The sequence below is a fragment of the Lepus europaeus genome, chromosome 1, assembly GCF_033115175.1.
Source record: "Lepus europaeus isolate LE1 chromosome 1, mLepTim1.pri, whole genome shotgun sequence".
In the NCBI taxonomy this organism is placed as follows: Eukaryota; Metazoa; Chordata; class Mammalia; order Lagomorpha; family Leporidae; genus Lepus; species Lepus europaeus.
This window is the reverse complement of record NC_084827.1, coordinates 143556655-143700833: the sequence shown is the minus strand read 5'-3', so window position 1 is coordinate 143700833 and position 144179 is coordinate 143556655. Positions and strand designations below refer to the sequence as shown.

Below are 144179 nucleotides of genomic sequence, written 5' to 3'. Positions count from 1 at the left end.
TCTTTCTTAGCTTTCCTCCATGAGATCCTGATGGGGTCCCTAGAGATATAACCTTGGAAGTATAGGGTTCCCCCAAATGGTTCCCAGTAGTTTCAACCCCAGGGTCTCACAATGCTACTAAGGTATCAGTCAGTCTCACCTAAAGACTTGACTGGAGAAGAATCAGCTTCCAAACGCAAGTGATTGTTGGCAAGAGTCAAGTCCTTCCTGTAAAAAAAAAAAAAAAAAAAGTCAAGGTCCATGTTTTAACTGATAGTTCTACAATATCCTTTACAAAGGAAGTAATGACAGTCTCACCCAAATTCTCTCAGAAAACAAATGAGGACAGAATACTCACCAACTTTTTTGTGAAACCAGTATAAAACAAAATCAGCAGATGAATTACCAGAATAGAAACTAAGAAATCACTTTCCCTAGTGACTATAGATGCAGCCATTTTAACAGAGTGTTGACATGATGACTCAAGCAATACATGCATAGGATAATATGTTACAACCTAGTGGAGTCTATATCAGGAATGTAAGGCCATTTTAATGCTAGAGGTATCACATTAACAGAATAAAGGAGAGCTATCATAAAATCTATACAGAAGCACAACAATAATTTTTAAAATTCAACTCCTATGTAATAAAATCTCCCAGACAACATGAATAGAAATAAACTACCATAATCTGAAATTACAGATTTACAGCCACAATATACTTACAATTTAAATTTTAGACATTTTCCCTCTAAGTGGAGGAATAAGGGAAAGAATTTTGCTCCAACCACTTCCATTCAGCATTGCACTAAAAGACTAGCCAACACAACATGGCAAGAAAAATAAATAAAAGGCTTAAAGACTGAAAAAGGATGAATAAAACTGAGACTCTTTATTCACAAATGATATTATGTACATTGAAAATACAAAAGAATCTTCAAAAACCCTGCTAGGTCTCACAAGTGAATTAAATTACAAACAATTGGAATATAATACTTGAAAAAAATCACTAATAATAGTATCAAGAAACACAAAATATTTAGGGCACACAAATTTTCTAAACTGAAATGACAAAATATTGCCATTAGATTAAAGGACATCTGAATACGTGGAGGGTCACACCGTGCTCAGAGTAGAAGATTTAATATTCTGAAGAAAGCAGTTATTCCCTGTTTTAAGCTCCTATGGTTGATGTGACAAAATGCACAGTAAGTAAATTGTGGTAAAATAATACAAACCCATTCCCTTATAGCTCTGCAGATCAGGAAGTCTGATGGGGGTCTTACTGGGTTAAAAATCAAAGCGTCAAGACTGTTGCTTTCCAAGGCTCTAGGCGAGAATCCACTTAATTGCCTTTTCCAGCTTCTAAAGGCCACCGACTTCTTTTGGCTTGGGGCCCTCTTTCTTCATCTTCAAAGCCAGAAATAGTTATGTCAAGTTCTTATATTGCATCGTTTTGATCTCCTCTGTGCCTCCTTCTTCCACATTTAAGGAATTTTGTGATAACACAAGATCCACCCAAATAAACCGCAACAATGTCCTGTATTAAAGTCAGATGAGTGAAAAACTCAGTTTGATCTACAACCTTAAGTCCACTTTGCCACATAGCCTATTTACAAGCTCCAAGAATCAGGACATGAGCATCCTTAGCAGGATCAAGGGGAAGGGAGAGGAAAAATTATTTTGCCTGGCATATTACTCAAATGATCTGTAGACCCAATGCAATTCCAACAAAATACTACTATACATACCCTTTTGTAGAAATGATAAACTGACACTAAAATGTTCAAATAATACTAAACAATTTAGGCCAGCGCGGCGGCTCAATAGGCTAATGCTCCGCCTGTGGCGCTGGCACACCGGGTTCTAGTCCTGGTTGGGGCGCCGGATTCTGTCCTGGTTGCTACTCTTCCAGTCCAGCTCTCTGCTGTGGCCCAGGAGTGCACTGGAGGATGGCCCAAGTGCTTGGGCCCTGCACCTGCATGGGAGACCAGGAGAAGCACCTGGCTCCTGCCTTCGGATCAGCGTGGTGCGCCGGCTGCAGCGTGCTGGCCACAGCGGCCATTGTGGGGTGAAGCAACGGAAAAGGAAGACCTTTTTCTTTGTCTCTCTCTCTCTCACTGTCCACTCTGCCTGTCAAAAAATAAAAAATAAATTTAGAATAATAGGTTAAGCAATATTGAATATGTTAACCATATATAGTAGACTTAGACCACCGCCTTAAAAGATTTCATATACAGCTACAGTCATCAAGACAATACAGTACTGGTATCAGAACAAATTAATGGATCAATAACAAATGTGACCTTGGAATATGCAAAAATGTTTTAGAATGTGAAAAGCATTAATCATAAAGGAAAACATTTGGTAAGTAGATTGGAGAGAATTTTCAATAACTGTTCATCAAAAGACAGTGTCATGGAGATAAAATCTGAACCATAGACTTGGACAGAATATTAGCAATGCTCTTTCTGCTCATCATGGATACATGTTGCGTCACTCAGAGCCCCTTTCAGACTGGTGTATTTTTCTATGCGTTGCTTAGAAAGATGCTGGATGAGGGCAGGCACTTGTTATAGTGATGAAGCATTACGTGGGGTGCTGGTATCCTCTATTGTAGTCACTGGTTTTGAGCCCAGGCTCTGCTTCTGATTTGGTGAACTGGTAACAGCACCCTGGGAGGCAGAAGGTGATGGATGGCTCAAGTAGTTGCATCCCTGCAACCCACAAAGGACACCTGACATAGTTCCAGGCTCCTGGCTTTGGCCTGGTCTAGCCTCAGTTATTGCAGGCATTTGAATAGTAAACTAGTGGATGGGAGGTAGCATTTCTCTCTCCCCCTCTCTCTCTTGAATAAACAAGCTAAATTTTAAAAAGAAAGTTGTTGGCTGACAACTTTCAGTTGATATCTCCCTAGGCTGAAGAAGTCAGACCCTCTTTTGGGAGGAGATCCCCTCCAATAGCTTATTGATGTAGAAGAATAAAGGTGTGGTCCCTTGCCCCGACCGGGAACAACTCTGAGGGCCAACCAAACTTCAAACTCTGCCTAGTGCTGGCTGATTTCTGTTGCAGCTGCACAGATGATCAACTTCTTCCTTCCTTCCTATAGGTGTTGATCTCAAGATTACTCCCCATTACTTGTACATGTTGTCCTCTCAGTGTCTGCTTCCTGCCAAACTAATCCTAACAAATACTGCCCCGTGCCTCTAATAAATAAGTCACTTAGAAAGCTGGAATTTTAAAGAAAAACAACTCCAGTTTAAAAAATGGGCAAGCTTCTTAATAGACACTTCACCATAAAGGATATGCAAGTGGCCAATAAACTAGTAAAAATAATTGCCAGAATAATTAATCACTAGGCAAATGCAAATCCAAATCACAATAAGATAGCACTACATACCCACTAGAATAGCTGAAAATTAAAAGGATGAGTAATATCAAGTGTGAGAGATAATGTGGAAAAACTGAATCTTTCTTGCAAGGTTAATGGGATTATAAAATGATGAAGATCACTTTGGAGAATTACTTGAATGTTTTAGAATGCTCACAATATACTTTACCTTGTGACCCAATATTTCCATTTCTGTGTATTTATCCCCAATAAATGAAAATATATTTCTACAAAAAGATTTAAACAAGAATGTACATGACAGTTTTCATTCAGGATAGCATAAATTTAGAAGCAAATTGTCCATCAACAAAAGGGTAAATAAGCTATGGCATATTTATACTATGGGATACTACTTAGCAGTTAAAAAGAAAAACTATTGATACAACAATATGTGAATCTAGGAAACTAGAAAACATCTTATTGAGTGAAAAAAGCTAGATCCCAAGAACATACTGTGTATTAGGTAATAGGCAAAATTAATATATACAGATGGAAACCAGAGTAGTAGTTGCCAGAAGGGAGAGTCTGTAGACTTTGAAGAGAACTTTCCAGGGTAGTTTTCCAGGGTAATGAGCAACATTTTATAACTGATTATAATATTGGCTTACAGGTATATACACTTGTCAAAATTCATCATACTGTATAGTTGAAATCTGTGCATTTTATCAACTCAAGATGGATTAAAAATTTAAGAACTGAGACTATGATGTTGCTGCAAGAAAATATAAGGGAAACAGTCAAAGATATTGGAGTAAGTGATGACTTTCTGGATAAGACCCCCCAAAGTACAGGCAGTAAAGGTAAAACTACACAACTGGGATTTTATCAAACTCAAAATCTGCATGTCATATTCTGGATATACATATATATATATGTGTATATATATATATATATATATATATATATATATATATATAAAGAACACAAAAACCTCAACAATAAAAGAAAAAACAGGCAAAGGAACTCAACAGACAGTTCTCAAAATAAGAAATATATGGGGCCGGTGCTGTGGTGAGTGGGTTAAAGCCCCGGCCTGCAGTGCCGGCATCCCACATGCATGCCGGTTCAAGTCCCAGCTGCTCTACTTCCGATCCAGCTCTCTGCTATGGCCTGGGAAAGCAGTAGAAGATAGCCCAAGTCCTTGGGTCCCTGCACCTGGTGGGAGACCTGGAAGAAGCTCCTGGCTCCTAGCTTCAGATGAGCTTAGCTCTGGCTGTCGTGGCCATTTGGGTAGTGAACCACCAGATGGAAGACCTCTCTCTCTCTCTCTGGCTCTACTTCTCTATGTAACTCTGTCTTTCAAATAAATAAAATAAATCTTTTTTTTAAAAAAAAAGCTCCTTTAACATTAAAAAAAGAGATACATGAAAAACGCTCAACATCATTAGCCATCAGGAAAATGCAAATCAAAACCACAATGAGATATCACCTTACCCTGTGTCCAAATAGCTAAAACCCAAAAGACAGAGAGTAACAAATGCTGGCGAGGATGTGGAGAAAGAAGAACACTAATACACTGCTGGTTGGAATGTAAATTAATGCAGCTACTGTGGAAAAGAGTATGAGGATTTCTTTAGAAAGCTAGAAATATACTTGCCATATGACCCAGCAATTTCCTTTCTGGGTATGTACCCAAAAGTCATAAGCACATTGTATCAAAGAGATATTTACCCCACTATGTTTATAGCAGCACTGTTCACAATAGCCAAGATATGGAATCAGCCAAGGTGTCTATCATTAGATGAATGGATTAAGAAAATGTGATGTATATACACAGGGGAATAGTATTCAGCTATTAAAAAAAAGAATGAGGCCGGTGCCACGGCTCAATAGGCTAATCCTCTGCCTGTGGCTCCGGCACCCCAGGGTTCTAGTCCCAGTCAGCGTGCCGGATTCTGTCCCCGTTGCTCCTCTTCCAGTCCAGTTCTCTGCTGTGGCCCGGGAGTGCAGTGGAGGATGGCCCACGTGCTTGGCCCCTGCACCCCAATGCAAGACCAGGGGAAGCACCTGGCTCCTGGCTTCGGATCAGCGCGATGCACTGGCCGTGGCGGCCATTGGGGGGTGAACCAATGGGAAAAAAAAAGGAAGACCTTTCTCTCTGTCTCTCTCTCTCACTGTCCACTCTGCCTGTCAAAAAAAAAAAAAAAAAAAAGAATGAAATTCTACCAACTAGAGGACAACAGGTTGAGGGAAATAAGCCAGACACAGAGAAATAAATACTTCACATTCACCCTTACATGTGGGAGCTAAAATTTAAAATGAAAAAAAAAAAATCACAAAAACAAAGAAATGCCTTGTATTATCAGTATTGCTGCATATATACATTGCCATACTTTGTTTTATATCTTTGCCAAACAAATGGTTAAGAAGGAAATAGTATTGTAGTTTTAATATCTGTATTAATTTAAAATGTACTATATCTGAATGAAGTTGACATCTTTTCATTTGATTATTATTTATTGTCTTTGCCTTTATTTCTGCTGAACTATGGTCTTTTTATACTTTAGTTGTTGAACTCTTTAGTTCGTAGAGCATTAAGTTTATCACTACAATGTAAATTAAAAATGTTACCTCAAAAATTAAAAAAGGAAGAAAGAATGGAAGGAGGAAAAAGAAGGAAAGAAGGAAGGAAGGAAGGAAGGAAGGAAGGAAGGAAGGGAGGGAGGGAGGGAGGAAAGAAGGAAGGAAGGAAGGAAGGAAGGAAGGAAGGAAGGGCAGGAGGGAGGGAGCGAGGGAGGAAGGAAAGAAAGAAAGAAAGAGAGAGAAAGAAAAAAAGGAAGAAAGAAAAAGGAAGAAAGAAAAAGAAAGTGGAATGGAGGAAGGGAAGTATCATATTAGATTATATTAGAATTGTAACTAGGAACTACATTGAACCTGTACTCTTTATATTAATATCATAGTAACATGAGAATTGTGTTGTGATAATTATCATGCATTTGCTGTGACCCTGAGAATCTAATGTATTAATAAATTCCTTTAAAAAATTTAAAATGCAAATACTAAAAGAAATCTGTGCATTTTACTATGGGGGAAAGATTTGACAAATATTCATATTCATACATATATATATATATATATATGAGGCCAGAAAATTCTTAATAAGATAAAATCTGAACAGACATGAGGGACATTCAGAGGAGCATGCTCTGGTTTGTAGGTCAATGCCAAGGTTCTTAACATTTTTGCTTCCCTAGAAGCCCCAACAAATGGGTATCCACAATGAAACTCCAGCCCACATGCACATTCAGAACATTTTGTGTTGATCGACAGTAATAATTTTGGGAGCAAAGACTGCAGAAGAATGTAGTGCTACTCTTAGGAGTGCAGCCCCTGCCCCCAAGTGCAGTTTCCACCCCCACTCTGCCAGTGCTGAGGAGACCCAAGGATACTAGTCATCCTCTCAGCTGTAAGATGGTGATGATGATACAAATGGCATTCACTGAGTGGGGCCATTTTGAGGAATAAATGAACACTTGCAAAATTCTTTTTTTTTCTTCTTAAATTTATTTGAAAGTCAGAGTTATAACTTGCAAACTTTTTTTTCTTTTTTGATTTATTTATTTGAAAGTCAGTTACAGAGAGAGAGAGAGAGAGAGAGAGAGAGAGAAACTTCTATCTGCTGGTTCATTCCCCAGATGGCCAGGGGCTGGGCCAGGAACTACTTCTGGGTCTCCTCCATGGGTGTCAGGGACCCAAGCACTTGGACCATCTTCTGCTGCTTTTCAGGCCATTAGCAGGGAGCTGGATTGGAAGTAGAGCAGCCGGGACATGAATCGGCACCCATATGGGATGCTTTATACACTAAGCTACAATGCCAGTCTGCATGCAAAACTCTTAAAAGTACTTGGTATATATGTGCTTGATACCTGTTAATGTCTTGTAGTTCTCTTTCAAAAATAAAAACAGTAAACAACTCTAAAGTGGATCTTCATGCATGAGTTTGCTTTCGTGTAAGTTTTAAGATAACCAAGTTGGACAGTACAGGCAGACCTTTGAAAACTCGAATCTGCCTGTATATTTCTCCCAAAATGTCACTGGCACTCCTGTGAGGATCCAGCAGTGATGGCTTCTATTTAAAGAAGAAGCAGTTCTGAATTCAATAAGGCTGTTTACAGGGAATCAAAAGGCTGTGAATTCCAGTACAGGTTTCACTGTGGTGCCACCAAAGTCCAACGTCAAGGCTCTATTGTGGCTAAAAGCATTTCTTCCCACACCAATGATTACAAAGTGAACATCCCATTCATTGACTGTGGCTGCTGCTGCGGGGGCGCTTGTTTTCCCTGTGTTACCTAAATGATAACTAGCCAGGATGCTTGTGAAATATCGACTCCTACATCTTCTTTTATGGGTTCATCCTTCATTTGATCAAAGGCTATGCACATCTTCATTTCACTTCAGATTCTACCGAAGGCGTCTGTGAATTAAACCTCAAAATGACTGCATTACTGCAAATTAGATGAACTTCGCCAGCTTATGTTACTGGCAATAGTTTGTCTTTGTTCTGAGACAAATATACTGTCCTAAAAATCTGATAGAACCCTCTTGAAGAAATTTGATGAATCCCCTCCTAGCATACAGCAACCAAGAGGCATTGTTTACTGAAATACTTACTGCAGTGTACTGTGTCTTATTGAATCAGAAATATTTCCCAGTTGATGATTGGAAGCATAAATCCAATCAAAAGTATACCTATCAAACTGAAAACTCTAAACTTACAAAGCCAAATGGATCACCTGGCAAATAATATCTATTACCCTGGTATATTGGTGCTCTGTTGTCTTGAGTGGAGACCTGGAAAAAACATTCAGTCTTTCAGGTAGCCAGCAGAACAGGGCAACTGTGTTCTCCCAGACAGGATTCTGTATAATTAGGTTTATGAAGCCAAACTGCCCTTCACTCTGATCAGACACCCTTCCAACAATACACGACAAAAAGTCTCCTTCAGTCTCCCCATTGTCTCTCCCCTGGGGCCAGGGACCTCCAGAACTGTTGACAAAGCAGCTTTTCTGCTGCATTTCAAACAAATAAATAGCCCAGGAAGGTGACCCAGGGTGATTGAGAGACTATTAGGCTGTTCTCACTGATCATAAGAATGTAAAGTTGAGCCCTCATTGATATGCTGTCCCTGTTTTCCTCCTGAGAGAAAACTGAATTCAGGGTTACCAGGAGAAGGCATGACCGTCCCAGGATGGAGCAAAGTGACATTTTTTGTTTTAATTTTTGAGTGGCTTGAAAGTCCTCTGTGAATCCCCCTCACTGTGTCCCATTGTGTTTTCTTTGTCTTGTAAAGAAGTGAGCATACATGTCTTTCTAACGTAACCAAACAGCTTATGTATTTCCAGACATTTCTGCTTTCAGATATGCTATGCTATTTTTCCCATAAGCATTTTCATACAAATTAGGTCATGTGTCCTACTTTTTAATTTGCAAACCAAGGTCACCAACACACCCAGGATGGAAACTCTGCCACTTTCTGTAGGGACTGTCTGTCTTCATTCTCCTATCATTAAGCGTGGTAGTCATTTTGCTGCATTGGTATTCTCTGCCATCGTCTCTGTGTTAGTTAACATTCTTTTGGTTGCAAGTGATAGAAACAGTCTCTGGCTAAGTTAAGTAACGGAGGCAATTTATTCAAAGGATGCTAAGGCAGCTCCCAGAGTTCAAGGACAAAAGGAAAACACCAGGTCTGCCGGCTGAGACCTCAGCAAAGAGCATCTGCAAACCTTCTCTGGGCAGCACTGCCACTGACCCGTGTTGGCTCCAAAAGGTCCCATCTCTTGGCGTCTCACTTCCATAGTGGAGCTCCAGAGAGAATCTGATTTCTCAGCTTAGATCGGGTGTCCTCTGAGCTATGAATCAGCTCTCGCCAAGGGGAAGGCCTCTTGGTAAGACATTGCTGAGGATTGTCCTTGGTCCAGCAGGGGCAGTTCCCAAGTCCAAAGCGGAAAGGTGACACCAGGTGTTTGGTGAAGGGAACCTCTATTTGCTGTTTTTAATAAAATCATGCCATGAAGTGTTTCTTTATCATCTTGCTGTGCTATTTCCAATAACAGCCAGAACTAGTGCCTATTCATCCAAAATAAAGAAAAAAACAAAAACAAAAACAAAAAAACAACAACAACAACAACACATATTTTCAAGGCCAAGTGTTTCCATGGCATTTAAAGACATCATTTGGTTCACCTTGATATGGTAGAGAGGCAATGCTGACAAAGAGTTAGGATATACCTACCAAGCAAGATGGAACACATTTTTAAAAGAAAACTTCTATAGCCAAGTAAGATAGAGTCACCTCCAAACAACATAATTTAGGATAGAAGAAAGAACTCTTTTAAAATGCCAACCTGTTAGTTTATGGTCTCTATCAGTGCTGCAGAGATGGAAAAAGCAGGTGTCAAAAAAGTAAAAGAGCTGATTTACTATCTACAAGAGATTAACAGCTCCGCTAGGCCTGGGCAGGTAAGGAAGTAGAGCAGAGTAAAATGCTCCCATCAGACCCACTGATGAAAAAGGGTTGAGTGCGTAGATTGACCAACTTCTCTCTGTTGTAGGGAAAAATATGCAATCCATCATGATTGAATCTTGACAATCTAGTGAGGTGTTTGGGGGTCCAGATTTCTTTATGTTTATTTTCACAAATTGAGAAAAACAAATAACTCTGGGTCTCAACCATAATCAAATTTCTATTTCCTGTTGAAATTAGGGATTCACCCTTTGAGAATTTACTCAAGTCTTCTTTTTTAGAGATACCACACTGCCCAGAAGCAAGCTAGAATTTGGTGAAGGCAAGCAGCAGTAGGGTTGATATGGCCAAATAGAGGATTAGATCCAAGAAACAAGATATCCATCAGAGGCTGGCGCCGTGGCTCACTAGGCTAATCCTCCGCCTTGCGGCGCTGGCACACCAGGTTCTAGTCCCAGTCGGGGTGCCGGATTCTGTCCTGGTTGCCCCTCTTCCAGGCCAGCTCTCTGTTGTGGCCAGGGAGTGCAGTGGAGGATGGCCCAAGTGCTTGGGCCCTGCACCCCATGGGAGACCAGGAGAAGCACCTGGCTCCTGCCATCAGATCAGCGCCATGAGCCGGCCGCGGCGGCCATTGGAGGGTGAACCAATGGCAAAGGAAGACCTTTCTCTCTGTCTCTCTCTCTCTCACTATCCACTCTGCCTGTCAAAAAAAAAAAAAAAAAAAAAAAAAAAAAAAAAAAAGATATCCATCAGGATTGGAGGCAAACCAGTTTCAGAGCCAGAGTTAACTTGTGCTGGTACCAGATGGACTTATCTTCTGTCTGGGCACTATGAAAGCAGGTGCCTGGCTGGGAGTCACAGCTCCTCCGTGCTGGAGCAAGCAACTGAGGACAGACCTCTGGGGCAGGAGCTACAGCAATGCCCACAGCCACGCTGCCGTCCAGAGGCAGAGAGCAAGGAAGTGACCGCAAGACAGTTGCTTCAGCACACACAGAACCCAAGGCTACTGGCTGAAATAGCCTAAGGAGGCTATACAGGTATGATGACATTTGAAAACATTAAAAAATATAAATCAAATGTCTTTCTAAAGCCATAAAAAGCCACTTACTAGGGTTCTATGAAAACCTACCCAAGTATCATCTAGCTTCTAACTAAATAAGATGCCGATTTTCCAACCTTTAATCTATCTTCCTGTTTAGCCATGACCCTGGGTGTAAGTTCATGGAGTGGGTAGCCTCTTTCATATTTAAACTGTGCTCCTGGGAGTTATCCTGTCCTGATAAGTTTGTATTAGAGTAGTGCTTCTAAGCCCTATGTCTGCCAAAGAGAAGTATGTTATGATATCTTCTTTGCTATCTTGAGATTAAAATCACAAGTGAAATCTTAAATGTTTTAAAAATCAATATAATACCATAACTATCATTTAAAGAAGAAATAAAAATAAATGTATAACAAAGTAATAACATATTTCAGTATACAGAAGCTCAGACATGACTGCATTAGAAGACAAAATGAAGAAGTCTGTTGTTTGTGTCAAATGTAGAATTACTGTGATTACAATAGCTGGGAATGCCAACTAATATAGTGCAGTGTTGGCAACTCATGTGTCCCCAAGAATATTGCTCTCTGTGACACAATTGTCTGACGTGGCTAACAACTCTTGGTTAAGTTCCCAACAAAGCAAAGTATAATCTTCTCTTCACTTACATGGTTGTTACAGTCATAGAAAATTCAATATGTATTTAAATATGCCCTGAATAGTCTGTGTTTATATAAAAATAGAGTTAGGCATTAAGCTTAGAGCATTGTAAGCAGGTCTTTTGCCTACAAATGTACTCTGAGACATTTAAAAGTTGGGGAGTTCATGCATCAGTTAGGCACTGTGCAAACTGCTCTACATTTTGCAGAGCTTGTAGAATCCTTGGTATTTCCCTAATAAATGGCGCCCCCTCAAACACTGTGACAATTAGGGCTGACATTGTGGCTCAGTGAGTTAAGCACTGCCTGCAAAGCTGGCATTTCGTGTTGGAGCACTGTTTCAAGTCTTGGCTGAGGCGCTTCTGACTCGGCTCCCTGCTAATACGCATGGTCAAAGTAGTGGCAAGTGGCCTAAGTGCTTGTATCCCTGTCACCCCTGTGGGAGTCCGTGATGGAGTTCTGGGCTGCTGGCTTTGTCTTGGCTCAGCTCCAGCCATGACAGCCATTTGGGGAGTGAACCGGGAGATAGAAGAAGATTCTTTCTTTCTTTCTCTCTTTTTCTCTCAATCACTCCTTCTAATGAATAAAATAAATATTTAAAAAAATAATTGTGACAGTCAAAATTTCTCTCTCATAGTGGCCCCTGAATTAAAGTATCCTTGACCTTACTGCAAGCAAGTCCAGCATCCCATGTGGGCAGCGGTTCATGTCCTGACTGCTCAACTTCTGATCCAGCTCCCTGCTAATGCACCTTGGGAGGGCCATGGAAGGTGGTCAAGTGCTTGGGCCCCTGCCAACCATGTGGGAGACCCAGATGGAGTTCCTGGTTCCTGATTTGGGCTGGCCCAGCCCTAGTTATTGCAGCCATTTGGGAGTGAAGCAGCAGATGGAAGATCAATCTCTCTCTTCCTCTCTTTCCCTCTCTCCCCTTCTATGTAACTCTGCCTTTCAAATAAATTAAGTAAATCTTTTTTAAAAAAAGAAAAATGATTGCAAACTACAAGATCAACATATTTAAAAAATCAATTCAAAAAAATAATTCCTGTGCATCAACAAATGCTTTCTACCTCCCATGCTTCCCATTTGTAATGACAGGGTTTATTTGGTTTATCTTTTCTCTGTATCACATGGATGCAGGGTATGGAGACAATTCCTGTTTTTAGGTCATAGCTCTCCAGGTCAAGGAGGGCTGCCCTTAAAGAGAGAGACCTGAGGAGCCTCCTCAGGAAATGGGCCTGAGTTAGGTAGTGGCATTATGGACATCAAGTCTGGTATAACACGATGAAACTTTTGAAGGGTTTGCAAAACCTATAGTAGATTCAAAAAAAGAAAAGAAAGGAGGGAGAGAGGGAGAGATGGATAGAGGGAGGAGTTGGAAAGATGGAGAAAGGAAGGAGGGAAGGAGGGAGGAAAGGAAAGAAGGAAGGAAGGAAGGAAGGAAGGAAGGAAGGAAGGAAGGAAGGAAGGAAGGGAAGAGGGAGGGAGAGAGAAAGGGAGGGAGGAGGGACGGAGGGGAGAAGGGAGGGAGGAGGGAGGAAAGGAGGGAAGAAAGGAGAAGGAGAGAGGGAGGGAGGGAAGGAGAAGGAGAGAGGGAGGGAGGGAAGAAGAAGGAGAGAGGGAGGGAGGGAGGGAGGAGGAAAAAATGGTCATAAATTTCTTAAATTTCCTCCCCTTGCCACCGGGTCCCCTGACATGTTTTTTTTTTTTTTTTTTTCCAGTGGGACTCGAATAAGAATGTGATGCAAAGAGAAGCTTGAACCAGGCTTGCACTTTGGAGTTTGGAATCGTTGCCTAGAAACCACGTAAGCAAACTCGACACAGTCTCCTGGCAGACAAGAGGGTGTGAACGAGGTCACAGCCACCCAACAGAACCACACCTTAACTGCAACTAAGTGAGTAAACCTGGGTCAGCCCAGCACAACCGTCCATCTGAGTCCGGCCCGAATGATCAACTTGCAGAATCACGAGCTAACCAGTGGTGGTTTCACTCGACAAGTTTGAAGTGTTGGTTTCTTGCGCAACACGGATTAACTGTTGCCGTAGCCCCACAGCACCTTGTGGCAGGCACCCCAGCACCACGCACTCAGAGTTCCCTGTGAATACTGCCTAAGACTTCATTATCTGACTCACTGGAGACACAGAGAGCAGCTTATCAGAAGGAACACTGCCCATTCTGATGACTGACTCACTGTATGCACCCAACTTCCACACATGAAGCTTCCAATCTTGCTAAGTTATCAGATTCTGAAACTACTGAGAAAAATAAATAAATAAATAAATAGGACTTCACGGTCCGGTACACCTACCTGACATTTTTAGGCAGTTCTTCTAACTATAATTTTACCTTTGGCTTATGAAATCGTATATAATGGATCAGTCGTGCTCCATAAAAGCTTTGGGATTTTATCAAATTACATGTTGTTGGTTGACCCTTATGCATTTCTCCCCATTATCCCAGCCTACTGCAAGGCATGTGTGATTAAATATCATTAACCAACCAGAACTAAGGAAGCCTCAAAAATAGACATGCCAACCTTTGCCCAAATACAGTTCATAGGCTCTTGCAGAAAGGAAATGTTAGAATTTTCTTCTGGCACTTCTGTTTCTGATTTGAATTGGGACTGTATGCTGTGAAAAGGTACTAACCCGGGAGTTAAGAGGTCTGAATTCCTGTCTAGACCCTTCCTTCTGTTTGCTGGGAGATCTTGAGATCTTGGAATTATTTAAGCATACTAAGCCCTGGTTTTCTGCTCTTCTAACGGGAGTGATGGAACATGCCCTACATACCCTTGCAGAGGAGGCATGAGGCATGAGCATGGGGATGCTTTTCCCCCAAGATTCTGAAAACTTGGTGATGTTATTGAAGGAATTTTGAAAACTATAAAATGGTGTACATGGGTGGCATTATCAGAAGCCATCTGCCCACAGAGGGGGTTGCTTTTACCATTTTAAAAAATGCACTTATTGGGCCGGCGCCGCGGCTCACTAGGCTAATCCTCCGCCTTGCGGTGCCGGCACACCAGGTTCTAGTCCTGGTCGGGGCGTCGGATTCTGTCCCGGTTGCCCCTCTTCCAGGCCAGCTCTCTGCTGTGGCCTGGGAGTGCAGTGGAGGATGGCCCAAGTGCTTGGGCCCTGCACCCCATGGGAGACCAGGAGAAGCTCCTGCCATCAGATCAGTGCAGTGCGCTGGTTGCAGCACGCCAACCGCGGTGGCCATTGGAGGGTGAACCAACGGCAAAGGAAGACCTTTCTCTCTGTCTCTCTCTCTCACTGTCTACTCTGCCTGTCAAAAAAGAAAAAAAAAATGCACTTATTTATTTACTTTTATTTGAGAGTGAAAGATTCAGACAGAAATCTTTCATCACTGGTTCACTTCCCAAATGCCTAGTATAGTAGGGCTGGACCAGGTCAAGGCCAGGAGCTGGGAACTCAATCTGGGTCTCCCATGGGCTGGTGGGGACCCAACTACCGGAGCTATCACCTGCTGCCTCCCAGGGTACACATGAGCAGGAAGCGGGAATCAGGAATAGAACCAGGACTCTAAGTCAGGTGTTACAATATGGGATGCAGGCATCCCAAACAGTACCTTAACCTCCGCCCCAAATGCCCACCCTTTTCTCTAAGGATTATGTTTTGCTTATCCATGGTACTACAGTAAGGAAGTAGCAGCCACAGTGTTTACCAAGTACAGCTGAGAGAAAGCCCTTCAAGTCTTGGTGCATAGACTGCTGAGATGGGGTGTGGGCCCTTCCTGGGAAGCCTCTGACCAGGCTGTGGGAGGGCGTCCTAATGTGTGATGTGGTCACTCATTGGATAATGACTGAAATTGCCAATTCTGTACCCGTGGCCGGCATCTCTCCTGAAAAGGCTTGTGCATTCCTCTCTATACATCCTTACGGACTGGGAGAACCATAAATGGAAATCTATATACACTATGTCTAAATATTTGAAAGTACCAGGAAGTGAATAAAGTGGCTAAATAAAATATATTGTATCCTCATGTAGGGCCAAATACACTTCCACACTGACCTTGAAGACTACTTTCAAGTTCAGTGTCCTCGGAGTTCCACCCCAGGATGGTGGCCCTGGCCCACCTTTCTCTTCCATCCCACACTATGAGGGGTTTTAAGATCCCACGTGGGGGCCGGCGTTGTGGCTCAATAGGCTAATCCTCTGCCTGCGGCTAGTCCCGGTTGGGGCGCCGGATTCTGTCCCGGTTGCTCCTCTTCCAGTCCAGCTCTCTCCTGTGGCCCGGGAGTGCAGTGGAGGATGGCCCAAGTGCTTGGGCCCTTCACCTGCATGGGAGACCAGGAGAAGCATCTGGCTCCTGGCTTCAGATCAGTGCGGTGCGCCAGCCGCAGCCCACTGGCCGCAGCACGCTGGCCGCAGTGGCCATTGGGGGGTGAACCAACAGAAAAGGAAGACCTTTCTCTCTGTCTCTCTCTCTCTCACTGTCCACTCTGCCTGTCAAAAAAAAAAAAAAAAAAAAAAAAAGATCCCACATGGGGACATGGGGACACCTCTGTCCTCATGCCCAAGCTCTATCCACACTCACCACAAATGTGTACCTGTTTGGCCACCAGCCAGGCCCAGGCTAAAGGATAGCACAGTCCACGCACACACAGAAGGGCAGTCTTGGGCAAGGGCTCACATTGGCCCTGGAAGTGAGTGTGGGCAGATTAGGGCAGAGACTTCCAGGGTCCTGCACACTGGAGTCCAGGGCCGTGTTCCCTCCGTCCTGTCCTGCAGGCTCCTCAGCCCCAGCTTCTTGGAATCCCTGAGGCCTCCGGCTTTCAGATTTACCCACTCTTCCCCTTCCGGCTTCAAAAGCAAACCATGACCCAAGCAGATGTGCATTGGCAACCAGAGGTGACATTTAAAGATATTTTAAAACAAGAATGCTATGAGTGCCTTCCAATCATCCAACCATTCTACCAGTAAAAATAGACACAGATTATGAGCAATTGCAATTGCCATAGTTCTACCTAGAACTGGCCCTGCTGTGTAGCTTAGCTTTTCCCTCCCCATGCTACAGTGGCAAAGTCCACACAGCTGAAGTTCTGCCTCTCATTGCTGGGCCTGGAATCTTCTCTGTCCCTAGGGTCTTTTTTTTTAAGGCAGAGGTACAGAGAGGCAGAGGCAGAAAGAGAAACAGAGATCTTGCATCCACTTCCCAAATGGCTGCAACAGCTGGAGCTGGGCCAATCCAAAGCCAGGAGCCAGGAGCTTCTTCCATGTTTCCCATGTGAGTGCTGGGGCCCAAGCACTTAGGCTATCTTCCACTGCTTTCCCAGGCCATAGCAGAGAGCCAGATCATAAGTAGAGCAGCCAGGACATGAACCAGCGCCCATATGGATTCCCGGCACTGCAGGAGGCAGCTTTACCTGCTACATCCTCAGTATCTTTGACTGGGAAAGGCCCTAACATACTCCCCAGCTCCATTTCCCAGGATCCTCAGCCAAGAAAATTACCCATGTACATAAGGTCACTATCTGTGATACAACTACTGCCTGTTTCCCACAGCTACTCCCAGCTCCCATCTGGGAGCTGTGGAACTATTCTGGAGTTACTGCTCCCCTTCACACCTTGGGCCCTGGACAGCCCTTGGGCCAGTTAGATTGAGACAGACAAGAGGCAAACACTGAGCAATAGGAAGCAAGGCTTTGGTTCAAGAAGGGTCCTACAGTGATGGTCTCTGCCATCCCTATTTCCAGCCTTGATAATCCCCAGCCTCCACTCCTGTGAGCAAGCACTCCTCTCTCTCCCATCCTCCAGCCCAGAGCCCCTGCACCCAGCAGTGTCCTGCTGCATCCTCTCTCCAGATCCTCTTCCCTGCTTTGATCTGTATCCCCTCTGCCTGTGGCAGCAGCCACTCCCTGACGTCCCCTTGGCCTATGTTCTTGCACTCTCTCTTGCTTACCAAGCTGGAGCATCTGGCCAGTCATGTCCCACCCCTTAGCTCAGCTGGTCTCCCTGATGTTCCCAGTGGGTCAAACAGTCCCTTGGGTCCTGATCAGTGCCACATGGAGCATCTGGGTGGAATTCCAAATGGAGATCCACGTTCATTTGTCTACTTCCATTAAAACTACACAGTAAGTTAAATGACTGTTAAATTAAACGTATTTGACAAATACACTTCATCATGTCCTTGAAGTCCAGACTGCACTTGGGGGTTTTATGTCAGAATGTGAAGACAGCAAGGACCAGCCACCCAACCTTGGCCCTAAAGTGCTTTTCAACCCCCCTTGCATTCTGTCTTGGTTTTGCCCCCCATGATGAGGGGCCTTGCAAGGCCAGGTACTGGCTTCACAACTCGCACACCCCAATTCCAGCTGCACTGCACTCCCTGCAAACACCTGCCCCTTAGCCATCATGTCCTCCATGGGATGAGCCCTCGGAGTGGCCAAGGGCCTCTCTGAGCAGACTTCCTGAGTCCTAGATACCTGCGATGTGGTCTCAAATCGGGGGTGGGGGCTCTCGGGTAGAGGCGCACCCCTGACCCAAGGGTTTCTTGCCTTCCCCAGTGCGGTTGGGGAAGGGTGGAAAGGGACCCTCTGAAGCACACAGCCCAGAGCAGGAGCTCCTCTTTCCTGGGGTCTCAGGGCTACTCTGAGTGAGACAATAAAGTTCGGTTTTAGATTGTGTTAAGTTCAAGGAGCTGATGAGAAGCCCATGAGGAACATCCTGCAGGTTTTGGGAAATGTGAATGTAAGGCTGAATTAAAAATCCGCACACGGTGGGGGCCAGCTCGGTGGCATAGCAGGGTTAAGACACCACCTGCAGCACCAGCGTCCTACGTTTGGAAGCTGGTTCTAGTGCTGGCTGCTCTACTTCTGATACAGCTCCCTGCTAATGAGCCTAGGACTGCAGCAGAGGACAGCCCCAGTGCTAGGGCCCTGTGCTCACAGGAAGGCTTGGAAGAAGCTCCTGGCTCCTGGCTTTGGACCTGTCCAGCTTCAGCTGTTGCTGCCATTTGGGGAGTGAACCAGCGGATGGAAGACCTCTGCCTCTCCTTTGCCTTTCAAATAAAAACACAATCACGCACAATAGAAACCTGAACATTGTTGACCTAAAGAAAGAATCAAGGGATGGTGGGGTTAAGCCATCGTCTACAATGCTGACATCCCATATGAATGCAGACTGGAGTCCCAGTTGCTCTATTCTGGATCCAGCTCCCTGCTAATGAGCCTGAAAAAAAAAAAAAAAAAAAACTGTGGAAGATAGCCCAAGTGTGAAACATCCAGATAAAGCTCCTGGTTCTTGGTTTCAGCCTGGCTAAGTGGTGGCCATTGCAGCCATCTGGGAGAGTGAACCAGTGGATGGAAGATCTCTCTCTCTCTCTCTCTCTCTCTCTCCCCCTCCCTCCCTGCCTCCCTCCCCCGCCTCTCCCTCTCCTTCTCTCTCTGTGTAACTCTGCTTTTCAAATAAATAAGAAATAAATCTTAAAGAAAAAAAATCAATCCGGATTTCCCATACCAACTGATGGATGGCACAAAGTTGTTTAAGACCTCAGAGCTTTGCAGTGACCCTGGAGTCACTCCTAATGGTGCAGAGGCAGTTGCCCCTCCCATTCTTGGTAAGGATGATTTAGTGAGATGTGTGGCTTTCCAGGAGTCATTAGGGATATTTGAAAGGCAGGCATTGTCTATAAATTAGATTAGGGATGATGGTGAGTGTCAGAAAAATATATCAATAGCTTATATGGTGTCAATCTAGGCTGTGATCTTGATGCCACAATCTTTAGTGATCCAGCTTCCTTCTCTCTGAATAATGTCTTCTATGTGTTATGAATAACATATTTCGCCTCATGGTTCAATGTAATTGCTCAAGCCCCAGTCATCACTTCCACATTCAGGCCAGTAGGAAAGAGTAAAAGTACATTACCTACCTCTCCCTTTAAGGATATTTCTCGGAGGTTTTTGGCAATTCTACTTTCATCTCGTTGTCCAGAAACTTAAATGCTAGAAGAGGCTGGGAAATATAGGACTTATTTCAGTCAACCATAAGCTCCCCTTTCTCTAAACAGCAGGGTTACTAAAGAGGCAGATCGTGGAGAGGTGGGTACAATTATCTGACTCCACCACAGTCTGGAGGAGAAGCAACAACAGGAAGAGTTGCCCTAGCAACAGGCTCTCGTGCTTCTGACACGGTGACAAGTCCTTGGCCCACCTTTGGGTCTTGGCCCCTCTGCCACCACTCAGGAGGGTGTGGCAGAGGCCACCCAGCCTCCCCAGCTCCCCCTTCCTTTTAGGCAGAGCCTGGAGCAGCAGGCCTCTATCTAGATGCTGGGCAAGAGTCACATCTTAATGTGTCCTTGCCCAGCTCATCAAAGGCTATTTCTCACTTTGAATAAGCTGTAGCCGTAGCCATTCTGATGCCCGGAAAGACTGTGAAGTTTGCATGGCTCAGCAGTTCTGGTAGTTGACTCTGCCTGATCAGATGTAGAGCAAATCATAAACTATTCAACATGTAAACACCGGAGGACGTGCTCTGCATGGGTAACACTCAGCTCTGGTCTGCTAGATGGGTCCTGGGAAGGCCTCAGCCAGTCCAGCTGGGAGGAGGGCTGGTTCTACAGCCTGGCAACCCCTTGGAGTAAAGTCAGGGAGGGAGGCAGCGGTGAAATGGGGAGGACATTATGAGCAGGGGGTCTACTTTCCATTGACTCTGCCCTCATTATCCCCTGAAATTCCAGGACTTCCTGAGAGACCATTGAAGAAAGTCTTCTGGGGTTCCTGACTCCTGGCTTTGACCTAGCTCACCCAGCCCCAGCTGTTGTGGTATTCGGGGAGTGAATTATCAGATGTCTGTCTGTCTCTATCTCTGCCTTTCAGATAAATCAAAATAAATAACTTTTTTAAAAAGTAAAATAATCATATATAATTTCAAATTTAGGATATTGCTTTTAAAATTCCTGTTCAGCTACTTACCAGGTATATAGTCTTAAACATCTTAGTTTTCCAAACCTCAACTTGCCTACCTGTAAAATTAACGGGGATAAAAAAATTTCAGATTGCTAGTAGGCTTAAGTAAGATAATGTGCACGAGTCCTCGATTCAGGTATACCAGCTGTGATTTTCTTCCACCTGACCTACTGGGAACATAGAATCACATGCAGGACCTGCACTGAAACCTTTTGTATCGGATAATCCTTGTCCACTGCAGGTCCCCTGGCAACAAGTCTCCTCTCTGTCGCTGCTCCCAGGTCTGGCTGAATTTTACCCTTTCCCAGTTACTTTCTCACTAGTTGCAGAACATCCTTTTCTCAACAGCTGCCTGACTGTCATGAGGTTCTCCCCACCCCAGAGGGAGTTAAGGAGGAAGTCTTTAATTTCTCCTACCATACACACGAAGCACTGCCTGTTACCTGAATGGTGTCTCAGCCCAGAAGATCTGGGCCTGACTGGTCCATAGCGTGAGTCAATCTTCAGTTGTAGGAATGGAAAGCCCTACTGGTTGCAGGCCCCCCAACGCCCAGAGACACTGTCCTAAAATCTAAGTAGAAGTATCTAAAATCGTGGATCGGAGCAGGATGGGGCACTAAATGGAGAGACTGAAATGTCATTCTTGGCTGCTACTTCTGATTGCAACTCAGTGCCCCCTATTCCCTTCTCTCCAGCCTTTCATCTGGAAACAGCAGGAGCCAGAGCAGCCTGGACACACTGAGTTCAGTTATAACCTTGGAAGTCTCAGAGTGGCAGAAATAAAATAACTTGTACCTGACTCTGACTTGCTTCCTCAATTAGACAAACGTGATGAGACCCTCATCTGCCTGATCCTCTCCTTTGGCCACAGTGGAAAATGCCCCCTACTGCCAGCCTTCTGCTTGAGTTCCATCCCAGTCTTTTTTGCTGTCTTCTACAAAAATTCCCTCTCTCTTCTTCACTATCAGCACTTGCCTTTGGGCTGGAACAATCCCAGCAATACACAAACAAACTGCATTAACTGCCATTGAATAGGTAAACAGAAACCCACAACTCCCTCTGGACCTAGATAGTTCCTCAACCTCCATCCCATTCCTCAAAACCTCTTAGAAGGAATACCAGCATACTCTGCCTCTACGACCTCACTCCCGTTCACTCCACAGAACAATCCAACGTGACTTCCACTCTTTTCTCTCTGCTGAAACTGCTCTTGTCAAGATTTCCAACCATCTCTATAATGACAATCCAGGGACTGCTTCCTGTCTTCATGTTGCTTGATGAATCACCAGCTTTCAGTGAGATTGGCCACCGGTCCTTCTTTCCAATTTTTTCTCTCTCCAACACCTGTGCCAGCACACCCTCCTCTATATAGCCTCTAAATACTGGAGTTGTTCACTGATTCGACCTTAATGTCTTTGTTATGTCCCATTAGGGTCCGGGCATGCTTCACTCTTTCTCCTGGGCTTAACTATCTTTAAACTCCACTTACATGCTGATTCCTCCTCAATTCACAAATATTCTTCAAACTCTTTTTCTGAGATCCAGATTCAATAGATGTCTTCTAGGAATATTCACATGGCCAATGTGGAACTTTGGATTCCCTTGAAGCCTGGTTTATTTCTCAGTATTTCTCAACCAGTTAACTGCTCAACTCAGCGATCTCTGGTGCTTGTTAGTTTCCCAAGGGAAAGGATCTTTGCCTATAATCATTGTGGATATATCTCGAACAACTAGGACAGTGATTGACATGTAGTAGACACTCACTATGTATTTGTTGATTGAAGCATTCCCTCAATTTCTCTTATGCCTCTCATCCAAATTGCACTTCCAAACTGTATCCCTCACTGCACATGCCTCTTCTTCCCCATGGCTGTCATTCTCTTCATCTCCCACCTGCATGTCTGAAGCAGTTGTTCTTTTTGTTTTTGTTGCTTTTCTGTTTCATTCTTTCCAATCTGTTCTCTTTACAGCACCAGGTGATGTCATTCCTCTGCTTAGAATCCTTCAGAGTCCTTCCCTAGGGCTTAATGAATTCTGAACTCTAATTGTTGGCTTGAAAGTCCCTGAATGGCCGCTAACTTTTAAACCTCACTTCACGACTGTTCTCAACCTTCTCATTACATTTTAGTCCTTGGTCTTCCGTGAATTTCTGAATTCCAACCTCAGGGCCATTGTACTTGCTGCTTCCCCTGCCTGGAACGTCATTCCTTTCTTTTTTGTGTGAATAGTTCTTTCTCAGTCCTTTTGGTTTCAACTTAGATGTTACTTTTTCAAGATGTCTCACTGTTTGCATTTTCTAAAATAGTCTACTTTGGCATCCTCTACCACAGCAACCCAATATTAACATTGAACAGAGTGTGACATTATTTTAACATTTATATGTTTAAATATTTAGCATCTCTCCCGACTTTCCCCCCACATCCTTCACACTAAAGTCAGGCACTTTGTCTGTCTTGTTCACTATCATATCACTCTGGGTTTGGAACACAGCAATTGCTCTGTTATTGAATAATGAATGAATGAATGACTCAAATGTGCTTCTTTTTTATTAAGTAAGATGTGAATTCTTGAGATTTCTGTTCCTTATTTTTTTGTTCCTATTTCACAGTCATTTGAATGACCGGTAACTTAGCTGTCAGTGGAGGTACCCATTCTTTGAGATTTACTTACAGTTGAGAAGAACTCACCAGCAAAAATACCCTCGTCAGGATGTTTGTACATTCCTGTGCCTTGGGTTCGCAAGAGCACTGCTGGTTCTAATTTGCTGCTCCTGTAAATTCTCAACCTCATTCACATCTCATCCCATGCAGCTGTTCTTTCTTAGCTTTCTGCTCCAACGTGACCCAGATGAGTCTTTGTTTTATTGGCCCCAGATACCGCCGATCAGGCATTTGAGGATAGAGCAGACTTTCTTGAAATATTGGACCATTGGTGGTGATGGGGAAGAAGCAGCCAGGGGATACAGTGTTTACACCACAACACTTGGAAGCCAATAATTTAAATATTAAACATTTTTGTCCTTAAAAGTCCTTTGGTCACCACCAGCAGCCTGCCATTGGTGATTTTTCATTGGCGATGGTTTTCCAGCCCCTCTAACGTTCCTTCATTTGCTGTTCCTCTCAATGATTTTGGAGAGCAACTTAATGCTGTCTTCCTGTGCTTTCAGATCATAGGGGTAATCAGAAGGGGGTCAGGAAGGGGAGAGAAATGGAACAGTCACCTTTCAAATACACAGAAATCCATCTGCTCCTGGAGAAACAGTTCATTTCCTTAGAGACAGAGTGGCTTCAGGCTCGTGTGGTTTTAAAGAGCACTTTCTCTGAATATTTACCTACATATTCTGGATCCCAATTATGGTACATATATATCTCAGTTATTTTGATTGGTTTCCAAAAAACTTCTGAGACGAGGCCAGAACCTGGTGGATCCAATTGTCAGTCAATCCTGACTTTGGAGTCCGGGTAAAGATTCTTTTTGATTGGGTCCACCAACCTCCACGTCCTCATCCCTCCATGAAGTTATCTGTGATGCTCTGACCCAGGCAGACCAGGTAACAAGCCTGAAGAGTGAACTGAGAAAACAACTTACAGACAGTTACACGTGCACTGGTTAGATCAAAACCAAGGAGGAAGAAGAACCTTCTCGTTTGGATTCAAAGTATGGTCTGACTTGATTTCCAAAGAACAACGCTGAGCACATAGGAAGCCTCATACATCTTAGAAACAATAAAGAAAATAATGAAAAAACTATGCTCCTCTGGTGAAAGAGATTGAAACCATTTTCTCTAGATGAAAACATTTGGAAAGGTCATGTTTAGATTACCCAAGGAAAATAATAGCTGACTCCCCAGAGCTTAGAGCAAAGTACACTCTCAGACTTCAAGGTTCTCTTTTGCTCTAAGTACAAGTTTATATATGCTAGGTCATTCAGCCAAAAAAATTGAATCTCTGAATACAAAGAATTTATACTTTAGAGAAAGCTCTGACCCATTGCTGGCTTGCTGTAATTATGGGAGATGGAGTTTTAAGAGGAATGTCCTGCATTTGTTTTCCTGTGGGTTACTGAGTGAAACACGGGCCAAAAGTGTTCTAGAAAGGCTCAAAGGACTGTCCCACCATCTGTGGCCAAAAGGAGCAATAAAAGGCTGTTTCTGGGGCCGGTATTGTGGGATAGCTGGTAAAGCCACGGCCTGCACCGCTGATATCCCATATGGGCACTGGTTCCTGTCCTGGCTGCCCCTCTTCCGATCCAGCTCTCTGCTATGGCCTGGGAGAGCAGTAGAAGATGGCCCAAGTCCTTGAGTCCCTGTACCCGCGTGGGAGACCAGAAGAAGCTCCTGGCTCCTGGCCTTGGATAGGCCCAGCTCCAGCCATTACAGCCATCTGAGGAGTGAACCAGCAGATGGAAGATTCTCTCTCTCTCTCTCTCTCTCTCTGCGCCTTTGCCTCTCTGTAATGCTGCCTTTCAGATAGGTAAATAAATCTTCAAAAAAATTAAAAAGGTTGTTGCTTTCCCTGTGACTCTCTTCCTCCCCTGCATTGGCACTGGCAGAGCCAGGCTTCCCCTCCAGGACATGGTCTCTCCTGACTAGTTTCCTTTGGAAGCCCAGCCTGAGAAATATAGGGAAAGGGAGAGGCATCGTTTTTGAAGAAAGCTGGAGCCTTCCATTGGGGCTACCCAGGTCCTCCTGCTGAGGGGAGCTGCATGCTTGTTCTCCATACGGCTTGTATTACCTAGTCCTGTAGCGCTTCCATCTCGGTCTCTTGCTTTGCTGGGTCCTGCTTCCCCAGCTTAGGTCAGTGGAGAGCACATGACGAACGTATGATTCTCATTTCCTCTCTTCTCTTCTGCTTCAGGTCTAACTTGCTCAGAGCTCCAGCAGTGACATTTGAAGGCTTTTTACTGATGCGTGTGGTCAATAGGTGACCCAACTTCCTTTCATCCCCATCACTGGGTAGTTTTGTGGTAGAGACATTGAGGTGATTTCTCCTTTTCCTTAACTCCCTCCAAATTCAGTCTGTAGGCAAGACTTGAAGACTCCTTTGCTTCGGCAACAGTCAACTCCAGCTCCTTTCTCACCTTCCCTGTTCTCCTGCTGTGTTTTCCACACACCAGCCAGCCTACACTTTTAAAGTGCTGATCAAATACCACTGCTCAAGCACTTGGGCCATCTTCTACTGCTTTCCCAGTCCATAGCAGAGAGCTGGATTGGAAAAGGAACAGCTGGGACTCCATCTGGAGCCCATATAGGATGCTAGAGCCACAGAGGATACTTAGCCTAGTATGCCACAGCACCAGCCCCCTCCAACTCACTTTTAATAAACTCTATCATAATCTGTGGTTTTTGGTGACCTACACAGGGTGGCCCTGCCCATCTTTCTCCCTGTCCTGGGATAGTCACACCTTCCCTTGGCTGACTGGGGTGGGGTGGTGGCCAAGTTTATTCTCACCTAAGGTCCTTCATAAAATTTCTTCCAAGCCTGCTCTTGTGTGACTTCATCTTTTTAGTCTGAACGTCATCTCCTCTACCTCTCTTATCTAAATCAAGAATCAGTTCCCATTACCCTTCCCCACCAGTCTGTATCAACAAACTCTTCTTTCTTCCTAATATTTTTCTCAATGGCATCAGTCTCCTGATTAGATTATAAGTTCCAAGAATGTTAGAAGCAAGTCAACTTTCTTTATTATGGTTCCCCAGCACCCAGCCTAATGCCTGTCATAATAAGCATTCATAAAACGAATGGACAGATTAATGAATGATATATACATCGGCCATCTGCACTTTTTCATTTCTTTCTTTAAAAGATTCATTTATGTATTTGCAAAGCAGAATGACACTGAGAGAGCGAGAGACAAAGAGGGGAATCTTCCTTCCAATGGTTCACTCTCCAAATGGTTATAACAGCAAGGGCTGGGACAGGCTGAAGCCAGGATCCAGGAATTCTATCCAAGACTCCCACATGAGTGGCCAGGGCCCCAGGACTTGGGCCATCTTTGGCTACTTTCTTAGGTACGTTAGTAGGAACTAGATCAGAAACAGAGGAGCTGGAACTGAAACCAGTGCTGATATGTAATGCCAGCATTACAAGCAACAGCTTAGTCTGCTGTGCCACAATGCCAGCACCTATTTTTTTCTTTTCCAGTCAAAAGAATTATACATGGCTATGTTAAAAAGAAGTAGCAAAGATTAACAGCAAATGTTGGTTCTGCACATGCAACCTCAGCCATTCAGATGTATAATTACAAAAACATGGAGTTGAAGTTGAAAATATGGACATATTACCCAAGGACAGTCTTTGATAGTGCCCTGGAGGACAGATCTCAGAGACCTGAGGGGGACGTGTGAAGGTGTGTTATTACCACCTTAACACACACCTGGACTCCTCTGCTGTAGCACACAGGTTTTTCAACTTTGACTCTGCTGAAATGTTGGGCTGAATAATTCTTTTTCATGAGGGGCTGTGGTGTGCATTTGTGTTGTAGTATGTTTAGTAGCATCCCTGACCAATGCCGGTGGTATACCCTTCCTAGCTGTGAACAGCCAAAACTGTTTGCAGATATTGCCAAATCGTCTCCTTGAGAACCACTGATCTGGAGGAAGAAGAACCATCTTCAGATAGATTGTGGTGACCTGGAAGTCCTGGGTAGCACAACAGGAAGGAAGAAGTCAACCCGATTGGTAACAGGTGACTTTTTATTCCTGGCATGAGGACTTGCACAAAGTATTCAAAGACCAGAAAGTGTCATCAATCTAGTTTTAGCTTCAGAAATAGACAAAAGATCTACAGGATGAAGCCCAAAGCTCACTAGAGATTTCCAAAAGAAGAAGGAGGTGAATTAAATATGACTAGATAAAATAATTCATGCACCAGTGACAGGATTTAATTACGAATGACTGCAGTCTATGAATGTGAATCCAAAAAAGTGCCAAAGGCATGCCGTGCAATGATGACTGAAATGATACTCATTATAAGTGACTGGCTTGTAAACCAGGGCTCACTGGGCAGAACATGTGGCAGGAGCTACATCTGGAAGTGGCCTTAATCAATAGGCAAGTCTAGGTAAGCTGTTCAGAAGCTGCTAAACGGATGGCATCCTTGGCCCCTGGCACTTGCATGAGAGTGCTTTATAAATCATCTTGACATCAATCCAAGCAGTAGAAAACCTAGACCGAGGTTTCAGATCTTGGGTCTGGAAAGATGTGACAAGTGCATAGATAAATCGAATAGAGAGAAATGATAGAGGTGAGATGGAAGTGCAACTTGCCATAATCATCTAAAATAAACTCCAAAACTGTATTGCAGAAATGCAAATTTGGACACAGCGAAGGTGGCAGAACAGTTAAGTAAATCAGCCTAGAAGGAACTTGGAATGAAAAAAATGATTACAGTCCAGGAACCTCCCAAGGAAAACAGGAAACACGTTGCACTGGAAGAAAAGCACAAAACCTTTCTCCAGCAGACAATCCTCTGTGCAACTGGGAACTTGAAAGGAGATACAGAGCCACAGACTCTCACACAAACACTCAGTAACCCCATAACAGCTGCTTGCTGCAGCGCTGACTCTGTGAATATGGCTTTGAAATTATCAGCGGCAACAGCTGAATAGGACAGAAGCTGTGAAGGCTGCTTCTCTGCTAAGAGAGGCTTTTAGAACAGAGCTGGGAGACCATGGGCTTCATGATTTCAACAGCAGGGGAAAGCTCTAAGCCACAGCTTGAATGGAAGAATCACTAAGAAAGTTATGTTTAATTACAAAGAAATCAGCACCAATGTTCAGTAGGGAAACTCTCCTGCAAACCCCATAAGGTTAAACTGCAAAGGAAAATGTTAATGGAGGGAGCAGCTTATCCAAATAATTTAAACACCTTTCTGGAAAGCATTTGACACCATTCTTCTCAAAATCTCTAATCGGCAAAAATATATTCTGGCATTTACAAGGAAAGCTATTTTAACTACAATGAGAAAAAGCATCCCCCAAACCAATTTGGAGATAGGCTATCATATTACTGTCCACACCCGCCCTGGCAGGAAGAACACTGAGGCTCATTGAAATACGGTGTGCAGCTCTGATAAGGGCATAAATATGGAGAAGGTGGAGCAGAGAGCAACCGAGTGATAAAGAGACTCAAAGGAGACATACTTTACATTAGCACGTATCTTGCAAAATCAGCAACTGCACAGCACTTGGTCAGCAAAGAAGGGGATTGATGAGAGAATTTCATTGAGATGTTAAGGGGAAAAAAAAAAGCAAAAGGGATGGCAGATGATAATGCAACAGGGCTGCTTGATTTGAATGTAAGGCCAGCGTCTGCAAATTTAGGTGAACAACTTAGATCAATGTAAAACTGTGTGTGTGTTTATGTGTTTCCTGAGGGAAGGTTTGGAGTTTTTGAGCTGGGGGAAGAGACTTCAGCATTGTTGAATGGGAAGGAGAGAGTGAAGTAATTATTAGAACCGTGGAGATGCTGAAGAAAGAAAAAAAAAAAATGTATAGCACCCTAGATAGGACAGGCTAGACCTCAGACTGGAGAGACAGACATTTTCCTTCTCAGGGCTACCTCATAGTTTCAAGTAAGGATAGGTCCCTTCTGGGGTGCATCTCCTTGTGAACCGTGTGTTTTCCGGCTCGTGATGCAGAACTCATTTCCTTCACTGGAACAGAGGAGTCTTGATCACGTAGATCAGACTTCTGAATGTTCTTTCCAGATTTTCTCTGTTATTTCAAGTCCAAGCTATTCTTCAAGGTTCAGCCCAAATCCCTTCAGCTCTGGGAAGTCTTTGCTCATTTCCCCAGCTGGAGTGAACTTGTCCAGCCTGTACCACCTTTCATATTCATCTGACAGTATTCACTAACCCAGAAGAGGCTCCCAACAGCATCATAAGACATTTAAAGGCATGGACAATATCTTGCACGCTTTCCTGTTTTCTCTTAATATCTCTCACTGCTATTTTTGTTAAGGGGCTCAAAAATGAGTTGAGGTTTGGTTAGTGCAGTGCACACAATCATCTTAGAATGAACTCCTTGTACCTTAGTATCCTAAGACTTGGTTTTCAAAGAGAGCTAGTTAGTAAGTCTCTGTTGTGGTGATGATAATGGCTGCCATTCACTGTGTACCAACGAGGCACCTAGCACACGTCATAGCAAGAGCACCAAGAAAATGGAAAGCTTGGGGGAGGGGCTGGCGTTCTGAGCCACATAAAGAAGCAGGAAAAGATCAAAACTTGAAAGCTAGGTGCCAATCTAATTAACACAGATGTGAAAATGGAAGAAATTAGTTTTCTTAGAAAAGACGATGGCTTAAAATGCTAATGCATGGTTACACGCATTTTAAGTTACTTTATTGCATTTTCATTATGAAACCACACTCTGCAATATGAATGTATACATATATGTATGTGACTGTAAGGGACAGGCACTTGCCGATAACTGGTTTCACTGAGTGTGTGGAGTAACCAAGTGACAGACAACCAAAGGAGACATTCTGTACATGACCATAAGAAGGATATTAAGGACTTTCGGTTTGCCTCTGTTTGTGCATTACTTTTCATTTTATAAGTGTATATGCATCTTTGTATCAGCATGAGTCCCAGTAAAGAAATCAATTATTTCACCAATAGTAATTTAACAACAACAAAAAATCCACTAGATATTACAAAAGGCAACAACGGTGACACTGAAGTATCACACAAGTGATAACCGCAGGACATAGCCACCGCCTGTGCTGAGGAAAGGTTGCGATTATTAAATCTGAGAAGCCTGGAAAGCAGTTGTCTGGTGCTGATGCCCTAAGATCGCAGAAGGCAGGTTCAGATCTCTGATTAGGGGATGCAAAATCTGGGAAAGCTGCAAACTGGAATCAAGTGCGGCCACTGGTGGGAAGGGCCATTGTTGGGCAACCGTAACAGGAGCAGGAAGCAACCAGCTCTCCGTCTTCCTTCCAACACTATCGCCCCTTTTGCGCCCCCTACTGGTGACAAATGGTTGAGCTTCTCTCACTTCGGACTTGGTGAAGCTTGTGGTGAGCCTCCCAATAAGCGACCCCAGCTCTACTGATTCACCTGGATGAAATAAACAGCCCGGCTGTATCCTAGTTACAGGGCTCAGAAGTGGCCTCAAAGACGTTAGAAATAAACTGGTGCCTGCGTGGAACTACATTGGTTTGGGAGAGCGTGCACATAGAAGCCAAAATGTTTTGCCCTATTTTCAGCTATGCCTCCAAGTAACCAGGAAAAAAATCATAGAAAACATATCATCTGTTTTTAAATAATCATAATAAGAATTCATTCTTTCATAGCACCTACATTAATTGCATTACATATATTAAGTATTTTAATCTTTGCAGCTAACCTAGGAGGAGCAAGACCATTATGGCTGCAAAATAGTAAGCATCAAGCCAGGATATGAACCCAGGAGAAGTTTTGCTGTCTCTCAAACATTAATTTGGGACTTATGCACCAGGCACCATGCTACACCCTTAAATTCTCGGACACTCTATAAGGAAAGGATTGTCGCCCCTGCTTTACAGATGAGGGAAATAAAAGCTGTAGAGGCTGTGAAGTGCTCTGGCCTTTCCCTCTGTGTGTCAAGTGAGGCTTGGCCCAGCCAGCATTGGAGGTTGCTCTGCACAATACTAGACTCTAACACAAAAGTGCTGAAATGCCCCGGCTCAAACAGGACTAGAAATAAAGGCTCCCCCTACATATTTATAGGCCCATTGACCTCATAAGATTGACAATAAAACAGACTTGTGCAAGAACACAAAAATTGCCGATTCAACATAAGCTTTTATTTCTCTCCATCTATTCTCCTGCAAAGAATTAGATGGGAAATAAAAGGAAGGGGATCAACAGATTTTTTAAATTCACTTAGGAAAATCTATTTCCTGCTTTTGGCAAGTAGCTCTCTGGCCATATCTACCTCTGACTATAACCCTGGGTATTAACTTGGGGAGGGACTTACATGCATATTTTTGCTGTGTGCTTTTTTTCTATTTTTATTTCCTGCTTAACTTTAAAATTTTCAGTCTACCATAATCCCTTGAGATGGGTTATCATCATCACAGGAGACAATTTCAGAGTCCAGGGATCTCAAAAACTTGCCTGAGGATACCCACCTGCTATGAACTGAGCTGGGATTTGAACTTGTGATAGCTTTTACCTAAAGTGACAGTATCAGGACTGCCACGACTAAAATTGATCTTGTCTTGGAAATCTTGTTTTTTAAGTAATAACTCTTGTAACTCTTGACAAGACAAGGAGAGGGACATTGATAAACTGTCTGCCACTCAGCCAAGTGACGTGGCATCCTTAAATTCCTGACAGCTTCACTGTGGCAAGTCACAGGTCAGCCGTGCACCACGCTGCTGCTCTCTGAGGTCCACAGATGTTTAATGTCCATGGGACTAACACATCACACTGAAGGGAGGGCATATGGAATAGGGCAAATAAACCAAATGGATTGGTTTATTTTGTAAGAATAGACTACCATTCCCTTAGAAATATCCCTTTTAAAAAATGTTCATCTGGCCAAAAGTAAATCCTCTATGTTCTCCTCCAGTGGATAACTTCAGCCAGCACTTTTAGATTGCCATTTTGGCCTTATAAAAATGTTCCTAATGTAATCCACTGGGAAGTAGAGCTCTTACTATAAGAGGTCTGCCTCAGAGAAAGACTTTAATCCCTCATTTTGAACACCTGTAGAATCTCCTACACTAGTTTGGGTAGGAACAAAAGCTAAAGGAGAAGACCCAAGCTTTCCAGGGACTGATCCTGCAGTGCAGACTCCCTACATCCGAGCCCAGGAGGAGCTGAGCAAAGAGGAGGCAAGTCGCTCCTGGGCCAGCCTCCTCCAGACCAGCCAGAAGTCCTCTGAGAATCTCCACTCCTCTTTGCAGCCCAGCAACCACAGTTGGTGTCTAACGGCCCCTGCAAATTGAATATGGATCAATCAACAAGCAAAGGATAACAATTCATTAGAACCAACACTTCGAAGACGGATTGGAAAGCACTGGGGTCATTTAGATCAGGGTTCAGTCTCAGGTCCTCTCCTGGCAGTGCAAATCTTTGTAGCTACTTGGCTTTTTTGCCTGGATTTCTTCATCTGACAAGTGAGGATGACAAAACACCCATCTCATTGGCCGTGCTAGTAATGTTCTAAGATGTGACAAAGAACCACAAACTCGGTGCATTAAAGCAACAGGAACAGGTTTTCTCCTAGTCCTGGATCCTGGAAGTCCAAAATTGAGGTACCCTTGGTGCCATGTTCCTTCAGAAGGCTCCCAGGAAGCAGCCTTCCTAGCCTGCCCCTGGCTCTGGTGGCACTGGGCATTCTTTGCCTTAGGGCAGCATCACACCAGTCTCTGGCTATCTCTGTGCTTCCAGGCCCTCTCATCTTCTTAAAAGGACATCAGTCATTGCCTTGAGGGCCGCCCTATTCCAGGATGATCTCTTCTTTTTTTTTTTTTTTTTTTTCCCTGTCTCAGGTTTATTTGTACAAACAGCACAGGAGGACACTAGCCCCACGCAGACGGCAGCCCAGGGGTCACACCAGTCCTTCTGCCCTTGCATTGGCAGGCATAGGCTGTTACTAGGGAGCCTTTGCGGGGGGCTGGGCACCTTTGGGAGGAGCCTGAGCTGGAACTGGGGCTGCAGGTGTGGCCTGGGCCTTGGGCTTGGTTTGGGCCTGAGCCTTGGGTTTGGCTTGGGCCTGGGCCTTGGGTTTGGCTTGGGCCTGAGCCTTAGGCTTGGCCTGGGCCTGGGCCTTGGACTTGGCTTGGGCCTGGGACTTGGGCTTGGCTTGGGCCTGGGCCTTGGTTTCGGCCTGGGCCTTGGGCTTGGCTTGGGCCTGGGCCTTGGGCTTGCCCTTGCTCTTGATTTGAGCTTAAGCTTGGGCCTTGATTTGAGCCTTGACCTTGCCCTTGATTTGGGGCTCAGTCTTGGCCTTTGCCTTGGTCTGTGGCCGGGACAGCCTGAGACCCCTAGCAATGCGGGCACGGGCACGCCTTCAAGCTTAGGGTGGGCAATGTAGGCAAGTCGATCAAGCTTCCGGCTGACACCCTTTGGGATCGTGGGCTTTACTTCCTTAGGCTTGACCAGGGCCTTGATAGCTTCAGCACGTGCAGCCATAGCCTTGGCGTTGTTGGCCTGCATCTTCTTCAGGCCCTTCTTGTTGTGCTTCTTGGCAAAACGCATGTTCCTCAGGAACTTGGGGTCCACCCCTTTCAGAGACTCGTATCTTTGTGATCGCGGTTTCTTGATGCCATTTCTGTGCCATTTTCGGGACTGGTTGTGCGTGGTGTGGTTCTTGGACTTGGCCATGTCTGCACAGTAACCCGCGGCTGCCGAAGCGCCTGGGACCAGAAAGAGAAGAGCGATCTCTTCTTAATCCTTAAGTAACTACTTCTGCAAAGGCCCAAATCAAGTCAAAGTTTGAGGATCCAAGTAGATGTGTGGACATTATCAACCCACAGTAGCTGGTTAAGGGAGTTAAATAAGAAGGTACAGTGAGAATGCCTCGCACAGAACATGCACAGTACACGTCTTAAATACAGAGGCTATTTTTTTAAAATTATTGCTGCTGCAAGGGTCAGTGTTGTTCTTCTAGAGAAAGGAAGAAAAAGATTTGATTGAGGAATGGAAGGCTAGGCCTGAGGAGTCGCGGGGGAGGGTAGCACAATGACACAGCAGAGAATGGAGGAGGTTCCCAAAGAGGGAAGAGAAAGAAGTGCTATGGTGACAATCTGGATCTGAGCTTGCTGGGTTCCTGTGTGCTCAGATGCCAAGGCCTGGGATAAGCCGGCAGGGTGAGTGAGCAAAACTAGACACCCTAGTCTGTCCTTGTCACCCCAGGGTGGCCTCACTTCCCTGGGGCAAAGCTAAGGGAAAGGAGCTATGCTTAGTGCCCACTTCTTCCCCTCCTTCTGTATTTCACAATTGTTCTTGCAGGGATGGCAGGAGATTAGATCGTGGAAGCAGCACTCCGGCACTGCTGAGGGCTTCTTGCTGAAAAGTGAGCAAACCTCATTGCTGAGCGTGGAGCCAAACGCCTCTGATTTCAGAAAATTCCTGAGCCCTGGAAATGAATCAAGCATAACAGAAAGGCGAAAGCAGCTGGAAAAGCAAGGCCTCCTCTTTCCCAAGGCCAGATGCCAGGCGTGCTGGAGGCTCGGAAATGCAGTCAGGCAACACAATTGTGAATGCACCGAATTTCGTCCTGATGTAGACTGTGTACTCTCAAGCATTGTGGCTAATGGTTTTTATATAAGAGTGGCACATGTTCACGTCACCAGAAGAGGAAGAAGGGCCAAGAGCTAAGCCGTGACTAAAATCACTGAGCACAAAGACTCCCTTTACTGCTCGCTGCTTCTGTCCAGAGACCATCCTGGCAGCCTTTCTGCCAGATGTTCTAAATGCTTTTTTGGTGTTGTGAACCCTTTTGGCAATCTGGAGAGGGACATAGGCTCCTTCCCAGAATAACACTGTCAAGTAAAATATGGAAATTACAAGGAAAACCAATGATATCGAAGGATAGTTATTAAACATCAACAACAAAAAAATTTGGTATGTCTTTCTATATACTTCCTTATGAACATTTTAAATAACAAGATTCAGTCACAGGTCTTATTGTGTAATTTTTTTTAAAAGATTTTTAAATTTATTTAAGAGGCAGAATTACAGACAGTGAGAGGGAGAGACAGAGAGAGAAAGGTCTTCCTTCCGTTGGTTCACTTCCCAAATGGCCACAATGGCCAGAGCTGCACTGATCTGAAGCCAAGAGCCATGTGCTTCTTCCAGGTCTCCCATGCGAGTGCAGGGACCCAAGCACTTGGGCCATCTTCTACTGCTTTCCCAGGCCATAGCAGAGAGCTGGACTGGAAGAGGGGTAGCTGGGACTAGAACTGGTGCCCATATGGGATGCTGGTGCTGCAGGCGGAGGATTAACCTATTGCACCATGGGCTGGCCCCACTATAGTGTAATTTTTAAAAAAAAACTATTTGAGCACAGAGGGACAGAGAGAGAGAGAGCTCCCATCTACTGGTTCATTCCCCAAATGCCTACAATGACCAGGATGGGTCAGGCCTAAGCCTGGAGCCAGGAACTCAATCCAGGACTCCCATGTGGGTGGCACAAACCCAATCACTTGGGCCATCACCATCCTCCTAGGGTTTGCATTAGCCAAAAGCTGAAGTTAGGAGCCAGATCTAAGAGTTGAACCTATGTCCTTGGATGTGGGACACATCTTAAGCAGTACACCAGACACGTGTCCCAGCTACTGCAATTTCCAGTTAGTGAAGGATGAGAATGATATGTCGAGATTCCTACAGCCAGTGTACTGGGATCTGCAAACACCTGCTTTTTGTTGTCTATATTCATAGTTGAAGAAAACACTACATTTCAGTGAGAGGTAGTGAAAACGAGCACGGTATTTTCCCCATCCAAGTTCATAGACTTCTATCCACAGGGATTTGTGGCCCACAGATTTAGAATCCATTTTCTAAGCAAACTTTCTGAAGGTACCCGATTTTTGATGGGGCTCTGCCCGTTACCCCAAGCACCCACTCAGTTATGTTTGCAAAGGCTGCCCCCTGCTGGTCCAAAGACTCATGGCCTCCTCCAAACTCATTTAATTGGCAGTGTTAGAAAACAATAGGTCAGGCAATTAATTCACTGACTCGCATCAAGAAATGGAGCAGGAGGCTACTTGTCAAGCCAGCCCTGTGGCACCTAATCAGTACAGATTTAAAAGGCCCTCTTGGCTTAATGGGAAAATGCTGATGGCTGGTGCTGTTGGTCATTAGCAAAGGAGGAGCAAGTGCCAGTCTGGCAGGCAGTTTCTTCTTCTTTTTAAAAAGGTTTATTTATTTATTTGAAAGTCAGAGTTACATAGAGAAGGAGAGGTCTTCCATCCGATGGTTCACTCCCCAGTTAGCCACAACAGCCAGAGCTGCACGGATCTGAAACCAGGAGCCAGGAGCTTCTTCCGGGTCTCCCATGCAGGTGCAGAGGGCCAAGGACTTGGGCCATCTTCTACTGCCCTCCCAGGCCACAGCAGAGAGCTGGATCAGAAGTGGAGCAGCCAGGACTCAAACTGGCGCCCATATGAGATGCCAGCACTGCAGGTGGCAGCTTTACCCACTACACCACAGCGCCAGCCCCAGGCAGTGTCTTCTAAGAGGGTTGCTTCCTTTGCTTCCACTCAACACCGATGGCTTGAAGAATACATTTCTCAATGGTCTGGTCTGGCCAAGGTTCCAGATCTGCCTTCAGTGCTTGGAGCTTGGAGCCAAGAGGAAAAGAAAGAGAGGAGAAATGGAGTCACAACTCATTAAGTATTGAGTGGCCTTCCGAAAGAAATTCTTCAGGGAATTTATTGTTAGTAGTAGTAGTAGTAGTAGTAGTCGTCGTCGTCATCGTCGTTGTCATCGTTGTCGTCTTTAGGGAAGTGACAGGCTTGGGAAGGAAAGGTGACACCTGCGATGGGCACGCTGGGTGGCTGTGCGTGCTGCAGGAGGGGTGCAGAGCCAATTTTCTGTCCGTCTCTGCCCCCAGGAGGAGGGCAATGAGACTCCTGTTAACGTAGAGATCTGGAGCCTGTTGTCTTATTTGAATCCTGGCCTTCATTACGTACGAATGGCATGAATATAGGCTGGTTTATCAATCATGCCGTGCCTCAGTTTCCCTATCTGTGAAATGAAGATCATGATAGCACCTATTAAAGGGTTTTTCTAAACTCCAAGAATGGTGCTCCATGCCTATAGGCGTGGGTTAAATGATAGCTGTTGTTAATCAATGACAGTATTGCCTCCTGAGGACCAACGTGGTAGCGCGGTAGTAGCATGGCATCTGAAGGCCTAACCCAGTGCTTCCCAGCCATCCACAATTTTGCTTCATATGGGACATTTGGCAATGTCTGGACGTGTGGTTGTCATGACTAGAAAAGCTTCTAGCAGGTAGATTCCAGAGATATTGGTAAACATTTGATAATGCATGGTCAGTGCCCCTACACAAGAACTATACAGTCTGAAACTTCCCTAGTCTGGGGCTGAGAAACCTTGCCCTAAACTGAACACCTATGAAGTAGAGATTAGCTTTGCAGACATGATGAGGTGCCACACTGAAACTCTACTGGGAGTGTGGGGCAGACAATAAACAACCTGGAGACAAATGAAATAAGATGGTGGGATGCACCAGGAAGGTGGGTGGCCAGAAAAGTGTCCTTGTGGAAGTGGATCTTACACGGAAACCTGATTCACAGGAAGTGACCAGCACTAGGGGATTAGAGCGAAGAGCGTAGTTGGTGGAGAGAAGGGTTTCTGCAAAGAAGCCAAGACAGGGACAACTTTGAAGTGATCGAGGAAGCAAACGCAATGGGAGGTTAGCGTGTAGGAGGACGGAAGGAGATGGAGAGTCAACTCCAGCTCCAAGGAGGCCCCCAGACGGCTCCGTCTGCACGATGCTACTTCTCAGCACAACCGCCTCAGAGTGCTTGACACTGAGTAAAATATGTGACTTGGTGGGACAGTTTAAAATCGATTTTAGGGGTGTAGGTTTATTTATTTCTTTTCAAAGATTTTTAAAAATTTTATTTATTTGAAAGACAGAGTTGCAGAGAGAGGTAGAGACAGAGAGAGAAGGGCAGGGGGTCTTCTGTCTGCTGATTCACATCCCAAATGGATGCAATGGTCAGAGCTGGGCTGATCCGAAGCCAGGAGCCTGGTGCTTCATCCAAGTCTACCACGCGGGTGCAGGGGCCCAAGCACTCGGGCCATCTTCCACTGCTTTCCAAGGTGCATTAGCAGACAGCTGGATCGGAAGTGGAGCAGACGGGACTCAGACCAGTGCCTATATTGGATGCCAGTACGCCAGGACACGGCTTTAACTCGCTGCACCACAGTGCCAGCTCCTATTTTTTTTTAATCTTTTGTGATTGCTGCTTGTTTTCTTGAAGAAGCCATAGCAAGGAGTCTCTTTCCTACCAGTGAATAGTTCACGAGGTCAATTATTGGATTTGGCTACATGGGTTTGAGATAAAACCACATTGTGACTTCCTGTGCTCTGGAGGACCGCGGGTCATTCTGTAAGGAGGAAGTTAAAAACAAAGGAGAGCAGAGCACGAGCCCATTTTGCGCTGTTGAAGCATTTTAGCTGCCCTGCGCGTCATAAAACCAGGTTGCAGTGTGCTGGGGAGGGCAGGCAAGGTGTTCTCTTAAACCCACACTGCTCTGCCCGTAGCTACCCTGCAGCCGCAAAGTCGGAGGCAAAGGAGCGAGTCATAAAAGAAACTGATTGTCTAATTCTTCCACTGTTCCTAGTGGATTTCTCTACACTACACAAAGGTAAGAAGAATCACAGGCTATGTTGCCTACTTCTCCTGTAAGATAGCAGTCGTGAGATAGGAGGTAGACAGAGGATAACCCACATCAAAGTGAGCTGGAGATGCAATTTATTAAGGAAGTAAATTTTTATGGAATGTCCAGCAGATTTACTGGTTTATAAAAGAGGAGGAGGTGGAGGAGGAGGCTTCTTAAATGCATGGCTCTCCAGGAAGGAAGCTGCACATGGTATAAATAAGCAACAGGTTATGAACCATCAGGGTTCTGGACATACCATTTAAAAACATCCTTAAATAGTTCTGGAGTCAAAAATTTTCTCTGGGTTCTCTATTCCACTTCAATTTTAAAAATTAGCTGTGCAGGGGCCAGCGTTCTGGTGCAGCAGGTGAAGCCACTGCAATGCCAGCATCCCATATGGGCGCTGGTTCAAGTCCCGGCTGCTCCACTTCCGATCCAGCTCCCTGCTGATGTGCCTGGGAAAGCAGCGGAAGATGGCCCAACTGCTTGGGCCCCTGCACCCACATGAGAGACCCAGGCTCCTGGCTTTGGATCGGCTCAGCTTCGGCCATTGCAGCCATTTGGGGAGTGAACCAACAGATGGAAGACTTTTCTCTTTCTGCCTCTGCCTCTCTGTAATCTGCCTTTCAAATAAATAACTAAATATTTTTTAAAAACTAGCTGTGCACCGGTGCCATGGCTCAATAGGCTAATCCTCCACCTAGCGGCGCCGGCACACCGGGTTCTAGTCCCGGTCGGGGAGCCGGATTCTGCCCTGGTTGCCCCTCTTCCAGCCAGCTCTCTGCTGTGGCCCGGGAGTGCAGTGGAGGATGACCCAAGTGCTTGGGCCCTGCACCCCAGGGGAGACCAGGAGAAGCACCTGGCTCCTGCTATCGGATCAGTGCGGTGCGCCGGTCGCAGCGGCCATTGGAGGGTGAACCAACGGCAAAGGAAGACCTTTCTCTCTGTCTCTCTCTCTCTCACTGTCCACTCTGCCTGTCAAAAATAAATAAATAAATAATAAATAAAAAACTAGCTGTGCAATATTGAGAACTATTACCAGATTCCAGTAACAAACCACCGTGTAGTCTCTGAAAGTTGGTTCTCAGTCCAGCGAGGAAAAGCAGGTCTGTTTATCAAGGCCACACTGGCTCAGGACTCAAGAAACCAGCCCAATGAGGGAAATTGTGGTTGCCTCTTCACTCCTCCTCGGTTTTAGATCCTCTAGTTTTATTTGAGGGCAACAGAATGTACCAGGCTATAAGACTGTCTCTCAGTCCCCCTTGCAGAGTTATGTGTGGTTATATGATGGATTCGTGCCAATAAAATTAAGTGGACGTATGTTGCGTGATTTCTAAGAAATCCTCTTAACAGACAGTTGATGTATCATCCTTTGCCCAACCTTCCCTTCCATCTGTTCTGATGCCTGGAATATGGATGTGATGGCTGGCATTCCGTCAACCACTTTGTACTCTGAGAACAAGGGTCATACCCTAAGGAAGGCAGTTATGACTAGAAAGAGCCTAGATCCCTGAGATTTTGTAGAGTGGGTATACCAGCCAATACATTGTCTCTCTGGACTTGTGTTAGTGTAATTCAATAATCTACATTATCAAAGCCACTATTTTTTAAGGGTTCTGTTTCATGCAGTCAGAACTAATCCTACTTGATACATATTTGCATAATTAAAGTCTGATTTTATCTAAGTTTCTAAAAATTATTTTGAGGGGCTGGTGTTGTGGCTTAGTGGGTTAAAGCTGTGGCCTGCAGTGCCAACAACTGTTATGGGCAACCAGTTCAAATCCAGGCTCCTCCACTTTTGAGCCAGCTCCCTGTTGATGGCCTGGGAAAGTAGTGGGGGATGGCCCAAATCCTTGGGCCCCTGCACCCACGTGGGAGACCCAGATAAAGCTCCTGGCTTCAACCTGGCCCAGTCTGGGCCTTTGTGGCCATTTGGGGAGTAAACCAGCAGATGAAAGACCTCTCTATCTTCCTCTCTCTTTGTGATTCTGCATTTCAAATAAAAAAAAATTATCTTGAAGATGCACAACTTATAATAAGGCTGATATTACATAAGGTTTTGGTTAACCAATGTTGACTTTATATAGTGTCCCCATTAATCTAAGAAATGTTTTAATTCACATTGGTATATCTCATCAAATGAAGATGGTGGAACTCAAGTTTTTCATTTAAAGAGAGTTTAAGACATCTGCAATTATCAGCATACAGAAAGAATCACATCTTCAGGGTCCTGTAGTAACATAGTCAATCATTCTCAGCTGGGGCTGGCATTGTGGTGTAGTGGGTAAAGCCACCGCTTGTGGTGCTGGCATCCATATGGGCACTGGTTCAAGTCCCGGCTGCTCCTTTTCCAATCCAGCTCTCTGCTATGGCCGGAGAAAGCAGAAGATGGCACAAGTCCTTGGGCTCCTGTACCCATGCGGGAGACCCACAAGATGCTCCTGGCTCCTGGTTTCAGACCAGCCCAGCTCCGGCCGTTAGGCCATTTGGGGAATGACCCAGAGGATGGAGGTTCTTTCTCTCTGTCTCTCTCCCTCTCTAACTCTGACTTTCAAATAAATAAATAATAAATCTTAAAAAAATTCTCAGCCAATAAAATATAACCAAAAAATCTAGAAAATTTTTCCTCCTGCCGAGTTTCTTGTTCTCTTAGATGTGATAGCACATTGGGCCTGGCTCTAATGCAGCAGTTCCTAAGGTTAAAACAAGAGAAATGTCACTCTTTATATGTGGCAATTGGTATTGCTATTAACCAAATACTTTTCACTGTGCTTTCCAGAAACATGGTAGAATCATTCTTCCTGGATCCTTGTGGTTAAGTAGGGATTCTGGCCAACAGGTTGTCTTCTAAATTCAGCAATAATCGTTCCTGTGAGACCCTTCGGAGCTGCATTTTACATTCGCTGTAGTTTCCTATAGTCTTTCCATTTCCTGTGCGTAGGGAGGAAGATGAGCCGCCACTGAGCAGAGGCTTCATGCGTCCCTTATGTAGCATTAAAAAAATAAAGCCATTTTTGTTTTAATCTAGTGAAACTCAGAGGTTGTTGATTAGTGCAGCATAAACTGTATTTTTTTTTTATTTGACAGGTAGAGATATAGACAGAGAAAGAGACAGAGAGAAAGGTCTTTCCACCGCCGGTTCACTCCCCAAATGGCTGCCATAGCCAGCGCTGTGCCGATCTGAAGCCAGGAGCCAGATTCCTCCTCCTGGTCTCCATGTGAGTGCAGGATCCCAAGCACGTGGCCATCCTCCATTGCCCTCCTGGGCCACAGCAGAGAGCTGGACTGGAAGAGGGGCAACCGGGACCAGAACCCAGCACCCACATGGGATGCCGGCGCCGCAGGTGGAGGATTAACCAAGTGAGCCACAGCGCCGGCCCACAGCATAAACTGTATTAACCTGATTAATGCATCACACAATCCAGGAAAAAAAAAAAAAAACCTGCTGAGAATGGGAGTAGTTCCACTGCCACTGAATGCTGTAACCTATGGTTTCAGCAACAAAGGAGATATGGGCAAAAGTCTCTCCCAATTTGCCCTTTGCATATAAACCTTTAGCACCAACCAATTATATTCCTAAAAATTTTTGTGGAGCAATTTCCATCAGCTACTCGCCTCTATGCAGGAAAATCTGTCAGTAAGCAAAGCCATCCTCCCATTCCTTAGTGGCTTCATACCCTATCAACTCACTGCCACTTCTGGTATTCAGATTCCACACACAATAGCTCCACCGTGTGGTACTCAGAATAAATGACATTTATTATAGGACCAAAGAAGCAAGATTACATAACCAATAACACCATACCTGAGAGGAGGACTGACTGTACGTGATAAAAATCACATCCAGCTTGTTAGAGTGTCAAGCCAAAAGCAAGAGAAAGAAACCTTTCTATCATGTGAACTAGAAAATTCAAGAGCAACGAGGCTCTCTGATTTATTTATACATTCAATTAATATTTACTGAGTTCCATTGTATATCAGACATTGTTTTAGATCTTGAGAATACAGCAGTGAACAAGAAAGACAAATTTCTATCTTAATTGAAAATATAGACAACGGGGAAAATAAACAAAATAATATACATTAATATCAGGTGGTGGTAAGTGCTATAAAACACAATAGATCAGGACTGTGGCACACAGAGTGATTGAGGAGGGGTTATCTTAAACAGAATGGACGGAAGTAAAAGCAAAGAGCCCACACTGAACTCTCCCAAAATTCCTGTAGATGAATTTCCAAAATTCTCAAATACTCATAATCTAAAACATGAATATCCTCTTACAGACATGCAATGTGAAAACATCTCAAGATGCTCATATTGTGGCCTCTAAACTACATTGCCCTGAGAAGAAATCAAGATGCCTTGGAGAAATGACTGATTCCAGGTCTGAGACATGAAGTGGACCAAGATCCTGGGATGATTTCGTATGCTGGAAAATACAGAAGCAATCAAAGACCAACATCAGAGTCATGTTAGTCTTCGACCTGTGATGCAGATTACAGAGACTCCTAGAAAAACTGGGGAGAATGTAAGCCTCCACAGGAGTAATAACTGTAATTGATATGACACTGGGTAAATAAAATTATGAATTCGATACAGAACGGAACCCCAGAAATTTCGTGTAAGGATTGAGATTTTAGAGAAGCACGGAGTCATGAATATGCAGAGGAAGACTCTGAAGTCGAGCAAAGAATGACCAAGACCTACAAGCTGAGCAGTTACCAGAGATCCTACAGGGCTAGGAATTAAGTTCCCTCCAGACAGCAGGGGAAGTTCTGCCTGTTTGATCAGTCGGTCTATCCAATAGAGATCCCATGAAGACTATTTCATAATAATGGGGCTAAACTCTCCATAGAGTCAATACTGCTCTAGGCAGACTGTGATAAAGCTCAGAAGAAATGCTCAAAGGTTTCAGATTGAAGCACAAGGGACTGAATTGACTACTCACCAAAACAAAGCTCATTATTCTTTTCAAGGAGAACCATACTCAGATATTCAATGATGTAACATTTGAAGTTCATCGTCCAACCAAAATGTATTAGACTAAGAACCTAGAAAATGTAACTTATAATCAAAATAAAAATAAGTTGCTAGAAATAGTTTTTTAAAGATTTATATGATTTATTTTAAAGGCACAGTTAGAGAGAGAGGAGAGAGAATCTTTCATCTGCTAGTTCACTAACCAAATGAACTCTATGGCTGGAGTTGGACCAGACCAAAGCCAGGAGCCAGGAGCTTCATTCGGGTCTCCCATGTGAGTGGCAGGGACCCACGTGATTGGGCCATCTTTTCCTGCCTTCCCAGGCACATTGGCATAAAACTGGATGAGAAGTGGAGCAGCCAGGACACCAACCTGCACTTATAATTCGATATGCCATATGACTCCTATCAGGTATTTTTCTAAATGATAGTTATGAATTCTTCCTGATAGTACTCCTGCTTCTTATGGGAATTCTCAACTGTAATAAAACTAACTCAGGTACTTACCTTGATGGGTTAATAATATTTTTCAACTTGCTATAGCAATGGCTACCTTGAAGGGAACTTCTGATATTTTAGAAAATTAGGAAAACTACTAATATTCAAAATTCAATAGTCAACTTCTTGGATATGTTGAGAATTGATGACAAACATTGATTTCAATCATGTCTTTCTCAAAGCTCACAGCTCACTATCACGCAAACTTTCCGAAACTATTCTCCACCTATATATGGTACAGAATCTTCACCACCCACTGAAGTCCTTGCTATTCCTTCTGCTCCTGGCTTCCTAAATGTGATACCCCTTCCTCAGAGTTTTTCTCAACAATGCCATGGTACAGTATCTCCTTAAAAGTACTAGATCAGAAAGCAGGTTGCTATTAAGTTGTGCTGGTTAATTTTAGGTGTCAACTTAATTGGACTATGGAATATCTAGAAACCTGGTAATATTCACAGAAAAAAAAACAGAAAGTTTTGTCTTACAGTGAAAAGTGTCTGGTTATGCAATGATGTGAGTAAACAGCGAAAAAAAAACCTTGAGAAAATATATATAAAAGCTCAGTTTTGTATGTAAACAAATGAAGGCCCTGTCTAAGGCCATAATTCAACAGTTTGACACATGTCAGAGACCCTTGCTTATTGCTTCAGAATTAGTATAGCCTCAGCTGATTTAGTTAAAAGCTCTTCAGATCAGGTACTAGGAACATCTTTAAATATGATAGTATTAGATGCAATACTGTTACAATAGTTAATCAATTAGTTTGAGAGGCAGTGAGATAGAAAGCTCCCATTTGCTGGTTCATTCTCCAAATGCCCAAGGGTCGTCGGCTGGTACTGAAGCAGGGAGCCTGGAACTTAATCCAGGTCTCTGCTGTGGGCGGCAGGAACTCAAACCCTTGAGTCATCATTACCTACTGTCTCCCAATCCCTTTCTGGATTACCAGGAAGTTGGAGTCAGGAAATGCAGTTCAATTCTTATTCTGAACTGAAAATACCCAATGTTTTTCTGCCAATTAATTAATCACAATGCTGTTATTTTTTCTTTATTAGTTTAAAAGAAACTCTATTACCCTTACCAAATATAAAAGAAATTTGTGATAATTATTTTTGTAGTTCAAGAAATGCCTATACTTATAATAGGTCCTTTTTCTTTTTTGAATATTTATTTATTTTATTTGAAAAGCAGAGTTACAGAGAAAGAGGGAGAGACAAGAGATCTTCCATCTGCTGGTTCACTTCTCAAATGGCTGAAGTGGCTAGGGCTGGGCCAGGCTAAAGCCAGGAGCTAGGAGCTTCCTCTGAGTCTCCTACATGGGTGCAGGGGCTCAAGGACTTTGGGTCATCTCCTGCTGCTTCCCCAGGCACACTAGCAGGGAGCTGGATGGGAAGTAGAGCAGCTGGGACTCCTACAGGTGCCCATAAGGGATGCCTTCCCTGCAGACAGTGGCTTTACTTGCCACGCCACAGCACTGACCCCATAATAATAGGATTTTAAACACCCCAAACCAAAATCAGACTTAATATAATTTGCTGAAATGTTTTATATTAAAAATGAATAGGGAAAACATAAGGCCAGCTTTTTAAGTTGCAGTTAGAGTTCAACTTCCTCCCAGATGCCATATATAATAAAATGTTCCCATTTTAAGTTGTTTGACAACTGAATAAAGTTGTTTGACAACTGAATAAATCCATAAATCCATATAACCACTACTGCAATCTACACGTATACAATTTGTCACCTCCCCAAACCTCCTTCATACAGCCTTGCAGTCAATGTCCAGTTCCTCAACCCACCTCTGCCTCAACTACAGGCACTTTGCTTCCTGATAGTTTTATATTTCCAGAATTACACAGAAATAGAATTATGGATTAAGTAAAATAAGTGCTTTCATATCTAGCTTCCTTGTCAATTGTATATGCACTCATCGACTGAACATTTGGGTCTTCCAAGTGGGAGTTAAGAAAAAAAAATTGCTAGTAGTAGCCAAGTACAAGGCTTTATGTGAATGTTTTCACTTCTTTTGGGCAAATACTTAGGAATAGAACTGCTGAGTCTTCTGGTAAATATATAACTATAACAAACTGCACAGCCATCTCCAAAATGGCTGTAGCATTTTGCATTCCTACCAGCAATGTATGAATTCCAGTTGTTCAACATTTTCATCAACAGTTGCTATTGGCAGTTCTTAGTGTTATTTAAACCATCCTAGTGGTCCTGTATCTTGTGGTTTTTGTTTTCCTAATGACTAATGGTGTTGATTGTCCTTGGTAATTCGAATGCTAAAAAAAAAATCTATTCAAATCTTCTGCCCGGTTGAGCTATTTGACTTCTCATTATTGAGCTGTAAGAATTATTTATATGTTCTGGATATAAGTCCTTTGTCAGATACACGAATTGCCAATATTTTCTCCCAGTCTATAAACTGTCTTTCAATTCTCACACTGGTTTCTATGAAAGGGCAGTTTTAATAAATACCAGTTTATAATTTCTTTCTTTCAAAGTTCACATTGTTTACATCCTAAGAAATCTTTTACTATCCTAAGCTAGCAAAGACTTTCTCTTTCAAGAATTTCTAGGTTTCACTTTTGGGTAAATCTATGTCCCAAATCACATTGGGTAAGTCTGTGTCCCAATTCATAATCTACATTTTGTATTGAAATTGTGCATGGTGTAAACAGTTGAGGTGCACTTCCCAGATTAATGAAGTTATTCATTTGTTCGAAAGACTATCTTCCTCATCGCATTACTTCAGGGCCTTTGTTAAAAATATTGTCTACATACACACAGGCCCATTTTTGAGCTCTATACTATCCATCAGTTTTAACATTTCTTAAAAAGCATGTCCTTTGGTAACAATTTCTCTTTTATTCATTGTTTGAAAAAGCTTTTTCCATCTTCATATCTGAAGGGTATTTTCTATGGAATATAGAATTCTAGGTCAACAGGTCATTTTTTTTTTTTTTCTTTCAGCACTCTAAAAATGCCATTCTATAGATTAAGAAAGAAAAAAAAAAGTCATCCAGAGCTTGGTTCCTGTATATGGAATGTCTTTTTCTTTTTCTCCAGCTGCTTTTACATCTTGCTCCAGTTTTCAACAGTTCTGTTATGATGTACCTTGATGAGACTTTTAAAAATTTATCACCTTGCTTGTTGGATTACTTGCATTTGTGGGTTTATAGTTTTCATCAATCAGGAAAAAATTCAGCCATTATTTCTTAACATATTGTTTTTGTCCTAACCCCAACTTCCAGGACTCCAAATAAAAGTATCTTAGAATAGTTGTGGTTACCCTTCAGGTATCTGAAGCATTGCTATATTTTTTTCCCTCTGTGCTTAAGTTTGTTTTAAGTTCACTGATCTTTAGTTCTGCAGAGACCAGTCTGCTATAACTGTCCACTCCTTCTTACCTGGGTAGAAACCAAAGAGGATCAAACAGCAGTAGTGAAATAAATCTTACACACTCATATTAATGTTACAGATGCATTGAATACAAATAAAATAATTAAATATTGGTAACTCAGAAATGTGTAAGGGCTGCCACCTGCAATGCCAGCACCCCAAATGGGCACCAGTTTGTGTTTCAGCTGCCCCATTTCCAATCCAGCTCCTTGCTAATGCACCTGGAAAGCAGTGAAAGATGGCCCAAGTTCTTCAGCCTCCGCACCCACGTGGGAGGCCTGGATAGAGCTCCTGGCTTCAGCATGGATCAGCCCTGGCTGTTGTGGTCATTTGGGGAGTGAATCAGAGGATGGAAGATCTCTTTGTCTCTCTCTTTCTCTAACTCTGCCTTTCAAATAAATAAATAAATAAATCTTTTTTTTTTTTTAAAGAAATGTGCAAGTAACTTTTAAAATATCATCTTTATTATGACTATAAAAGTACAGATTGTGTGTGTTGTGTACATAATACTAGAAATGATATTAAAAATGACACCAACAATGTGTTGTTACTGTTTCTTTTACTTTGATCTCTTTTAAAGAAGGTAGTAACAGTATGTGGAAAATGCTTTACTGTATCATATCAATATACTGCAAGAAAGTATTTCACAATAATATAAAAGTAACCCATAGACTTGATTAAGTGAAGATCAAATGACCCAAATACTTTTCTTTCTCAGTTTTTCACAGCAATTGCTCAAAGTCCATTAGCTGGTTTTTCCAAGAAAGATTATTCCAATAATTTTGGGTGCTCAATCCGTGCAATGGTCCAGTTGGGCTTTACTCCTTGTGTAAATTCTCTCTGAAATCTAGGAGAAATATTATAAAGAAAACTTTACATCAGCCAAAATACTTCTTGATAACTATATAATTTGCAAGGTTAAAAGCAGTTTTTAGCAACAAACTAATGGTTAATGGCATATAAAAACAAAATAAAGTTTAACCAACCAGTCCAATCACAAAAAATGTATCCATGAAACTGAAGTGCATTTTTAACTTAAATGAGTATTTTAATAAACTGATCTACATTCGATGTCTTCAAGCTTCTGGGAGAAACTTGAACATTATTTTGTTATTAAATACTGGGAATAGGGGCCGGTGCTGTGGCACTGTGGGTAAAGCTGCCCCCTGCGGTGCTGGCATCCTATTTGGGTGCCGGTGTGATTCCTGGCTGCTCCACTTCTGAACCAGCTCTCTGCTATGGCCTGGGAAAGCAGTAGAAGATGGGTGAAGTCCCTGGGCCCCTGCACCAACGTGGGGGGACCCAGAAGAAGCCTCTGGCTTCTGGCTTCGGATCAGCGCAGCTCTGGCCATTGCAGCCAGTTGGGGAATGAATCAGTGGATGGAAGACCTCTCTTTTTGTCTCTCTCTCTCTCTCGGCCTCTCCTTCTCTCTCTGTGTAACTCTTTCAAATAAATAAATATATCTTTAAAATAAGTAAATACTGGGAATAACACATGCTTTATGTGAAGAACAGTAAGTTGGACTATTGATGTAAACAGAACTTCAAATATATAATTTATAGAAGATACTATTTTTCAAATAATACCAACTTAGGACTAAATAGTGGAATTTGATTTATATATACTTATTAATCTTGAAAAAAATGTTTATGAGCTATCTATGGTCTTAGTGGAAGATCAGAAGAGACTAAGTTTAGTATTACTGATAGTTATTATAAACTTTAATTATAAACAAAGTACTAAAAAAAGAGAATTCAGGAATTTAAATTAAATAAGTATTTATACAGACTATTTTGAGTAATTACAAATGAGGCAAAATTTTAAAAACACCCATACTTCTTTCAAGAAAACTGAAAAAAAAAAAAAATGAAGATATAATTCCCTTTTACTTTAGTGAGAATATATTATCTTTTTTAGGTTATAAGATTTTTTTCTTATAACCTAAGAAAGAAAATGGAATTTATTATTTTACAGAAAATATATATAACTGGCATCATAACAATGGTATTGTCTTTTAAATAAATATTAAGTTATTTATCCACTGACTTTTCCAAACTTTAATAGCACAAAAAAATACAGCACAATGTCTCTTCTAAATAACCTGCTAACCTTCTACTAGACAGCATCTCCTTGAAGGCCATGTTCCTTCGGTTTTGTAACTGAACCTCAACTGGGGTAAGGGAAATGTGTTGAACGAATGAATGATCTACATGGACACCACAGCAGACTGTAGTTTCCAAAGAAGGCCACAACCACATCTCCCATCCCAGGTGCTCTTAGGCAATGTGGCCTTGCCATATGTTGACCCATAAGGTGGTGGAACCTCTCCACAGACTTTAAACTGTACAGGGCCTGTGACTACTTTGACCAATAGAACCTAGCAAAATTGAGGTTACTCTCATTCTGGGCAAAGCCCTTTACTGGTCTAGAAGCTTCCATTTTCTGCTTGTTGGAATCCAACCATGTAAAAGATGCAACTAGTCTGAAACCACCAGGAGCCAAGCCACAGAGAGAAACCCTGGAGAATGAGAGGTTATGCAGAACCCTGTGGGCACCAACGTGCCACACGGGAACGAAGACACCATCACGGAAATGAATTCTCCAGCTGATACCAGGTGAAGCAAAGCAAACCACACGGCAGAGCCTTTCCAAAACTCCTGAGCACTGAAACAGCAGGAAACACAATGGCTGTTTGAAGCCTCTGAGTTTGGGGTAGCCTGTGATGGACAGCTGACAAACCATTTAAACTCAGCAATATTACCTCTTCCTAACTTCCCAATACTCTTGTTCATATCCACTGTGTCTTTATGACCTTTTCTCTTCACAAATAATGTGTGCAGTTTCAATTCTTTTCTTCCTAAAGCTCCCTTTAATGATGAGCTCACACTATCTTCCATTTTCTAGACAGAGGAAGCAAGGAAGTATAATTACACTTACTCATAGCTTGCACTAAGAAGTTGTTTAGTTTCCACATTCTGATCCCCCAACTTAACTTGGAATACACTGGCTCCACGTATAGTTTCATTGGGGATGTTGGCACTGGTTAGATACCAAAAGCACATCAGGATGTTAACAAACTTCCTTCCTTAGGGAAAAAATACACAGACACATGTACAAAGACAAATCATATTAATCTATCATTCATATATACAAAATGAAATTGGTAATTGGCAGTGGCTATACAGTTATTACAGAGAAAAATCTGTACTTATTCTGGTGTAACTTAAGATATCTGTAAATTCTTTACTTTTAGAAAATTCTTAGGGTTTATGGCATCAGTAATAAAGTTACTATTTACTGAGTACAGACTTTAATGAATTTTAATTTGTGGCATTTTCTAAAGCTACAATAATATAACTGATATCTATTGTCAAACCAAAAATGAGGAGGAAAAAAAAATCTATTTTTTGCTCTTACGTAATTAACTTAACCCAAGGGCCAGAAGGAAGAATGGCTCCTATTCTATTCTAATTCTTTTTGCTATGCCTGGTGATTCTGATGCTATCCTGTGTAAAAATCAGTTTGTGACCATGGTGTGGCCATGCAAATAAAAATATTAGAGGAGGGGGCAGGAGGTTGGCCCTGCAGGTAAGATGCTAGTTAGGAAGGTTGTCTGCGCCCCCTAATGGAAGGCCTTGGTTTGAGTCCCAGCTCTGGCTCCTGATACCAGTTGACTGCTAATCTAGACTCTGCTGATGGCTGAGGTCCTCAGGTTCCTGCCACCCCTGTGGGGGACCTGGACTCAGTTCCTGGCTCCCAGCTTCAGCCTGGGCCAGTTGTAGATGCCATGGGCATTTGGGAATGAACCTGTAGATGGGCGCTTTCTAATTGTCTCTTTCTTTCTGTCTCTCTGCTTATCAAGTAAAAGTAAATAAATGAAACATTAGAGGAAAAGAAACTATTTATTAATAAAAATATCTTTACAAATATTTCAAACTAATGTGTATAAATAATTTTTGAGGAAGATTTAAAAGCAGAAGTTTGATTTCTCCTGTATCTGGCACAGAAAACATATGCAAATGTGTGTAGAAGGAACAAGTCAAGGAACTTTTAGGAATGCTATAGGGAAATGTATGCACTGGACAACAGAACCAATTCCTTCCAACTTTTTTCATTATCTCCAAATAAGTTCAGCTTGGGAGTTCTGCAATTAGTCTAATTTTCATACCACTCTCTAGCTGATATGATCTTATTTCCTTTTACTCCCACTCTTTCCATCTAACAGGTAGCTGGTAATTTAAAATGCTCAATTGTTTCTTTCAAGTTAGGAAATATGAAACATTAACATTTTAAGTTTAAGACATAGTAACAACTAGTCCTAAAAAGTGATATTATTATCACTTTTAAGTAATGATGTTCTCTTCTGTGAATTACATAGTAGTAGGAAAAAGTTCTCGATAGCAAGGTATTAGAGGAGTGGGAGTTTGACAAGCGGTTATTGCATTCCTTACTGGAGTTCCTGGGTTTGAATCCCAACTCTGCTTCCGCTTCTAACTTTCTGCCAGTGTTGCCCCTGGGAGGCAGTGGATGATGGCTCAAGTACTTTGGGTCCCTGCTACCCAATCAGAAAATCCAGACCAGTTCTGGGTTCCTGGTTGTAGCCTGGCCCAAGTCCTGCTGTTGTAGCAATTTGGAGAGTAAACCAGTAGATGGGAGATTTTTCTCTCTCTGCCTTTCAAATAATAAATTAATTTGAAACTTAAAAAAATTTTTTTAAACAGGGAGGCATAAAAAACTATTTCCATATCTTAACTCTTTTGGACTTAGGTCTTTAAAGAATTACTATATAATTTCTTCTAAATTCTCTAAGTATCAACTATATACTTGTAAGTACATACTTAGAGAACATAACTATTTTGTGACTATCCTCTACTTTAGCTAAACCAGCTAACTGTGGATCTTTTACAGTATGCTCCAGCATTACCTTTCTCATCATAGTAAATGGAGATGTCTCCTGTTGATGTATATACAATTTCATCTATGTCAGCAGCAAGGGCACTTTTATGGTTATCAGGTAGAGAAGTAACCTTTTCTTTCAATACATGTAGTACCTATGTTTGGAAAAAGCAACCCATTAGTTCACCAATTCAATTCTTAAAATCTTTTCTAAAAGTGATCTTTATCATGAAATAAATTTTTCTAAGTATTTTAAAATTTACTACCGAATTTATTCATCGTCAGAAGCAATGCTGACAGGCATCTAATCATTCAACTAGATGACTCCTAACAGAACATTCAATGTAAGAGGAACAGAAAAACATCACTCTTCCTTACTTACATGCTAAGTAGCAGGAGTCATTTCACGGTTTTGTATGAACCAAGTTACCCATTGGACAGATATACTACACACACTACTTTGGCTGCTAGCACACAATTTTTAAGCACAAATATGGAAAATGTTTATTATTCTACTGCAAGAGAATAATATTATTTTTAAAGGAAAATTAAAATAATACTTTACCTCTTTGGCCACAAGTTCTTCCAAAAGATCAAATTTACACTGTGATAGCAACTTGGATACATAAGCAAAAGCCTTGAAAAAAAATAGTGGGAGGATGGTGGCAATTATTATTTCAAAATACTACAGGATACTCATACTTAAATGATTAGGTTTCTCAGACTATTTTGTAGTATAGATGATACACATCAAGTACTAGTATACCAATGTCAGGCATTATTCTTTCAAAATTGGCTAACTTTCCTTTTATGGCCTTCCCACATAGTAATAATTGAGCTGACTACTAATTATTTATCTACTCTTAGAACCTGGGGAGGGGCTGGTGCTGTGGAATAGTGGATAAAGCTGCTGCCCGCAATGCTGGCATCTTATGTGGGTGCTGGTTTGAGTCCTGGCTAATCCATTTCCAATCCAGCTCTCTGTTGATGCATCTGGAAAAGCAGTGGAAGATGGCCCAAGTGCTTGGGACCCTCACCTACATGGGAGACCCAGAATAAGCTCTTGTATCCTGGCTTCAGTCTGGCCCAGCTCTGGCCATTGCAGCCATTTGGGAGAGTGAACAAATGGATGGAGGATCTCTCTCTCTCTCTCTCTCTGTCTCTTCCCCTCTCTCTGTAACTCTGCCATTCAAACAAAAAGAAATAAATCTTAAAAAAACAAACAAACAAACAAAAAAAAACAAACAGAGAAACCTGGTTGTACACATGAGATGCCTCAATAAAACCTTCCTATAAAATAATGGTAAGCAGTTGACTGTTACATAACCCTTGCGTAGTTCGCAGTTGGGCAGCAGGACAGTCTAGACTGTACTGGAAATCTGGAGATGTGGGTTGTAGTCTGACACTCATTAAGAGAGATGGGGGGCCCAGTGCCATGGCTCACTCGGTTAATCCTCCACCTGCAGTGCCAGCATCCCAAGTAGGCGCTGGGTTCTAGTCCTGGTTGCTCCTCTTCCAGTCCAGCTCTTTGCTGTGGCCCAGGAGGGCAGTGGAAGATGGTCCAGGTGCTTGGGTCCCTGCACCCGCATGGGAGACCAGGAAGAAGCACCTGGCTCCTGGCTTCGGACAGACGCAGCACCAGCCATAGAGACCATTTGGGGAGTGAACCAATGGGAAAGACCTTTCTCTCTGTCTCTCTCTTTCACTATCTATAATTCTACCTGTTAAATAAAAAAAAAAAAAAAAGAGAGAGAGAGAGAGAGAGAGAGAGAGAGATAGGGTAAGTCTGGGAAAGTGGGAGGCAAGAGAAAAAGTTTCTAGTCTAAAACTCTGTGGATCCCAACTTTGAAATATCAGTCTTACCTTAAGTTGGAGGGAGGACTAAACTACAATTCTCTACATTTCCTAGCAATGGGAAATGAAAGTGTGAATTAAGAGATAACTGGAAGTTTAACACTTAGAATGGGGTAGGAATGCGATGATTCGAGGGTATACAGAAGAGCCTCTTCACCTGATCTGGGAGGACCACAGAGGACTTCCTAAAGGAAGGGCTGGCAGGAGAAAGGAGATGCCCAGGCACAGCAGTCATATGTGTGGTATAACTGTTACAAGCTGAAGTGTGCTCTCCCCATTCACACCCAGAAGCCTTAGCCCCCAGCACCTCAGACTGTATTTGGAAACAGAGCTGTCAAAGAGATGATTAAATTGAAATGAGGTGGTGGGCTTTAGTCAAATCGGACTTATGTCCAATAAATGCAAGAAATTTAGGCACACAAAAATAAACCAGGGGCAAGACTGTGCAGAGACACAGCAAGATGGCATTGGCAAGACACGGAGAGAGCTTCAGGAAAAAAGCCCTCTTGGCAACCTGACATTGAAATTTCTGTTGTTCAAGCCACTGAGTCTGTCGTCCTTTAATATGGCAGCTCTAACTAATAGAATTATGGAGTTGAGTTTTAAGAAAATGCACAAATCCAAATGGATTCAAGGATCCTTTGTACAAACACTTCAGAGCATTCAGGATTCAGATATGATGTTTTGGTAAGGCTTCATATATGGAAGATGGGTGAATATTTGCACAAAAGAAACAAAGACGGTTAGATTCTCCTCTGCAGGGCCAACAAAGATTAACACCAAGTAAATTAGCCTAAAAGATGATTATGAATCATGAAGGGGCTGTCCCAGTAAGGCCTTGATGACTTAGGGGTGTCCAACTTCCAAAGACTTTCAAGAAGCAGCCTTCTTTTTGGTGGAAAAGGTTAAAATGTGCAAGGAAGATAAAAGAAAACAAACAGAATATGGTTTGATGGTAACAGGGAAAATCTCACGTCATATGCACCTATTACTTTCTGTAGCTAGTAAACACTTGTACACATTAAATCACCCATTCCGCTCTCACATAACGAATAGAAGCTTGCCTGGAGTGCATTTAACTGCCTCAATCTCTGGTAATCTGGAGGACCAAGACTGCTCGCGGCGTGAATCACTGAACAGATCACTTCACCTGTCTGAAACGGATTCATTTGTAATCGAGGACTAAGCGATAGGTGTCTTTTTGGTTTTCAGGTTCTTTGGCTAAAAACAGAAATCTTAATGGATATGACCTAATTGATATTCAGAGTCCAAGGTAACATCTGATGGCTGAGAGTAGCCTAAGGAGAAAAGGGAAGTGGAGTCGAATAAGAATAAACTAGTTATGTTTTTACATGAGATTATTCCCAAGTCCTAGAATTACACCCACATGAGGAAGGTACAGTTGTATCATGACAGGGAAGTTTTTGGCTGCGTCCTTAATAAGGACATAGGTGTTTGTTTAAGAACTGATCTGTCTGATCTGAATGGCACATTCAAGTAACCACTTGTTTTAAGGGAATTGCTCAATATTTGCCATGGCTGACGTCAGACAGAAGTCAGAATAGTTAACTGACCAAAGGTGCCTTAGGCACACAAAAGTACATACAGATTAGCAGACGGAGTGGAGGCACTGCTTAATAACAAAGGGAGAGGCTAAAACAGGCAATAGCTGGAGAACCACTACAATCAGAGTGACCTCCCAAAAGTCCCATGCTCCTCTGTTCAGGGCAAACAGGGAATGAGGTCTTCCTCTTGCTCAAGGTGTTGAGGTGACTTCCATTCCTTACTGTCACAGAAATGAGCTGGTACAATCACTTATGTGTTATGGGGTAGACAAACTCAAATGTCATCAGTGGACACTAGAGAACAGTAGGATCTCACCAATTTCCCTCCGCGTGGATGAAGGATTTTGAGAACTGACATGAGTAGAGGTTTGTCCCTCGTTATGATGTTGGGTTGGACATTTTAACCAAGCTTGCCCTTTGCTTTTAAAATTTTTTGTATAAACTCATACAAGAGTCAACAGTCAACTCAAGGAAGCAGGAGGTAACACCGATTACATAAAGTTGAAAACATTTCATTTACAATCGATAGGTCACATAAATACATACTCAGGGCTGTGATTACAAAAATAACCTGAAGTAAATTAAGGGTGAAAATACCAATGCTAGTGTACAATCAGCACTGTAAAACGATCCCACAGATGGCATGCTCTTAGCGTAGGTGGAGGTATGAACTGGAAAATGAACAGTGGCTTCTACTGTCTATCGATAGCTCTGCAAAGTTTGGGAATGACAAACTCTCTAAGAAAGTCAAAAGAGATGGCCCCTCATGCTAGCCGAAATGCATGTACACGGCACATAACATCAGGACCCACAGCGACCATTAGCCTGGCACGAGGAAGACAGAGCAACCGGCCATTCGGAAACAGGGACACAACTGACAACGTCAGGGCTGCGAATTGCCAAAGCCCGAGCTCTGGTTTGGTGCCTTGGGGGTCTCAGGACGTCTGCACGTGAGGCTGCAAGCGCAAGAGGCGGGCGGGGCAACCGCGGACACACCAACCTGCTTCGCCCCCTCCGAAAACTCTGCGATGCTGAACTCCTTGTCGAAATACGCCCAGATAAGGAAGGAGTAGATTCGAGTCCGAACCCAGTTGATGGGGTTGGAAAAGCCCAGAATGATCATCTTGGTCTTCTGGCGCGGCTGCGGCTGCTGCTCGGTGCTGTAGCTTCGCCCCGCGCGGGCAGGGAAAGCAGCCAGGGCTGCAGGGAGTCCCGGGGAGCTCAGCCAGGGCCGCCGGGGGCCCCGCGCGGGCAGGGCCGAGGCCAGCGAGGCCCGGGCGCTGCGAGGAGAGCGGGCCGCTCCCGTGCCGAGGCGGCGGCGGCAGCAGCAGCAGCAGCGTCCGGGCAGCGGCCACCTCACCTCGGCAGCGCCGGGGGTCCGGGAGCCGGCGGCCGCGCCCGGGAGCGAGCGCGAGACCAGCCAGCGGGGGAGGACGAGGCGAGCGGCCAGCGCCATGTTTGCGCCCTCTCACCCCTCGGCCGGCCTGTGCTGGCTGGAAAGAAGGCCGGCTGGAACCCACCTCAGCCGAAGCGGACAGAGAGCGCCTGGAGACCCACGTGAGGCTGCTGCTGCCACCCCTGGTGAGTCCGCCCCATCCCGCGCCGCAGCACACAGCCCCTGCGCCGGCCCTTTTCTCCCCGGGTCGTGTTTCCGGGCGGATCGCGCGCCGGGGAACGCGTTGGAGCATGGGAACTTCCCAAGCTTTGAAAGCGGGCAGGCGTGAGCGACCATGGCCGGCGAGCGGGTCCCGGTTCCTCGGCTCGAGGGTGTCTCCGAGGAGCAGTTCTTGCGGGATCTGTACCCACAGGTGAGACCCTCGCGCGAGGCCCAGGGAGACCCCTTCCTTCCTTTGGGGGCGGGGGCTTCGAGCCCTCTCAGGGTAGGGAAGAGGCGAGGGGCGGCAGACGATGGATGGTTGTCGACTGAAAAACTGCAGAGGCAACATCTCCGGAGGAGGAGGAGGATGGCCGTGGAGAGCCGAGTGCGCGAGGCCTTTTTGCCCAGGCTCTCTGCACTCTGGGGAGGCTGTGCCGTAACTGGCAGCGATGCCCAAGTGTCCCCTTTGGCTCGCGCCCGCAGCGTCTGCCGGGTTTCCTGACATTTCGTTCAGGATTCGCGAACGGCACCTGTCGGTTTACGGATTTGGAGACGCAACTTTGGACTCCGCCGAGCCAGCAGGGAAGACAATGGGAATCCCCCCCCACACACACACTCGGGAAACTTCCCAGTGGAAGTTTCTTGGATTTTCAGCTAACCTGGGTTCACATGTCGGAAACTTTTATGTGCAGTTCGAGTCAGGTGGAAAAGGGAATTTTTATTTACATCGCTTTGCAAGGGAGGAAAACAGACCTGCGAAAAACAGGAGGAGGCCAGCAGGTTTAAAGCCAAAAAAAAAAAAAAAAAAAAATTCTACAGGACTACAGCGAATCTGTTTATGGTAGAGAAAAAACCAGCAGCAGTTTTCTTACGCGGTGTTTTTCCATCTGGGAGGGTGATCTGAGCGTTACTGAAGTCAAGGATGCAATTTCTCTTTCTTTCAGTAATTAGCAGCCTACAGGAGAGGATTCAGACCTTCACTTATTTGCGGGTCTAGCGCTGGATGGGTTGTGCTTGACCGCCAGAGCCCCTGTCGCATGAGATGTTAGTCATAAAGTGTGTACTGGGCAGTGTTATGAAAATGGAGTGATACATGTGAAAGTGTTTAGCAAAAATAGTTTGATTTAATCTTCCCAAAGCATCACCAAGTTTCATAAAGTAGAAACTTACAAAACAATAGTCTTTGACCATAGTGCAATAAAATTAGAAATTAATAACAAAATGGTTTGAAAAAAAATGCCTTCTACCTGGAAACATTAAAAAGAAAAGTGTGAAGGGGATAGGCCTATCAGATTTTTTTTTAACATGTTCTAATAACATAGTTAACACTATATGTGGTAAAGATTATGAATAGACCAGGAGAATAAAATAGAAAATCCATAAAAATGTCTCACAATTGCATATCCAGAAACACATATATATGTATATCCAGAAATAAATTTCACACTTTCGCATATAATGAACTTGACTTTTCAAAAACCACTGGTCAGATATTGACCTTTTTAAGTAGAATGCTTTCGGAGCAGTTTTAGATACACAGCTAAATTGAGCAGAAGATATAGCGACCTCTCATATACTTCCTGCCCTCACACATGCCTCCCCTACTCTGTTCTCAGTGTCACCCACGGGAGTGCTACCTTTGTTACCTTTCAAGAACCTACATTGACACATGATTTTCACACAAAGCCTATAATTCATGTTAGCTTTTACTCTTGGTTTTGTGCATTCTGTGGGTTCAGAGACATTTATAATGGTATGTATCCACCAGTATAGTATATAGAGTAGTTTCACTCTCCTAATGGTGCTGGGGCAACTGGATAGTCATTTTGAAAATAATAAAATTAGATTTGTATGTCACACTATACATGAGAATAAACTCCAGTGGACCAGAAATATGATAAGAAGCTATACAAGTACTAGAAGAAAATAATGGGTAAATTCCTCAATAATTCTAGGTCTAGGGAAGTCCTCTTTTTAAAAAAAGATTTATTTATTGCCGGCGCCGCGGCTCACTAGGCTAATCCTCCGCCTTGCGGCGCCGGCACACCGGGTTCTAGTCCCGGTCGGGGCACCGATCCTGTCCCGGTTGCCCCTCTTCCAGGCCAGCTCTCTGCTGTGGCCAGGGAGTGCAGTGGAGGATGGCCCAAGTGCTTGGGCCCTGCACCCCATGGGAGACCAGGAAAAGCACCTGGCTCCTGCCATTGGATCAGCGCGGTGCGGCGGCCATTGGAGGGTGAACCAACGGCAAAAGGAAGACCTTTCTCTCTCTCTCTCTCTCACTGTCCACTCTGCCTGTCAAAAATTAAAAAAAAAAAAAAAAAAGATTTATTTATTTACTTGAAAGGTGGTTTTACGGGGTGGGGAGGGGAGAAGGACAGAGATCTTCCATCCACTGGCTCACTCTCCAGATGGTCACAACAGCTGGAGCTGTACCTGTGGGAAGCCAGGAGCCAAGAGTTTTTTCCAGGCCTCCCACATGGGTGGCAGGGGCCCAAACACTTGGGCCATCCTCTGTTGCTTTCCCAGGAGCATTAGCAGGGAGCTGGATTGGAAGTGGAGGAACTGGGACTTGAACCAAGCACCCATATGGGATGCCAGTGGCACAGGTGGCAGCTTTATGGGCTGTACCATGACTCTGGCCCTGGAATTTCTTTCTAATTGTGACTCAAATTCAGATATAATAGAATATTTGTATGACAAACACTGTCAACAAATTGGAAAGAAAAACAGAAATTGGGGAAAATATTCACAATATATATACAGAGAAATAGAAATTCATATACAAGAGTACATAAAACAAAAGGGTATCCTTTCAAGATTTTTTTTAAAGATTTTATTTATTCATTTGAGAGGTAGATTTAAGACAGAGGGAGAGACAGAAAGGTCCTCCCTTTGTTGGTTCACTCCCCAAATGGCCACAACGGCTGGAGCTGTGCCAATCCAAAGCCAGGAGCCAGGTGCTTCTTCCTAGTCTCCCACGTGGGTGCAGGGGCCCAAACACTTGGGCCATCCTCTAATGCCCTCCCAGGCCACAGCAGAGAGCTGAATTAGAAGAGGAGCAGCCGGGACCAGAACCGGCGTCCATATGATGCCGGCGCTGCAGGCGGAGGATTAACCTACTGTGCCACGGACAGACCCCAAGATTTTTTAAAATAAGGAAAGAAAAAAAGAACAAGCTGATTCAGGACTGTAGAGAGAGTGTTTGATGATTTCCTATTCACTAGCAAAATTGCTTTTGTTTAATGAGCAGAATGAGTAGGAATATCACTATAATGAATGTTTGCTGAAGCTTTCTTTGGTATTCTGCTAAAATTTTAGATAACTTTCTGCAAACCTTCTCAGAAACAAGCAGATTGTTATTTTCTTTCTCTCCCCTCCTCTGCTGTGTCTTTCTTCAGTCCTCCAGAAAATCAGACAAAATACTTTTCTCCCCGCTCCCCTGCTGTATCTTTCTTTAGTCTTCCAGAAAATCATCCCAAAAAACTGTTGCATACCACTTCTACCTCTTGGTAGTGATAGCTTTGGTTGTGCTTTGTCATAAGGATTATAATGATAAAGCCATGTTTCATCTTCTCTTCCAGCTCTTCCAAGAAATGTTGCAGGATCTTGATCCTACTCGTTGAAGATTTCTCTGCTTTTGTCTGTAGCTGATTGGGATTCAACAGTGTAGGCACCTGTCAAGAATAAAGTTGACTGAACCTTAATTAACCTTAATTTTTCAGTCAGAATTGTGTAAACTGAACCAATGGAGATTGTTAGCAGAAAAAACAAAGGCCCAGGCCACTTGCTACTTGAAAGTCAATACTCAAGAGATAATCGTTCATGCAAAGAAATCAGTTTTATTCAAGAGGCTAGTAACTTGAGGGGCAGGTGGACTTTCATTGCAAAGACCTTCCAAATTCTGAAATTAGTAGGAGGACTTTTTCAAGGAGAAAAGGGGAGTTGAAGAAGGTTAGGGAAGACAATGGGCTTAGTAGGCTATGGGCAGATTTCAATGGTCAGTTGAGATAATTCTGAAATTTGCCAGGTAGTAGTCTGTTATGGGCCTGATATTTACAGCTGGTAAATATTTAAGGTCCTGCAACTTTAGGTGACTTCCCTGACATCAGTCTCTGGAATTCTTAAGCAGTATTATTTACCTGTGAAGTTAAACATTTAAATCTGATTAAATAACAAAGTCAGCTGTTAGATTTTGTTAAACAGAAAATGGAGCCACTTGAATTCTGGATGCATCTTGTCTGTGGTATTGACTGTTTCTAGTTTGATCACCAGTCCTTTTCATTTGTGGCATGAAGATTTTTTTTTTTCAAACAATTTGATGTAGATGGTTTGCTGCTTTGACCTTTACCTTCAAAATTGTCTCAGCCTTCATCCCTTCTTGAAGTGAATTTTCCTTTTGTGAACTGCTGAGTTATTGGGGGCCTTGACCTCATAAACTTTTCATGAAGCATTAGTGATTTCACCATTCTTCCAACCAAGTTTTACTATAAAATTAATGTTTGTTCTTGCTTCAATTTTAGCAGAATTCATGGTGTTCTGAGAGGGGCTATTTTCAAACTGATGTTTTATCCTTAATGCTTCAGACTATATCCTATTCAGACATGTTATTATGAGTTAGTATGAATTTGTTTTGGTGCAAAAAAACCTTGAAATCCATGTATAGTTTTTTTCATAATTTTCATTTTCCATTACCTTTTATGAAGACCCCTCATAATATGAAGATATATATAATTTATCAATTCATATATAAATTTATAAAGGATGTATGAGTGTGTACTCATATTTGGGGGGAGGTTGTGGACATATGCTTTCATATATTTCCCAGGTCTGCCCACTGAGAAGACAGAAATAATGATGTCCCTTTAATCCTTGCGAGAACGAGGTAGTGCTACTTGAATAAATGACTAAATGCACGGCTGGGAAAGACAAAGTATAAAATGAAAGCACTGGATTGTGTTTTTTTACCTTAAAGTAAGGAAGTACTCAGGTTACAAAGCCACAGGAACCAGGTTCTACAGGCCAAATATGGGATAATTTGAACATCAAAGTATTATTGCTAGGTTATTACTCGGGAAATAAAATAAATTGTGTAGAAGTAGAGTTCACTTTGACATTATGATACCATGTAGGCATCAGTTTGTGTCCTGGCTGTTCCTCTTCTGATCCAGCTCTCTGCCAGTGGCCTGGGAAAGCAATAAAAGAAAGCTCAAGTGCTTGGGCCCCTGAACCCGTATGGGAGACCTGAGGAAGCTCCTGGCTCCTGGCTTCAGATTGGTTTAGCTCCAGCTGTTATGGCCATTTGGGAAATGAACCAGCAGGTAGAAGACCTTTCTCTCTGTCTTTCCCTCTCTGTAAATCTACCTCAAAATTTTTTAAAGATTTATTTATTTATTTAAAAGGCAGAGATACAGAGAGGCAGAGGCAGAGAGACAGAGTGTCTTCCCATCTGCTGGTTCACTCTCCAAATTGCCGCAACAGCTATAGCTGCGCCGATGCAAAACCAGAAGCTTCCTCTAGGTCTCCCATGCAGGTGCAAGGACCCAAGGACTTGTGCCATCTTCCACTGCTTTCCCAGGCCACAGCAGAGAGCCGGATCAGAAGTAGAGCAACCGGGTCTTTAACTGGCACCCATACAGGATGCCAGCATTGCAGGTGATGGCTTTACCCACTATGCCACAGTGCCAGCCCCTCAAATAAATAAATTTAAAATATAAGAAAATTAATAATATGTTTCTCTATATTCACATAGTAAGAGTGACAGCAAGTGATAAAACAAATAGGCAAAATGTTAAATTAACAGTTGATGGATCAAGTTAAAGTATATATGGGGGGCCGATGCTGTGGCATAGCAGGTAAAGCCACCGCCAGCAGTGCTGGCATCCCATATGGGTGCCAGTTCGAGTCCTAACTACTCCACTTCCGATCCAGCTCTCTGCTCTGGCCTGGGAAAGTAGTAGGAGATAACCCAAGTCCTTGGGCCCCTGCGCCCGTGTGGGAGACCTGGGAGAAGCTCCTGGCTTCTGGCTTTGGATTGGCGCAGCTCTGGCCATTGTAACCAACTGGGGAGTGAACCAGTGGATGGAAGACCTCTCTGTCTCTGCCTCTCCTTCTCTCTCTGTGTAACTCCGACTTTCAAATAAATAAGTAAATCTTTTTTTTTTTTTAAAGGATATATGGGAATTCTTTGTAATTTTTATGACACTTTTTATGAGTTTGAAATAGTATCAGAATAAAAAGTTATAAGAAGTAATTGACTATAAAATACAAATTTCAGTTGTATCTACTTTTTTGAAAAGATTTATTTATTTGAAAGGTGGAGTTAGAGAGGCAGAGGCAGAGACAGAGAGAAAGGTCTTGCATCTGCTGGTTCACTCCCCAAATGGCCAGAATGGCTAGAGCTAGGCCAGTCCGAAGCCAGGAGCCAGAAGCTTCTTCCAGGTCTCCCACGTGGGTGCAGGAGCCCAAGGACTTGGGCCGTCTTCTGCTGCTTTCTCAGGCACATTAGCAGGGAGCTGGATCGGAAGTAAGGCACCTGGGACTCTAACCAGCGCCCATATGGGGTGCTGGTACTGCAGATGGCAGCTTTACCCACCATGCCACAGCGCCAGCTCCAATTGTTTCTATTTTAGTCATGAAAATACTTTAGTATTCATATTTCTCTTTTGTATTATTTATTGATGATACTGCTATTCTATTTTATTTTCCTAACCTTAGAATTTTTTTCTTGATATAATATGTAGGTCTTCTTTCTGTGTTAGTGACAGCATAAGCTATCAGAAGCTTTGAGTCTGATCATTTTGTAATCTAGACTCAAATCCTTTTATTTTTGTCCCTCTGTTGCAGAATGCAGCTCCTGGTATGTTATTGGTTTTGTTGAAATGTTTTCATTGTGTTTCCCCTGCTTACAGAGAAAACCCCTGGTGTTGGAAGGAATCGATCTGGGGCCGTGTACAAGCAAATGGACAGTGGATTACCTAAGTCAAGTTGGAGGGAAAAAAGATGTAAAGGTTCACGTTGCCGCAGTTGCACAGATGGACTTCATTAGTAAGAACTTTGTGTATAGGTATTTTCTTCTGAGGTTTATTCTGGGGATACAAATACTTTAAAAAATTTTTTTTTGTGTTATATAAAAGCCATGTGGCATTTCTTCTTTTGGCTAGCTTGTGATATAATAAAGGAATAGCTTACTTATGTTTAGAGTAGCTTTTTTTTGTTTTGTTTTTTTAAAGATTTATTTTATTTATTTGAAAGAGTTACAGAGAAGGGTAGAGACAGAGGGAGAGGTCTTCCATCTGCTGGTTCAATCCCCAGATGGCTGCAATGACCAGAGCTGCACCGATCCTAAGCCAGGAGCCAAGAGCTTCTTTCAGTCTCCCACATGGGTGCAGGGGCCCAAAGACTTGAGCCATCTTCTACTGCTTTCCCAGGCCACAACAGAGAGCTGGCTGGGAAGTGGAACAGCCAGGACTAGAACCAGCACCCATATGGGATGCCGCCGGCGCTTCAGGCCAGGGCTTTAACCCACTGTGCCACAGCACTGGCCCTTAGAGTGGCTTTTAAAAAATAAGAATTCTAAGTTTACATAATTATGCAAAGACATTTCCAAGGACTATTTTTATTATTTATTTTTATTTGAAAGGCAGAGAAACAGAGACAAAGATCTTCCATCTGCTGGTTCATTCTCACAATGCCACAATAGCCAGGGCTGAGCCAAGCTAAAGCCAGGAGCCTGGAACTCGATCCAGTTCTTCGATATGTTGGCAGGGAGCCAGCATTTGAGCCAGCACTGCTGCATTCTAGGTGTACATTATCAGGAAGCCGGAATTGGAAGTGGATCTGGGATGTGAACTCAGGCACTATGATAGGAAATGCTGGTAGTCCCAAGTGGAGGTTTGACCTCTGTACCACACACCTGACCCTTTGGGTTTAAATTATTTATTTATTTTTTTTTTCATTTTCACTTGAAAGCAGACAGGGTATAAAGTTAGCACCTTCTGAATTCATGAAAAGAAGACAGAATTTCTGTAGTGACTTAGATTATGTCTGAAGTCAGGTATTCATTCAGAGCTTGATTAATTAATCCTGTCACATTAGTAACTTGCCTAGTGTAGGAAATTGTAAAAATCTCATGTTTTCTTTTTTCTTCCTTCAGAAATTTAGGACAGATCTGGTTTGGTATAAGCTTTTGTCAACCTGAATAACTTTGAAAAAGAAGACAGTTTTCTCTTGATAAAATAAACCTAAATATCTTTAATTTTTCTCATGATAATCATTTAGAAGTATTATAAGAGATAATCAAAAGCTGCTAAATGGTGAAACTTGAAAGCTTTCAATGCTGTCATCTTGCAGATTTCGTATGCTGTTTGTTCCCACAAGTTTCATTAAAAAACAAACAGCTTTCAAATTCTTAGCACTTGCAGTTCCCAGAAAATTCACTCTATTGAAAAACCCTGTAGTTCACAAAAGACTTCAGTGTAGAAATGATTTAAACAGAGCTTGTAATGTCTGGGGCCATTCTTTTCTCATTAATTTTCCAAGCCTATACAGCATCTGCCAAAGCATTTCTTAATTTTTGATCCTTTGAATAGTCACCATTATAGTTTTTGTTTTTAGTAGGTCATGAATAGAATTTAATTGCTATAATTTTTCCAGGTAAAAGGACTTTTCATTTTTTATTACATCAAGAAAGTATGAGTGCTAGAATGATGAGTGTTTTTCTTCCTGCAGTTAATGATGTTTATTTTCCAGAGAGTCCAATGCCATAATAAATGGGTACTGAAGCTTCATCTTGAATTGCCCTGTGATATTTTTGACACATCTTCTAAAGACTTGTTTTTAGAACACATGCATTATTATGTAATAGTTCCTATCCCAGCTTCCTCCAAACCGTTCAGTAGAGCTACTAAAAAACTGCAAATTATATTTTTAATGCAGGGAAAAAATATTTTAGTTACTTTTCATGTTTTCCAAGCAATAAGAAATAAGAGGTATGTTGGACAGACTAGAAACTGAGAAATCCTACATGCACATATAATTTTTTTAAAAGATTTATTTTATTTATTTGAAAGAGTTACAGAGAGAGATCTTCCATCTGCTGGTTCACTCCCCAAATGGCCACAACAGCTGGAGCTGAGACGATCCAGAACCAGGAGCCGGGTGCTTCTTCCAGGTCTCCTATGTGGGTGCAGGGGCCCAAGGAGTTGGGCCATCTTCTACTGCTTTCCCAGGCCATAGCAGAGAGCTGGATTGGAAGTGGAGCAGCCAGGACTTGAGCTGGCACCCATATGGGATGCCAGCATTGCAGGCCAGGGATTTAACCTGCTGTGCCACAGTGCCAGCCCCGCACATATAATGTTTTTATCAGTCTGGTGTTGCTTTTTTGCTTTATCTGATATCTGAACATTGATGAATAAGTATTAACTTTTGCTTATTTCTCGATAGCTCTCCCTGTTGATTCCAGAGTTAAGATTATACAGTTAAGAGAACTTGTGTGGTGAAAGGATATTGTTGGTATTCTTCTGGTCATAGATTTAATTGGTTTAAAAAAATGACACTCTGAATCTCAAACATTTTTTTAAAAGACTTATTTATTTGAAAGGCAGAGTTATAGAGAGAGGAAGAGATAAAGAAAGAAATCTTCCATCCTCTGATTCACTCCCTAAATGGCTGCAACAGCCAGGACTGGGCCAGACCCAAGACAGGAGCCTGAAACTCTGTTGGGGTCTTCCATGTGGTTACAGGGGCCCAAGGACTTGAGCCATGCTTTCCATGGGCATCAGCAGGGAGCTTGATCAAAAGTGGAGTAGTCAGGATGTGAACTAGTGCCCACATGGGATGCTAGTGTTGCAGGCAGCGACTTAATGTGCTACCACAACCCCAGTCCCAGAATCTCATGAGCTTTGCTGCTTCTACCTATCCTATTGTGTAATTCGTGTCATCATCTGGCTTTCATATTTTCATTAGTCTTCACCTTGACTTTGTAAAATAGCCTTTCCAGAATGGAAAGGACTGTAGAGCTTTTTTCCTTCTTATTTTAAACATTATTGACTACGTGCATGCTGCTAAAGAGTACATTAACATTGTTGTGATCCTCACCATTTGTCCTTTACTGAACACTTATTGTATGTATACCAAACCCTGTGCCAAGCATTCTAGATTATATTACTCATTTAGTCGTCAGTCTGTGAGGCAGATCTTATTTATGGTCATTTCACTTATAAGAAAATAAATTCCTAAAAATAGTTAGTAACATTCAGGATCATATTAGTTAAAATGATGAAACTCAGAGTGTATACTCAAATTTGCCTGACTCCTTGGAGCCCATGATCTTAACCCCTCTTTAATACTATCTCCCTTACTGCTCTGAATGCCAAATGGTATTTTCATAGCAGATGCCCTACTTTTTGAAGCATGTGTAGGATAGTTAAAACCTCAAGGCCAAGGAACTCCCCCTCCCCTGGGTCTAGCAGAAGCTCTGATAGGTATTAACACCTAGAGGAGAAGGTTGCTGACAGCACTCCGGTTCTGCTACTCTGGACTGTCTCTACTCTTTGGGGATCACCATTCTGCCCTTTATTTGTAAAGGCCTTGAAGCATTCCTGTGTTCTCCCTGGTAGGAAAGCTAGTGTGGGCAACTGTAGCAGTAACAGAGGTAGCTGTGGGCCAGATAAGCTTCCCCACTGGCCCAAATTCTACAAAGATGGCTTGGTAGGAATGAAGGTATGTGATGAGGTCTGAGATGGAAAACGTTAAATATGAAGTTGGCAAGTAAATTTTTGTTGTATTACAATTGTTCAGAATTGAAAGTGGTAGACAGAACCCTGCATTAGTCTGCATAGTTAGCAGACTCCACCTTTCTCTCCTGCAGTGCTTACTCTACATAATTACAGCAGTGGCTCCAAGTTCACATTGACACTCAACACCCAGATTACATGCCTGTCCACAACCTGGCACAGAGTCACTTAGCTTTGGAGGATACAAAGCAGGAAATAGCATTCTAGCAGGATAGTGTCTGTGGAAATCTTTATACAAATCCAAGGCCCATTTTTTTGACTCACCAAGCTGCAACTTTATTCTAAGAGAACAAGACTATGGGTGTGGTACAGAAACCCCCTAGCTAAGGTAAGCCACATGATTCACAAAAACCAGTAGCTTGAAACAGTCCATGAACTTGGCTTCTAGGTTCCTTCAAGGACCATACTGAGTTCTGGGAGTTACACTGCACACAGGAAAGCCAAATCCTCTGCTTCCTAGCAAGTATTTAATGGTGCTCTCAGAGGCCTTCTGGTGCAAACATAGTTAACCAATCCAGGGTCATTTTAGGAAGAAGGTTGCCTGATAGAGTTGACATTCCACATTTATCTACCAAGTGTATTTCTAAGAAAACTGGGGAAAAGCATCTAGCCCAAGTTCACCTCATGGAGAAGGAGAAACTAATTTTGCTGAATCTTTCTAGTTCCTCAGTACAGGTTTCAAGTAGGAAGATACTTGATAGTAAGACGGAAACGATTGCAGCTGCTACTCAGATGTTCAGAGGCCAGAGTGCAGTGGGGAGTACAGGAGAGACCTTTGACAGAAGCTTTTGAGTACTTCATGGTCTTGTTACTGATACAGTGTCATCTGCATGTATATAATAGTACTTTTGTGTTCAGAGCTGAAGGGAGAAGATGGTACTTGGAGAAAAGATAGCCTTCTAGGCTCAAGAGTGGGATGTAAAGGAAAAAAAAAAAAAACCTTGCTTCTACATTGTCTAGCCCTGTTCTTTAGAATGGAAGGACACAGCTATTTGGGCAGAAATTTTGAAGAAAAAAAATTGGTCACTTTGCTGAAATTCTTTTGGGCTATTTTTCCTCAGAACATTAAAATAAAATGACAGGGGATAACGTGGTTGGATGCAAGCCATATTGCTGGCTTCTGGGTTCTGGTGTTGCAGAAGCATGAATTGGTATAGAAAGGTGTGAATATCGGAGGAAGGGGAGGGCAAAGGATAGTATTCATAGGGCTTGATCTTCACTGGGTCTTTTGCCCACTGTCTCCTGTGAAGTAGCATAGTTTGTCTCATTTATCACAAGATTTATCACAATAACTTGGAATAGAAGCGTATAGAGTCATAAGGACCCATTTGTACCATAGATTTAAAACTCTTTAATTCCAAAACATCAGATAACTGAGGTCAAATAAATATACTGGTAAATGAATTTTAAAAATTTAGAATTCCACATAATAGATCATAATAAAAATTAGGATACTCTGAAACAAAAGTCATTTCCCACTCAACAAGCCTATATGTGTAGCAATTAGATTAATACTAGTTTACCTGTTACTAAGACCAGTTACTCTTTTTTGTTTATTTCAGAACTTTACCTTTTGATGAGTTGGTCCAGAGAGCAGCTGAAGAAAAGCATAAAGAATTCTTTATTTCAGAGGTAATTGCTTTTACCGGTTTTTTTAAAAAGTTTTATTTATTTATTTGGAAGGCAGAGTGACAGAGAGAGGGGAGCGACAGATCTTCTGTCTGCTGATTCACTTCTCAAATGACTGGAACAGCTGGGACTGACAAGGCCAGTGCCTGGAGCCAGGACCTCCATCCAGGTCTCGCATGTGGGTGGCAAGAACTCAAATTCTTGGGCCATCGTCTGCCGCCTTCTGGTGCTTTAGCAGGAAGCTTAATCCAAGCAGAGATGGGACTCAATATTAGGTACCCCCATATGGGATGTAGTATCCCATGTGGCAGCTTAACCCATTGCACCACAGTGACCGCCCCTTAAATAATTTTTTAAATTATATGTGTATACTAAATGGATTTTTGTTTAAAAGAATATTTTAATTTTTTTATTTTTATTAATATAAAGAGAACAGATTTCATGTATTTCAAAGGTACAATTCTAAGAAGATAAGCGTACTTCCTCTCTCCTTCCCTCAATCCCACTCCTTCCTTTTTTCTTTAACCTTTGCATATACATAATTTCAGTCCACTCTATAGTCACAAGTTTAATGCACCACTACCCACAATAGTTGAAAAGTAAAAAGAATAAAGAGCAAAGTTTCCAGGAGTATGAACAGCGGCTAAAAACAACTATCAAATCTAAAAGAACATTTGATTTACAAGAGCCATTGCATTCTGTGATAGCCATTCATAAGATTTGGTTGGATGCACCATAGGTTGTAGCTCTGTTGTTCAGAATTAGCTCTCAAACCTTTGCCAAATTATTTTTATGAGCCTCAGTATCTAGAAAATAAGGGTAATAATAGTGCCTGTTTCATAAGATTTTTATGAGAATTAAATAAAATCTGTGAAGTACTGCTGTGTGATATGTAGAAAATCATTAAACATTAGCAATTAACATTACATTCTTTGAACATGCTTAGTCTGATATGGCAAATTTAAATGCTGTTGGAGAATTATTTTTACATATATGTCATTTACTATTGGACTGCTTTCATAATTTATTGTTAGCTGTTAATATGATTCCTACTGTGTGTGTTGCTGTAACATTTGTTCAGTATTAAGTACAAAAGAATTCTAGTTATTTACATTATAGTCCAGCTTTAAGTAATTTGGCTTACATACCTTGAGATAAGGCCTTCGATATTATAGTTAAATACATTTTTGGCCGGCGCCGTGGCTTAACAGGCTAATCCTCCGCCTTGCGGCGCCAGCACACCGGGTTCTAGTCCCGGTCGGGGCGCCGGATTCTATCCCGGTTGCCCCTCTTCCAGGCCAGCTCTCTGCTATGGCCCGGGAAGGCAGTGGAGGATGGCCCAAGTCCTCGGGCCCTGCACTTGCATGGGAGACCAGGAGAAGCACCTGGCTCCTGGCTTCGGATCAGCACAATGCGCCGGCCGCAGCGGCCATTAGAGGGTGAACCAACGGCAAAAAGGAAGACCTTTCTCTCTGTCTCTCTCTCTCTCACTATCCACTCTGCCTGTAAAAAAAAAATACATTTTTAAAAAATATACTGTTGAGGCCAGCATTGGCATAGCAGGTTAAATCTGTGCCTGTGATGTGGGCAATGGGCACTGATTCGAGTCCCAGCTGCTCCACTTCTGATCCAGCTTCCTACTAGTGTAGCTGGGAAAGCAGCAGAGGATGGCCTAAGTGCTCAGGCCCCTGCACCCACATGGAAAACCCAGAAGAAGCTCCAGGCTCCAGGCTCCTGGTTTCAGGCCCAGCCCCGGCTGTTGTGGCCATGTGGGGAGTGAATAAATGGTCGAAGATCTCTCTCTGTAACTCTGACTTTCAAATAAATAAATAAATATTTTTTTTAAAGTGCACTATTTTACCTCAAATGCACATTTTAAAAATAAGCTGCTGCTTTAAGTAAAATTGTTTGCATTTGAGCCAGCTGGGCCTGGAAGTTTGGTTGTAAAAGGTGTTGCATTTTCACAGTTCTCAATAGGTAATGGTAACACTAGATTACTACCAAGATCGCTATAAACTCTGTATGCCTATGATTTTGTATTACAACTAGAGTGTCTTTTTTTTTATGAAAATAATTTTAATCTGTTCCCTTTTATTGTATCCTTATACAGTTCCCCCTCTACTATATAATCTGATACAAAAGGAATTTAAAACCCATTCCATTTTTACAAGTTAAAAAGACGTACACATTTACCATCTGTATTCTTTCTCTGAACTGATTGCATTAGCTGTGCTGGAGAACTGGTTTTTGAACTCGTAGCCATGCTTTGAACATTGTGTCTTCAGTGGCCCTTCAAGACTTTCCTAAGGGTAATGAGTAGACAGATTCCATGATATAGGAAATGAAGCAAAAGAGACAAGTTGAAGGATTAAAGTTGAAAAAATATGGAAAGTATGTAAACAAGACGAAGATGGAGCATCAGTTCAGTCCTCCAGGAAGCAGACACTGAGATGGAATTTAGAGTGCAGAACGCATCTTAGAGTCATACCTGTGGAAGGAAAGGAGAGAAAGCTGCATTGGGCAGGCAGGAGCCTTCAGAACTACAGATCGGACAGTCTGCCAGGTCATTGTGGAACTCCTGAGCAAGACTGCTGGTCAGAGGAGCACTGCTTACGGTGGCCATGTCTACGCCATTTACCATCTTACTCAGTTATCGGTTGGGACCACCCCAAGAACAAGACCAGGGTTCAAATGCTAAGATGGAGCTGAAGAAGTTAACAGCTCACAATTCTTAGTTAATCACACTCCTGACTAAATAGTGGGTCCTTTCTTCAAGGGGAGGCCAAGCAGTACATCTCTGTCTTTGTTTAAAAGGGGCAGAATTCATATTCTTGAATTGGATTCGCCTTGTATTGACCCAGCCTATCTGTGTTCTCTAATTCTTGTAGAAAATGCAGGCAACAGTGAATGTTTTATAATTCAATTTCCTATTTAGCTCTGAGTAAGGTACAAAAGTAGCAGTTTAAGTTTACTATGATGAAATGATATGTTTGATTTATACATGAGTTGACTTTTGAGGATTGGCATGAGAATTTATATGGTCAAGGATAGGCTTAGCTGGGTAAAATGTGATGTTTCAATTTAATACTTTGAGATCGTATGTGCTATGCAGTTGGGAATTATTTTATTAAATGTTAAGATACTGTTAAGAAAATCTAAGTAATTTTAGAGTATAAAGTCAGTCATTATGGCTCTATATACAATTTGTGTGTGTTGCCTTTAGAATTTAATTTCCTAATGTTTTGTGGATCTGATTATTATAAGTAGCATATGAGCATTTCTTCATATGGCCACCAGAGAGCATTAGTAGAAAGGCTAAAATAATTGAACTTTTTAGAAAGCTAAGTAACTGGGTCATATTTTAAGACTTATTTCCTTCCTACTTTATCTCCTAATATTTTTAAATGATTGCTGATGTTGATTTTTCTTTGCAATGTTTAAGGATGAGAAATACTACCTGCGGTCACTTGGAGAAGATCCGAGAAAAGTAAGAATTCTGGATTTTAAATAGTTGCTTAAAACCTAAATAAGTATATATATTTTAACTGGCACTGTAATTTTTATACTTCTTGCCTGACATATAACCCGTTTTATTCTTTTTTCATTCTTTTCTTGAAGATTTGTACACCTGAAAAGAAGGATCATTTTTTTTCAAAGATTTTATTTATTTATTTGAGAGGTAGAGTTATAGACAGTGAGAGGGAAAGATAGAGAGAAAGGTCTTCCTTCCCTTGGTTCACTCCCCAAATGGCCACAATGGCCAGAGCTGTGCCAATCTGAAGCCAGGAGCTTCTTCCAGGTCTCCCATGCAGGGGCCCAAGGACTTGGGCCATCTTCCACTGCCCTCCTGGGCCATAGCAGAGAGCTGGATTTGAAGAGGAGCAGCCAGGACTAGAACCGGCACCCATATGGGATGCCGGCACCGCAGGAGGAAGATTAACCTAGTGCGCCACGGTGCCAGCCACAGAAGGATAATCTTTAAAAATTGATTACTTAGTTTACAAGTAGAACCATAGAATCTTAGTGTTAAAGGTAAACTAAACTCTACACAGTAAGAAACCTCTTCCATTGTATATTTCACAGATAACCATCCAGTTAATAAAATACTGATCTAAAATAAGTTTTTAAAATCCTAAATAACTCATTGTATAAGTTTTGACGTCTATTCAAATTAAATGGCTGCAGTGTTCCTAACGTGATCAAGAAAGATTGCATTTTTTTCCTTAAGTCACTATTTAGTTCTTTGCCCTCTTTTTTTCTCCCTCAATAGATCCCATAGATTTTTACATAATTGATGACATTCAAGGTATTTTCTCCTGAATTTTTAATACTTAGTATTAAAGTAGATGGCAGTTGTATAATTGTTGCCTGAAGTGGAAAGAACCTTCGTATTAATGAAGCACTTTGAGGTTAACAATAGTGATATTGCTGAAACTGCAATCTTGTTATATAGTCTGTTATTCCTTCATTATAAAGATCATGTGTTGAGGCTGGTGCTGTGGCGTAGTGGGTATAAAGCCACCGTCTGCAGTGCCAGCATCCCATATGGGCACGGGTTCAAGTCCTGGCTACTCTATTCCTATCTAGGTCTTTGCTATGGCCTGGGAAAGCAGTAGAAGATGCCCAAGTCCTTGGGCCCATGCACCTACGTGGAAGACCTGAAAGGAGCTCCTGACTCCTGGCTTTAGATTGGTCCAGCTCTGGCTGTTGTGGCCATTTGGGGAGTGAAACAGCAGATAGAAGACCTCTCTCTCTCTCTCTCTCTCTCTCTGCTTCTCTTTAACTCTGTCTTCCAAATAAATAAGTAAATCTTTAAAAAAAAAAAAGATTATGTGTTGGAAGATGATCACATCATAGTAATTTTTTTTTGAAAGACAGAGTTACAGAGAGGTAGAGACAGAAAGAGAGGTCTGCCATCTGCTGGTCCACTCCCCAGATGGCTGCAATGGCCGGAGCTGCGCCAATCAGGAGCCAGGAGCTTCTTCCAGGTCTCCCACATGGGTGCAGGGGCCCAAGTCCTTGGGCTATCTTCTACTGCTTTCCCAGGCCATAGCAGAGAGCTGGATGAGAAGAGGAGCAGCTGGGACTAGAAACGGTGACCATATGGGCTGCCTGTGCTTCAGGCCAGGGCTTTAACCTGCTGTGCTACAGCGCCAGCCTCCACATCATAGTATTTTAAAGCAATAAACAAAATTTTTGCTTTATTTCTTCTCAATATCATGGTTTCTGTTGGCAGCCTTAGATAAAATATGTATTATGCCATATTGTGTTTATCATCAAAATTATTTCCTGATATTTTTACTCTAACCTTTTGCTTTTCTGTTTCTGTTAATGCAGGATGTTGCAGATATCAGAAAACAATTTCCTTTATTGGAAGCAGATATTAAGTTTCCAAATTTCTTCAAAAAGGAGCAGTTCTTTTCCAGTGTTTTTCGAATTAGCTCATCAGGATTACAACTTTGGACTCACTATGACGTATGTTACACAAATGAAAAATCTAAAGCTACAGTAGATTTTTAGCACTTATAGATTTAAAAATCATGGTTTCTGTTGGCTACCCTAAATAGATCTTTGCTGTGTAATTTGCTGAAGCATGAGTTTTAAAAATAGGTGTTCTGTAAGGCAGTGATCAAAGATGAATTATTTAGCAAAGCCTGGTTAGTTTCTCACATTTCTATTTCTGTGGTTTTATTCTTGATTCATTACACACACACACCAAGTTTTATGAAGTTTTTTTTTTTTTCCTTTTGCATGTGAGAAACAGATAATGGGGGAGATTTTTCAGTTGGAAAAAGTGGTACGCTTGTGGGATGAGGACACGTAAATGCTACACATGACTCTAGCCACCCAGAGTTTTGTTATGAGAAAGAAGCTTATAGAGAGTCATTTCCAATTGTAGCATATTTGAGGATATCAGAAGCTCTTAGTATATCCATCCCTTGAGAACATCAAATGTGTGCTGTATTTATAGGGCAGTAAGATGTGTGGAATATCTTGATTTATTTTATGGCATTATAATTGTTTTTGCTGAAGTATGTGAGTAGATACATAAGTATTTTTAAAATGTTTTAAAAAACTAGTATGTGATTTGGTCTTGGGAGATGGAGAAACATAGGAAGCTAAAGCAATACCTAATAGATTTCCAGAGATAATAGAATTTTTAAAAAACTTCTGAGTAAAATTATTATACTTTATACACGTACTTTATAATTCAGTTGAAGACCCCTTGAAGAGGAATTTCACATAGGAAATCTGTAATTAAATGAGATGGATTTGAAATCCTAGCATATTCTCTTTTTTTTTTTTTTTAACTTTTATTTAATGAATATAAATTTCCAGTGTACAGCTTATGGATTACAATGGCTTCCCCCTCCCATAACTTCCCTCCCACCCGCAACCCTCCCCTCTCCCGCTCCCTCTCCCCTTCCATTTGCATCAAGATTCATTTTCAATTCTCTTTATATACAGAACATCAATTTAGTATAAAGATTTCAACAGTTTGCACCCACATAGAAACACAAAGTGAAACATACTGTTTGAGTACTAGTTATAGCATTAAATCACAATGTACAGCACATTAAGGACAGAGATCCCACATGAGGAGCAAGTGCACAGTGGCTCCTGTTGTTGACCCAACAAATTGACACTCTAGTTTATGGCACCAGTAACCATCCTAGGCTGTCATCATGAGTTGCCAAGGCTATGGAAGCCTTCCAAGTTTGCCGACTCTGATCATATTTAGACAAGGTCATAAAAGACAGAGTGAGGATAGTAACCAATGATCCTAAGAGTGGCATTTACCAGGTTTGAACCATTATACAGCATTAAGTGGGGAAGAGGACCATCAGTACACACAGGTTGGGAGTAGAGCCATTGGTGGTAGAGTAGAGGTTATGATTACAAAGGAATGAGGCCCAAGTGCACTAGTGCATATTCTCTTTTTTAAGGATCTACATGAATGAAAATGGTGAGATACTGATATGATAATTTAAAATACATTTTTAACTAAATTCTGTGACTTTTAAGTTTTACCTTGTTACAATTGAATATATAAAGCTGTTCTTAAAAAGTAAGTTAAAGTAATGCTAGTTTAATTCCATAGATAAAGTTTACACATATAAAGGAGAAATGCTTAGGTAGGAGTGATATGTAAATCATCATGAGTATGTCTTGCTTGGTGTATATCTCAATTTCTTCACTGAGAATCATGTGCCTCTACCATTTAACAGTTTTCACAAACTATACAAAGAAAGTGTATACTTGAATACATGGAAGAAGTTAAGATTGCTCTGTTAATAAGTATATGAAGGAGCACACATTGTGGGACAGCAGGTTAAGCTGCCGCTTGGTATGCCTGCATCTCCTATTGCAGTGTCAGTTTGAGTCCCATCTACTCTGCTTATGATCCAGCTCTCTGCTAATGCCTCCTTCCTGGGAGGCAGCAGATAATGGCTTAAGTACTTGGTTCCCTACCACCCACATGGAAGACCTGGATGAAATTCCAAGCTCCTGCCCTAAGCCTGGCCCAGCCCTGCTGTTGTGGGATTTTTGGAGGGTGTACAAATGGATGGTAGACATTTCTGAATCTCTTTCTCACTTTTGCCATGCCTTTCAAATAAAGTCTTAAAAAGGTAAATATTTAAAAATGTATATTAAGAAAAATGTCCAAGTTATATTTCTGTACAAATAATTTGAAAATCAAGTTACCAAAACCAAATTATTATTGGACATATATTAAGAGTTTCATGGTGGCTTCTGCAGCACTTTGTATTTTCCTTACACCTGATGTTTCTAAGTGTTTTGACTTTTTTGTCAAACGATGGCTTTGTGTACTATTCGTTGACAGATAAACAAAATAAATATTCACCATTGGGGAGCCTCAAGGAGGTTTAACTATTCTGTCAGTGGTGGGGAATAGGCAAATAGTTCCCTAATTTCGTATTTCCTAATTTGTTAATTTTTTCCATTTTATGCCAGTACTGCAGAAATATCTCCAATAGATGCACAGTTATGTGTGGGATACAAATATTTTCATTATTAGATCTGGGTGATTATAATAGTTTTAAGTAATGTTAAGTCCCGTTAAAGGATAGGGTTTACAATTAACTGTTTAGAATGCTATTGGTTCTGTTTATTTGAATTTTAGATACTGCTTACCCATAAATGTACTAACTGGTTTTCAGGTAATGGATAACTTCTTAATACAAGTGACAGGAAAAAAGCGTGCGGTACTGTTCAGCCCTCGAGATGCACAGTATTTGTATTTATCAGGTAGGGTTTTTTTTTTTTTTTTTTTAGGTTTATATTTCTAGAGTCAAATATTCTTTTTGAGCAACCTCTCTATTCTAAAAAAAAAAAATCCTTTTAGGACTTCTTCCGAATTATGATGTACTGTATTTTCTATTGTGTGTGTGTATACATGTAATGATATGCTATATGAAGAATAAGATTTTCAGATCCCCTTAATTATATAACATGGGTGTCAATGGTCATAATTAAAGAGTGGGTCATTGAAAATTGTCTTAATTGTTTCAAGAGAATGGTAATTATTCTCACAGTGTGGGTGCAGGAATTCTATTGTACTAAAAAGAATAAATTTTCAAATTTATATTTGTAATTTAAAAAAAAATTCTAACAGCCCAGTCTATATAATCCCTTTTTGGAACTTTGCAGGTACTAAATCGGAAGTGCTGAATATAGATAATCCAGATTTGGCTAAATATCCACTCTTTTCCAAGGCCAGAAGGTATGAATGTTCCCTTAAAGCTGGTGATGTATTATTCATTCCTGGTAAGCTTTTTAGACTTCAGTAATGTGCTGTTTATAAAATGTATACTTTTTCATTCATTCTTTCTGTGATTTTTTAAGTACAAAAGTATATTTGTTATACGTATTCTGTCTTGTATGATATTTTTATATATGTGTGTTCATGCATCTTTAAAGTATGCTTAGACAAACTCATAAATTTAACAGTCCTATTTTTAAAGGGCAACTTACAATAAACATATTATACTGTAGATTATTTTAATAAATTATGTCATTAGACATTTTATATCTGGAAAAAGATTATTCCTGATTGTTTTTGTTAGATCATTTTTATTGTCACTTAAGTATTTACCAAGAAGTGGTATGTTTCAAAGCCAAAATAGATTACAGAGATTTTTTTAAATATCAAAAATGTAATACTCTCAATACCTATGATATCTTTTCTGTACATTATCTTTCTATATACAGTCTGAATTAGTGTTTCTGACTTTGTTTGAAATCCATTAAATTTCCATATTGGTAGTATGCACCGCAATGTGTAATTAAATTTGTTCAAATGTTTAAAAGTGAACACTTGAAAATTATAAAATTCACAATTAAAATGAAAGTGGCGCATTAACAAATTTCATTTTTATAGTTGTATTTCTCATATCTAAATTAATATATTGATTATCAATCAGTAATACCTCTCTTTGGTGGAAGAATTAAGAAAAAATATTAATGAGTTTAAAAATATGATTATCGCATTTGGAGCTAGATTAGAAATTCCTTGAAGACAAGGAATGTCTGTTGATCTTTGTATTCGTGAAAAGATAAAATGACCTTCATATAACTGGTCATCTGTAAGAATTAGATGCATTGACTTGTTCTTCTTGCATTCATTAAAAACAGCCAGCACATTAATTATTTTTTTTTTTTTTGGACAGGCAGAGTTAGACAGTGAGAGAGACAGAAAGGTCTTCCTTCCGTTGGTTCACCCCCCAAATGGCTGCCAAAGCCAGGAGCCAGGAGCACATTAATCTTTAAATCCATTGCCATTTTAAAATTTTTATTTAACTTTAAAAATATTTTTATCTTTGGACCTTAGAGAACATGGTTAAAGGCTGAGTAGTTGTCCCTTTTTCTATATACAACTTTTTGAAGAGACATAAGAAAACTAGAAATTCTTAACATTTATATACATTTTGAAACAAAAGCAAAAGCTCTATCTTTGGCATTGCATAAAAAAATATTCTGAAAGTAAGTCATATTTGAAAACTAGATCTGCAAATCAAAATATTTTTAAAGCTTGTTTTTCCTTAAGCCCTCTTAAAATGGGTTTGTTTCTAAAATTTCAATTTCCTTTTTTCCAGGATTAAACATTTTTTACGTGATTAGTATTCCATCTTTGTTGTTTAATGGTATTGCTTTACTATTCCTATAGCACCTATATTTTAATAGTATCTAGACTCAACTGAAAACAAAGAAGTGGACTTCCTAGAGAAAGTAAAAAAATCAGCTTGGTATACCATGTGATAAAATTTACTCATCATCTCTACCACCAAAATACATGCTTACTTTCATATATTTATTGTGAGGAGCTGCAAGAAATGTAATTGCATTAGAAATATGAACCTGAGGAAGCCACAATGAATGCAAACTTAAGCAAGTTAGAAAACTAAATTGCAGCTTGAACAGGAAGTATTTAAGAACAAAAGTACTGGACTGAATCAGAAAAGGTCAGAGTTATTCCTCAAATAATTGAAATGTTCTGTGTACAAAAAAAAAAAAACAAAAAACAAAATACCACTTTTGATGTGGTCATATGACTCAGGAAGTGTAAACAAGTAACACAAAACACAGTCCCAAATTAGACAGCTAAAAAACAAATATAATTTTATTATGTCTTTCAAGTTTAAAGGAAAAATTGCTATTTCTAAAGGTTTTAAAAGTAAGGGTTGTGCTATTGACACTTTAAATTTGTTGGCAATTCATAAAAGTTAAAATGATTCTGTTAAAAGCTGGGAGTGTGCTAACGAAGGGATCTGGTTACAAGAATTATTTCTTACATTGGCTATATGCAATTCGTGATATTTCACTGACATTTTGGGCTTTTTTTTAAACTGTAGGTTTTATTTTTAACTTGTTTTTTAAAACTTTATCCAGCTTTATGGTTCCATAATGTAATTTCTGAAGAGTTTGGAGTGGGAGTGAATGTCTTTTGGAAGCACCTTCCATCTGAATGCTATGATAAAACAGATACCTATGGAAACAAAGATCCTACAGCAGCATCAAGAGCTGCACAAATTTTGGACAGAGCCTTAAAAACACTAGATGAATTACCAGAGGAATACAAGGATTTCTATGCACGGCGAATGGTCCTACATATTCAAGACAAAGCCTACAGCAAGAACTTTGAGTAAAGAATGAAATGAATAGAAGGAATATAAACATTTTCATAAATTTAGCACATATATTGGGAAACTATAATACATATTTTAAATTTTAGAGATTTATTCTTTGTTAAAATAGGGAAGATAAATTAATCTCACATTTCCAGATTAAGTTAAAGGGATGTTTGCATGGTTTCTACTTGATACAGATGGTTATAAAAAATTCTGTTTTGGGACTTTTCTCTAGTTCTCTGGTGCAAATAATGAAAAATTCAATTGTAGAAGGACTTAAACAATACAAAAATGTATATTTCACTTCATAATACATGAAGTCTACTGATAGTATAGGCTGCAGTGTTTCCAATCCAGTGATTCAGTAATGTCATCAAAAAACCTCAGGATGCCCCCCCCCCCCACCTCCCCTTCACTCCCCTTTCAACCACAACATTGGCACCAACCTAAGGCTGGCTACCCTCGTGGTCACGGGGTGATTGCCAGCAGCAGTTGGGGCTTTGTGCATCTTCATTTATATGCAATGGAAGAGGCAGGCTAGATGCCAAGGGCCCTGTGTTAATATGAGAAAGCTTTCCCAGAATTCACTACCAAATCTTGGGTCACACTGCTCTAAAGTGACTTAGATCTGTCCATCACTGAGCCAGTCAGGTCTATGGAGCTGGGAGTAGAATCCTATTCCTTTGAGGCACATGAATTGTGCAGCATACGGCTGGAGAATGGATAATTTGTTTAAATAAATGTACTGATAGGAAAAAAGGTATGCAACCTGCAATATATACCACATTTGCCTAGAATCAGAATCTTTTGAGGAACTTTGTTAAAAGATGCAGATGCCTAGTCTAGCCTTGTAGAGTTTGATTCAGTATGTTAGATTTGGTTTAAGTACCTAATGTACCTCACAGGGTTCTGGTGCATAATCAGCACTTAGAATCATTGGATTTGATGACAGTGATTTGGATTACTTTGTGATTTATTCTAAACATTTCATCTGATCCTGGTTTTTCTGCCACCCATTATGTCAGATGTGTCCATTTTTTCATTTTCCAATGATAGAAAACAAATTAATACCTATATTTACACCTTAACCTAACTAAAAGCTTTTCCCCACTAAATTTTTTATATATCCCCCTTATTAAAGAAAAAATTTTTAATTTTAAGGATGAATAAATGAGTGATCCTATAATATTGTCATTTAAGAAATGACATTGAGAAAGATTTAAAAATATAAAAACCAAAAAAAGACATTGAGTCATTGAGAAAAAAACAAATATATTTACTAAAGACAAATATACCCAAGTAGAGCAATTTCTGACATCAATTTGGTGGATTTAATTAGAGAAAATAATTTTCTCTAATGAAGATAATCTTATCTATGGGGCTAGATTAATTTTAGGCATAAAAAACTGTAGTAAACTACAAAGGAAAAATATATAAAAATTCTAAATTTCCTAAGCATCTTTGGGAAGATATGTTGAAGTTACTGAGGACAACAGAGAGGAAAAAAGTCTTGCAGTAAAGAAGTTGTTTTAATATATTAGCCAGAGCTAATGATCAGATTTTGATCTTTGGTAACTTTTAGTCCAAGCAAAAAAGTTTAGTGTTGCTTTTTCCATTATGGAATGAAAAAGACAAAACCACTTTCAGGTTGCACAGTATGTATATATGTGTGTGTGTGTATTTACATATATATATATATATATATATATATATATATATATATATATGTATTTAACTTTTAATGAGCTTTGTTTTTCTCTTAACCAGTAAGAGAATCAGGGCAAACTGCAAATCCAGAGTCACATAAAAACAACTATACTTGGAAGTGAAATGGATTGCAATTTGCCCATTTTATTTTCACTTAATTTAATAAGGAAGCAAACTGGGTGACCTTAAGCAAACTAAATAACCTGTTTAATAAGCTGTAACTCCTGCTGCACTATTAAATTATTACATTTAGGGATAGGTGTTTGGTTGCTGGTTGAGACACTGGTGCCTGACATCAGAGTACCTAAGTTCAACACCCTGTTCCAGCTCTTGATTCCAGCTTCTTGCTAATGCACACCATGGAAGGCAGCAAGGATGGCTCAAGTAATTGGGTTCTTGCCACCAATATGGAAGACCTAGATTGAGTTCCCAGCTTCCAACTTTCCCAGCCCAGTCTCTCCATTATGGATATTTAGAATGACCCAGCAGTTAGAGGGCTTGCTCTGTCACTTTGCCTTTCAAATAAACAAAAATGTAAAATTACATTATTTAGAAAGCTGGAACTGGGAGTTTTAAAGTTACTTTCCTGGTCATAATTGTAATGTTAGGGTCTGTTTATTTTAAATACATACTATTAATCTTTTTTGTCTGCTGAGTGAAGACCAAATGATATGTTTGCTTATACTGTGTAAAATAACAGATTGTTAGTTGCAGCTTCTCAGGGAATTCAAATCATATGATTTTATTGTTGAAAAGATCTTAGAAACCACTTCATCAACCCAGATTGAATAGGTTGGTGTCCAGGCTTGCACAACTGTGAGTGACAGAAACGGGGATTACAGTTGGAGTTCTTAGATCAGAAATTCTTCATTTTTTTTCCCTTTATGTGCAGCACATCTCACAGATGCTTCTGGATACATAGCTCTTCTGTGGCTTATAGTCTGGGGGCTTGACCCAACACAGAAAAGGAATTATTTCCCTCTTCCAGCAAATCACCTCACTACACTGCTTGCTATACAGACAAGGCTTCAAAGTAAAATTAATGAATACAAGTAGACGTCAGTGTAATACAAAAATGGAATGTCACCCATAAAGAATGAGGCAGAGGAATATGTTCTAGCATAGGATTTTCCCAATGTTATTACATGAAAAATAGGCTTGAAATTGGGCTGCCATTTGTTTAACAGGATGTGCTGTGTGTAAACATTTATATGCATATGCACAGAATTATTTCTGCAACAATACACGAGAAACCACTCATAGTGGTTGCTTCTAAAAGACTGAATAACTAGGTGGGACAACTGGAATTTGCTATTTTTTTTAATTGGACGTTTCTTTCACATTAGTTGTTCAAAGTAATTTTCAAAATACTACGTGTGGAGGAGGGCGGCGCCATGGCTTACTTGGTTAATCTCCACCTGCGGCGCCGGCATCCCAAATGGGCGCTGAGTTCTAGTCCTAGTTGCTCCTCTTCCAGTCCAGCCCTCTACTGTGGCCCAGAAAAGGAAGTGGAGGATGGCCCAAGTGCTTGGGCCCCTGCACTCGCATGGGAGACCAGGAGGAAGCACCTGGCTCCTGGCTTCAGATTGGCGAAGCTCTGGGTGTAGCAGCCATTTGGGGGGTGAATCAACTGAAGGAAGGCCTTTCTGTCTCTGTCTGTAACTCTGTCAAATAAATGAAAAAAAAAAAAATACTATGTGTGGAGAGTAATTATTAGCATTTCAAATTAGCAGTATTTGTCTTGGTACACGAGTACACTAGAATTATTTTTATTCAGGAGTCAATTTTAAACTCAATTTCATGAAATATCAAAACAAGGAAAACAAAATGAACAAGGCTTGTATCCTTCATCCATCTGAACAACAGCTCTGTGAACATTTGGGAAGAACCTTAGTTAATGAGCCTTGCTCTCACCTATAAAAAGTTGCTAACAGACACTGAGGCCGAGTTGACCAAAAAAATACACAGGAAACTGGATGGCAGGTCTGATGGAATTGGAGCTGTGCTGTTGTGACTCCTTTCCCCACTGCTAAAAAACAGAAGGAACTAACGTAGATTGGCAGTCACTTACACAGCTCCAGTGTTACCTTTCTCTTGTTTCGAGCACATAGCTTAGGTGTCTTAAATACACCTAAGTTATATCCCGTTTTTTTTTTTTTTTAAAAAAAAACAAACAGGTTCACTAAATGGGATACTAAAAAGACCATTTTAATTGCCTGCCTCTTCAACCAAGAGCTTGCTAGGCCTCTGCCTTTTTAGAGAAACCCGAGTTTACAGATGAGGCCTGTCAACATCACATCCTCTGTTGCGTGTCTTAAAGGAGCTTAAATTTATGAATACTTCTTTTTGCTTCATATTTTACTTGAACCTTTAATCCATTACATATTTCATATTAATTAACATGCTGGGACTTTGTGCTGTACTGTCATGGTCTAAACCATGACGTACTGAGGTACTGAGATGCTACATGAATGAAGTAAAGAATAGATCACAGGACATTCTCCTTAAGAGCTAAAGGAATGCAGATACCTGAGACTTGTTCTCTGAGAAATTCAGCAGAATAAAAAGGATATAATGCAAATTCTATGGAGCAATTTAAAAGGGAAAAGAAATGAATTCATTTGGGAAAAAACAAACATGGAAAGTAATAAAAACATATGGATACCCAAACTGACAACATGGACACAAATAGCTTCCTTTCAAATAATGAGCTGAAGTTTTTAACACGGCTAATACAAAACACATCCAAACAAATGTGGATTATTACTTTTAATACAATTATACATTCATGCTTTGGGGGTAACAACTTTCACAGTATTTGTAAGACTACTTTTCTCAACTGACTCACAACAAAGGCACAATTCAAAAGGATACATTAACAATTACAGTAACAATTTTAAACAAAGGTAGAGAAAGGACCAGTTTGAAATGTTAAGACTGAAAACATTTGAGTATTGATCAACTTGATATATATATATATATTTGTTCCAGAAAATAATTTTACTTTCCCTTGTTACCTTATTTTGAGATGATGGAAGTTCTGTATTCTCAGTTAGTTATTCTTAATATCCATTCAACATACAAAATTGTAATTAAGCATTCACAGGACTGGATAGCTGAAGCACCCAAATTTTTAAATACCTGAAAATTTTTAAATGAATGTCCTCTGAAAGTCCTGCCTTTTCATTTGTTAATCCCATGAAAATAAATGTCCTTCCTTCCCCACTCCATAGAACAGTCAGTAACTCAGCTATTTTACATTAGAAACAAGAACTTAACCTAGGATTATTAAATTGAAAAAAAGCCATCCAATCATAGTGCTTTGTAGGCACAGTATGTTAAAATCAGGCTGACTTAATAGAAATATTTGGTCTCAAAAGAAACAGCAGGTATTTAAAGAAACTGAAGTAATACAAAACTATTTTATCTTAAAAAATACACTTCTGTAGTGTATAAAATTATTAAAACACCAAAAAGATTTTTAAGCATTTGGTAAGAATCTTATGAGTCTCTGAATACTTGGAATGTATGTATAGAGTCATTAAGTGTAATTCTGAGAAGAAACCAAGAAGTTAACATTTTTATTTTTTATTGTTTTGTAAATATAGGTCCTCTGGATTAAAATTAAGCCTCAGTGTATTTTTTCTCAGTCCTAAAGCAGCATGTTACTTCCCTGCTTAGTTACCTCATGACCTGCAAAAGCTAATTATTAATAAACAACAAAAAAGTGACTGGTCACCTTTTATTGTAAACACACCATTGCTTCAAAGTAGGCTGAAATTCATTAGATCTTGGTTTCTCAAAATGTATTTATCTAGGTCAAGAAAAACGGGCAGAAGGAAACTTCCCCCAAATTATGTAGCAGTGTTAAGCAAATTCAGTTTTTGAGCCAAAACTAAATCATTTGTGTCTTCAAACTTTCCCTTATAACTTTTCTTATAGCAATATAATTTTGCATTTTGGCCAAAGAGAGCTATTTTCTTTTGGCAGACAAAATCATGCTTCTAGAGGAACATTGATTTAGGTCTGTGGAATCTGTCTCCTTTTCAATGGAGCACTAACAAATACAGCATTATATATTTATTTTACCAAAGTTGATCTCTTTCAAAAGATTGATATAATGAAAAATCTGAAATCTGCTCTGTAGTATATTTTTACCCAATATACATAATTATGCTCAATTTAAACCAGTTTTTCCAAAACAACTGGTTTTTGGCCAAGATTCAAGAAACCTCAAACTGTCTTATCCAAAATAATTAATTAAAAATTGTCAATTAAAAATTAAGCAATGGGGTCAGCAGCTGGCCTAGAGGTGAAGTCACTGATTGAGATATCTGTGTCCCACACTGGAGTACCTGGGTTCAATGCTTGGCTCCAGCTCCCACTTCTACTTTCTACCAATTTAAACGCTGAGAGGCAGTGGTGGTGGCCCAAATAAATTGGGTTCTTGCCACCCACATGGGACACCCAGACTGAGTTCTGGGCTTGCAGCATCAGCCTGGTCTGGTTGCAGCAGCCCCAGGCTTTTGGGTAGTAAGCCAGTGATAGGAGCTCTTTCCCTATCTCTCAAATAAATATTTAAAAAGAAAAATTAAGCCACAGTGCTGAGGTGTAATATTGAAAAAAAAAAACTTTACACTATTGCACATTCTTAGATATTTGTAATCAAATATATTTTGACGCTCAAGAAGAAAAAAAACACTTGGTGACACATTAAGAATGTGTCTGAGTTAGGTAACACAAGAGGCAGAATAGTTAATTCCAAAATGATGGGAAACTGTGCTTTGCTCTGTTTGAAGAGAAAGGAAATATTCTTAAGTTTCTGAGCTAATACTGTTTTAATGTCATCAAAATTAATTGAAAGCGTTACTCAGAAAATCAACTAATTCCAACAAACACAATGTTAGTTATCTTTTCAAGGGACTATTTAATAACTTTCTTTTATATTTTCTCAAAGGATTATCACAAACCACTTTTTTAGATTTCAAATTAACTAATTCTAACCCAATCCAAATTTAAAACTGCTCACATTCACAAGCAAATAATACTATTGCACATAACACTCATATTTTAGGAATGTGTGCTTACCCCATCCCCAAAATGATAATGCACCTATGAATTACTTCTCATTATCTGATTCAATGCATCTATATATTATATCTCATCTGAATCAATGCACTTATGAATAATATCTCATTATCTGAATTTGTAACACTGAAAGTGCTTATGTTCTTCCACTAAGTTGAGTACATGAGTGTACTCGAAGTCTCAAAATACTTCATGAACCCTAAAGTGATTTTCTATGGAAGGAGTTTCCTTTGCAAAATGAATTTGGCTAGTCACCTGCATACCAAAATCCTCAAGTATCTGAACAAATTTCTTGTGCTCTTTTCCAATCCAAGATCTCATGGGATCACGTACTTGGTAAGGTGTTACATGGGTGTGAACAATAATCCCTGTTTGTGCAAATTCTTTCAAGACTTCTGGATAAGTAACCCAAGTATTGCTTCCTCCAGAGTGACCACCATCCAACCAGTACATCATTCTTATGCTTCTGATGAAAGTATCTATATTCTTGTCTTTCTTGGCTTCTTTCAATTCAAAAAGCAACTGATTCAGAACAACACAACCTTTACTGAATCCAATCAAAGTAAAAGATGCACCATTTAGTGAAGGTGGATGAAAACTCATGGCAGACTCATCAAATTGTTCACAGGTCCTCTCTGTTTCTCCCTGGCAGCCATTAGTAGTAGAAGAACTGGATCTACAGTTAGATGTTTTGGAGTCCTTCTTCCAAACATTCACATTCTTCGATAATAAACTGTTATGACTTAAGTTAAAAGCATTAACTAATAAAGAATAGAGGTGTTTAAAAGCTCCAAAGTCAGTATTGTGTTCTGGAGCACCAAACATGTTGCTTTTCACAAAATTGTCATAGCAGCTGAATTTGTGCAAATGCATTCGGGAACACTTTATCACCCAAATATAACTATTGGGGAATCGGTGGGCTAAAATGGTGGCAACATTTTCTAGACTCCAGTTTTCCCACTGGTAGTTCTCAGGATGATGAGTCATAATTTCATGATAATTCTGAAAGGCAAGAAAAATGAAACAGGCATTAAGTACACATTGACATAAAACTATTTCCACAAAATACCTTCACAATTTTATTGTAGGGAAACTTAGGATGCTACTATGACCTATGGTTAAAGCACTAGAAATAAAAACTATAAATCTGTCATTATTTTATCAGATTTTAAAGAAATCACTTCTTTAACTTAAGCCTCAAATCCAGCAACAGACAGGGTAAAAGACATCCACATAGAATAGTAAGAATTTTAAAAATAAAACAATCTGGAAAGATTATAGACGTCTTTTAAAAAATGCTGTTTAGTATAAATATGATCAACTTTCCTATCAAGTAAAAATATAAATTTGGTTCATCAGACTTCTTGCCAAACAGAATTTTAAAATATTTCCCTTTTATTAAGCTGCCGTCCTGCTCTACTCCCTCTTTAGATTCCTTCAGCAACCTGAACACTTTGATTTCAGTTTTAGTATTACAAACAAAGCTACAATGAACAATATAGAAAAATCTTTGCATGCAATTGTGATTACTTTTTTTTTTTTTTTTTGGACAGGCAGAGTGGATAGTGAGAGAGAGAGACAGAGAGAAAGGGAGAAAGGTCTTCCTTTGCCGTTGGTTCACCCTCCAATGGCCGCTGAGGCCGGCACATTGTGCTGATCCGAAGCCAGGAGCCAGGTGCTTCTCCTGGTCTCCCATGCGGGTGCAGGGCCCAAGCACTTGGGCCATCCTCCACTGCCTTCCCGGGCCATAGCAGAGAGCTGGCCTGGAAGAGGGGCAACCGGGAGAGAATCCAGCACCTCAACCGGGACTAGAACCTGGTGTGCCGGCGCCGCAAGGCGGAGGATTAGCCTGTTAAGCCACAGCGCTGGCCTTGTGATTACATCTTTAAACGTAAACTCCTAGAAGTAGAATAACTAGGCCAAAGACCATTCATTATTTATTTAATGTTAATGATATATAATATAATACTGCCTTCAACAGAGTTATGTATAAATTCTGTTAAATTTCACAGACAATAGGATAACTCATTGAAATATGGACTTACTGAATATTAGAATAAAGTTGAAATTTTGTTCATTTATTAGCTATCTGGATTCCCACTCTCATCCAACTATATCCTTTGCCTTTTTGTATTTGGATCTTATTCATGGCAAAGAATTATATATGTATAACTTTTTGTTTCGGTTCTAGGACATACAAATTTTGTTGTTTTCATTTTTATCCATACTCCATTTTTTTTAAAGGAACAATTCATTCAAATTTATGCTATCAAACTTACTGGATACTTCCCGATTGAGCAGGGAACAGGACAAATTAAATCTCTGCCCACATGAAGCTTACTATCTAGTGCAGAGATAAACAATAACTCTAGAAGTAAACACAGCAGCACTGTCCAACAGAAATATGAATCATACATAGAAGTTGTTAGGAGCTGCATTTAAAAAAGTAAAATGTGAACAACTGAAACTATTCTATTAATATATTGAGCCCAATTGCCATTTTAATGGCTAATCAGTATAAAAAGTTACTGGGAGATTATTACATTCCTTTTTTCTTACTAAGTCTTTGAAATCCAGTGAGTGTTTTACACTTACAGCACAGCTCAATTTGGATGCTAAATCTTCATCGGAAATACTTGATCTGAATTTAGATTTCGTAAAATTTGCAGTTGAAAAAGCAGATTCGCATACCCAAGTTGTTCCAAATATACTAAGTTTTCCAGGAACTGAACTGAGTATCATTTTTAAAATTTAAATTGACTGAAATTAAATAGAATTAAAAATTGAGTTCCTCAGTTACGCTAACAACATTGCAAGTAGCCAATAGCAAAAGTAGCTATATTACTGGACAGTACAAAACATGGGGTGGTTTTCAGTGTAAGAAGGGGAAGGGAGTATAAGGTTTTGAAGAGGATGAGAATTAGTATTTTAACACATGATGGTCAGGAAAGCTTTCTCCAATACGGTGATAGTGAAGACAGATGAAGGAATCAAGGAGTGAATCATGAATATGGAGGCAGAAGAAACTGCAACTGTAAAAGGCTCTCAGGTAGAAGCACACTAGACACCACCACAATGTAACAATGAGGCCAGTGAGGCTCTGGTGGAGTGAGCAGAAGCAAAGTGACCACCACCAGGGCAAAGAGATCACTGAGGACAGGAAGGCGCTATTAGTTCTATAAGACACTCTGAGGACTGCGGCTTTTGTCCTGAAAAGGGCTGGAGCAGAGGGCTGACAAGATCTGTTCTGAGAGGATTACTCTGGCTCCTTGTAGGAAAGAGCAACAACAAAGGAGAGGACTGGTAAGAGGGCAGTGAAATACAATCCTGGTGATAGAAGAAGGTGGCTTAAACCAGGGTGGCAGTAAAGTGAGGTGCTAAGAAGCGGACATATTCTGAACGTATGATGGAAGCAGATTAGCTGATGGATTGGATGCAGACTGTAAAAAAAAGAAAAATGTGAATTTTCCTTGTTTCAAACAATTTACAGTATGTATCAGCTTTGCATGTATCTCTCTTTGACCTAACAATTCCACTTCTAGGAATTTTCTCTGATAGTGCTGCATATATGCATAGATAAATATGTATAAGGATATTTATTTTTGCTTCAGAAGAATGAGGCAGCTCTATGGGGATTCATATGTGTTGTAAAATAAGAACTAAAAAACTCTGTATGCTATGGTACCATATATGTATTTTTTAAAAATTGCATAAGCATAGAATGTCTAGAAATACACACATACGTATAAGTGACAGTGGTAGCCTCGGGCAAGGAAATGGGAGGGAACCTGGAGAGTATGGGGTAGATGAAGACTTACTTTTCAAAAATTGAAAAATCATCCACAAAACCACCAATTAGGAATAATCATTAGAGTGTTGGTGTCTAGCAGTACAGTTTTCTTTACATAAATATATATATATATGTAAGTATTATATAAAGAACACTGTCCAAGAGGCAACAATAAGTTTATATGTACTTTTCACTTAATGTTACAGGCATGATTCCATTGCAGTATAGATTTGCATTCATTTCAGATATCAGTAAGATTAATTCAAATTTAATTCCTACAAGTATACAACAGTGCTTATTTTTCCTCATCCTTACAAATCCTTAATGTTAATGACCATTTGCACTAATTTTTAAAAATCTTTGCTCCTATGATAAAATGATGTCTTACTTTTAATTTACACGCTGTTTCCTAATTAGCTTGAGCATTTTTTGTTTACTGATGATTTGCATCTTTCTTTTAATTCTCTGTTCATGTTCTTTGATAATTTCCCCACTATGAAGCCCAACTCCTTACAGGTGTATTTCATTGGCATTAGAGGCTTGTCATATTTTTTTTGTTAAATGACTATACCTAGAAGGTCATCATTTGACTTTATGTGGAGCTGTTGCCTCTGCACATCCAGAATTTACACAAAATTATCCTAAAATCAGAGGCTTAACTCTTGAAGGGCTCATCTAAATCTTTTTTATACTTAAGAAACCTAATATCTTTTATTTATATTAGTTATTTAGTTAATGAGCCAAAATGAACCCAGATTTTATGATTCTTAGTTTAGTCTCTACCACAGTAGAAGATGCTCTAAACTCTAAGAATTTGGTGTTACCATTAATTAGCCCATTAAATGATGGGGGGAGGAAGTGCTTATAACCAAAAAACTGTATTCTAAATGTAAAAATGAAATTGTTACTGTCGTGTCAAAGCCCAGATCTGAGTACTTCCATATTCTAAAATGAGGCACCAAAGAGTCCTACAGGATTAGCCAAAACTTGTTCTGCTACTATTATCCATGGCCAATCTACAGAAAGAACTTGACCCACACTATTATCCACGGCCAATCTACAGAAAAAGTGCAAGACTGCCAGAGAAGACTAAAGCTGTAACACTCATACTTTCCCTTCAGGGGACAATGGGTGAAGGTCTTGCTTCTGCTCAGCGAGGCAGGCAACAGTGCAATCTCCTGGAGATTAAGCAGCGCTGCTCCAGTAGGTGAGATGCCTGCTTGACCTGCGAAAATTTACAGGCCCACACTGTACAAAGGATTTCTAGGGAAATGTTACATATATGTCATCAAGAGTTTGGAAACATTCACAATAAAGATTTAAGCTAGGTGGTCTACTCTTAGAGTGGAGCACTGAGAGCCATTTTGAGGTATGAACTGCATTTTCATCAAAGATGGGGCAAAAAAAGACATCTTCTTTGAGCATAAAGTAGACATTCCAAGTAAGCAGGTTAGCACGACCAGAACAGCATTTGGCCTAAGAGGAGCTGCCAGATATAGCACGCGAAGCCCTGGGATTCATGACTCGGCCAAATTATTTAGAGTATGGTACAAATAAAAGTACACACACAAACATACAAATGACATATCCATAAATATAATAGTACTTGGTAATAAAAAGGAACAAAGTGTTGATATAGGCAAAAGTAAGGATGAATTTCAAAACCATTATTGTAAGCATAAGAAGCCTAACACAAAAGACTACAAACTATATGATTCCAAATTAATGAAATTCCAGATGAGGCAAAACTATAATGAAACAAAGCAGGTCAGCAGTTGCCTGGGAAAGAAGGTTGACTGCAAAGGGGCACAGGCACAAGGGTGCTTTTTAGGTTGATGCTCTATAACATGATTGTAGTGGTTATACTTGTCAAAATTCATCAAATTAAGCCCCCACAACTTGCGCTGGTGCTGTGGTGTAGCAGGTAAAGCCGCTGCCTGCAGTGCTGGCATCCCATTTGGGTACTGGTTTGAGACTCGGCTGCTCCACTTCCTATCCAGCTCTCTGCTATGGCCTGGGAAAACAGTAGAAGATGGCCCAAGTCCTTGGACCCCTGCACCCCCGTGGGAGACCCAAAAGAAGCTCCTGGCTCCGGATTGGTGCAGCACCGGCTGTTGCGGCCATCTGGGGAGTGAACCAGCGGATGGAGGACCGACCTCTCTTTCTGCCTCTCTATAACTCTGCCTTTCAAATAAATCAATAAAATATTTTTAAAAAATAAACTCCCACACTTGAAAAAGGAGTTGCTTGTAATTCCATTCCCTTCAAAAAGTAAAATAACTCAAAATTAGAAAGCATCTACATAAAAATATTCCTGATCCCTCTCCAAAATCACTGATGGATAAGAAAAACATGAAGTGCTACCTAAAGAAATAAGAATTGCTATGGCCTCAAGTTTTCCTGTCATTAAAATGATGAAGGTTGGGGCAGGCATTCTGCTCTAGAAGGTTAAACTGTCTGCAATGCTGGTATCCCATATGGGCGCCAGTCCCAGCTGCTCCACTTTGGATCCAGCTCCCTGCTAATGTGCCTGGAAATGTGGTGGAAGATGGACCAAATTATTGGGCTCCTGCAGCCACATGGGAGACCCAGAGGATGCTCCAGGCTCCTGGCTTTGGTCTGGCTCAGCCCCAGCCGTTATGGCCAATTAGGGAAGTGAACCAGTGGATGAATGGAAGATATCTCTGACTGTCTCCTCCTCTTTCTGTAACTCTGCCTTTCAAAAATAAAAGATAAAGGACAAGTATAGAGTTAAAAAGCAAAGGATAACAACAAAAGATAACTACACAAAAGGAATATTGAGAAAGTAACAGTAATTAGAGTTAAAATTATATGGACAACCATTCCACTTAATGACAAATAATGAATTAGTGTCAAGATGAGGCAAGGCTGCTAATGTTATTATTATTATTATTTGACAGATAGAGTTAGACAGTGAGAGAGAGAGAGAGACAGAGAGGGAGGTCTTCCTTCCGTTGGTTCACTTCCCAAATGTTCACAATGGCTGGAGCTGTGCTGATCCAAAGCCAGGAGCTTCTCCTGTTCTCCCATGTGGGTGCAAGAGCCCAAGCACGTGGGCCATCCTCCACTGCCTTCCTGGGCCACAGCAGAGAGCTGGAGAGGAAGAGGAGCAACCGGGACTAGAACCCGGTGCCCATATGGGATGCCGGTGCCGCGGGCAGAGGATTAACCAAGTGAGCCACGGCGCCAGCCCCTGCTAATGTTCTTTCAAAGTTCTGTTTGGCCCTAATCTGTCCAATATTCATTCAAATAGAAAATAAAAATATTAAAAAAATTTACTTAATCTACATGGTAGAAACCCAAATAACCATTCCCAAAAAATCAACATAGTAGATAAATAGGTGGCATTTAATAGATAAACTTTCATAAGGGTAAGTATTAGGTTCTAAAGAATCAGGTGCAAAAATACATATAAGGAAATCTGACTAGCATTTTACACAATGCCAGTCAATACATATCAATCACTTCATGCATTGTTCAACTATGTAAGAGGGCAGTTCAAAATGTTCAGGGAAAATGGAATTAGAAGCATTGAAATCCATGCATATATGAGTCTTCAAAAAAGTTCATGAAAATGCAGATTACTAAAAAACTAAACATGGAATTCAAGATGTTTTTTAAACCAAAATAAACTATCTTTTAATTCCATTTTCCTATGGACCTTTGAATTACCTTTGTACATGCATTCATGCAACAATTAGCATGGACACTTACTATGTGCCAATCATGAAGCTTCAGATGTGTCAGTGCATGAACAGACAGGAGCTTACATTCTGACATTTTAGTGGTAGAAAATAAAGCCCAGAATGAAGCATAACTAATATAGTAAATGATACGGATAAAAATGAAGGAAAAAAGTTGATGGGGAGCCTGTGTATACATGTGATTATTAAGGGAGACTCTTGTGCAGACCTGAGAGAAGTAAGATAATAAAACTACAAATATCTACAGGAAGGCTGTTTGGGTAGTATGTGTAAATCTGTTTTAAAACTTTTTTTTAATCATTTTATTTGAAAGGCAGAGAAACAGAGATCTCTCATTTGCTAGTTCACTCCACAATAGCTGGTTCGAGGCCAGGCTGAAGCCAGGACCTGAGAACTCAACTTGAGTTTCCCACGTGGATGGCAGGGACTAAACAATTGCACAAGCATCACCTACTGCCTCCCAGGGTGCACATTAGCAGGCAGCTGGAATTAGGAATAGAGTTAGGACTTGAACCCAGGCACTTCAATATGGGACACTATATGCATCCCAACTGGTGCCTTACACCTACACCAAAAGCCTGCCTTGTATCTGCAAATCTTCTGAAGTCAAGTGTGCCTGACTTGTTTGAGCAACACCAAGAAGGCCAGTGAGGCTGGACCAGAGTACAACAGAAAAAGGAGACAAAGTCAGAGAGGTAACAGGATATGGCAAATGTAGATGACGAATGCCTTTCAGGCCCTCTTGAGGACTCTGGCTTTGACTCTGAGTGACACGGGAAGCCACTGGAGTTTTACAGGTGGTATGGCATGATTTGATTTACACTTTTAGACATTTATTCTGATCATTTTAGATTCACTAAAGCCAGTGGAGTTTTTGATGGATTAGCTGTGAAGTGTGAAGTAGTGGCCAAAGCTATGACTTGACTTGAGCAACTGAAAAGGCAGTTTCCATGAACTGACAGAAAGAAAACTGCATAGGGATAACAATCCAGAGGTTTTTAGAACTACTGAATATTCTAAAGAAAATAACTGTGCACATAACTGGTGCATGTAAAGTTTGGGAATACACTTAGGATAGATACACAAATGTTAAGGGCTCTCAGGGTATGGGGTAGTAAGCAAAGTCAAGAGACTGAAAGAGATCACAAACGGAGTGAAGGCAGAGGAAAAAGATCAAGAATGTAATGCTAGGGGAAACCAGTAATTGAAAAAGTCACTAGAAAGATAAGACGGAATCCGAAACTTTTGAGTATTCACATATTTAATTCCCATTGATACTCTATAAGCTATTACTACCATTTTATAGTTGAGGTAACTAGTTGCAATAAAGAGAGATTTAACAACTGGCCAGAGATTTCATAGCTAAAAGTACAGAATCAGGGTTCAAACTTAAGCAATCTGGCCTCAAAGCCTCCTGATGTATTTGTTCTCTTTCTTCTCTAAAAGACCTAGGGTTTTTAAGAGTACTTCATTGGCCGCCATTGCGGCTCACTACGCTAATCCTCCGCCTGCGGCGCTGGCACCCCGGGTTCTAGTCCTGGCTGGGGCGCCAGTTCTGTCCTGGTTTCTCCTCTTCCAGTCCAGCTCTCTGCTGTGGCCCAGGAGTGCAGTGGAGGATGGCCCAAGTGCTTGGGCCCTGCACCTGCGTGGGAGACGAGGAGGAAGCTCCTGGCTTCGGATTGGCGCATCGCCGGCCTTAGCAGCCATTTGGGGGGGTGACCCAACGGAAGGAAGACCTTTCTCTCTCTCTCTCTCTCTCACTGTCTAACTCTGTCCAAAAAAAAAAAAAAAAGAGTACTTAATATTCTGCATAAATCAACAGCATATCACTGTCCAAAAATGTAATAAATTCAAGGGCTCCATAAAGCATTAGATGATCTAGGATCAAAAGGAGGTAATACAGGTTAAGTATCCCTTTTCCAAAATACTTGGGACCAAATGTGTTTTGGAGTTTGGAATATTTGCATACACATAATGAGCTATAGAGATGTGACCCAAGTCTAAACATATAATTCATTTAAGTTTCATATATATTTTATATACACAGCATGAGAATCATTTTGATAAAATATTGTTAATAATTTTGTATATGAAACAAAGTTTCATGATGTAGAATTTTCCACTGTGGTGCTACACTGGCACTCAAAAAGTTCTGGGTTTATAGCATTTTGATTTCAGATGCTCAATAAATGCTCTGGAATGCTCATTCTAAGGAATGCTCAGCCTGGAGTCAAAAAATAGGTAGAACATTATCGACTTCATCCAGAGACTTGTATCTGGGTGACTTTAAAAATACTTAGCAGCTGCTCAACAAATGTCACCAGCAGCAGGCATTGGCCAAATGGGCACGCTGTCTGTACCCCACAAAAGAGTTCATGTGTTAGATTCCCTGCTCTGGCTCTTTGTTCCAGCATCTTTCCATCTCCTGCTGATGCAGACTCTAGGAGGCCCCAAGTGATGGCTCAAGTAGTTTGTTCCCTGTCACCCAAGTGGGAGACCTGGATAGAGTTCCTGGCTCTTGGCTCGTGCCCAGTCCCAGTCTCAGTCCCAGTCCTAGCTATTGTAGGCATTTAGGGGAGTGACTCAGAAGATGGGAGTGACTCAGAAGGTTGGACAGCCTGGTATCTCTTTGCCTCTCTCTCTCAAAAAAAAAAAAAAAAAGGAAAAAAAGTTGTCATTACTATCATAATCATTATTACATTATTATAGACATGCCTGTCATAGTCGATCCACAAATTCCCCCAAAGTCATGGTCAGAAATGCTACAGCTGTTTTTGTGAGCACAAGGGTACCAATGGAGTAATTAAGTTTCTTCCTTCAACCTAAGCACTAGTTTTTTTTTTTTTTTCATAGTTTTTATTAGCAGGCAACTAGGCCAATTACTTTAAGTGCAAGAAAAAACACAATATATTTATATTATTTGACCCTGTGAGTTTATCATTTTAAAGCATCAACTTCAAAAACAGTAAAGGAATATCGTTTCATGGATAAGAAACACACCTAGCTATGTTCCAGTTTTAGCTTTAGTGCTAATAGAACTTCCTGTGATGACTGAAATGTTCTAAGTGATGTCCAATACAGTACGCACAGCCATTTGCAGCTACTGAGCACTTAAAACGAAGCTAGTATGACTGAGAAACCAGGCTTTTAGTTTTATTCAGTTTTAATTCACTTAGATAGTCACATATGGTTAATGGTTACTGTATCAGACAACGCAGTCTTAGATTAAGACCCAGCTTCCGGGACAACCACTACCATGGAAATATGTCCGTAGCTATTAAATTGATAATAAAGAAAATCACACACAAAAACAAAGGTACAGAATTTGGGTGAGCATCAAAATATTGACAAGTTTAGTAATAACTGCCCCTTTTGTCTCACCTCCTTTTTTTTTTTTTTTTTTTTTAGGGTTACAGAATAGCATACCTTTGCAATGGGTTATTTTGTTGACTTTGCTTTTTAATCACGATCAGCATTTTCTGGACTCTACATGCTAAGTTAATTTAAAAGCCATTTCTCAATCCCCAGTCCAAAACACACACACGCAGTCGCTTAACCAAGCTACGGAACGAGTACGCACTGTGTGCCTCATTCCCTGTCTCAAACCCCAGCCCCGGAAGCCTGGACAGCAGGCCCCCAGCCGTGCCCGGACACCTTCCTCCCGGGGTTCTATGGGGAAAGGGTCAGGGCTTGGGATCTCGTGGAGGAACCGACAGGGCCACCGCCGTGAGCTGCACGGGGAGCTGTGTCCAGGCGAGGCACGGAACCGGCGGCAACCACCAGGGAAAGAGCTAATGGAAGCGCACACGCGCAAGTGGAGGGAACAGGTGCCCAGGCCGGCCTCGGGTTACCTGCACATCCCCGGGAAAGTAGAGGACGTGATGCTGGGGCGGCGGCTGCGGCTCCTCCTTCGCCGGGTCCCCGGGGAGGCCCCGCCGCTCCCGTCCCTCCCCCGCGGGCGCCAGCAGCAGCAGCTCATTGCTGCGCTGCGGCTCGGCTCCCGGCACCGTGGACAGCCGCAGACACTGCCGGCGGCACCCCTCGGCGGCCGGGGAGCATCGCGCGCCGCCCGAGTTCATGGTTCTGGCCTGAGAGCAGGACGAGGCGGCTCCGATCCCGAGCTGCGGCAGCAAGAGCAGCAGCGGCGGCGACCGCAGGAGTCGTAACCCCCACATGGGTCGCCGCCGCCAGAGCGGCCCGGAGGCGGGGGTCCTGAAGGAGGGGCTTCGGCAGCCCGGCCAACGGTCGGCGGGAGCGGCCCGGGCGGGAGCCGGCGCGGAGGCGACGGCGGCGTCAGAGGCCGACGTCCGCGCGCAGCGTGCGTCGAGGGAGGGCTGTGCGCGAAACTGGGCTCGGGTTCCCGGAGAGGGCGATGGAGGGGCGTGGCCCGGGGGAGGGCGTTTGTGATTGGTGGGTTCTACTGCGACCGGGAAGTTCGAACGGAAGTCTGGGGAAAAGCCGGGGAAGAGCAGAGGAAGAAGAAACGGTGGAGAGCATTACTGCCCGCGCGAGCGGGCGGCGGCTGTAGCGCATGCGCACCGGCGGGGGCGACGGAACGGTTGCTGCCCCGTAGTCCGCAGCTGTGTAGAGTTTTGAGCAGACCCTGCTCCTTGTCCCGGGAGATTCACCTTTCAGGTGAGGTTTATTTATTCTTCCGAGTCTTAAAAAAGTCCCAAAGATGTAAGAATGATTCTACCCTGAAGAGAGGGCGGTGGGAAGTCTGCATTGCTTGGTTGAGGGGACTCTGTTCTCACGCCCTGAGTTTCCTGAGGAGAATTGGGCAGCTATAGAAGCGTCCTGCTCCGTGAGGAATTTGTGGTTAGACGGGGCCTCGCCTCCCTCTCAGCCTGGCAGCAGGCAGCAGGGCACAGGGCCTGCGACCCAAAGGCAGCTCGGCCTCATTAGTTGACGCATGCTCTGTGAGGAGTGGTTGCAGCCAGTGGCATTTGTTATTTTAGGGTTTTCAAGAGCCACTTTGAGCAGCCCAGTCTTTCTGTCCGACACCGAAGGGTTAAAAGCTTAAAAGTAAAGCCATAAAACTGAAACTGCAAAAATCCAAGTGTAGCCATAGTGATAAGGAACCAAACTATCTCTGTTGAAACATGTGTCCCCACTTGCCTGTGAAACTGTCCCCGTCCGCTTGAGAAATAGCCTTGGGAAACTGCTTTGTGTAACTGTCTCAGGCGATAGCTTCCATGTGCCTGGAAAGAGCTGCAGTAAGTTCCTGTAACTTAGTGACCTTTGTATGAATTCACCCCCTCCCGTTTGTTTGTTGCACTGTATAAAAATCCTAGCCTTCTTTCTCTTGGGGCTGCTCTGTTCCTGAGTGTTCAGACAGCCCCAGCATGCTGGAGAAAATAAACCCTTTGCTGATTGCATGAGAGTGTCTCTTGGAGTCGTTCCTTGGCGGTAGACGTTCCACGACCTACATTTTGGAGGTCCCACCGAGATCTGCTCTGCTGCCTCTGGATGCTTCCAACAGACCCTCTTGGGGTAAGTAAAGGCGCCTTAATAGCGATCGCTTCAGGGACAGATTTCTTGGTTTTGTCAGGCTGGTGAACGTGGCTGTTGGGTCGGTGCGTGAGCCCTCCCCAACTGCGGCAGACAGACGTGTCAGGTGCCGCAGGCCACAGCCCCGGGGGACGCCCTGGTGGTGGAGGAGGACTGGGGACACCTAGAAGCCTCCTATCGGGTAATTTCGGATTCAGTAACTCTGTTGCCAGCACGGACAGTTCGGACAGTGCACCATTTTAGGTTCTTTGTGGACACTCTGAATGGTCGTTGTTTGTCTATTGCCTTTTCTGTGTCCTTGTTGTATATTTTGTTGTCTACTAACATGGGTCAAACCGCTTCAACACCTCTCTCTCTCACTCTGGCCCATTGGCCAGACGTACGAGAAAGGGCTCATAATCTTTCTCTTCTAGTAAAGAAATCTAAAAGACAAGTTTTCTGTAATACTGAGTGGCCTACTCTCGGAGTGGACTGGCCTCCGGAGGGTTCATTCCATCTGCCGGTCATCTGACAAGTGAAAGAGGCTGTCTTTCAGCCTGGCTGACATGGCCATCTGGACCAACAACCCTACATAATGGTCTGGCAGGATCTCTGTGAGACACCACCGGATTGGGTAAGACCGTTCCTGCCATCTACCTCCTCTTCCAGGGCATCAACCCCGGCGGTTATGCTCCCTGTCAAGACTGTTCTACCCAAGTCGCAGGCTGACCTCATTGTGTTTGACTCAGACTTGCCTCCCCCTTATCCCTCTGCCGCTCAACCTCCGGCTCCGGCTCCGCTGCCTCCGGCCCCTGCGGCTCCTGAACCCCTGCCCTCCCCCTCTTCACCCTTATCCCTCACCTCTTCTGCCTCTTCCCCCTCATCGCCTCCAGAGGGAGGACCTGCCCAGGGAACCTGAAGTCGGCGAGTACAAGGTCCTCAGGATGTACCGTGACTCTCCCCCTGTGACCCTTCGGGCCAATGATAGATGATGGACAAGGGGGGGAAATACAGCCTTTACAATACTGGCCGTTCTCTTCCTCTGACTTATATAACTGGAAAAATAACAACCCCCCCCTTTCTCTGAGGACCCTTCACATCTTACAGGTCTTGTTGAATCGCTTATGTTTTCACACCAACCAACTTGGGACGATTGTCAGCAGTTACTGAATACCCTTTTCACCACTGAGGAGAGGGACCGGATACTCTTGAAAGCCCGGAAAAATGTCCCGGGACAGGATGGGCGGCCGACCCAGCTCCAGAACATCATTGATGATCTATTTCCCTTACGTCGGCCGAATTGGGACCCTAACACACATGAAGGTAGGGAGCATCTGTCCACCTATTGCCAGTCTCTAGTGGCGGGTCACCGTGCGGCCGCTTGTAGGCCCACTAATCTGGCTAAGGTAAGGGAAGTTACACAGGGACCGGATGAGTCTCCCTCAGTGTTTTTGGAGAGGCTTATGGAAGCCTATCGAAGGTATATACCTTTTGATCCACAGTCTGAGGAGCAGCGAGCCTCAGTGACCATGGCTTTTATCAGCCAGTCTGCCCCAGATATACGCCGTAAACTACAGCGTATAGAGGGACTCCAGGATTTGACTCTAAGAGACCTAGTCAAGGAAGTAGATAAGGTGTTCCACAAGAGGGAGACTGAAGAAGAGAAGAAACAAAGGAAAGAAAAGGAAAGGGAGGAAAGGGAGGGTATTCGGGATAAAAAAAGAAATCGTGATTTAACAAAAATCCTGGCTACAGTAGTAGAAAATATAGGATCTAACAGAGGCAGGGGAAATGGAAAGGGAGACAGTAAGGGAAATAACCTGGGCCAACGGCGTCACTCTCCCTTGGACCCGGACCAATGTGCCTACTGCAAAGACAAGGGACACTGGGCAAAGGAGTGCTCCCAAAAGAAAAATACCCAGTCTAAACCAGCAGTCCTTGCCCTCGAAGAGGAAGATTAGGGGCGACGGGGCTCGGACCCCCTCCCCGAGCTCAGGGTAAAATTTAACATGGAGGGGACGCCCATCAACTTTGAAGTGGGTACCGGCGTGGTTTATTCCGCTCTACAAGCCCCGCTGGGACCACTGTCCAGCAAGAGATCCCTAGTTAGAGGGGCAAACAGGAGCTGGTACCAGGCCTGGATAACAAAGAGAACTATGGATCTGGGAAGGGGAAAAGTTCAACACTCCTTCCTAGTAATCCCTGATTGTCCAGCCCCCTTAATGGGGAGAGACCTACTCACCAAATTAAGGGCCCGGATAACATTTGAGCCAGCCGGACCTCAGGTGGAATTTTTAAATCCTCTGGTAAAATCCCTGGTGGCTACCATTTTGTCCATGTCAGTAGAAGATGAGTACCGACTCCACGAAAGTCCAGTGAAAACCCAGGAACAGGAAGTCCAACCTTGGCTTACCAACTTCCCTGCCTCCTGGGCAGAAACGGCAGGGCTAGGATTGGCCACCCACCAACTGCCGGTAGTGGTAACCATAAAAAACCAGTGCCACCCCCATCCGGGTTAGGCAATATCCTATGAGCAAAGAAGCCAAGGAAGGAATAAGGCCCCACATAAAAAAACTGCTTTCCCTAGGAGTCTTGAAGCCTTGCCATTCGGCCTGGAATACACCCTTACTGCCTGTTAAGAAACCCGGGTCTCAGGGCTATCGCCCTGTACAGGACTTAAGAGAAGTTAATAGCCGAGTGCAGGATATCCACCCTACTGTGCCTAACCCTTACAACCTACTAAGCGCCCTCAGTCCTGATCATACTTGGTACTGTATTGGACCTGAAGGATGCGTTTTTCTGTTTACGGCTACATGCAGACAGTCAACCTCTATTTGCCTTTGAGTGGCCAGATCCTGAAGCGGGAATATCAGGACAACTAACTTGGACCCGCTTGCCACAAGGTTTCAAAAACTCCCCTACTATCTTTGGTGAGGTGCTTCATCACGATCTAAGCCACTTCAGAAGTGACCATCCAGAGGTAACGCTGCTACAGTACGTGGATGACCTACTGTTGGCCGCAATGACCCAGGAACAATGTGAGTACGGGACTCAGTCACTCTTACAGGAACTAGCCAGGCTGGGGTATCGGGCCTCCGCCAAAAAGGCCCAATTGTGCCAGCAGGAAGTTACCTTCCTAGGCTACACCCTCAAGGATGGAAGGCGCTGGCTGACGGAAGCCCGCAAAAAGACTGTAACCCAGATCCCTGTACCCGCTTCCCGAAAACAGCTCCGGGAATTCCTGGGAACAGCTGGGTTCTGTAGATTGTGGATACCAGGGTTTGCCTCTCTAGCCGCCCCGCTTTACCCGCTTCTTAAGGGTAATGAAGACTTTACCTAGGGGCCCGAACAGCAACGGACCTTTGATGATATCAAATGAGCCCTGCTCACGGCTCCAGCACTGGCTTTGCCAAATGTTGAAAAGCTGTTCACCCTTTACATCGAAGAGAGAAAAGGGGTGGCTCGGGGAGTCCTAACCCAGACTTTGGGACCCAGGAAGCGGCCAGTAGCCTATCTAAGCGCCTGGACGCAGTGGCGAGTGGATGGCCTCGATGCTTAAAGGCCATTGCAGCGGCTGCCTTGTTGACTAAAGATGCGGACAAATTGACTCTGGGACAAAAATTAACCATCATAGCTCCGCATTCCCTAGAAAGTGTCATCCGGCAGCCCCCTGATCGGTGGCTTTCAAATGCTCACATCACCCATTACCAAAGCATCCTACTGGACAAAGACCAAGTTACTTTCGGTTCTCCTACTACTTTAAACCCTGCCACCCTGCTTCTGGACGAGACCACGGAGCCTGTCCTGCACACCTTCCAAGACGTCCTGGCAGAAGAAGCTGGAATCCGCCGAGACCTGACGGACCAGCCACTGCCTGACTCAGAGGTAACCTGGTTCACGGATGGAACCAGCTTCTCGATGGATGGTAAGCGGCGAGCGGGGGCGACAGTGGTTAGTATAACAACAACCATTTGGTCAGCGAGCTTGCCGGAAGGAACTTCAGCCCAGAAGGCTGAGTTGCTTGTGCTAACAAAGGCATTGGAGTTGGCGACAGGAAAACGGGCAACCATCTATACTGATAGTCGCTATGCCTTCGCCACCGCGCATGTACATGGGGCTATTTACCAACAAAGGGGACTATTAACTTCGGCGGGAAAAGAAATAAAACACAAGGCTGAAATCCTCCGCCTCCTGGCAGCCGTCTCACTACCTTCAAAACTGGCCATAGTACACTGCCCTAGTCACCAAAAAGGGTCGGATCCAATAACTGTGGGAAACCAAAGAGCTGACGAGGAAGCAAAAGCAGCTGCTCTGTGGGAACCTGAGGTCTGTACCCTTGCAGCGGAAAGTGAGACGCATGCCCCACCGGAACATAGAGAAGAAACCCTAGAGCAGCGGGCAGTTCCTTACTTACAGCAGGTTCAGCGCTTTACTCACCTGGGGGCACGAAAGTTACAAATTCTACTGGGTGATCAGCCTTTCTCCCTATCCCCCTCTGACAACAAGCATCTAGTGAAACAGGTTGCCAATGAATGCAAAGCCTGTCAGGCGGTAAATGCCTACCCAATCCAGACACCAGAAGGAAAAAGACTACAGGGAGACAGGCCGGGACAGTTCTGGGAAGTGGATTTCACTGAAGTCAGGACTGCCAAATATGGCTATAAGTATCTTCTAGTTTTTGTGGACACTTTCTCGGGGTGGGTAGAAGCTTTCCCCACCCATAAAGAAACTGCTCTCGTCGTGGCCAAGAAAATACTGGAAGAGATTTTTCCTCTGTTCGGACTGCCTCAGGTAATCGGGTCTGACAGCAGTCCGGCGTTCGTAGCCCAGGTAAGTCAGGGTCTGGCCAGGATCTTGGGGATCAATTGGAAGTTATATTGTGCTTATCGGCCCCAAAGTTGAGGTCAGGTAGAAAGAATGAACAGAACAATTAAGGAGACTTTAACTAAATTAGCTATAGAGACTGGCTCAAAGGATTGGACCCTGCTCCTACCTTATGCCCTCTTTCAGGCCAGAAATACCCCTTCCCTGTCTATGTTTAACCTTACTCCTTTCGAGGTGCTGCATGGCTCCCTACCACCTGTTAAATATTTTGCCTCCAATATAGATACCTACTCTATATCTTGTACCCCTTTAATTACCAGATTAAAGGAATTGGAAGAGGTCCAAAAGCACATCTGGTGGCAACTGTCTGCTAATTATCAGCCGGGAGAAGTGACTGCCACACTCCTTCCAGGTCGGGGACTCTGTGTACGTGCGAAGACATCAAGCACACAACCTGAAACCGCAGTGGAAAGGTCCCTACGTGGTGATCCTCACAACCCCGACAGCAGGTAAAGTTGATGGCGTCGCTTCCTGGATCCATGCCTCCCACCTCAAGCCCGCTCCACCTGCAGGACCGGAGTGACAATTGGAAAAGACTGAAAATCCCCTTAAACTTCGGGTTCACCATGTGGGTGGGACTGTGGACCCTCCCCCTAACATTTAGTAATCCCCATGCACCCCAACTATTGGTGTGGGAGGTATATACCCCCACTGGACAGGTGGCTTGGTCTATTAATGGGACACATACCCCTGGGATGTGGTGGCCCACCCTACACCCCGATGTATGTCAACTGGCTGCTGGATTAGATACCTGGGATTTGCCTAATCAAGAATCCCCAGATAATATTCCCTTAGAGGGTCCCCAGAGCAGAGACTATCCCCGTCTCTATCTGGGGGATTACTGTGGGTGTAGAGACAGACAGAGACGGTGTTTTCTTCGTCAGCGAGAATTTTATGTATGTCCCAAAGATGGCCGTACCCGGAGCCAAATCAGACAGTGTGGGGGACCAGAGTCCCTGTACTGTAGTACATGGGGCTGTGAAACCACTGGGTCTGCCTATTGGAAACCATCTTCCAGTTGGGACTGGATCACGGTGCATCGCAACTTCACCCCTGAAGGAGGAGACAAATGCGTCACCTCTAAGTTGTCCCAAACTGGTTGTGCTAACACTCCCCTCTGCAACCCGTTAAACATTACCTTTACTACTAAAGGGAGGGACATTTCCACGCTCTCCAGCTGGATGAAAGGGAGAACATGGGGGCTGAGGTACTATGTCACCAGATACGATTTTGGCTTATGGTTCACCATCAGATTAAAAAAGGCCCCGGCCTCAAGGCCAGTAGGCCCCAATGTAAGCTGTCAAACCCAAGCTACCCACTTCCCATAAGCCCGGCACTCCCAGACCCACTCCCAGCCAGCCTATCCTCAGACCCACCCCGAAATCCATCGCACAGGCTACTCCGACGCAACCCCGCCGTCAACCTGCTCCCCCGCTCTTTAACCTAATTGCGGGTGCGTACTCTGCACTGAACTCTTCTCAGGGAAATTTAACCCAGTTCTGCTGGCTATGCCTCTCTGCCTCGCCCCCTTATTATGAAGGCACTGCACTCAGCAGCTCCCCCCGGATGATAAACTCCTCTTCCTGTGACTGGGGTGGCAGCCACAAGCTTACTTTACCTGAGGTGTCAGGGAAGGGATTATGCATAGGGTCACCCCCTGCAGAGGTTTCTAAGACTCTATGTGAACAGGCCATTACTCTCAATACCTCTGCCTCGCATTATTGGGCACCTGACCCAGGGGTCTGGTGGGCCTGTAGTACCGGACTGACTCCCTGTATTTCCACCTTAATTTTTAATCAATCTAGAGACTATTGCATAATGGTCCAGTTGTATCCCAGGGTGCTTTACCATGAAGCAGACACTTTCGCGGAGCTTGTGGAAAGCAGAACAACCCGGTTCCGACGGGAACCTGTGTCTATCACACTGGCTGTTCTCTTAGGGTTTGGGACGGCTGCCGGGATAAAAACAGGGATGGCGGCCCTTGTGTATGGAAAACAACATTTAGCACAACTACAGGCTGCCATGGCTCAGGACCTAAAAGATTCAGAAACATCAGTAACAGCACTGGAGCAGTTGCTAACATCCCTATCTGAGGTGGTTTTGCAAAATAGACGGGGATTAGATCTCATTTTCATGAAGGAAGGGGGCTTATGTGCTGCTCTTAAGGAAGAATGTTGCTTCTATGCCAACCGCACCGGAGTGGTAAGGGACTCAATGGCCAAACTGAGAGAACGATTAAGAGACCGACAGCGAGAAAGGGAGACACAACAGGGCTGGTTCGAATCATGGTTCACTCAGTCTCCAAGGCTCACAACTCTACTGTCGGCCCTGGCTGATCCTCTAATAATTCTACTTCTAATCGTAACCATTGGTCCGTGCATCCTTGATAGGCTTGTCACCTTCCTGCGGGAACAAATTAGTAATGTTAAACTAATGATAATTAGACAAAAATATACAGCCCTTGAAAATGCCGAAACAGAGGATCTCTAGGATTGGAAATCCCCACAAGAAGAAGTGGGGAATGAAGGGTTAAAAGCTTAAAAGTAAAGCCATAAAACTGAAACTGCAAAAATCCAAGTGCAGCCATAGTGATAAGGAACCAAACTATCTCTGTTGAAACATGTGTCCCCGCTTGCCTGTGAAACTGTCCCCGTCCGCTTGAGAAATAGCCTTGGGAAACTGCTTTGTGTAACTGTCTCAGGCGATAGCTTCCATGTGCCTGGAAAGAGCTGCAGTAAGTTCCTGTAACTTAGTGACCTTTGTATGAATTCACCCCCTCCCATTTGTTTGTTGCACTGTATAAAAATCCTAGCCTTCTTTCTCTTGGGGCTGCTCTGTTCCTGAGTGTTCAGACAGCCCCAGCATGCTGGAGAAAATAAACCCTTTGCTGATTGCATGAGAGTGTCTCTTGGAGTCGTTCCTTGGCGGTAGACGTTCCACGACCCTTACAACTCCTTATCTTGCAGTCAGCCAGTTCTGTAGGAAGATGTGTCAGAATGTATCCTGGAGACAGAGAAGGGCGGGGGGGGGGGGGGATCTAGTGTTTTAAATATTATGTGAGGCAAGGGACTGGAAGAGTGTCTGGAAATTATCGGGGATTACAAAAATTACACTAAGTAAACATTTTATATACAGCTATTCTGTTTATGCGTGTGTGTGTATGTTTAAGCAAACATGTCATTTTCTTTGCTCCACACAGGAACACAAATGAGCAAATGATAAAATATAATTTTCTTACATATACAGTTACTAGTTTCGCAGAGATAAGATATAATGTGCTAATGTTCTCTAAATAATTGGATTCCATTTGACATCACAGTATTGTAAGTAACCAAAAATTATTCAATTATAATTACTAAGAAGTATTAGTAATTACAAAGAAATGTAGTTTGGGGATGGCATTGTGGCATGGTGAATTAAGCCACTGCCTGCAATGCCAGCATCCCAAATGGGTGCTGGTTGAAGTCCTGGCTGCTCCACTTGCTATCCAGCTCCCTGCAGATGTGCCTGGGAAACAGTGGAGGATGGCCCAAGTGCTTGGGGCCCTGCACCCACATGGGAGACCTGGAAGAAGCTTCTGGTTCCTAGCTTGGGCCTGGTCCAGTCCTGACTGTTGTGGCCATTTGGGGAGCAAAGCAGTGGATGGAAGATCTCTTTCTCTGTCTCTCTATAACTCTGACTTTCAAATAAATAAATAAATCTTTAAAAAAATAGAATTTGATTATATAACCATAGTTAAGCAGTGAGCCTTCATTATGTTTTGCAAATTGCATACATGTTACTTTCCCTCTTTAGAGGATTCCTTTTATGTAACCTAAAAATCCAGACACCTGCATATATTGCAGATGCGGTTTTTGATTCTTGTAGTCTGGTTTTTTAGGTTGACTTTTAAGTGAAATCTATCTCTGTTGAAAGGAATGGGAGCTCTTGTGTAATACAAAGAAAACTATAGCAAATGCTAAATACAAAGTTTTCTAAATATCTCTAAGGAAATTGAAGTCTTTGAGAAATGCCCATAAAGATTCAAAAGGGTACAGCAACAGACTAAAGAAAGCACACTTTTTCCCCACAATGAGGGATTTGTACAACCCTACAAGAGATACTTGGAGAGAGAGTCACAGCTCAAATCAGTTGAGGTATGTATATCATTTATTGGAAGTCACTGACACTGCACTTCCTTTTTACAGATCTCTTGATATCATGGAGACATCTATTTTCTTTGTCTAGCCCCTCTTTCTTACAGGAGAACAATTTTGTGAAGTACCACTTTTTTTTTTCTTTTTTTTTTTTTTAAACTTTTATTTAATGAATATAAATTTCCAGTGTACAGCTTATGGATTACAATGGCTTCCCCCTCCCATAACTTCCCTCCCACCCGCAATTGACCCAGCACTTCACCCTCCCCGCGCCCTACCCCATCCCATTTTATTCTCTTTCACAGCTGGACTTTCCATCCTAGCAAGAGGTCTTGCATGTATAAAGTTACTGTAACTGGTGGTGTAAGTTTCCCCCTCTTTTCTGATAGTCCTGTAAGGTGATGAGAACTATTGTTATACTGCTCAATATAATAGAATATTTTGCAAAATTAGAAGGAATCTTAGAAAGGCTAATTTATATTTGGAAGAACAACATTAAAAGACAAAAGTTCCAGAATCTACAGAGGCTTTATGTGTATCACTAAAAGTATAATTTGTTATATATATTACAATAGGGAGTGGGAAAGACTGGTGGACTATATTTATTTTCTCAATAAAAATACTCAGTTGGACAAGTCATATTTCAAAAAGGCACTCACCATTCACTATCAGTCAGTTGTAAAATTAATGGTAATAATCCTTCACCTAAATAAAAAACTTGATGTTTCAAAGGATACCAGTAAAAAGTGAAATGGCAGCTCACAGGATGAGAGAAAATATTTGAGAATCACGTATCTGATAATGGACTTATATAAAAAAGTACAAAGGATTATTACCATTTTATAAAAAGACAACCCAGTTTTTTTAATGAACAAAGGATCTGAATGGAAAAAAAGACATACAAATGTACAATAAGCTCATGAGGTGATGATTATCATGATTAGCCACTAAGGAAATACAAATTAGAATCAAAAGAGGAAGCTGGTGTTTTGACAAGCAGGTTTAGCTGCTGCCTGTGATGCCAGCATCCCATTTGAATGCTGATTCTAGTTCCTGCTGCTGCACTTCCTTTCCAGCTCCCAGATAATGAACCTAAGAAGGCAGCGTTTAGACCCCTGCCACCCATGTGGAAGATCAGTATCCAGTTCCAGGCTCCTGGCTTTCTCCTGGCCCAACCTTAGCCTTTCAGCCATTTGGGAAAAGGAAGTGCAGTGTCAGTGACTTCCAATAAATGATATACATACCTCAACTGATTTGAGCTGTGACTCTCTCCAAGTGTCTCTTGTAGGGCTGTACAAACCACTCATTGTGGGGAAAAAGTGTGCTTCCTTTAGTCTGTTTCTGTATCCTTTTGAATCTTTATGGGCAAAGGATGGGAGATTCTCTCTCTCTCTCCCCCCCCATCTCTCTCTCTCTCCAATTGTCATTCTTTCTCTGTAACTACCTTTCATAAAAAATTAAATCTTTTTAAAATAATTGCAAGAGATACTACATATTTGCTAAGAGGGTTATAGTTTTAAAAAAAGGACAACAAATGTTGACAATGATGTGGAGAAGTAGGAATCCTCATGTGTTGCTAGAAAGAATGGCATACCTGCTTTACAAAACAGTTTTTCAAGATGTTAAACATGGGTTTACCATGTGATCCATCAGTTCCACTCCTACCTGTATATTCAAGAGAAATGAAAGCTTATCTACCAGCAAGCTGTTCACAGATGTTCATAGTATCATTATACAAAGTAACCAAGAAGTGAAAACAATCCAAATTTCCATAAACTAACAAATTGATAAATGTGATGTAATTATGCAGTGTAATATCATTCAGTAATATAAGAAATGAAGTACCGATACATGCTAACACATGGATGGACCTTGAAAGTACACTTAGTGAGAGAAGCTAGCCATATATTGTAGGAAAGGTCCAGAATAACTTATCTATAGAAAAATAGATTAATAATTGCATAAAACTGGCATTGTATGAGACTAACCATAACATTTACCCTGAAAGAATTAGGGAGCCACTTAAGAATTCTAAGTAGGAAAACTCAAGGTTAGTTTTATAGCACTATGGAGAAGAAACTGAAGGAGGGGAAAATGTGCAAGGGAACCCAGTTAGACATATATTTCAGTATTACATATGTGTGTGTATGTGTATATATATTTATATGTGTGTGTATGTATATATATATGTATATATATATTTAATATGAAGAGGAGGGAATATATAGAAATAATCATCTATCTATCTATCTATCTATATATATCATATATATCATCTATTGAAATAACATGGTACAACAAATTAACCTACTGGCCTATAATAATAGCATTTATGTTGCTCATGAGTCTGCTAGTTAGCTGGGCTGCTATGCTAATTTGAGCCAGCCTCAGCTGATGTTGATTGATGTCTGTATTCCTCTAGACTAATGGCTGGGGGATGGCTCCTCTATGATAGCTTCAATTGCATGTCTGGGGACTGGTTATTAACTAAGGCAACAGGGTTGACAAGGCTAAGTATCTCTTATCATCTAGGAGACTAGACTAGGCTTTTGTCATGGTTTCAGGACCTAAGAAAGTGACCGAAAGTAAGGCCTAGACAATGGAACTTGCACAATATTATTTCTAGCACATTCTTTTTTTTTTTTTTTTTTTTTTTTACTTTTTGACAGGCAGAGTGGACAGTGAGAGAGAGAGACAGAGAGAAAGGTCTTCCTTTTGCCGTTGGTTCACCCTCCAATGGCCGCCGCGGTAGGCGCGCTGCGGCCGGCGCAGCGCGCTGATCCGATGGCAGGAGCCAGGTGCTTTTCCTGGTCTCCCATGGGGTGCAGGGCCCAAGCACTTGGGCCATCCTCCACTGCACTCCCTGGCCACAGCAGAGAGCTGGCCTGGAAGAGGGGCAACCGGGACAGGATCGGTGCCCCGACCGGGACTAGAACCCGGTGTGCCGGCGCTGCGAGGCGGAGGATTAGCCTGTTGAGCTGCGGCGCCGGCCTCTAGCACATTCTAGTTGTCATGGGCAGGAAACAAATCCAGCCTAATTCAAGGGGTGGAGAAATAGATTCCAGCATTTAATGGAGAAAACTGCAAATTCACAAAGGACAGTGATATAGAGAGGGGTGAAATATAGCTATTTTTATAATCAACCACAGTCCACCCTCTGACCACAATTATTCATATCAAATGAATAAATAAATCTTAAAAAGAATAAGGAAGACACCATGAACCCCACCACAAAGGAACACAATGACATTTCAGTATTAGAATGTGAAGATGATGAGATGGAGAAAATGCCAGAAATGGAATTCAAAAATTTAATAATAGGATTACTCAAAAGCAATTAAAAGCAAATCCACACACTAAAGAAAACCATACATGACATGAATGAAAATGATTCCCATGAAATTGAAGCTTTAAAGAGAAATCCAAATGAAATATTGAAATGGAGAATTCAATAGATCAAATAAACAATGTGATGGAAAGCCTTAACAGCAGACTTGGCAAGGCAGAAGAAAGAATATCAAAACTAGAAGACAAATCTTTGGAAATATTAGAATCAGACCAAAAAAAAAAAAAAAAAAAGAAGGAAATAGAAAACTTAAAAACAATGTTGGAGATTAATGGGTTACTATCAAATGAGACAACATACAGGTCTTAAGAGTTCCTGAAGGCATGGAAAGAGGGAATGGACTACAAAGCCTATTTAGTGAACTAATTACAGAAAACTGCCCCAATTTGGAGAAACAAAAGGACATCCAAACAGAGGAAGCACATAGGACTTCTAACAGACATGCCCAGAGAAGATCTTCATCACAACACTTTGTAGTCAAGCTTTCCACAGTAAAACATGATTCTAAAATGCGCATAAGAGAAATGCCGGATTACTTTCAGAGGACCTCCAATTAGATTCAGGGCTCACTTCTCATCAGAAACCCTATAGCCTAGAAGAGAATGGTGAGATATAGTCCAAGACTTCAGAAAAAAAAAAAAAAAACTGTCAACCCCAAATACTGTACCTTGCAAAGCTCTCATTTATGAATGAAGGTGGAATAAAGACTTTCCATAAGGTACCTTTCTCTGAAGGGAGGAGAGAACTTCCACTTTGACTACGACCTTGTCCAAATATGATCAGAGTTGGTGAACTCAAAAGGCTTCCATAGCCTTGGCAACTTGTGATAAGAGCCTAGGGTGATTACTGATGCCATAAACAAGAGTGTCAATTTGTTAAGTCAACAACAGGAGTCACTGTGCACTTACTCCTCATGTAGGATCTCTGTCCTTAATGTGCTGTACATTGTGATTTAATGCTATAACTAGTACTCAAACAATATTTTTCACTTTGTGTTTCTATGTGGGTGCAAACTGTTGAAATCTTTACTTAATATATACTAAATTGATCTTCTGTACATATATTTAAAAAAAAGACTTTCCATAACAAACAGAAATTGAAAGAATTTTTCACCACTCCTCCAGTCTTACAAAAGATGCTTGGCCGGCGCCGCGGCTCAATAGGCTAATCCTCCGCCTTGCGGCGCTGGCACACCAGGTTCTAGTCCCGGTCGGGGCACCGATCCTGTCCTGGTTGCCCCTCTTCCAGGCCAGCTCTCTGCTGTGGCCAGGGAGTGCAGTGGAGGATGGCCCAAGTGCTTGGGCCCTGCACCCCATGGGAGACCAGGATAAGCCCCTGGCTCCTGCCATCGGATCAGTGCGGTGCGCTGGCCGCAACGCGCTACCACGGCGGCCATTGGAGGGTGAACCAACGGCAAAAAGGAAGACCTTTCTCTCTGTCTCTCTCTCTCACTGTCCACTCTGCCTGTCAAAAAGTAAAAAAAAAAAAAAAAAAAAAAAGATGCTTAAGTATGTGCTACACATAGAAACACAGAAACATGCTCATCATTATGAAAGCAGGTGAAGACAAAAAATCCCCCAGTAGAAGTACAAGAGAAATCCAACATAAACTTAGGGATGTTTATGAACAAATGGCAGGGCCAAATTTTTACTTTTCAGTAGTCACCTTGAATGTAAATGGCCTCAGCTCTCCAGTTAAAAGATACAGACTGGCTGAATGGATTAAAAAATGAGACCCATCTATTTGCTGCCTACAAGAAATGCATCTCACCAACAAAGATGCATGCAGTCTGAAAGTGAAAGTGAAAGGATGGAAAAAGATATTCCATGCTAAGGGAGACTGAAAAAGGGCAGGTGTTGTCATCGTAATAACACACAAAATAGAATTTAAAATAAAAACTGTTAAAAGAGACAAGGACACTATGTAATGATTAAGGGAGCAATTCAACAGGAAGTTGTGACTATAGTTAATAAATACACACCCAATCACAGGGCACCTGGCTATTTAAAAGAAATGTTAATAGATCTAAAGGGAGATGTAGACTCCAATACAATAGTAATGGGTGGGCAGGCGTTGTGGCACAGCTGGTGAAAGCCCTGGCCTGAAGTGCCAGCATCCTCTATGGGCACCAGTTCTAGTCTTGGCTGTTCCTCTTCTGATCCAGCTCTCTGTTATGGCCTGCGAAGGCAGTAGAAGATGGCCCAGTTCTTTGGGCCCCTGCACCCACCTGGGAGACCCAGAAGAAGCTCCTGGTTCTTGGCTTCAGATCGGTGCAGCTCCAGCTGTTGCAGCCATCTGGGGTGTGAACCAACAGAAGGAAGATATTTCTCTCTGTCTCTCTCTCTCTCTCTCTCTCACTGTCTATAACTCTGTCAAATAAAAAATATAGTAATGGGGGGCTTCAACACCCCACTTTCACCAGTGGACAGATCTACTAGACAGAAAATCAGCAAACAACAAAGCTAATTGACACTATAGACAAAATCAACTTAACTAATGTCTAGTGGCCCTGGCCCAACATGAGATGCAGCAGGCTGAGGCTGTCCCTTATCTAATCCTGTTTCCTGTGCTTATTGTTCTGAAGGCACAAGACTTTTCATCCCACATTCCTGCAGGCAGGATGTGACTTCTGATGAAGGTTTATGATGTTCTTTGCTCTATCAGCAGAGCTTGTACCCTGATCTTTGCTACCTTGTAAACTTGCTTTGTTCCTGTGCTATGCATGATTGCACACAATGAATGTTATCTGTATGGGGCCTGGGGTATATATCCTTGTCTTTCTGTGTGCTCGGGGCTGGAGGCTGAAGAGTTTCCCCAGGGAGAAGGCCTCCATTCCCTCATCACTGGGCCCCCTACTTTGGCCTGAAACGCTACGAGGCAATAAACGTGGTGATGAATTGACTGAGTGCTGCGTCTCCATGTGGTTTGTCGGGTGGCCTCCGACACAAAACTTTTCACCCTACAGTTAAAGAATGCATGTTCTTCTCATCAGTGCATGGAACTTTCTCTCAGATAGACCATATGCTATGCCATAAAGCAAGTCTTAGCAAATTAAAAAAAAGTCATACTGTGCATCTTGTCTGACCACAATGGAATGAAGCTGGAAATCAACAACTCAAGAATCTCCAGATCATATGGAAACACATGGAGACTGAACAGCATGTTCCTGAATGAACAGTGGATTCTAGCAGAAGTCAAAAATTTCTGGAAACAAATGAAAACAGCAGTACATCATATCAAAACTTACAGAACACAACAAAAGCAGTGTTAAGAGTAAAGATTATAGCAACTTGGTGCCTATGTGAAAAAATTGGAAAGACACCAAATAAATGAGCTATCAATGCATCTCAAGAACCTAGAAACAACAATCCAAACTCCAAATCAGTAGGAGGAGAAATGTAAATAAATTAGAGAAGCAATAAACAAAATTGAAACAAAAAATACAAAAGATAAGTTAAATGAAGAGCTGGTTTTTTGAAAAAATAAAATTGATACAGCATTTGTCCAACTAACCAAAAACAAAAACAAAAAAAACAAAAAAAAAAAAAAGAAAAAAAGAGGGAGAAGGCTCAAATCATTATACTCAGAGATGAAAAAGAAATGTAACCACAGATACCATAGAAATAAAAAAGAATTATCAGGAATTACTACAAAGAGCTGTATGCCAACAAATTGGGAAACCTAGGAGAAATGGACAGATTCCTAGACACATGAAATCTACCAAACTTGAGTGATGAAGACATAAAAAACCTGAACAGACCAATAACCAAAACAGAAATTCAGTCACTAGTAAAGACACTCCCGATAAAGAAAAGCCCAGGACCAGATGGCTTCACTGTTGAATTTGACCAGATATTTAAAGAAGAATTAATTCCAAGCTATTCAAAATAATTGAAAGGGAGTGAATCCTCCCATATTCTTTCTATGAAGCCAATATCACCTTAATTCCTAAACCTGAAAAAGATACAACAGAGAAAGTGAGCTATCGACCAATATCCCTGATGAACATAGATGTAAAAATCCTCAACAAAATATTAGCTAATCAAATCCAGCAACACATCAGAAAGATCATTAACCCTGACCAAGTGGGATTTATCCCCGGTATGCAGGGATGTTTCAGCGTTCACAAATCTATCAGTGTGTTATATCACATTAAGAAACTGAAGAACAAAAATCATATGGTTATCTCAATAGATGCAGAGAAAACATTTGATAAAATACAGCATCCTTTCATGAAGAAAACCTTAAACAAATTGGGTATAGAAGGAATATTCCTCAAAAACAGAAGGCAATTTATGAGAAGGCCATGGCCAGCATCCTATTGAATAAGGAAGAGCTGGAAGCATTCCCCCTAAGATGCAGAACCAGACAAGGATGCACACTCTCACCGCGGCTATTTAATATAGTCCTTGTGGTTTTAGCCAGAGCCATTAGGCAAGAAAAAGAAATCAAAAGGATACAAATTGGGAAGCAGGAGGATAAACTATCCCTATTTACAGATGACTTGATTCTATGTATAAGGTATCCAAAAGACTCTACCAAGAGAATATTGGAAGCTATAAAAGAGTCTGTTTAAGTGGCAGGATATAAAATCAACATGGAAAAAATCAATAGCCTTTGTTTACATAGACCAAATCATGGTTGAGAAAGAACTTTTAAGATCAGTCCCATTCACAATAGCTCCAAAAAAAATTAAATACCTTGGAATTAAATACCTTGGAATTAAAAAACCAATGATGTCAAAGACATCAATGATGAAAATTACAAAACACTAAAGAAAGATATAGAAAAAGGCATTTAAAAAATGGAAAAAGCTTCCATGTTCATGGATTGGAAGAATCAGCAACATCAAAATATCCATATTACCAAAAGCAATTTGCAGGTTTATTGTGACTCCTCCAATCAAAATGCCAATGATATTCACAGATCTAGAAAAAAAAGATTCTAAAATTCATATGGAAACACAAGAGACCCTGAATAGCTAAAGAAGCCTAATACAACAACTACAAAGCTGGAGGCATCACAATACCAGATTTCAAGACATGCTGTGGGACAGTTATAATGAAAACTGGCACAGATACAGACTTGTAGATGAATGGAACAGAATAGAAAATCCAGAAATCAATCCATGCATTTACAACCAACTTATTTTTGACAAAGGTGCTGAAATCAACCTCTGGAGCAAGGATAGTCTCTTTAACAAATGGTGCTGGGGAAACTGGATCTGCACATGCAGAAGTATGAAACTAGAGCCATACCTTACCCCTTTCACAAAACAAACAAACAAACAAACACTCAAAATGGGTCAAAGTCCTAAATCTACAACCCATGGAATTACTAGAGATAGCATCAAATTACTGGAGAACATTGGAGAAACTCTGCAAGACCGTGGCATAGGCAAAGAGTTGTTGGAAAAGACCCCACAGGCAATTAAAGCCAAAATTGGCAAATGGGATTATATCAAACATGCATCTGCACCACAAAAGAAACACTCAGCAAAGTGAAGAGGCATCTGACAAAATGGGAGAAAATATTTGCAAACTACACAACTAATAAAGAGTTAACATCCAGACTCTATAAAGACCTCCAGAATTTCAACAAAACAAAGTATCCAGCTAAGAAATGGGCAAAGGACTTGAACAGGTATTTTTTTAACTTTTATTTAATGAATATAAATTTCCAAAGTACAGCTTATGGATTACAATGGCTTCCCCCCCACATAACTTCCCTCCCACCCGCAACCCTCCCCTTTCCCGCTCCCTCTCCCCTTCTGTTCACATCAAGATTCGTTTTCAATTCTCTTTATATACAGAAAATCAGTTTAGTATATATTAAGTAAAGATTTCAACAGTTTGCCCCCACATAGCAACACAAAGTGAAAAAATACTTTTTGAGTACTAGTTATAGCATTAAATCACAATGTACAGCACATTGAGGACAGAGATCCTACATGAGGAGTAAGTGCACAGTGACTCCTGTTGTTGACTTAACAAATTGACACTTTTGTTTATGGCATCAGTAATCACAAGTAATCACAAGTTGCCAAGGCTATGGAAGCCTTTTGAGTTCACCAACTCTGATCATATTTGGACAAGGTCGTAGTCAAAGTGGAAGTTCTCTCCTCCTTTCTGAGAAAGGTACCTCCTTCTTTGATGACCTGTTCTTTCCACTGGGATCTCATTTGCGGAGATCTTTCATTTAGGTCATTTTTTTTTTCCAGGGTGTCTTGGCTTTCCATGCCTGAAATACTCTCATGGGCTTTTCAGCCGGATCTGCATGCCTTAAGGGCTGATTCTGAGGCCAGAGTGCTGTTTAGAACATCTGCCATTCTATGAGTCTGCTGTGTATCCTGCTTCCCATGTTGGATCATTCTCTCCCTTTTTTATTCTATCCATTAGTATTTGCAGCCACTAGTTTTGTTTATGTGATCCCTTTGGCTCTTAGTCCTATCATTATGATCAATTGTGAACATAACTTGATCACTTGGACTAGTGAGATGGCATTGGTACATGCCACCTTGATGGGATTGAATTGGAATCCCCTGGTATGTTTCTAACTCTACCGTTTGGGGCAAGTCAGCTTGAGCATGTCCCAGATTGCACATCTCTTCCCTCTCTTATTCCCACTCTTATATTTAACAGTGATCACTTTTCAGTTAAGTTTCAACAATTAATAATAACTGTGTATTGATTACAGTATTCAACCAAAAGTAGTAAGTAAAACAAACAAACAAAAAAATACTAAGAGGGATAACGTATTAAGTTGTTCATCAACAGTCAGGGCAAGGGCTGATCAAGTCAGCGTTTCTCATAGTGTCCATTTCACTTTGAACAGGTATTTTTAAGAGAGGAAATTCTAATGGCCAACAGACACTTGAGAAAATGATAAAGATCACTAGCCAATAGAGAAATGGAAATCAAAACCACAATGAGGTTTCCTCTCACTCCAGTTAGAATAGCTCTGTGGATAAAAAGGTACCATGGTCCACTGTTGATGGGAATGTAAACTGGTGCAGCCACTGTGGAAGACAATATGGAGATACCTTAGAAATAATATAGATCTACCATATGATCCAGCCAACCCACTCCTGGGAATTTACCCATACCAAAAGGAAGCAGTATATGAAAGAGTCATCTGTACGTCCGTGTTCATTGCAGCACAATTCACAGTAGCAAAGATATGGAATCAACCCAGATGTCCATCAACTGTTGACTAGATAGTGAAATTATGTTATATGTACACTATGGAATGCTACTCAGTGGTAAAAAAAAAAAGAGAGAGAGAGAGAGAGAGAGACAGAGAAAGAAAAAGAAATGAAATCCTGTCTTTTACAACAAATTGGATGCAATTGTAAACCATTATACTTAGTAAAATAAGCCAGTCCCCAGCCGGCGCCACAGCTCACTAGGCTAATCCTCCGCCTGTGGCGCTGGCACACCGGGTTCTAGTCCCAGTCGGGGCACTGGATTCTGTCCCGGTTGCCCCTCTTCCAGGCCAGCTCTCTGCTGTGGCCCAGGAGTGCAGTGGAGGATGGCCCAAGTGCTTGGGCCCTGCACCCCATGGGAGACCAGGAGAAGCACCTGGCTCCTGCCTTTGGTTCAGCGTGGTGCGCTGGCCACAGCATGGTGGCCATTGGAGGGTGAACCAACGGCAAAGGAAGACCTTTCTCTCTGTCTCTCTCTCTCACTGTCCACTCTGCCTGTCAAAACAAAAACAAAAAAAAAAAAAATAGGGGAAGCTGATGTGGTTTATTAATTGTGACAAATACATTAATAGGGGAAGTTGGGTGAGTAGTACATGAAAACTCTATATTGCTACCTTACAACTTTTTGTTTTGTAAATGTAAAACTATTCTGAAATAGTGTTAAAAAAATCTGCTTTTATTTCAATAACTTTTTGGTTATATGCAACCTAGTTTTTCAATTGATGTAAAATTAGACTGTGCTGTATAAATCAGTTAATCTTGCCAAATCACAGATCTACATTTGTAGGGGAAAAGATGACAGCAGTAACCTTCTTAACCTACAGTAAAAACCTTTAAACTTGGAAGATTATGTTTAGATTAGTTTTCCTGTCTTACTGAGAAAAGTCTATAGCTAATTCTCTATTTTTCAACACTTGATTAATTAAAGAATTCAACATATAATTTGGTGATGCTGTAAGGAATTCTTCAGACTCTCAAATTCTCTACTCCTGAAGATTAACCTAAACAGTTACTATCTTACACCATTGAAAGAGGTATCTTTTTCTTATCCATTGCCTAAAATTACTAGGACCTGTCTTTCTCCTCTATCGTTGTCCAGTTTGCCCAGAGAGCCTCTACTGCCAAATAAACTCTGTAGGAACTTCTGCCTCATTACCAGAGATTCTGGTGCTATTAGAAGATTTGCAGAAAAAAACAAAAATAAACAAGAAAAACCTGCTCACATTGCCGAAGTTAGGAGAGGTGTCCTTCCAAAATAAATGTTAGAATTCATTTTTTTCATAGAATTCATTTTTTTCATGTTCAAAGATAGGTGTTTAGGTACATCATGTGGTACTTGGCTTTATTATGGTGTATTATAAGAATGCAATACTGTTTAGGATACTTCAATTACAAGTTCTAAACAAGCTTTTGTTAAAAAACTTGAAAATTACATTGGAGGCTTTTCATATACATTGGTGTTCTAAAGAGTAATGAAGAGTTCACTTAAGCAAGAAGCAATATTTGATCATTGATATTATTTGGAATTAATGTCACATGATGACAAAGAAACCTATTTTTAGTCTCTTTTTTGTTATTGCTTTTCAGTTTGATTACATAAAATGCCCCTCTTGTTGCCAGCTTCAGAGCTAATACATTTATTGTCCTCTCACCCCACTACTTGGCACATCACTACTTATAAATAAATTAGAAATTGGGAAATAGATTTACACTGTAAAATAAAGAAGAATTTAAAAGGGAAAACGGACATGAATTCATTTCACCAACAAAATGATCCCAGGATGATGGTGACCCCCTTGAGCCTCAGTTTTCCCATCATTAAAATAGAGCTAACAACCAGATATTTTGGATTTTGAGCCTTCTTGGCATTCTTGACAGGCATTCAAAAAATCAAAGTTTCAAACAATCTGGTCTCTAAAATTTCCAGTAAATCCTGGACTTTGGTTTTTCCAGTTTGGGCCCAACTGAAAAAATCGAAGGACCTATGTCTCTCATCTTATAGAGACACCAAATAATCAGGCTATTTGGAGTATATTAGAAGGACTGTCAAGATGTGATGTGGTACCAGACTTTAAGTTTCTATAATGGAAAATGCTATTAATACAAATGTTTGAGAATTAAAAAGTCTAATGATCTTGTGTTACTAGACATGATAGTTATCTTAATGAGAAAGCCCCAGAGGCCTAAAGGGTTAAATACTTGTAAAATCCTACAGGTGCTTTCAAAAATACTGTCAAGTAAGCAAGTGCCTCTTGTTGGTTGATGAGTTTATAATTTTAAACATGGCGACTTAAAGTCTTTTGTCATCCACAGTTATATTTGATTTGCTGCTCATAAAACTAAAGCGTTGTTGGTTCTGTGTTTAGCTGTCCTCCTATAGGTTCCTATGGACTTTTTCCAGCCACTTTTATTGTATTCAGTACTTTGGGATGGCTCTGTAAACAGATGAAGCCAATAATGTATTAACAGTACCAACTGAGAGAAAGTATGGTTAACTGAGGTTACTAAAAACAAAAAGCAATTCAAATCAATTGGCAATCTACAAAAAGAGTTAAAGATTTTAAAAGCTATTATTAAAATTGCTATATTGGTCTATTATGCTATGTTATATGTGTGTACATATTGTATGTCCACATGGGGAAATTTTATTAAGAGTTTTATTTTAAATGGCTTATAGATAAGATTGTCCATAAATTTAAGCTGCTAAAATCAATCAAAGATACATTTTAATTTGTGGGACCTGAATCTGTGTATCATATGTTTTAGACTTGTTGGTAGAAAGAAACTAAAAACATTTTAGATGGTTGTGCTTAAGTTTACTGGCTAAACAAACTACACCATGTTAGATATTTAAGAGGTGTTTTCAAATACATGATTCTTAAAATTTATAGAAGGCATTGGACCTTCTGGTAAATGTTTTCTTAAGTTGTTATCTAATGGTTGAAACGGTTTGCTAAGTATTCATGTGATATTGCTATTGTCAGCAAGCGATCTAGGACTTGCTCCCTCATTTCTCTATTCTAAGCCCAACTTGTTCTTTCATTTCTCTATTCTCTTCAAGGTAGGAAACTAATTCTATTATGAAGGAATCTGTAGGATGCACAATTTAATCTTTAGACCTTATAAAAGAGATGGCTAACATTTTTCTGCAATAGCATAGCCAAAATAAGAACTCAAATAATAATCTCATAGCTAGATTCACTTCGCCATCAGCGAAGTATACAGTAAGTAGAAAAAACCTCCCTTTCAGACCAAAGGGAAAGAAAGTTTTAAAGTGAGAATATAATTTTCCTCATGGGCATTGTCTACCTTAGAAAAACTACTACAGAACATGCCTGTGACTATAGACTTGTAGTTCAGGCCACCAAAGATTAGAGATGGGACACGGGCACTCCCTTGACTTGCATCCTCTGGTCTGCTTTAACACAAACCAGGAGGAAAAGAAAGCTCGGCATCAGAAGCAATGGGTGGCAGGCCTATTAATGGCTGATCTGTACAGTGATCTGCCCTCAAGGAGACCCAACAGGCCAGTCCACTGCAGTGGCTTTCAATGTGGTAAGCCTGGGCTTCAGCAGAAGTCAGCTTGTGAAGAGCCCTGGCAGCTCTGCCAAGAGTTGGATCACTGGAAATGGACCTGCCCTGGAGTCGAAGGATGCCCAGGTCAGAGCCACAGATCTTATTGGCTCTAAGCTGAAAAGCCCTTCACTCAGCCCAACTTCCAAAGTGACCACTGCAGCTGAGGGGATGGTCAAGTAGGGTCAGCAACATTGCAGGCAGAACTGTAAATTTCTTGTTAGAGATGCCCCCTGCCTTTACCTGGCCAGCTCTCCTCCCAGGCCAGCCAAGTAATGAGAGTCAACAGAGTGCCTTCCCCTAGGAGGTTCACACCTCCCTTAGGATATACCCCATGTGAAGAGATAGATAGGTCTGGGCCTCTGAATTTACAAGGCCTAAAGCCCACCAGATTATTATCAAGCCCCTTTTATCAGGTTCTATTTGCCTCTCAATCAGAAAACTTAATTGTAGCTTAGACAGCACCTTTCTTAGCTCCTCTAATAATGACTCTGTCCTTTGTTCTAGGCCCTGTCTAGTGCACTTGGGCCTCATTCCTTTGTAATCATAACCTCTACTCTACCACCAATGGCTCTACTCCCAACATGTGTGTACTGATGGTCCTCTTCCCCACTTAATGCTGTATAATTGTTCAAACCTGGTAAATGCCACTCTTAGGATCATTGGTTACTATCCTCACTCTGTCTTTTATGACCTTGTCTAAATATGATCAGAGTCGGCAAACTTGGAAGGCTTCCATAGCCTTGGCAACTCATGACGACAGCCTAGGATGGTTACTGGCGCCATAAACTAGAGTGTCAATTTGTTGGGTCAACAACAGGAGCCACTGTGCACTTGCTCCTCATGTGGGATCTCTGTCCTTAATGTGCTGTTCATTGTGATTTAATGCTATAACTAGTGCTCAAACAGTATGTTTCACTTTGTGTTTCTATGTGGGTGCAAACTATTGAAATCTTTATACTGAATTGATCTTCTGTATATAAAGAGAATTGAAAATGAATCTTGATGCAAATGGAAGGGGAGAGGGAGCGGGAGAGGGGAGGGTTGCGGGTGGGAGGGAAGTTATGGGGGAGGGAAGCCATTGTAATCCATAAGCTGTACACTGGAAATTTATATTCATTAAATAAAAGTTAAAAAAAAAAACAAAAATAAAATAGAGCTAAAATATTTATTTTTGTGTGATTAAATAATGTAATTTAAAGACCATGGAACATAGCATTTACTCAACCAAAATTAATTATATTCTGCAGTAACTATTTTTTTTATTTTCTGGCAGTCCATGATGTTTTAAACATCTTTGTTATGTTTAGGGAATTTCCAACCTTAAGAGCTGCTTTCCTGAGGTAAACTCTGGAAATGTTTCCAGGCCCTCAAAGCTAGGGTATAGACATGTGAGCTAGGTTTTTTACATTCAGCACATCTGTAGAGGACTTTATTTGGAAGTTAGTCGTTTTAGAGAGGAAGGAGTCTTTTTGAAAACCAATTTACTAGTAAAGGCACCTGCCATTTGGAGTGGCCGTGTTCGTGAGACTGAACTCCTAGTTTAGCGGAGGCCTTTGAGGGCAGAGGTAGTTGCAGCAGTGACATTCAGGGTTTAGTGGGATAGTAGTAAGTTGTGGCAGTGGCTTACTCACTGGGCCAGTTCTCCCTTCTCCTTTTTACAGATTTCTGTACTCATTCAGCCAGAATCAGCTTCTGTTACTTTCAGCAATGAGCCCTGACTGGTAACACATTTTTTCATTTGAGTCATTATCACTTGTGAATAACAGGCTAAGAAAATACTGAGGTATAGGGGTAGTTGATGTAATCTTCAGTCATCTGAAACAAAGGTATGTAATACTGGGAAGTAAACCCTAGGAAAGTATAGCAGCTATTATTGAGTGGAGGTTGAGCAATATAGCTTTTAAGGAAATCACATGTAATATTGAAATACTTTTGCTGAGTTTCTCTTTCTCTATTACTATACAAAATAGTTAAGAGATGTTAGACTTTCATGTTTCCCCAAAGAAATTATTTCAAAAGCAATTTATAAAAAATTTTGAATTCTGGATATTGATTCTGTGCAGTAGTCTCTAGTAAGTTTATCAATTCAGATCAAAGCTAGCATCAAAATAAATCAGGCATTATATGGCATATTAAATTTTTGGATCTCAGCTTGGCTTCTCTAATCTAGGCAGCAGCAACATAGTGGCAGCTCTTACTCATTGCAGTGGGGAAATAACAAAGCAAGAGTAAAATTGCCACTGCAAAATGAAGCACTTCACCACATTTCCATCTAATGCATTATACTTCATGAGTCTCCTAGGAGCCAGAAAAACATAGCAAAGTCTTTAAAAGTGAATCCAGATGTCAACCATCACCATAACAGTGCTTTAATTATCAAAAAACAAAGAAATGACTCCTTAGGTATATTCTAAGCAGGTGTTCTTTCACAAAAAACAGAATAGCTGAAGAAACAGCTGTGGCATTATATCTGCTTCAAGACTAAGGAAGAAATAACAAAGGCTACACAGAGGGAGCATAGAAAATACACAGTTCTTAAATTTTCCAAGTATTAATCTATACAGCATAATGACTGATTAATATTAATTACTCCATTTTACAGATGGGAAAACTGAGCAATTAGTGTTACTTTTTTTTTTTCCTAATTTGAAAGGCAGAAAGAGAGGGGAGATAGAGAAAGGAACAGACAAATTGCTGCCATCCACTGCTTCACTTCTCAGATGCACAGTGTCAGGGCTGGGCTGTGGCCAGAGCCAAGAACTGAGAATAGGTCTCCCATGAGAGTTAACTAGAACCCAATTACTTGAATTATCATCTCTGCTTTCTAGCATCTTGAACCCAGGCACTCTAATATGGGATGGGGTTGTCTTAACTGCTAGGCTGTCTCCTCCCTACAGTAATCTCTAATCCAATATCTGTCGATCTTTGGCAACTTTACTACCTAATGAATTTACTGTATAAGATCCTTTAAGCATAGCACATAGCATGGATTTTTTCAACACAATTCATTTTCATTTCAGAAAAATTATCAAAAAACACAGACTAGCAAAAACAGGACTGCTAATCAGGGAATTGTAAATTTGGGTCCATGGTGGGACTTCTGAAGATCTCTGAATTTCTGAAATAAAACAAAAATTGAAAGTATAGTTTTTCTAGGAATAAGGACCACACACTTTTCATAAGGTTCTAGAGGGTATATCATTCAAAGAGCTATCTGTATTCTCTGAACTTTACATATGTAACTAAAAGAATAGACTCAGACAGCCTGAAGAAGACATTTGTCTAAAATGTGTAATGAGCCCAAATCAGTAGTCATTTCTAAGATTTGGGTTGGCTGTTTTATAATGATCTTGAAAATTATGGAATACTAGAAAAATATTTCCTTCATTAAAAGTCTTGGTTTGGTTTTTGTTTTTATGCATGTGCAATCTGACAGTAACCTCCTGGACAAGAGACTGAATGAGAAGATTTGGCAATTCAAATTGATGGGAAGAGCTGGCACAAATAATGAAATATCTGCAAGAAGCAACAGAAACATGATGATGATATTGTGGGTGAATCATTAAAATCTGAATACTTGACAACAGAGAAAGTAAGCTAGCTGAAACAGTGTGAGGAGGTAAATAAGGAAATCAGCAAACTGATGATGTCCCTTGGATACATAAAATATGCAAGAGTAAGGATGTGGTAATGGAACATGTGAGGGAATTAGGGGACCAGCTTCCTTTGATCTTAATGAGAAAATAAAGAGGAAAAAATTTCAGATACACCTTTGGTGACAAACCATATATGGATGTGTCATTTGATACATTATATCATTCATTGAACAAACTCTCACTAATAGCTATATAGAAAGCACTGTGGCTAGAAACATGTACAAGAAATAACTCTTGTATCAAGGAATTCACAGCATTTTGGGGAGAGAAAGAGAAACCATTTCTGCAAACTAGCAGAATCACAGACAAGGAATTGTAATGCTTGTGAGATGAAAGTGGTGGGAGTGATCAGAATAGGCATTAAAGGAAAGCACTTGAAATGAATCTTCCAAATTGAAGATTGTAACCTTACAAACAAGGAGAGAAAGGATAATTCAGGAGAAGAGAGCAAGTACAAAGGCATGCTGGGGTGAAAAAGCATACCATGGATAGAAAGAGTGATGCAAATTGACATGGTGGGAAAACAAAGGACTTAGTTGATGTGGCCATGGCTAATAATGATGCTGGTTTCTGAAAAAGCTCAAGGCAAAGAAAATGAGATCCCTAACTAGGCAGCAACAGTGGGGAAAGGGTAGAGAGCTTTAAATAGAAAGAGTGGGAAACTAAAATCTCATTATTTAATCCATCTCAGGAAAGCCAGTGTGAACCCTTGCCTCACTTCTGCATTTTTAGCAAACTAACATATTGATGCCTTAAAGTTAGAACTAAAGTCTCACCTTCCTTTCAAAGACTATTAGAAACGGTTCTATCATATTTCACATCTCTGTTTATCTCTATTTCGGATAAGCTTCCACACAATACCCATTCTCATATTACTCCAATGATTGTCTCTAGTGCTCTCATGTTGCAGTATTTAGGTATTGGTCCTTTGGGGACTGACTTATTTCACTAAGTTTTCCAGTTGCATCCATTTTGTTGCAAATGACAGGATTTCATTTGTTTTACTGCTGTGTAATATTCCATGATGTACATATCCCATAATTTATTTTTCCAGTATTCAGTTGAATGACATTTGGGTTCATTCCATATCTTAGCTATTGTGAATTGAGTTGCATCTTCCCTCTTCTAAGAATGGAGATATTCTGCCTCTTCAAATTTGTGTTCCTGATTCTTCCTATCCCCACTCTCCTCCAGGGCTTCATCCTTTCAGTTACCCCGTCTTTCTCCTATATCACCTCTCTCTCCTATCCACAGAAATATGTACAGATGTACATATGTATTATTGTGGGTTGAATAGGACTTCTGTCTCCCAAACTCATCAGATATTTAAACTCATATTTTAATGTTAATGATGAATGAATTAAGGGTGGAGATTTGATCTAAGTGTGGCAGCTATGAAGTAGGGCTGATAGGAGATCTTTAGGTCATTGAGGGCATGCCCTCAGAGCATCCTCCCTCATCAGAGGTTTTATTATTTCAATTAAAGTTCTGCATAGCTGCTTGCTCTCTCTGCTTCTTGGTACACTATGTAATTGTTCCTCTGCACCTGCCATGATGAGCTATTACCAGACATCAAGCCATGGAGCCACCTAGTCCTAAAGTGTAGCCTCCAAACTGTAGGCTGAAATAAACCTTTTCTGTCCCAAGAAGCTCTTCTGAGGTAAAAGTAACAGATGACATGCTGAAGGCATGTAGCTACCATCGTTTCTGACTCCCTTCACAGTAAAACTTTTTTTAAAAGATTTATTTACTTATTTGAAAGTCAGAGTTACACAGAGAGAAGAAGAGGCAGAGAGAGAGAGAGAGAGAGAGAGAGAGAGAGAGAGAGAGAGAGAGAGAGAAAGTCTTCCATCTGCTCTGGTTCATTCCCTAGTTGGCCGCCAGAGTTGCGGCAATCCGAAGCCAGGAGCCAGGAGCCTCTTCTGGGTCTCCCACATGGGTGCAGGGGCCCAAGGATTTGAACCATCTTCTACTGCTTTCCCAGGCCATAGCAGAGAGCTGGATCAGAAGTGGAGCAGCCAGGACTCAAACCGGCACCCATATGGGATGCCAGCATTGCAAGCAGCAGCTTTACCAACTACGCCACAGTACTGGCTCCCACGGTAAAACTTTTTAAAAATTATCTTTATTTTTCACTTATTGATTCTTCAACTCAGTGCACTCTGGTTTCTACACTCATCAGTTTTTGGCACTATTCTTGTCAGAGGCATCAAAGATGCCAGTGCTACCAGAGATAAAAGATACTTCTCTGTCTTGATCAAATTCAGATTCTTTCCAACTTTTTTGTTTTAAGATTTATTTCATTTATTTGAAAGACAATTTACAAAGAGAAGTAGAGATAGAGAGAAAGGTCTTCCATCCGCTGGTTCACACCCCAGATGGCCACTGCAATGGCCAGAGCTGCACCGATTTGAAGCCAGAAGCCAGGAGCTTCTTCTGGGTCTACCATGTGGGTGCAGAGGCCCAAGGACTTGGACCATCTTCCAATGCTTTCCCAGGCCATAGCAGAGAGCTGGTTCAGAAGAGGAGTAGCCGGGACTGGAACCAGCGACCATATGGGATACTGGTGCTTCAGGCCAGGGCTTAAACTTGCTGCACCACAGCACTGGCCCCACTTTTTTTTTTTTAAGATTTATTTATTTATTTGAGTCAGAGTCATACAGAGAGAGAAGAGGAGGCAGAGAGAGAGAAAGGTCTTCCATCTGCTGGTTCACTCCCAAATTGGTTGCAACAGCTGGAGCTGCTCCATTCCGTAGCCAGGAGCCAGGAGCTTTTTCCAGGTATCCCATGCACGTGCAGGAGCCCAAGGACTTGGGCTATCTTCCACTGCTTTCCCAGGCCATAACAGAGAGCTGGATCGGAAGTAGAGCAGCCAGGACTTTAACCAGTGTTCATATGGGATGCTGGCACTGGAGATGGCGGCTTTACCCGCTTTGCCACCTTTTGAAATGCTTAAAATACCCTCTCCTTGAATATACTCCTCAGTAATCATATATAACACCATGATCTCTTGATTTCTCAGCTTCATCACTAGCTATTTTGTCTCGGTATGTTTGCTGGTTTATCCTCCTCTACCTTTTCTCTAAATATTGAAGACTTATAGTGCAGTGCTTGGCCCATTCTTATTTACACATTTTCTTCCTAAATAACTTAATCAATTTCCAGTGTTTTCACCTTTCATTCTCATTTGTAGATTGATGATTTTGAAGCTTACATCTCCAATTCAGAATTTTTCTTAGGCATTGCACTATTTAAGTGGCGATATCATATGACCATTTAATTTGTGTTCTGACCATGAACCTTTTCCCTAACATAAAATTTCACTTTGCTTTACCTGCTATATGCATGGCCTAAAGCATTATATAACCTGTGTGATGTCTGTATTTCCAGTGTCAACCTTTTCCATTTTCCCTTTGGCCCATGGTGTTCCAACCATACTGGCCTCTAATAGTCTAGGACAACTCAACTCTTTGCAAATTCAGGCTTTTACTTTTCTCTGTCTGATTCACTCTTTCTTCTGTTATTTTTCTGGCTAACTCATTTTGTCAGGTCTCAACTGGCACCTTACTCAAGTTTTCCCTTACTTTTCTACTTAAGGTGGGTCACTCTCCTGTATAATTTTTATCTAAGCTGCTTGTGGAATCTAACTTTGAATTGAATATGTTGACCTGGAACTCAAAAGGGAAGGTATGTACTAATTAGGGAAGAATGCATATGGGCATGTGGACATGGGTAAATTTGGGGAACAGATGGACAGGAAATTGAGAGTTTTCTGTGAAAGAAAGAGGGCACTCAATTGAGAATGAGAAAATAGAGGCCCTGAGGCGAATAGTAGCTGTTGTAATCACTTCTTGGGTGGGAAGCAGGACAAGACAGGGTGTTTTCACATGTGACAGTGAAAGATGATTCTTGAAAAGTATAAAGGCTCCAGCTAAGACCAATATGAATCTCTGTCCACAAGCTTAGGTCAGCCAGAAATACCACATTATTATTTTTTTAAAGCCAGCTGCAATCCAGTTCTGAACCTCAGGTTAATGAGGCTGGGATTCATTTATTATCAGTCATTATTGGAACTCACTAAGCTACCAGAGTCCCTCTAGACACCCAGATTTAAGTTACTGGCTCATTCTGCTAAGTATTGGAAACCACTATTCCCATCCCTTGAACAGTTCTTTAAGTCCAGTAATTCTGCTGCCTGCCTGGAAAATAGAAATCCTTTGCTAGGTCATTATCTCTTCTGCTTCCAGTCCTACATGTCTCTAATGTTTTACTACATCCTGATGCTAGCACTGTAGGATCTGGAAAACTCTAAACTTTTCCAAAAAAATAAAAATATAATGATAAAAATCTTCACTGGGGAGTCAGATGAAAGGCAAAATTTAAATTGTGTTATAACCCATGTCACAGGTAGTAGTGGAGTATTAAATGAATATTTGCTAAGTATTAGCTGTACCCTTGGTGGGAAGTACTGAATCTTATTTTCTCAAATGCCCTGAAGACATTTACAGTAAAAATTACTGATACATTTGAAAGATGCTAGGAACATATGATTTCCTGGGGAGCTAAATTTTAGAGGGTCAGCATGAGTATAGTGTTGTCAGTTGACTTAACAAACAAAACTCAACTGCAGTGGATGAAAGATGGCTGCAATAGATTGACATCCCTGTCATATATAGAGAGATAAATTCCTCAATCCTTGAATCTATATTGGATTTAGTGACTTGTTTGAACAGTGGACTAAGGTGGAAATAATATCTTGGAATTTATGACACTGTCATAAAAGCCTAGGGACTTTTGTCAAGGCCTCTTGAAACATTTCCTTTTTGAGCTCTGGATACCCATGTAAGAGGTTTGATTACTCTTCTGAAGAGTTTATAAGAAGAGATACCTACCTAAGCCCAACCTTTTAACAGTTCATATGAATACCCCAGAAAAATGAGTTACACTGTTTTGAACCTTCCAGACCAGCCCCCAGTCATTAACTGAATACCACCAAACATCATTGTCAAAGCCATATGGAATGGAAGAATTATTAGAAAATCTCTGCTTGAATTTCTAACAAAAAAATCATCAGGTATGAGAGAGTATTTATTGTTTTATGCCCAATTTAAGTTTTGGGTCAATTTATTATGCAGCAAAAACCTTGCACATTAATAGGGCCAGCAGAAGGCCCAATAAAGACTCCATGGATTGGTTTAGAACTTTTGCTAGAATGATCCTGGTGGTAAAATCCAGGATTGAATGTGGTCTCAAATCTTTTGCCCATGAACTATAAAGCAGTTTAGCATCTCTGAATTAGCTTGGCTGTGAATATATATACTGCAAGTTAGACAAGTCAATTTGTAATGATGAAGTAAATCAAACTCAAAATAATGGTGGATTAAGTTTGATATGAACTTTGTAAATGTTGCTATTATTATGGTTATTTTCTGTATTTGAAAGATCAGAGCCGTCGCCTCGGCTCAATAGGCTAATCCTCTGCCTTGCAGCGCCGGCACACCGGGTTCTAGTCCTGGTCGGGGCACCGATCCTGTCCCAGTTGCCCCTCTTCCAGGCCAGCTCTCTGCTGTGGCTAGGGAGTGCAGTGGAGGATGGCCCAAGTGCTTGGGCCCTGCACCCCATGGGAGACCAGGAGAAGCACCTGGCTCCTGCCATCGGATCAGCCTGGTGCGCCAGCCGCGGCTGCCATTGGAGGGTGAACCAACGGCAAAGGAAGACCTTTCTCTCTGTCTCTCTCTCTCACTGTCCACTCTGCCTGTCAAAAAAAAAAAAAAAAAAGAAAGAAAGAAAAATTAGAGAATTTTATCTGTTAGCCTTTGATTTATATTTATTTATTTTTTTCTTCCTTTTTTAAATTTTTTTATTTTAGAACTATTTTAATTGAGCATTTGGAAATATTTAAACAAATGTATGGAGATGCAACTTTTTTTTAATCTTTGTTTTTGATTTATATTTAAAAGCTTACAAGATACTTAAAATTCTTAATTGCCATACAAAAATTGTACATATTTTTGGCTACCATGTGATATCTCAATATGCTCATACAATCAGGGTAAACACACCTACTACTCAAAAATTAACATATCCTTATAGCAGAAAAGTTTAAGGTAATTTTCGTTAGACTTAAGATTTTAATTTGAGAAGTGTAGGAGAATTACTTAAATTTGTATAGTGCTTAAATATTTAAGAGAACCTTGATTTGATAAATGTATGTGTTTGACTCATTAGATTTATAATTGTTATAAATACTAGATTTTACTTGTTAAATTGTGAGTCTGCCTTGTCAGTGGTTTGAAGTGCCCCAGATAATCATATATCTTAAATTTGTCAATATAGTTATAATACTCCAATTTATTTGTAAATGGGAGGTTAACTGTTTAAGGAATTTTAATGTGTTGAGTTTATTAATTAATTGAACATTCATCAAAGGATTAATGAGATTTATAAAGCATATTTATTGCCCAGTTGATTGGTAATAATGAAAAGTCTAACTATACTGAGTGTTGGGGAGGATAAAGACCACACTGCTTAAGGGAATATAAAATGATAGAATCCTTTGGAACATAATTAGGAATAGCTTACAACTCAATTCATAGGTATTTACCCTAAAAATATTATTACATGTATACACTAAGAGATATGTTCAATAATGTTTATAAAACCCTTCTTTTGTAATAGCAAAAAAAGACAAAAAGTGAAAATGACCTAAATGTCCATTTCTTTTAAAGATTTATTTATTTATTTATTTGAAAGTCAGAGTTACACAGAAAGAGAAGGAATGGCAGAGAGAGAGAGAGAAGTCCTTCATCTGCTGGTTCACTCTCCAATTGGCCGCAATGGCTGGAGCTGTGCCAATCTGAAGACAGGAGCCAGGAGCTTCCTCTGGGTCTTCCCATGAGGGTGCAGGGGCCCAAGGACTTGGGCCATCTTCTATTGCTTTCCCAGGCCATAGCAGAGAGCTCAATCGGAAGTGGAGCAGGCGGGACTCAAACTGGTGGCCACATCGGTGCCAGCACTGCAGGTGGTGGCCTTACCTGCTGTGCCATAGCTCTGGATCCCCTAAATGTCCATTGTCAGAAGATGGACTTATATATTGTTAGTTATCCAAGTTATAGAATATTATACAGCATTGCAAAATGGGTGAACTGCAACCAGGCACAGTAACTTAGAAGAATCTTGAAAATACAATGTTGGATTTTTAAAAAAGGTAATTGTGGACAAACATAAATTTTAATACCATTCAAGTTCAAAAACATGAAAAACTAAATAGTGTGGTTTAGGAATATATAAACACATATGTGGACAAAACTGTTGTGGAAAGCAAGGGTAATGCAAGCACAAATATAAAGTAGTTTAGTTATTTCTGGAAGAGAAGTGGCAGAGAAAGGGTGTGATCAGGAATGGGCCTAGGGTTTTCAAAATTAACATTCCTATTCTTAAGCAGGTGGCTACCTGAGTGTTTATTATTATTTCAACCCTATTTTATTTGTATTTTATATGTTACTATATATGTCCATATGCACACATAGGATGGTGCTTCAGAAAGTTCATAGAAATGGAATTAAAAGATAAGTTTATTTGGGTGCTAAAATGTTGGAAATCCATGTGTAATTTTTTCATAATATGCATTTTTCAAAAAATGTTTGAAGACTCTTATATATATACATTTATTTTATAAATGTGAACTATCTCATGATTTAGAAAATCTCAATAAAGTAAATTTCTTAGATTTCCAAGTTGTGTTTAATGAATTAAGAAAAGCTAGCTTTACATTCACTTGAATGAACTGGATGTTACTAAAAGCACAACTGTTGTTAAGCACTTGCAGTTCTGCAGTCCTTTCTACCTTGAAAAGCCCTTTTGAACATTTGAAAACCAACAGACATAGTTGGTGGTTCTCTTTCTGGCTTCCATTTCTCCCTTCTCAGTTGTGGACTCCTGCCTTAGTATCTTTGAATAAATTTGGCTTTTACAAAAGATAGAAAGAGTATGTTGAGTATAAGCAGCTTTCACTTTTAAACTAAGCCAGCTACACAACTCTTCTGAAAATGGACATTTGAAAGCATGACTGCCTGTTTGGACTAGGGCAAGAAAAAAATTCAAGGAGGACAAATACAACCTATCTTAAATTAGCTTGCAAGAGATGTTTTGTACTTTAAAAATTTTTTTCACATTCATTTTTTTCCAGATTTTTATATGTTATATTATTTTCCTATCAGTTTACTATAAATGTGAAGTTTCAGAAACTTCATGAAAAATACAGATTATGAAAAAACTGTGCATGTATGGGTTTTAATTTTTTGCACTAAAATACTTATTATTTAATTCCATTCTTCCATGAACTTTTTGAAGTGCCTTCATAATATGTTCATTTAAAAACTCCATATTTTATTTTAATAACAGTAATAGTTTTTATTTCTTCACAAATGTTTTTTCCAAGTTTGTTTAAAATTGATTTATTCCTGAAAGCTGACCTTTCATTCTGGCATCTGAGTCAATGAAAAACCTAAAATCATCCCTAGTGACTTTATAATCAAATTTCCTTCAACAAAACTCCTTGTGTGGATAGTTACTGACTTAAAAAATCTCCCCACTACAATTTGCCCTTTAGGTTCTGGATTCTGTGCTCTTCCCTTCAGAGATTCTGCTTAGTTTTTGTTCGGCAGAATTTTATTTTCTCATAGATCTTGAGGGAATAATTAGGTAAGATACAAATTCCAGAACCCCTTTGCCTTCCTTTTCCTGCATTTGACATTCAGTTTTCTACTCTTGTGTATTCATTCTTATTTTATTTTTGACTTTTGATACTTTTAACTCCTTCTCTTTTTCTATTCCTTCCCTAGTTCCCAAAATAGGCACACGACATTGAGAACCCCTTTGCCTTCCTTTTCCTGCATTTGACATTCAGTTTTCTACTCTTGTGTATTCATTCTTATTTTATTTTTGACTTTTGATACTTTTAACTCCTTCTCTTTTTCTATTCCTTCCCTAGTTCCCAAAATAGGCACACGACATTGAGTATTCAGGTGCTTTTCTGCCCATATTTTTGCTGGATGTCTGTTTTGCTTGACTCTCGCCCTTTTCAGTTTGTTTGTACATACCTCACCTCATTTCAAACAGAATTTCATGCTTTTCACCAAACATATTTGCTCTTTGTTTTACTCCTTTTCAAATTTTGACTCTCTCGCACTTTTTTTCTTTCTTTTCTTTTCTTTCTTTCTTTCTTTCTTTCTTTCTTTCTTTCTTTCTTTCTTTCTTTCTTTCTTTCCTTCTTTCTTTTTTTTTTTTTTGGTAGGTCATGACTTCAAAAGTCTCACCTGGGACAAAAGCAGTAGATTTGATCACTGAATTTTCACTTAGTATTTTATAGCAAGGAAGAATTACTTACTATCTACATTTTACAAGTAGTTGAAGAAGGTAAATCTGTTAAATTGTTAAATCTGTGAGAAAGGTAAACTGGAACAGAGAACTCCTGTCCCTATATCCACTACAACCAGGATGAGTTTTTCCTCAAAGAGGTATCCAGGGACAATGTGCATCAAGTCTTCCTAGGTACTTCCTTACTCTAGACACACAGATTTACAAATTCAGGAAATGGGCCAGAGGAATCTCCAACTTTAAAACAATTCCTAAGGCTATTCATAAACATACTTTTTTTTCTTTTTAAAATTTTATTATTTATTTACTGTATTTGAAAGGCAGAGAAAGACACAGAGAGGGAAAGGGGGAAGAGACTGAGAGAGAGAGAGAGAGAGAGAGAGAGAGAGAGAGAGGAGGCAAGAGAGAGACAGAAAGGCAGAGAAAAAGAGATCTTCTATACACTGGTTCATCTGTAAATTCCCACAAAAGCCATGACTGGGCAAGCCAAAGCCAGAATGCTGTAGCTCATTCCTGATCTCCTATATGGGTTGCAGGGACCCAAATACCTGAGTCATCACCTGACTGCCTTCCAGGGTGTGAGGGAGCTGAATCAGAATTGGAGCTGGGACTCATGCCCAGGGATTCCAGTATGCCCTGTGGGTATCCCAAGCTGTGGACACAGTTTTTTTTTTTTTTCCCAATTTAAAATTTTAATTTCTCTTTAAAATATTTAGTAAAATTGAGCATGGCCTTTCTTACATAGGAGTTCTACCATTTGTGTGCTTTGCCAGTTTTTTAAAAGCTTTTATTTAATGAATGCACATTTCATAGGTACAATTTGAGAAATATAGTGGTTCTTCCCCCAATACCCACCCTCCTACCCCCACTCTTGTCCCACCTCCTACTCCCTCTACCATCCTGTTCTTCATTAAGGTTCATTTTTAGTTTTACTTTATATACAGAAGACCAACTCTATACTACATAGATTTCAACAGTTTGCACCCACACCCACACACACATCATATAAAGTACTGTTTGAAAAGAAGTTTTGCAGTTAATTCTCATAGCAAAACTCATTAAGGACAGAGTTCCCACGTGGGGAGTAAGTGCACAGTGACTTCTGTTGTTAATTTAACAATTAACACTGTTATTTATGATGTCAGTGATCAACTGTAGATACACTTTAAAAAAAAAGAAAGAAAAGTAAGCCACCAATCCAGCTCTGCTTTTGAAGATAATGAAGGTGTTCATGTTTGTGTTACACACACTAACACACTGTCTAATGTTACAATGTGTTACACACTGTGGACAGTTACACACTGTCTAATATTGTACTTTATTTTATTCCTGCATATACATGTATTAGTTGAATTAATCCTATAAATATCCATCATAATGACTATTAATATATCCAAGTTCTATAACAAGAACTTGAGGTTTGAGTTAGTAAACTGCCTAAGGCTGGGCTGAGATTGTGGCACAGTGAGTTAAGCAGCTACTTGCATCACTGGCGTCCCATTTTGGAGCACTGTTTGGGGTCCAGGCTGCTCCACTTCCAATCTAGCTCCCTGCTAATGCACCTGGAAAGGCAGCGGAAGATGGCTCAAGTACCTGGTCCCCTTCCTGGGAAACCCAAATGGAGTTTTGTGCTCCTGGCTTTGGCCTGGCCTGACTCTGGCCTTTGGGGAGTGATCCAGCAGATGAGAGATACCTTTTCTCTCTCTCTCATTGTGCCTTTTAAAATAAGTAAGCAAATCTTCAAAAAGAAAACTTCTCTAGGTGATTCAGATAGTAACTAGGAGAGGCATCTCGAAGCCAGGAGCCTGGAATTCTGTCAGGGTCTCCCACGTTGGTGCAGAGGTCCAACCACTTGCGCCATCCCCCATTGCTTTCCCAGGCTTATTAGCAGGGAGCTGGATTGGAAGTGGAGCAGCCAGGACTCGAACAGGGCACCCATATGGGATGCCGGCACTGTACGCAGCAGCTTACACCACAGTGCCACTCCCTGATAGTGATTTAACTGATTTTCTCCCCACCTCCCCCTGAAGAGAAACTCCAGTTTATCCCCATTTGTAATTCATTTCAACATTTGTTTACTCCTTATGAACTGATTATAACATCTGCCTATTCGCTCATGTGAATGGAGTAAAATAAAATCCTTAATGTGTGTGTTTTTATGTCTGCATGAGAGTGGTTTCTTTTCTTTTCTTTCTTTTTTTTTTTTTTGTCTTTTCCTGAAGATTATTTGTTAACGTTTTTGGAGGTTCCACCAAGATGGATTCACCTACCAGAGCCAAGTACACTTTGTCACCAAGGAAGTGCACCTCCAGGGCCAATTAGGCCCATATTTTCCTGGCTCCCAGAGGTAAATCCAAACCTGCAAGGGAACTTTATTACTTTCTGTTTTTCTTATTTGAATTTTACCTAGGTTGACTTTGGTTTGGGCTTGTTTATAACCATTAAGTTATTCCCCATTGGGAATTTGGTTTTATACTCAGATTATTTGTTGAGTTTTGTGAACAAATTTAAAGTTTATAGAGATCTCATCTCTATTGGGAAAAGGATGACAGAACATCTGGTTTGTTAGCCTTTCCAACTATCTATTTTAATCTCAAATCAATAAATTATACCCATTGGGAAAAGAATAGCATTTTGCTACAAACTAGCGAGTTTTATAATTCTATGTTCACTCCTAACCATTACTGAAATTTTAGAATTGAAGTTATAAACTCTCTTTATTTGCGTCTATAACTCAGAAGGGCTTTTATCTCTTTTTGTATTAAAATATAATAATATAGCTTATAAATTCTGAATAAAAGAACTCTTTTGATTGGATTGTACAGATAAATTCTTATATAAATTGGATATTCCTAAAATCCCAGAAAATAATATAATTGGACCTGTAGTATTTCAGTATGCTAGATTGAAAATTATTCTCAATGGAAATGAACTGTGAATTTTTTTAAGAATTCAAATTCACAAAATTTGTATAAATCTTCAACAAGCAAAACATTTAATTTTTTTAATAAAAAACAACTGCTTCTTCTATGACTTATAAGTATTAAATATAAGCAGTTTTTTACTTGGGTATATTTCTAAACTTAAACAAATTTACTGATTTAAGAAGCTAGCATTATTTAATGCTTAAGGTTATGAAAAATGTAAATTTTTATTTAACTACATTGATTCATTATCCTAACTAAATTTTATTTCAAAAGTAATTATGTTTCTTAGTATGTCAACCTGGAGATAATTTCCTTGAACTGATGTTAAATTGAGTTTATTTATGGGTATTTATTGGATGCCCACGTCATTTCTAAGTAAGACTGAATAGTGAAACATTGATTATTAAGCATGTTTTAAAATTTCCCATTTGCTTCTTATTTTTATATGCTACAGGGAAACAATATGTTGGAACCTGTTAACATATTTATTTTTGCCACCTTGCACAGTTGTATAAAGTATGGCTATAGAAAAAAAAATTTTTTTTTAATGTTCATGACCTCTAAAGGACTGCAAGATTGCTGATGTCTAGTCTTTCATGGTTGACCATCTCTCTCACTGTCTCCCTCCTCCCAGTTATCTTTGTGGAATAGAAGTTACTTCAATTAAAATTTATAACTAACATATGTGAATGACACTACTTAGGGGCTGTAATTTCAGAGAAATACAACTTGTCCTACTGTTTTTCAAGGAAAAAGAGAACAGTTTTGTCCTAAAGGAATATGGTGGGTTCTCTGCCCCCCAACTCCATTTCCCAGACTCATTTTCTATTTTCAAGCTTATGTATGTTGATTTTATTATGTTTTATGTTACTTAAGAAAATAAGGGTTTCTCACTGTGTAAAGAGTCAAGGTTACTTTTTATAATCATCTTACTGTTTGTTTTTCTAATGATTTACTTGACTTTGAAAATGAGGAGCCAAGTAGTTCTCAAGTACCCGTGATCTGATTAGAATCTTGTGATGTTCTTTTATTTTGACATTCCCAAAGTTGAATCGTACATGTAAAATGAAATGAAATAAAACTTTCAGGATATATTTTACATCTGAAACTACCTTTGAAATTTTCCAGAAAGACTCCTGAAAAAAATATATGAAGGATTATTCTTTCATCTTGTAAATAAAAGTGCTATAAATAATTAAATTTATTTGACATGTTATTGTTGACGAGCTATGTGTAAAAAGTTGTCATCACAGAAGAGATACTTAGTATCCCTGGGTTAAATTTGTATGGATAAAATGACATTAATATAAACATTTCACAGTAGCTTCATATAAGGTTTTTAGGGATTTGTTAATGCCCCCACTATGTTTTAATCTTCAGTTTCCTCACGCTGCTTTGCCTGGTATTAGATAGCATGGGCTATCAACCATATTTTCAATTGTGTTTGAATGTTTAACCTTTAATTTCAATCCAGTATTTTCTAGGCCAGTAGTTTTCAATTAAGGATCCAGATAACTTGTCTATAGATATTATTAATATACAGATGTTTGGGAACTACTCCAGATTTACTGAATCTTTTTACTTTATATTATTATATATTATTCTATGCTAATGACAAATTAATGATGTTTTAGGTGCCAGAATTATTATTATATATCCAGATATTTTTCTCTGTTAAGATTATGTTCATCCATTTTTATAAATTAAATGTAATGGTTACTGCTTTCTTTAAAAATAGTCCTAATTATTATGTTTATAAATTTTTTGGCTAAAACTTTTTTTGGATTGACTGATTTTGCATGCTACAGAAATAATCAAATTACTTTGTTGTATTATTCTTGTAATGAACTCTCATCAGGCTTTTTACATTTGAAAATTATAAGCATATTAAATCTTTTGTTGTTTATGGTTCTGTTGTGTGTTGGTTTGTTTTTTGCTTGTATGTTTTTTTCTCTTATACTTCCCTGAAAGCTCTTGTAGTCAATTTCAGTCCACAGTACTTCATCTTCTATAAAAGATCTCAGAGTCCTGTGTAAAAAGACTGCCAGGTACTTTGGGGCACAGGCTTCTGGTGGCATTTTTTTAAATTTATTTTATTTTATTTTATTTATTTGAAAGGTAGAGTTACAGAGAGGCAGAGGCAGAGAAAAAGAGAGAGAGAGAGGTTTTCCATCTGCTGGTTCACTCCCCAGATGGCTGCAATGGCCAGAATTGCGCCGTTCTGAAGCCAGGAGACAGGAGCTTCCTCCAGGTCTCCCATGTGGGTGCAGGGATCTCGTGACTTGGGGCCTTAGCAGAGAGCTGGATCAAAGTGGAGCAGCCGGGACTCAAACCAGTGCCCATATGGGATGCCAGCACCGCAGTTGGCAGCTTTACCTGCTCACCACCTTGCCAGCCCCTTCATTGTTTAAGTATATTTGAAACCATCCCAGTGAACTAAATCATGATTTACAAGGCTTTGGTCAAGAAGGTGATGGGTTCATGGGACTGCTAACTGAAGATCCAATGGAACAAGAATTAATTACGTAAGACTGAGTGAACTGATGAGGGAAGATGGCAGCTTTATTTTGGAATATTGCTGATGTTGTCTTCATGTTCTATGAGGGTATTTAAAAATATTCCTAAAAAAATGAAATTAAAGGATAAGTTTATTTTGGCAAAAGTTTTTTGAATACATGCACAGTATGTATTTTTATAAGATGTATTTTCCATAACTTTTTTTGAAAGAATCCTCATTTGCATGCATACACAAGAGAGAACTCAATGATTAGTAACTCAAAGAGGGGTGGTTAGAGCTTAGGATTTATATAGTATCACAATAAAGAATAAGTTGTTAGAGAAGTGACAAGAGGGGCTGGCGCTGTGGCGCAGCAGGTTAACGCCCTGGCCTGAAACGCCAGCATCCCATGTGGACGCCGGTTCTAGTCCTGGCCTCTCCTCTTCCGATCTAGCTCCCTGCTATGGTCTGGGAAAGTAGTAGAAGATGGCCCAAGTCCTTGGGCCCCTGCACGCATGTGGGAGACCCCAAGAAGCTCCTGGCTCCTGGCTTTGGATTGGCACTGTTTCGGTTGTTACAGCCATCTGGGGAGTGAACCATCAGATGGAAGACCTCTCTCTCTGTCTCTACCTCTCTCTGTAACTCTGTCTTTCAAATAAATAAAATAAATCTTTTTTTAAAAAGAGAGAAGTTACAAGAAAAAAAAAGAAAAGAACTTTGAGCTTCCAGGGGCAGCAGATTATGGGAAGGCAAATATTTGGGGAATTATGGATAAGGCTTCCTTGAGTGACTCTTACTCAGTGCACTCTTGTCTATGATAGATTGTTATTCACTTCCTGGTCCAGGAAGTAGAATTTATCTTCTGCTTCAGGCAGATGAGAAAGCAGAATGCTCATCCTGTGTCTACTTTTTCTCAGTTGCCTTTATCTCAAAATAGTCTTTATTCCATGAGTGGCATTTGGGAGCAGCCTATGCTGAACGCTTTCATTCTTCTATTTGAAAATTAAAGAAGTCTCATATATTAAAGTTGAGTTAGTAGCTGCAGATAGAAATTTGAGTAAAATATACCCCTGTCATTCTGTTAATTTTTTTTTCTGGTTGTTTTGTATATATTCTCTTCTTTCCTCTCTTGTTCATCTTTGTGATTTGGTGGTGTTCTGTATTGCAGTGATTTGATTGTCTTCTCTTTTGTGTATCTTCTACTGTTGAGATTTGTACTTTTTGTACTGTATGTTTTGATGACAGTAGTTATCAACCTTCTAATGTAGAACTCCATTATGTATTTCTTATAGGACAGACCTAGCGGCGATGAATTCACTTTTTCTTTTGTCATGAAAAGTCTTTTTTTGTTCATTTCTAGAGGATAGCTGTGCTGGATATATAATATTCTTGGCTGGCAATTTTTGTCCAGAACTTTGATATTTCATCCAAATCTCCCCAAGGGCAGTAATGATTCTGCCAAGTCTGCCTTAATCTAATGGGAATTTCCTTATAAATGACTTGATGCTTTTCTCTTGCTCTTGTAGGAGTTCTTTTTGTCTGGTATTTTTGAAGTTTGAGCATAATTTTCCTCAGAATCTTTTTTGGTCAGATGTAAGTG

At 41.2% G+C, this 144179-nt stretch overlaps 5 protein-coding genes across 9 annotated transcripts; 2 read left to right on the top strand and 3 right to left on the bottom strand.

The window, feature by feature from the left end:
• Positions 1-33320: 33320 nt before the first annotated feature.
• Positions 33321-33822, bottom strand: LOC133767110 (large ribosomal subunit protein eL29-like). The gene is given in 2 exon segments (XM_062201305.1): positions 33321-33463; positions 33466-33822. Coding segments are annotated over 2 exon segments (435 nt in total). The 5' UTR covers positions 33776-33822; the 3' UTR covers positions 33321-33338.
• Positions 33823-48154: 14332 nt separating this feature from the next.
• Positions 48155-57600, bottom strand: MAIP1 (matrix AAA peptidase interacting protein 1). Of its 2 annotated transcripts, none has more exons than XM_062189656.1 (5): positions 57007-57600; positions 53153-53224; positions 52616-52742; positions 50629-50730; positions 48155-48537 (listed from the first exon to the last, which is right to left on the bottom strand). In XM_062189656.1, exons 1-5 carry the CDS (start codon positions 57460-57462, stop codon positions 48509-48511), a joined length of 786 nt encoding a protein of 261 aa, XP_062045640.1. In that variant the 5' UTR covers positions 57463-57600; the 3' UTR covers positions 48155-48508. The 2 variants fall into 2 exon arrangements, with proteins under 2 accessions (XP_062045640.1, XP_062045631.1); XM_062189647.1 differs by having other exon boundaries at positions 50629-50776; positions 57007-57593.
• On the top strand, positions 57566-81586 carry TYW5 (tRNA-yW synthesizing protein 5). 2 transcript variants are annotated; one of them, XM_062189630.1, is made up of 8 exons: positions 57685-57814; positions 64512-64666; positions 69959-70028; positions 73468-73512; positions 75363-75500; positions 78209-78296; positions 78699-78815; positions 80937-81586. In XM_062189630.1, exons 1-8 carry the CDS (start codon positions 57737-57739, stop codon positions 81191-81193), a joined length of 948 nt encoding a protein of 315 aa, XP_062045614.1. In that variant the 5' UTR covers positions 57685-57736; the 3' UTR covers positions 81194-81586. The 2 variants fall into 2 exon arrangements, with proteins under 2 accessions (XP_062045621.1, XP_062045614.1); XM_062189637.1 differs by lacking the exon at positions 64512-64666 and having other exon boundaries at positions 57566-57814.
• A 4050-nt stretch (positions 81587-85636) lies between these two features.
• On the bottom strand, positions 85637-99766 carry C1H2orf69 (chromosome 1 C2orf69 homolog). Its single transcript, XM_062189617.1, has 2 exons — positions 99337-99766; positions 85637-88972 (listed from the first exon to the last, which is right to left on the bottom strand). The coding sequence occupies exons 1-2, from the start codon at positions 99658-99660 to the stop codon at positions 88151-88153; spliced, it is 1146 nt and encodes a 381-aa protein (XP_062045601.1). The 5' UTR covers positions 99661-99766; the 3' UTR covers positions 85637-88150.
• Positions 99767-102216: 2450 nt separating this feature from the next.
• Positions 102217-108755, top strand: LOC133758444 (uncharacterized). 3 transcript variants are annotated; one of them, XR_009865800.1, is made up of 2 exons: positions 102217-102298; positions 106120-106197. XR_009865800.1 is itself a non-coding variant. In XM_062189602.1 (2 exons), exons 1-2 carry the CDS (start codon positions 104894-104896, stop codon positions 106380-106382), a joined length of 1083 nt encoding a protein of 360 aa, XP_062045586.1. In that variant the 5' UTR covers positions 104834-104893; the 3' UTR covers positions 106383-108755. The 3 variants fall into 3 exon arrangements, 2 of the variants coding, with proteins under 2 accessions (XP_062045586.1, XP_062045591.1); XM_062189602.1 differs by lacking the exons at positions 102217-102298; positions 106120-106197 and adding exons at positions 104834-105805; positions 106212-108755; XM_062189607.1 differs by lacking the exon at positions 102217-102298 and adding an exon at positions 104834-105805 and having other exon boundaries at positions 106120-106304.
• Positions 108756-144179: the final 35424 nt, after the last annotated feature.

Bases quoted from the DNA above. Each gene is read 5' to 3' on its own strand.
- MAIP1 (XM_062189647.1), bottom strand. From the start codon at position 57,462: ATGGCGCTGGCCGCTCGCCTCGTCCTCCCCCGCTGGCTGGTCTCGCGC. The intron at 53,225-57,006 runs GTTGGTGTGTCC...TTTTTTTTCAAG, and splicing joins TTTCGGAGGGGGCGAAGCAG to GCTTTTGCTTATGTATCCAA. The intron at 52,743-53,152 runs GTAAAGTATTAT...TTCCAAACATAG, and splicing joins AAGAACTTGTGGCCAAAGAG to GTACTACATGTATTGAAAGA.
- TYW5 (XM_062189630.1), top strand. From the start codon at position 57,737: ATGGCCGGCGAGCGGGTCCCGGTTCCTCGGCTCGAGGGTGTCTCCGAG. The intron at 57,815-64,511 runs GTGAGACCCTCG...CCCTGCTTACAG, and splicing joins TGCGGGATCTGTACCCACAG to AGAAAACCCCTGGTGTTGGA. The intron at 64,667-69,958 runs GTATTTTCTTCT...TGTTTATTTCAG, and splicing joins AGTAAGAACTTTGTGTATAG to AACTTTACCTTTTGATGAGT.
- C1H2orf69 (XM_062189617.1), bottom strand. From the start codon at position 99,660: ATGTGGGGGTTACGACTCCTGCGGTCGCCGCCGCTGCTGCTCTTGCTG. The intron at 88,973-99,336 runs GTAACCCGAGGC...CTTGCCTTTCAG, and splicing joins ACTTTCCCGGGGATGTGCAG to AATTATCATGAAATTATGAC.
- LOC133758444 (XM_062189602.1), top strand. From the start codon at position 104,894: ATGGATGGTAAGCGGCGAGCGGGGGCGACAGTGGTTAGTATAACAACA. The intron at 105,806-106,211 runs GTAAGTCAGGGT...CACTCCTTCCAG, and splicing joins GTCCGGCGTTCGTAGCCCAG to GTCGGGGACTCTGTGTACGT.